The sequence below is a fragment of the Triticum aestivum genome, chromosome 3D, assembly GCF_018294505.1.
Source record: "Triticum aestivum cultivar Chinese Spring chromosome 3D, IWGSC CS RefSeq v2.1, whole genome shotgun sequence".
NCBI classification, from domain to species: domain Eukaryota; kingdom Viridiplantae; phylum Streptophyta; class Magnoliopsida; order Poales; family Poaceae; genus Triticum; species Triticum aestivum.
Genome location: NC_057802.1, coordinates 71525957 through 71670135, shown reverse-complemented (window position 1 = coordinate 71670135; position 144179 = coordinate 71525957). Strand labels below are relative to the sequence as shown.

The 144179-nt window shown below is 45.7% G+C and overlaps 4 protein-coding genes, 1 non-coding gene and 1 pseudogene across 8 annotated transcripts; 3 read left to right on the top strand and 3 right to left on the bottom strand.

The window, feature by feature from the left end:
- Positions 1-59139: 59139 nt before the first annotated feature.
- On the bottom strand, positions 59140-59775 carry LOC123076161 (Werner Syndrome-like exonuclease). Its single transcript, XM_044498552.1, has one exon. It carries the CDS (start codon positions 59773-59775, stop codon positions 59173-59175), a length of 603 nt encoding a protein of 200 aa, XP_044354487.1. The 3' UTR covers positions 59140-59172.
- A 5217-nt stretch (positions 59776-64992) lies between these two features.
- LOC123077503 (uncharacterized) lies at positions 64993-85578 on the top strand. 3 transcript variants are annotated; one of them, XM_044499781.1, is made up of 27 exons: positions 64993-65154; positions 66040-66236; positions 66341-68278; positions 68946-69021; positions 69672-69794; positions 71064-71134; positions 71233-71339; positions 71643-72125; positions 72190-72375; positions 72531-72824; positions 73234-73881; positions 74594-74990; positions 75089-75231; positions 75901-76071; positions 76555-76752; positions 77242-77802; positions 77882-77941; positions 78034-78353; positions 78462-78894; positions 78977-79438; positions 79543-79659; positions 79757-79878; positions 79954-80704; positions 81850-82104; positions 82186-82368; positions 83561-83899; positions 84473-85578. In XM_044499781.1, exons 2-27 carry the CDS (start codon positions 66089-66091, stop codon positions 85223-85225), a joined length of 9339 nt encoding a protein of 3112 aa, XP_044355716.1. In that variant the 5' UTR covers positions 64993-65154; positions 66040-66088; the 3' UTR covers positions 85226-85578. The 3 variants fall into 3 exon arrangements, with proteins under 3 accessions (XP_044355716.1, XP_044355715.1, XP_044355717.1); XM_044499780.1 differs by having other exon boundaries at positions 65022-65406; XM_044499782.1 differs by lacking the exons at positions 64993-65154; positions 66040-66236 and having other exon boundaries at positions 67285-68278; positions 71053-71134.
- A 511-nt stretch (positions 85579-86089) lies between these two features.
- Positions 86090-91446, top strand: LOC123077504 (probable choline kinase 2). Of its 2 annotated transcripts, none has more exons than XM_044499783.1 (8): positions 86090-86332; positions 89298-89704; positions 89801-89922; positions 90009-90204; positions 90513-90630; positions 90744-90791; positions 90934-91034; positions 91136-91446. In XM_044499783.1, exons 1-8 carry the CDS (start codon positions 86188-86190, stop codon positions 91247-91249), a joined length of 1251 nt encoding a protein of 416 aa, XP_044355718.1. In that variant the 5' UTR covers positions 86090-86187; the 3' UTR covers positions 91250-91446. The 2 variants fall into 2 exon arrangements, with proteins under 2 accessions (XP_044355718.1, XP_044355719.1); XM_044499784.1 differs by having other exon boundaries at positions 86124-86326.
- A 731-nt stretch (positions 91447-92177) lies between these two features.
- On the bottom strand, positions 92178-92248 carry TRNAG-GCC (transfer RNA glycine (anticodon GCC)). Its single transcript has one exon. It is a non-coding gene; the product is annotated as a tRNA-Gly (tRNA).
- Positions 92249-92671: 423 nt separating this feature from the next.
- On the top strand, positions 92672-94491 carry LOC123077502 (type IV inositol polyphosphate 5-phosphatase 3-like; annotated as a pseudogene).
- A 310-nt stretch (positions 94492-94801) lies between these two features.
- Positions 94802-98336, bottom strand: LOC123077501 (uncharacterized). The gene is made up of 4 exons (XM_044499779.1): positions 97700-98336; positions 96955-97113; positions 95329-96537; positions 94802-95242 (listed from the first exon to the last, which is right to left on the bottom strand). The coding sequence occupies exons 1-4, from the start codon at positions 97783-97785 to the stop codon at positions 95167-95169; spliced, it is 1530 nt and encodes a 509-aa protein (XP_044355714.1). The 5' UTR covers positions 97786-98336; the 3' UTR covers positions 94802-95166.
- Between the last annotated feature and the right edge of the window lie 45843 nt (positions 98337-144179).

The window sequence follows — 144179 nt, the reverse complement described above, 5'->3', positions numbered from 1 at the left end:
GATGACGATCGGTATTATGAGTTTATCTGTTTTGATGTGCCGAAGGTTGTTCAGAGTCCCGGATGTGATCACGGACATGACGAGGAGTCTTGAAATGGTTGAGACATGAAGATTGATATATTGGAAGGCTATGTTTGACACCAGAAAGGTTTCGGATGAGTTCGGGCATTTTCCGGAGTACCGGGGGGTTACCGAAACCCCCCGGGGAGTTAATGGGCCTTAATGGGCCATGGTGGAAGAGAGGAGGAGGCAGCCAAGTGGGAGGCACGCGCCCCCCAAGCCCAATCGGAATTGGGGGGCTTTCCTTCTCTCCCTCTCCCTCTTCCTTCTTCTCCTACTCCAACTAGGGAAGGGGGGAAACCTACTCCTACTAGGAGTAGGAATCCCCCCTTGGGTGTGCACCATGAGGCCGGCCCTCCCCCTCCTCCACTCCTTTATATACGGGGGAGGGGGGCACCCCATAGACACACAAGTTGATTCTTAGCCGTGTGCGGTGCCCCCCTCCACATATTTCCACCTCGGTCATATTGTCGTAGTGCTTAGGCGAAGCTCTGCGTGGGTAACTTCATCATCACCGTCAACACGCCGTCGTGCTGACGAAACTCTCCCTTGACCTCAGCTCGATCAAGAAGTTCGAGGGACGTCACTGAGCTGAACATGTGCTGATCGCGGAGGTGCCGTGTGTTTGGTACTTGATCGGTTGGATCGCGAAGACGTTCGACTACATCAACCGTGTTACTTAACGCTTCCGCTTTCAATCTACAAGGGTACGTGGACACACTCTCCCGCTCGTTGCTATGCTTCTCCTAGATAGATCTTGTGTGATCGTAGGAATTTTTTTTTGAAATACTACATTCCCAACAGTACAGACGCAAGAGATGATTTAGTTTTGCTTATTGAATGCATGCTAATTTGAATAATAATTTATTTTATGATTAAGTTTTGCTTATTGAATGCTCAAATTGGAGAACTACTCCTATTTTGAATGCTCAAATTGGAGAGCACTATGCAAGGCCTATGAATTTGATTAGTTGATAGCTTATAGGGTTTCACTAAGTCCTGAGATGAGGATAATAATGTTTTTTTATATTTTGTTTTTGCAGAAATCAAGGAGCCCCTCCATCATCCCCGTTGTCGTCCCCGTCGCCGACCCCCTCCAACCTCGAGGTGAGACCAGCCAAATCTCTATGTCAATATGAGTCCTATAAGATATTTTGAAATGTTTTTGTTCATATTTTCAACCATTGAAATGCAATGACCATCAAGTTTGAATGCTCATATGATGTAGATATAAACATGTATATCTTGTGTTGCTCAAATAGGATATGTGCTTGCCCAAGTTGCCGGCCATGTTTGAAGGTAACACCTCAGAGTGGCCTATGTTTTGCCGGAGTGTTGATTAATTTCCGTTCCAGCAAATTTCAGGCGCTCGATATGTCCCTTTTTAGCAAAGGTCATGCCGGATTTTTCCGTGAATTTTGGCATGACTTGTGCTAGAATATGTAGGAAATATCGAGTGGCCTGGATTTTCTAGAATGATAAGTAAACGACATTTAGGGTTGACTTTAAGTCTGTCGAGGCTCCATACATGATAGTCAAGAAATGAGTGAGGGAGAAAGTCTGCACCATATATGAGAGAAGAAGAAACCCGACTGTTGTTGTGAGGGTCATTTTTCCTTCTTCTCCTTGTGCTAGACCTTTGTTATGCACTAGGGGAAGGAGGAATAATGACCATCACCGACGGTCAAAAAATCAGTGAGGGAGTGTGTCCACCATATATGAGAGAGGACGAAGAATCCCGACTGTTGTCGTGGGGTCGTTTCTCCTTCTTCTCCTTGTGCTAGACCTTTGTTATGCTAGGGGAAGAAGGAGTAACGACCATCACCGACGGTCGCAAATGTCAGAGAGGAATCAGTGAGGAAGAGTCTCCATCATATATGAGAGGACGAAGAATCCCGACTGTTGTCGTGGGGGTCGCTTCTCCTTCGTTCCCGTGTGCTAGACATTTTGGTGTAATGCACTTGGGAACGAAAGGAGGAGCGACCATCACCAACGGTTGAATGTATACACCACGTGAGCTAAGAGTTTTCAAGAAAAGACTCAATAGACCGATAGTCAACCCGTGATGAATAATAATGATCTAATTTACTTTTTGTAGTACATATATTTAATTGTACAAGTTTAATCTTTGCATTGTGAACCTAGGAAATGTCATCGTCGGACGATGAAAGTCTCCCGACGGAGTGCGACTGGTGCGGCGACCACCGAGGTCTGTGCGACAGGCCTCCCCTGGTAGAAGGTCGGCGCTTCAGCATTAAGCTCCAGGAGACCTTCGATGTTGAAACGGTACGCAGCGACGTCAAGTGTTTTTTTCGTAATTAAGCACGACTTTTGGTTCTTCATCGTGTAATTTTAGTCTTTTATAGTTCGACTAGCTTATCCCATGCCATGCAAGACGCTATGTCTTGGACAGGATAGATTTTGAAGATCATGAAAGTATGGAAACAAAGATAATTCACCTAAGGACCCATCATGGTATGGATTTTGATGTAAATCTATACAATTTAGAGAGCGTAACCCATTTTGGTTGCCCGAATTGGGAAGCACTTTGCAAGATGTATGCTTTTCATGAGGGTATGCTTGTCACCATGGATCTTGGTGATCCTAATAGCGCCGAACACAATATGGACATTTGGGTCCTTGTTGATACGCTTCCAATTCTACCGCTATGTGAGTTTCTCAAACATAGTTATTAAGTAATTTATATTATTTATTTCAAAATAGTTGATAGCTTATTTCCATTGATAGCTTATTTTCATTCTTCAAAGAATGTGCGGAAGATTGTAGACAGAACCTACTACACCGATGGCTCAGAATTAACTTATCAGGAGAAAAATCATCTGATCTCATTTATTAATGATCTTGAGAATTACAATATCTATTATGAAACTCCTCCACAGTATGGTCAATACGTGCCACTAGTGCACGTGTTGAACTACGGTAACATCCATGGATATGTCATGGTAAGATTTTTTACTATTACGACATTCGTGCATCTTTTGCATAAATTCTTCTAAAACCCAACTACATTGCTAACTACAAAGTTATTACTATGTTTTCAACAGAAATCCCGAAGGATTGTGTGCCTCATCTCATGTTTCTGAAAGGTCGCCTTGATGTTATGAACTTGCGGCCAGGTCATCCTACACATCACTGCTGTTCATACCGGATTTCTAAAACTGAAGAAGACATGACAATCAAAGATTGGGAAAATGTATGGTCAATCGTAGGGAGCGACTTGGAAGCAACATTGTGCGAAGCACAAGAATTGGAGATAGGTTAATCTCCATTCTCCATAATGGAGAGTCGGGGCCTATCTTGTTTTATGCTATTTTACCTTAGAGAGGGTATTTAGGTCCTAGCTAATACTCATGATCATGTGATAAGGACAATTAAGTAGGGTTGGTTAGATGACTATGATGATGATGAGTATGACTTGTTATTATGATAACGAGTAGAAGTTGTATGATGGTGATGAGTAGAACTTGTTATTATGATACCAATGATGAGTTATTTATTATTATGATCGATGATGCATGATACTAAGTTGTTATATGATCATGATGCGTTATTTTATATATATATATATATATATCCGTGGGTGAAATGAACATGGATTAGATTCAAGTGGAGGCAACATGTGGTGCACATCGAAAGTACTACTAATCCAAACTAGATCAAGTTTGGATTAGTAGTACTTTCGACATGCACCACATGTTGCCTCCACTTGAATCTAATCCACGTTCATTTCACTCACTATTATATATAATAACTAATCATGGTCATAAAATCATATGATGAAAGTATTGTATATAAAACCTACAGCGACAATAAGTTGCATTTTCAAAAATACAGGAAAAGTTAGCAGCAGTGCTTTTCAAAAGAAACGCTATTGCTACTTACTAATATCAGTAGCGCTCTCCCCAACAAAGTGCTACTGCTAACTAGGTATAGCAGTAGCGCTCGCTTTCCAGCGCTACTGCTACCAGTTAGCTATAGCACCTTACTGGTAGCGCTTGTACAAGCGCTACTGCTAGCTATAAAACAAGCGCTACTACTAGCATTTTCACTAATAGTGCTCTACCTTCGGGATTAGTGTTGAACCTAAAATAAATGTTAATTGGTGTTTGCGTTAAGCATGAATATGATTAGATCATGTTTATTGAAATACGGTTATTCATTTAAGTCAGAGAATAATTGTTGTTCTGTTTACATGAATAAAACCTTCTACGGTCATACACCCAAGGTGAATGGTTTATTGAATCTCGATCGTAGTAATACACATATTCATAATATTGATGCCAAAAGATGTAAAGTTGATAATGATAGTGCAACATACTTGTGGCACTTCCGCTTAGGTCATATTGGTGTAAAACGCATGAAGAAACTCCATGCAGATGGACTTTTGGAATCACTTGATTATGAATCATTTGATACTTGTGAACCATGACTCATGGGCAAGATGATTAAAACTCCATTCTCCGGAACAATGGAGCGAGCTAATGAATTATTGGAAATAATACATACCAATGTATGCGGTCCGACGAGTATTGAGGCACGCGGCGGGTATCATTATTTTCTGACCTTCACAGATGATTTGAGTAGGTATGGGTATATCTACTTGATAAAACACAAGTCTGAAACATTTGAAAAGTTCAAAGAATTTCAGAGTAAAGTGGAGAATCATCTTAACAAGAAAATAAAGTTTCTGCGATCTGATCATAGAGACGAATATTTGAGTTACGAGTCTGGCCTTCAATTAAAACAATGTGGAATAGTTTCACAACTCACGCCACCTAGAACACCACAGCGTAATGGTGTGTCCGAACATTGTAGCCGTACTTTATTAGATATGGTGCGATCTATGATGTCTCTTACCGATTTACCACTATTGTTTTGGGTTTATGCATTAGAGACAGCTGCATTCACGTTAAATAGGGCACCGTCTAAATCCGTTGAGACGACACCGTATGAACTGTGGTTTGGCAAGAAACCTAAGTTGTAGTTTCTTAAACTTTGGGGTTGCGATGCTTATGTGAAAAAGCTTCAGCCTAATAAGCTCGAACCCAAATCGGAGAAGTGTGTCTTCATAGGATACCCAAAAGAAACTATTGGGTACACCTTCTATCACAGATCCGAAGGCAAGATCTTTGTTGCTAAGAATGGATCCTTTCTAGAGAAGGAATTTCTCTCGAAAGAAGTGAGTGGAAGGAAAGTAGAACTTGATGAGGTAATTGTACCTTCTCTCGAATTGGAAAGTAGCACATCAGAGAAAACCGTTCCCGTGATGCCTACGCCAACTAGAGAGGAAGCTAATGATGATGATCATGAATTTTGGATCAAGTTACTACCAAACCTCGTAGGTCAACCAGAGCACGTTCCGCACCAGAGTGGTACGGTAATCTTGTTCTGGAAGTATGTTACTAGACCATGACGAGCCTATGAACTATGAAGAAGCAATGATGAGCCCAGATTCCGATAAATGGCTTGAGGCCATGAAATCTGAGATAGGATCCATGTATGAGAACAAAGTGTGGACTTTGGTGGACTTGTTCGATGATCGGCAAGCCATTGAGAGCAAATGGATCTTCAAGAGGAAGACGGACGCTGATGGTAGTATTACTATCTACAAAGCTTGACTTGTCGCAAAAGGTTTTCGACAAGTTCAAGGAGTTCACTACGATGAGACTTTCTCACCCGTAGCGATGCTTAAGTCTGTCCAAATCATGTTAGCAATTGCCGCATTTCATGATTATGAAATCTGGCAAATGGATGTCGAAATACATTCCTTAATGGATTTCTCAAAGAAGAGTTGTATGTGATGCAAGCAGAAGGTTTTGTCGATCCTTAAGGTGCTAAAAAAGTGTGCAAGCTCCAGCGATCCATTTATGGACTGGTGCAACCATCTCGGAGTTGGAAGATATGCTTTGATAAGGTGATCAAAGCATATGGTTTTATACAGACTTATGGTGAAGCCTGTATTTACAAGAAAGTGAGCGTGGGAGCTCTGTAGCATTTCTGATATTATATGTGGATGACATATTGTTGATTGGAAATGATGTAAAATTTCTGGATACCATAAAAGGATATTTGAATAAGAATTTTTCAATGAAAGACCTCAGTGAAGCTGCTTATATATTGGGCATCAAGATCTATAGAGATAGATCTAGACTCTTGATAGGACTTTCACAAAGCACATACCTTGATAAAGTTTTGAAGAAGTTCAAAATGGATCAGCCAAAGAAAGGATTCTTCCCTATGTTACAAGGTGTGAAGTTGAGTAAGACTCAAAACCCGACAACGGCAGAATATAGAAAGAGAATGAAAGTCATTCCCTATGCCTCAATCATAGGTTCTATAAAATATGCCATGCTGTGTACCAGACCTGTTATGTGCCTTGCCATGAGTTTGGCAAGGGGGTAAAATAGTGATCCAGGAGTAGATCACTAGACAGCGGTCAAAATTATCCTTAGAGGACTAAGGAAATGTTTCTATGTTATGGAGGTGACAAAGATTTCGTCGTAAAGGGTTATGTCGATGCAATATTTGATACTAATCCAAATGACTCTGAGTCTCAATCTGGATACATATTGAAAGTGGGAGCAATTAGCTAGAGTAGCTCCGTGCAGAGCATTGTAGACATAGAAATTTGCAAAATACATACGGATCCGAATATGGCGGACCCGTTGACTAAACCTCTCTCACAAGCAAAACATGATCACACCTTATTACTCTTTTGGTATTAATCACATGGCGATGTGGACTAGATTATTGACTCTAATAAACCCTTTGGGTGTTGGTCACATGGCGATGTGAACTATTGGTGTTAACCACATGGCGATGTGAACTAGATTATTGACTCTAGTGCAAGTGGGAGACTGAAGGAAATATGCCCTATAGGCAATAATAAAATTGTTATTTTACATTTCCTTATATCATGATAAATGTTTATTATTCATGCTAGAATTGTATTAACTGGAAATTTGATACATGTGTGGATACATAGACAAAACACCGTGTCCCTAGTAAGCCTCTACTAGACTAGCTCGTTAATCAAAGATGGTTAAGTTTCCTAACCAGAGACATGTTTTGTCATTTGATGAACGGGGTCACATCATTAGGAGAATGATGTGATGGACAAGACCCATCCGTTAGCTTAGCATAATGATCGTTAAGTTTTATTGCAATTGCTTTCTTCATGTCATATACATATTCCTTTGACTATGAGATTATGCAACTCCCGGATGCCAGAGGAATACATTGTGTGCTATCAAACGTCACAACATAACTGGGTGATTATAAAGATGCTCTACAGGTATCTCCGAAGGTGTTTGTTGGGTTGGCATAGATCGAGATTAGGATTTGTCACTCCGAGTATCTGAAGGTATCTCTAGGCCCTCTCGGTAATGCACATCATAATAAGCCTTGCAAGCAATGTGACTAATGAGTTAGTTGCGGGATGATGCATTACGGAACGAGTAAAGAGACTTGCCGGTAACGAGATTGAACTAGGTATGAAGATACCGATGATCGAATCTCGGGAAAGTAACATACCGATGACAAAGGGAATAACGTATGTTGTCATTGCGGTACGGCCGATAAAGATCTTCATAGAATATGTGGGAACCAATATGAGCATCCAGGTTCCCCTGTTGGTTATTGACCGAGAGGTGTATCGGTCACGTCTACATAGTTCTCGAACCCGTTTGGTCCGCACGCTTAATGTTTGATGACGATTTTGTATTATATGAGTTATGTGATTTGGTGACCAAATGTTGTTCAGACTCTCGGATGAGATCACAGACATGACGAGGAGTCTCGAAATGGCCGAGAGGTAAATATTCATATATAGGATGATGATATTCGGACACCGGAAGTGTTCTAGGGGTACCGGGTACATATCGGGTCATCGGAAGGGGTTTCGGGCAACCCCCTGATACGTCCATTTTGCATCATGCTTTTATATTGATATTTGTTGCATTATGGGCTGTTATTACACATTATATCACAATACTTATGCCTTTTCTCTCTTATTTTATAAGGTTTACATGAAGCGGGAGAATGCCGGCAGCTGGAATTCTGGACTGGAAAAGGAGCAAATATTAGAGAACTATTATGCACATCTCCAAAAGTCCTGAAACTTCATGGAGCTTGTTTTTGGAATATATAAATAATATTGAGCGAAGAAAGAACCAGAGGGGGGCCACCAGCCATCCACAAGGGTGGAGGGCGCACCCTACCCCCCTAGGCGCTCCCCCGACCTTGTGGGCCCCTTGGCAGGCCTCCGGTGCCCATCTTTGGCTATATGGTGTCTTTTACCCTGGAAAAAATCAGTGAGAAGATTTCAGGACGAAGCGCCGCCGTCCCGAGGCGGAACCTGGGCAGAACCAATCTAGGGCTCCGGCGGAGCTGTTCTACCGGGGAAACGTCCCTCCGAGAGGAGGAAATCATCGCCATCGTCATCACCATCGATCCTCTCATCGAGAGGGGCTCAATCTCCATCAACATCTTCACCAGCACCATCTCCTCTCAAACCCCAGTTCATCTCTTGTATTCCATCTTTGTCCCAAAACCTCAGATTGGTACCTGTGGGTTGCTAGTAGTGTTGATTACTCCTTGTAGTTGATGTTAGTAGGTTTATTCGGTGGAAGATCATATGTTCAGATCCTTAATGATAATTAATACTCCTGTGATTATGATTATGAATATGCTTTGTGAGTAGTTACATTTGTTCCTGAGGACATGGGAGAAGTCTTGTTATAAGTAATCATGTGAATTTGGTATTCGTCCGATATTTTGATGAGATGTATGTTGTCTCTCCTCTAGTGGTGTTATGTGAACGTCGACTACATGACACTTCACCATTATTTGGGCCTAGGGGAAGGCATTGGGAAGTAATAAGTAGATGATGGGTTGCTAGAGTGACAGAAGCTTAAACCCTAGTTTATGCGTTGCTTCGTAAGGGGCTGATTTGGATCCATATGTTTCATGCTATGGTTAGGTTTACCTTAACACTTCTTTCGTAGTTGCGGATGCTTGCGAGAGGGGTTAATCAAAAGTGGGAGGCTTGTCCAAGGAAGGGCAGCACCCAAGCACCGGTCCACCCACATATCAAATTATCAAAGTAACGAATGTGAATCATATGAGCATGATGAAAACTAACTTGACAACAATTCTCATGTGTCCTCGGGAGCGCTTTGCATTATATAAGAGTTTGTCCAGGCCTGTCCTTTGCTACAAAAAGGATTGGGCCACCTTGCTGCACCTTGTTTACTTTTGTTACTTGTTACCCGTTACGATTTATCTTATCACAAAACTATCTATTACCGATAATTTCAGTGCTTGCAGAGAATACCTTGCTGAAAACCGCTTATCATTTCCTTCTGCTCCTCATTGGGTTCGACACTCTTACTTATCGAAAGGACTAGAGAGATCCCCTATACTTGTGGGTCATCAAGACTCTTTTCTGGCGCCGTTGCCAGGGAGTGAAGCGCCTTTGGTAAGTGGAAATTGGTAAGGAAACATTTATATAGTGTGCTAAAATTTACTGTCACTTGTTACTATGGAAAATAATCCTTTGAGGGGTTTGTTCGGGGTATCTTCACCTCGACCGGAGCCACAATTTTCTACTCCTCAACCTAATGCACCTACTGAAAATATTTATTATGAAGTTAATTCGGGTATGATAGGAAAACTGCTAGCTAATCCTTATGCAGGAGATGGAACATTACATCCCGATATGCACCTAATCTATGTGGATGAAGTTTGTGGATTATTTAAGCTTGCATGTATGCCCGAGGATGTTGTCAAGAAGAAGGTGAAAGTGCAACTATCCCTGGGTGGTTTTGGTAATTACTAACAACATATAGCTCATTGAACTAATGCTATTTCAAGATGATCATTTCAGAAATTTCAGTGATTGGCATGGCATGGATTAGGAATGTGGACCCCTCAAAATGCTAAGGACACATATTGGCTTAAGCTCAAGGCTCTACGTTTTCATTCTAGTGATCCAAGATCACATTGAGTCCATAGGAAAAGCCAATACTATTAAAAGGGGATGAGGTGTTGTTTAATGGCTTGCTTGCTCAAAATGCTTAGTGATATGCTCCAAAAGCCCTCAACCACTTTCTCATATCCACATATGTCCCAAACCAAAAGTCAAACTCGGCCCTACTGATTTGATCTATCCGGCGCCACCGAGTTCATTTGACATAGCCACTGCCAGAAACCCTAGTCACTTCGGTCTCACCGATAGGGATCTCGGTCTCACCGAGATGGGATTGCAAACTCTCTGTTTCCCTTCGTAATGTTTCGGTCCAACCGAGATGAGCGATCGGTCCCACCGAGTTAGCAATGCAAACTCTCTGTTTCCCTTTCGTAACGTTTCGGTCTCACCGAAATGAGCAAATCGGTCCCACCGAGTTTGCCTGACCAACTCTCCGTTTGCCTATTACAGAAATTGGTCCCGCCGAGTTTATGTGATCAGTCTCACCGAGATTACGTTATGCCCTAACCCTAATGAAATCGGTCCCACCGAGTTGACATGTCGATCCCACCGAAAATCCTAACGTTCACATTTTGAACTAAATCAGTCTAACCGAGTTTTATGATTCGGTCCCACCGAGTTTGGTAAATTGTGTGTAACGGTTAGATTTTGTGTGGAGGCTATATATACCCCTCCACCCACTCTTCATTTGTGGAGAGAGCCATCAGAACGTGCCTACACTTCCAGCATACATTTTCTGAGAGAGAACCACCTACTCATGTGTTGAGACCAAGATATTCCATTCCAACCATAAGAATCTTGATCTCTAGCCTTCCCCAAGTTTCTTTCCACTCAAATCATCTTTCCACCAAATCCGAATCTGTGAGAAAGAGTTGAGTGTTGGGGAGACTATCATTTGAAGCACAAGAGCAAGGAGTTCATCATCAACACACCATCTATTACCTTTTGGAGAGTGGTGTCTCCTAAATTGGTTAGGTGCCATTTGGGAGCCTCCGTCAAGATTGTGGAGTTAAACCAAGGAGATTGTGAAGATCTACCCTAGTGAGGCAAGTCCTTCGTGGGCGATGGCCACGGTGGGATAGACAAGGTTTCTTCTTCGTGCACCCTTTGTGGGTGGAGCCCTCCATGGAATCGCGCAACCATTACCCTTTGTGGGTTGAAGTCTCCATCAACGTGGATGTACGATAGCACCACCTATCGGAACCACGGGAAACAATCTCCATGTCTACATTGCCTTTGCTCCCTTCAAACTCCTCCCCTTACCTTCATATGCAATGTTTTACATTCCGCTGCTATACTCTTCGACTTGCATGTGTAGGTTTATTGCTTGACTTGTTCTAAGTTGCTAAAATCTGCCAAGAGTTAAAATTGGGAAAAGGCTAGATTTTTATTTGGTCAAGTAGTCTAATCACCCCCCCCCTCTAGACATACTTTCGATCTTACAAGTGGTATCAGAGCTTTGGTCTCCATTTGCCTTGATTTCCATAGCTTTTGGTGATCATAGCCTTGGTTTCACAACCTAGGAGAGTATGGTGTCTAGCGATGGAAATTACCACCATAGAGGTCCTTACTTTGATGGTACTAATTTTGCTAGTTGGAAGCATAAGATGAAAATGCATATTCTTGGACATAACCCCGCCGTTTGGGCTATTGTGTGTATTGGCTTGCAAGGTGAATTCTTTGATGGGAGAGAACTGAACCGTGAAGCTACCGCGGAAGAGTGGAAGATCCTGCAATACAATGCTCAAGCTTGAGATATCCTCTTCAACGGATTGTGGCCCGAAGAATTCAACAAAATCAGCCATCTTGAGAATGCAAAGAAAATTTGGGATAATTTGATTGATATGCACGAAGGTACCGACTCCGTCAAGGAATCCCAATTGGATGTGCTTTAAAGTCAACTTGACAAGTTCAAAATGAAGGATGGTGAAGGTGTCGCTGAAATGTACTCTCGGCTTGCTCTCATCACAAATGATATTGCCGGCTTAGGAAGTGAGGAGATGACCGATAGATTCATCATCAAGAAGATCCTAAGAGCCTTGGATGGAAAATATGATACCGTGTGCACATTGATCCAAATGATGCCCAACTACAAAGATCTCAAGCCAACGGAAGTCATTGGAAGAATTTTTGCTCATGAGATGTCACTCAAGGATAAGGAAGAGCTTCACAACAAGTCAAGTGGTGCTTACAAAGCCTCATGTGATGCTCCTACATCATCAAGTGAGAAACAAACCTTCAATGAGGAATTGAGCCTAATGGTGAAGAACTTCAACAAGCAAGGAAGAAGTTCCAAGTCAAGGTCCTACAATGACAAAAGATCTTCAAGTCGTGAGCGCAATTGCTACAATTGCGGAAGACTCGGACACTACTCCAATGAGTGTACGACCCCTACAAAAGAGGAGAAGATTCACCCAAAAGGAGAAGTAGAAGAGAAGAATCACCACCAAGAGAAAGGAATGACAAATCATCAAGGAGAACGAAGAACCTCTCGGAGAAGCAAGGATTCAGAAAGGAAGGACAAATCATCAAGGAGCTACACAAAATGAAGACATCAATCTCATGTTGGTGAATGGGTATCCGGCTCTGACTCCGACCATCATTCCGAAAGAAGTTATCACTCTGACTCCAAATATACTCAAGATGAAGGTGTTGCCGGTCTAGCACTTGTACCAACCAACTCCTACGACATATTTGACTCACCAAATGAAGGAATTGGGAGATGCTTCATGGCTAAAGGCCCAAAGGTATAACACCTCGAGTATGTTGATTTCAATAGTGATGAAGATGATTTGCTAGGTGATGATGATTTACTTGTTGACAACTCTAGTGATGAAAACTATGATAAATTTGTTGTTAATCATGCTAATCAATATAAAACAAATGATGATGATAAGAAGGAGATTGAGCATCTAACTAAAGAACTAAACACTCTTAAGTTAGCTCATGAAAATACCTTGGAAGATCATCGAGAACTTTTAAAGACTCATGAGAAGTTACGCTTTGAAAAGCTCAATCTTGAGCAAGAGCATGGGTTCTTAAAAGCAATGAATGATGATCTTCGCAAGAAAAGTTCTTCTTACATCGCCAAGCGTTTACTCTTGTCTACTTACATGCCACAAGTTAAATCTAGCAACAAGAGTAAGAAAGATTCTTCTTCTAGTAGTAACAATAGTCATGTTAAATCCAATGTTGTTGCTTCTAGTAGTTCTCTTGATTCCACTAACGATTCTCTTAGACAAGTTACACTTGAGCAAGAAAGTAGCTTATTGAAAGGAATTATAGAGAAAGGTGTTTACAAGAGCCTTGCCGGGAGTAAGCAATTTGAGGAAATTGTACGCAAGCAAGGAAGGCACCGGAAGAATCAAGGTATTGGTTTTGAACGAAAGTTCAGTGCCAATGGAGTTGAGTGGGAAGAAGATCAATACCCCAAGGCAAAGTTTGTTCCTCAACAAGAGAAGTATGATCCTGCTTCTTTCCAAGGGACACAAGCTCAAGATGATCTTCCACCACAAGACCACAAGCAAAAAAGGCAAGGATAAGCTTCGAGAGGAGATTGATGCATTTGAAGAAGTTCCTAAGGCCTTGGTCAAGTGGATTCCCAAGACTTCATCAAGTACGACTACAACTCCAAGGATTCCCATCAAGATGATGTGGATCCCAAAGAAGAAGAACTAGAGAGTTCTTGAGGTTGACTCCACCAACATACTTCACTCATATCATCTTGGCGAGGACAAGTGCAAACAACCTCCACATCATGCACTAGTTCAAGGAGTCACAAACCCTCTTGTTGGTAAGACAAGGGACAAGGTAACCTAATGCTTTCATGGACATCATCTTGTGTGTACATCACTCCATGTCTATGGATATCCTTGTTTGTTCCTTGTGGGATTAACCCGCGTAGGTATTGAAAGTGCAACTCACTCCAATGGATTGCTCCGAATGATCTACATCAACATTGAGCATCCACATCTTAAACATCTACATGAAGTCATCATCGACAAAACCCAAGGTTAGTTCATCCCTCTAAGGGGGGATATCACATCTAGGGGAGCTTTACTCTAATCAATTGAGCTAAAGCAACTCTAATGGTGTGAACACAATAATGCTTTATGTAAAAGTGGCAACCCCACTTGTGCTTAAACGATGAGTATGACCTATGATCAAATGTTCTCATTTGACTCCTAAGTCAATATACTCATATATAGATGACCTAGTCATCGCCAATTGCTTGATAGATGCTAGAGTGTTTGTGCATGCTTTGTCACATATTTCATTTGCCATTTTATTGTGTGAGCATGTTGATTGCATATTTTAATCATTCGAGGACATCCACTTGTTGCTTTGATTGTTTGGCTCTTTCTCTTTTTCCAAGTGGATGGACAAGAATGCCTAAGAACTTCCTCTAGCTATCTATGCTTTTCTCGTCTCAAACTCTATTCATGCTACATGACAAAGTTTGATCAAGTCAGATTCGAACCACTCTATGTGAGGAGCACTCGGAGTCCCCGATTCATCATAGACTTAAACATCCAAAACCTCTCTGTGCATTTCGGTATGAACAATCCATCTTCTTCGGTCACACCGAGTTCACAGAGTTGATCTAGGTTTCCAACCTCGGTGCAACCGATTTGGACTTTTCGGTCACACCGAGTTGCAGTAACCGCTTGCGATTCTGCATCTCGGTGCCACCAAGTTGTTCCACTCAGTCGCACCGACAGGGTCAGGATATATAACACCACGGGTGAGATTTTGGAAATATCTTCAAAACCCCTCAGCCCGCGCGTGTCCTGCTCTGCCGCCTCGGCTCTCCGGATCGTCTTCTTGTCGCCAGCGACCTCCCGCCGCTGGTTTCCCTCGCCATCAACGGGATTCAACCCCACCGTTGCCGCTGTAGCGAACTCACCGCTGAACTAGGGTATGAGTTCGATCTTTTGTGCTAATTCCTTACTCCGATTCTTAGCACAATGCAATGCCATGTTCTTTACCACGTATGAGATCAATCTATCCAGAGAAAACTTCTTTTAGGTCAGGTTTGATTCAAAAATTTAGGGTTAGGTTTCCTCCGAACTCATGTCGGACCGACCGAGTTGTGGAAATCGGTCTCACCGATTTCACTACAAAAAAATACACTTCCATGATGATACGTGTTTGTCACAGTAGGTCACATTTTCTGTCATGCATGTACATCCATGACAAATTTATGACAGAATCAAGATAGTCATACCTGTGCTGTCGTAGAAGTGTTCCATGACATTACCAAAATTATCATCACGGAAGTGTCCACTTCCATGACGATAAATCGCGCGTCATAGAAGTGCTTTCGTCAAGGGTGACCAACACGTGGCATCGACCGTAACGGCTCGCCGTTAAGCTATCGGGTGCGTGTCAGGACCCCGATCCTAAGTCACACCGATCTAGCATGTAACACATCATATCAGTTTGCGGCCTCACGCACGGTACTCCCATGGGTGCCACCTTACCTGGCCCGGGACCGTTTGCGCCTTTTGGCTCACGTATATGATAGTGTTTCTAGCATCCATATGACAGAGAACCCGGGCTGACATGACTAGTCGTAAACCCAAAGTGGCACTAACTTACAGGGACAGGCATACATGACCCAGCAACGAACGTGTTGATCATCAGCGAGTGAATTCGGGCTGTAGCAACTGGGCTAGCAGGACTCGAGGATCCGGGCTAGCAGGCTAACAAGACTCCGAAAGACACCGCGTGATATCTCCCCGAAGGGACAGACACAGGATCGAAGAAGACATGCCGGCCAGTCTAAGTGTTCCGGAGTAGCAGCAACTGGGCTAACAGGACTCTGGTAAACCGGGCTGTAGCAGACTACCATGGCTCAGTGGAAGCACTAGACTACATTTCCCCATAAGAGAGGCTACCAAGGATAGACAACTAGGTTGTCGGATCCCACACATACCAAGCATTTCAAAATCATACACACAATAAGCTCGATATGTGCAAATACAACATGGCATCACAACAAAACTCTACGACTCAAAGTATTTATTCATTAGGCTCCGAGGAGCCAAGTATTACAAACATGGGTCTCATGACCCAACATAGAGAGCATACAAGCAACAAGCGGAAGCATAAACATGTCTGAGTACAAACAACTACAAATGAAAAAGGCTGAGAAGACTGACTATCTACAAGACCCTCCCAAGGTACAAGATCGTAGCTGAGGTAACAAGCTAAACGTCGAAGTCCACGCGGAACTACTAGTGAGACTGAAGTCTCTCTGCAAAACATAGATTAAGCAAACGTGAGTACAAATGTACCCAGCAAGACTTACATCAGAACTATCTACATATGCATCAGTATCAACAAAGGGGGTGGTGGGGTTTAACTGCAACAAGCCAGCTTTGACTCGGTGGCTATCCTAAACTACGACTGCAAGTAACTCTTTTGAGGTGGCGCACACAAGTCCACATATTCACCATATCAATACACCGCTATGGATCCGCTCCCATCTCCCTACGAGAACGCCATCCATAGCACTCATGCTTATCTTGCGCATTTTAGAGTATCCACTTTCACTTTTCTATGAACTGTATAGGCAACCCAAAGGTCCTTTACCACGGACGCGGCTATTCGAATAGATAATGTTAACCTGCAGTGGTGTACTTCTTCACGCACGCTCTCACCACTTACCGTCGTTTACACGACATGTACTCGGCAACCTTCAAGCGGAAGCCCAACGAGGGTGTCGGCCACGGCCTACCTAAACACTCAAGTCTCTGGTCCAGATTTATCGCCTGTTCAGGTTCCATCCGCAGGGAGTCCAGCCGAGGTTTCCACATACGGCCCCGAACGATGTGTACAGGGTTCTGCGACACCAAACGGGCACCCGGCATACCCGGCCACGTGCCTACCACATCACAGCCTACCCCTCGGGTCAGCGCTGCGCACGGCCTCTAGCATCCTACAAACACCAGAAACTACTTGCAACTCCTGGACAGAGGACACGGGTGGTTAAGAAGCCGAGAGGGTCCATTGGTTTTGGGCCCAATGCATGGTAGTAGCCGTTCATGCATCACAAACACAGAACTCAGTTCCTGAGGACGGATTCAATGAGACAACCCACCATGTACTCCTACATGGCCTCTCACCGCTACCTTTACCAAATCATGTTCACACACTTAGCTCACACACAGTAGGACATGTTCACACACCTCCAATTCATCCCCGATGAATCAGACCTGAGTCAACTCTAAGCAGTAGCAGGCATGACAAACAAGCATGAATGAGTAGGCACATCAGGGCTCAAACAACGCCTACTCATGCTAGTGGGTTTCATCTATTTACTGTGGCAATGACAGGTCATGCAGAGGAAAGGGGTTCAACTACCGCAGCATGTAACAGTTGAATTGTTATTATCCTAATGCAGTAAAAAGAGCAAGAGCGAGAGAGTGGGATTGTATCAGAATGAACAAGGGGGTTTTGCTTGCCTGGCACTTCTGAAGATAGTATAGTTCTTCATCGGTGTCATCGATCACATCGTCGGTAGGTCGTCTACTGAGAGGGGACAAACACCGGCAACAGAGAAGGAGGCATAATCAATGCAATGCACAATATGATGCATGATCATGACATGGTAAAATGAGTGTGTTGGGCTAATGCAGCTACAACCAGATGCGTTTGAGTTATTTTGAACCAAAGGTTCAACTCCAAACTTAAGCTATGAATTCAAATAGTGCATTATCATGTTTTGATCTAAACAGCAAGGTTAAGTTGCTTTATCATGCATGAAACTAGTACAGATGGATAGATTGGATTTTTTGATCAATTTTCATATATAAATCTTTGCATTTGGAGTTACAGATTAATTTCTATGATTTTTAGAAGTTTAAACCATTTTCTGGAATTTCCTGGATTAGAATAAATCCAGAAAATGATTTAACTGTGTCCGCATTGCGTCAGGGTGACGTCACTGTGATGTCAGCGGTCAACAGGATCGGTCCAGATCAAACCTGACGTGTGGGGTCCACATGTCAGTGACTAACTAACTAATCTAAGTTAATTAGTGTTAAACTACTATTAACTAAAAAATGTCAGTGGAGTTAATTAAACTTAACTAAAAACTAAACTAGGATTAGCTGGGGCCAGGGCCCACTTGTCAGCGACCCAGGGGAGGTCAAACCCCTGGTCTGCGGGGTCAAACCCGCCGGCGTCTCGATGCCGGCGACGGCAGATGCGGCGGAGGGCTCAGGTTCCCTGCTCCAGTGACCAAACGGACGGCGGAGAGCGGCTACGGGGAGCTGAGGCTCACCCGCGCCCGTTGTAGCAAGCAGCGGCAGCTAGGGCCGCTGGAGCTCGCCGGAAACGAGCTCGAGGCGGCGGCCGACATTCGGGTGTGAGTGGCACGGCGGCTACGGCATGCAAGAGCGAGTACGGAGAGGGGGCAGGGGCAGTAGCTCACGGCGGTTGCGACAAGGCGAACGGCGAGCTCGGGGAGGGGCTGGAGTGGTCGGGGCAGCGAGGGGGATTTCCGGTGATCCGAGGAGGAGGACAATGGTGGGACGGCGATGCATAGCTCCCGGTGAAGCGTGGCTCCACGAGGAGGAAGAGGGCGTCGTGGCGGAGCTTCTTGGTGCGTCGGCAGGGCATGGGGTGGCCGGTGGCAGCGGACAACAGCGACGAGCTCCGCTCGGTGGTGCTCGGGGAGAGAGCAGAGGAGGGGAGAGGAGGAGTGAAAAGCCCAGAGGGGACAGGGCGGCCCCGAGGAGAAGCAACACGGCGTCATGCTGGCAAGGGAGGCAGGCATGCGAGCTGGTGGCGTGGCGCTCTGCCCGTGCGCGCGCGTCGGCCACACGCCTGGCCGACTGGCGCCAGGAGGACGACGGCGGTGATGGGCTAGGCCAGCAACAGTGCTGGGCCAGCTGGGGCGCAGGTGAGCCCAGGTAAGTCCTTCTCTCTCTCTTTTTTCTAATTCTTTCTGTTTTCTATTTTCTATAATTGTGTTGGATTTATTAAAAATGCCAAAGCATTTTCAAAAATCATGAGACTGCTTGTGGCCACTTTTTGGATTATTCCTAACAGTAAACATTTCAGTTCATGAACATTTGGACATTTAAAATAATATATAAAATTTAAATGCCCAAGTGCAAATAAGGTATGACTTAATTCAGTGACCCAATGTTGTCCTAGAAAAATGTGAACCATTTTTGTCAGAGGTTCTAGACCAAGGCAAAGACGATGAACATTTTTCAAGGGCAATTCAGGTTCATTGAAAAGATATTTTAGTAACCCTAGTTGGATTAAGTGGTGCTGGGGGTTTCTGCCATCCCCATTTCAACTTTTTGGGAAAGGTAGACATGATGCAACCATTCTAATGCATGCACTGACTAGGGTTGTGACAGTGCGGTTTTGGATCCGATAACCCGTTAACAGCCTGGACCAATGGGGATTTTCCACGTGTAAAATTCTCATTGGCCGACGGAACCACGTGTTAGCTCCTCGTTGGGACAGATGTCATCCACTCATTGGACAGGAGGCGTCTATGATATGTCGACACGTGGCACGGCCCAATAGAGGCCCATTCCGGTGAAAAGGCCAGCCCAGCTAAAGGCCCACCATGTTTTTTCACACACTAGTGGACTGGCCCGTTAACAGCCTGCCATGTTTTGGGTCAAATTGAGGCCCATATCAGATCAGGCCCGTTCACAGCCTGCCGAGTTTTGGGCCAAATTACGTCCCATATCGGATCAGGCCCGTTAACAGGCCACTGTACCTTTGGGCCCATTCTAAGACAGGTTTGTATTTCAACCTGTTAAATGCCCGTTTACCAGTTCGGCCCGATAATAGTTTCGGCCTGTTAGCGGCCCGTGGATTATCTGGGACGTTGTCGGCCCGGTTTAACTTTAGGCCATTTAACGGCCCACACAGAAACTGGGCTATTTCTTGTCCCAAGTAACTTTAGGCCTTTTAATGGCCCGTAGTCTTCGTGGATAAATTTCAGCCCAACTGGCCTATCGGCCTGTTAATGGCCCGTGTAACAGTTGGGCCTAATTATAGCCCACGTTGAATCTGGCCTGCTTACAACCCATCTGATAATGGCCCGTGACACTTTTGGGCCTATGGCCCGCGTGCATACCGGCCTGCTTAAAGCCCATAATTTTATTGGGCCAAACAGGCCCGAGATATATTTTGGCCTGTTAACTGCTCATCCTATTTGGGCCCAACATTGGCCTTAGGCAGTTTCGGCCTGTATTTGCCCGTGAATTTTTTGGCTCAACGCTAGCCCAATCTAGGTTTTAGCCTGTTAAAAGCCCATGGTATTCTCTGGCCCAGCTAGCCGGAACTTTACTCGGCCTGTTAAAGGCGGGAAACTACTATAGGTTTAGACCTGCTAATGGCCCAATATGATTATAGGCCCATGTTTTGGCCCGTATGAGTAACGGGCCGGCCTGAAGACCGACAACACTGAGATCCACTAAACCTTCCGGCCTAAATTACAGCATACCGACCAAAGAATAAACCTAGACTATACAATAAAGAAATTACGGCATATTACATCCACTGGGAATCAAAGTTCGCTACCGGTGATAATAAAGCGCAACATGACCGCGGATTACATACATTGGGCATCAAAGGTCACCACCAGTGCATATAAACGCGCCGACAAAAGAATATACAAAACTGAGAGCACTTCAGAAGGCACTAGGACTGGCAAGGTCGGGCCCCGCAAGCAGCCGAACAAGCTGATGAGACCTCAGTTCTGTCAATGATAGATGCTTCATCCCTAGCTGTATGGCACCATATGTCACATCCCTAGTTCTCGTATGCACTAGGCTAGCCCTTCATGTGTGCATCATGTTTAAATTTCTCAGAAACTTGAAATGGGGATGACAGAAACCCCAGCACCACTTAATCCAACTAGGGTTACTAAAATACTTTTTCAATGAACCTGAAATGACCTTCAAAAATGTTCATCATTTTTGTCTTGGTCTAGAACCACCGCCAAAATTGGTTCACATTTTTCTAGGACAGCCTAAGGTCACTGGATTAAATCATTAGCTATTTGCATTTGGACATTTGAATGCTATAAAATATTTTAAATGTCCAAATAACTTTGAAATTAAGTGAGGGTTGTTGGAAATATTCCAAACAGAGCCCACAATTATTTTCAGGATTTTTGAGAGTGCTCTGGCATTTTAAATAAAGCCAAAAACATTTGCAGAAAATAGAAAACTGAAATAAATGGAAAAGAGAGAGAGAGAGAGAAAGAGAGAGAGAAAAGGCCAGAGGTCACTTACCTGCACTGGGCCGGCCCACCTGGCCCGTGCCCGTCACCACCCACCTCTGCTAGTAGGCAGAGGAGGGACACCACGACACCGTCGAGCTCGCCACGCCACCACCCTGCCTGCCTGCCCTCGTCCGCACCAGCGCAGCGCCTCGAAGGGCCTCCTCGACACCGCCCCGAGCCCCTGGACACCTCACTCTTCCTCCTGCTCTTTCCCTCGCCTCTTGTCGCCATGGCCAACGCCGCCGTGCCCGCGCCGCCGTGAAACTCGCAGCCACCGCCTCTCCCTTGTCGCCTCGCCGCGTCCCTGAGCTCCGCCATCGTCCACTCCGTCGAGCAGACCGAGCCCCGAGTGCTCGCTTGCCCTGGAGTCGCTGCACCGTCCTCGTCTTCACCGCCCGTCGCCGGAGATCCACCTCGCCACCCTGCTCAGCTCCGACCGCCCCCGACCTCGTCGTCTGCTCCGCTGAGATCGCCGTGAGCCCTGCTCCGTCCTCCCCCTCTCCGTTCTCGCTCTCGTGCACCATAGCGACCGCATGAAGCTTGCCCGCATGCATCGCCGTCTAAGCTCGTCGCCGACGTGGCTCCGGCCACGCAACGGCCTCACCACCGTGTCCAACGCACTCACCGCACCACGTAGGCCTTGTAGGAGCTAGCCTCGTGCCCCTGCGATCACCGTAGCGTCGAGTTCGAGCTCGCTCGAACTCCGGCAGCCGCCAAACTTGTCGCCGGCGTCGTTTCCGGCGACCCCGAGCTCAACCACCACCACCCCTCGACGCGGCTTGCTCCCAGCTGCTCGTAGGTGATCCCCGCCGTCCATTTGGTCGCCGGAGTGCGAAACCCGCACCCTCCGCCGCATTCAGTCGTCGCAGGCGGCTAAAAGCCGGCGATTTGACCCAGTTGACCGGGGATTTGACCCCCCTGGGTCACTGACATGTGGGCCCCACCCCTGGTCAAACCTAGGTTAGCAATTAAACTAACCTTAATTAGTTAACTAACTGTGACACTAACCAGTGGGTCCCATTGGTCAGGTTTGACCTGGACCGCATAGTTGGCCTGCTGACGCAGTGCTGACGCAGTAATGCCTTTTCTGGATTTATTCTCTTCAGGAAATTCCAGAAAATAGTGCTAACCTCTAAAAATCATAGAAATTAATTTGTAACTCCAAATGCAAAGATTTATATATGAAAAATGATCAAAAAAATCCAATCTATCCATCTTTACTGGTGTCATGCATGTTAAAGCAACTTAACACTGTTGTTTATATCAAAACATGATAAAGCACTATTTAAATTCATAAGATGAGTTTGGGGTTGAACCTTTGGTTCAAAATGGCTCAAACCCATCTGGTTGTAGTTGCGTTAGCCCAACACACTCATTTTACCATGTCATGTGCATGCATCATATTGTTGCATATTGCCATGTATTGATTGTGTGACCGGTGTAATCTCCGTGGTAGGTTCTGCTCCCGAGGATATTCACGAGTATCCAGTTGAAGGGCAGTACCCCTCGACCACTCTGTCAGGCAAGCAAAACCCCCTTGTTCATTCCGATACAATCCCACTCTCTCACTCCTGCTCTCTTTTACCGCATTAGGACAACAACGATTCAACTGTTACATGCTGCGGTAGTTGAACCCCTTTTCCTCTGCATGACCTGTCATTGCCACAGTAAATAGATGAAACCCACTAGCATGAGTAGGAGTTGTTTGAGCCCTGATGTGCCTACTCATTCATGCTTGTTTGTCATGCCTGCTACTGCTTAGAGTTGATTCAGGTCTGACTCATCAGGGATGAATTGGAATGGTGATGAACATGTCCTACTGTGTGAGCTAAGTGTGTGAACACGATTTGGTAAAGGTAGCGGTGAGAAGCCATGTAGGAGTACATGGTGGGTTGTCTCATTGAAGCCGTCCTCAGGAACTGAGTTCTGTGTTTGTGATCCATGAACAGCTGCTACCACTCATTGGGATCCTTAATTGACCCTCTCGACTTATTAGCCGCCCTTATCCTCTGTCCAGGAGTTGCAAGTAGTTTCTGGTGTTTGTAGTTGCTGGAGGCCGTGCATAGTGCTGACCCGAGGGGTGGGCTGTGATGCGGTAGGCACGTGGCCGGGTATGCCAGGCGCCCGTTTGGTGTCGCGGAACCCTATACACATTGTTCGGGGTCGTATGTGGAAACCTCGGCCGGACTCCCTGCGAATGGAACCTGAATAGGCGATAAACCTGAACTAGGGACTTCTGTGGTTAGTCAGGTCATGGCCGACACCCTCGCTAGGCTTCCGCTTGAAGGTTGCCGAGATAGATGACGTGTACATGGCGGTAAGTGGCGAGAGCTTGTGTGAAGAAGTACACCCCTGCAGGGTTAACATCATCTATTCTAATAGCCGCGTCCGCGGTAAAGGACTTCTGGGTTGCCTGTACAGTTCATAGATAACTTGAAGTGGATACTCTAAAACTCGCAAGATAAGCTTGAGTGCTATGGATGGCCTTCTCGTAGGGAGACGGGAGCGGATCCATAGTGGTGTATTGATATGGTGAATAAGTGGACTCGTGTGCGCCACCTCAAAGGAGTTACTTGCAGTTGTACTTCAGGATAGCCACCGAGTCAAAGCTGGCTTGCTGCAGTTAAACCCCACCATCCCTTTGTTGATACTTATGCATATGTAGCTAGTTCTGATGTAAGTCTTGCTGGGTACATTTGTACTCACGTTTGCTTAATTTTTGTTTTGTAGAGAGACGTCAGTCTCACTAGTAGTTTCGCGTGGACTTCGACGTTTAGCTTGTTACCTCAGCTGCGATCTTGTACCTTGGGAGGGTCTTGTAGATAGTCAGGCTTCTCAGCCTTTTTCATTTGTAGTTGTCTGTACTCAGGCAGGTGTATGCTTCCGCTTGATGCTTGTATGCTCTGTATGTTGGGTCATGAGACCCATGTTTGTAATACTTGGTTCCTCGGAGCCTAATGAATAAATACTTTGAGTCGTAGAGTCTTGTTGTGATACCATGTTGTATTTACACATATCGAGCATATTGTGTGTATGATTGAAATGCTTGGTATGTGTGGGATCCAACAACCTAGTTTTCTATCCTTGGTAGCCTCTCTTATGTGGAAATGTAGTCTGATGCTTCCACTGAGCCATGGTAGTCTGCTACAGCCCGGTTTACCGGAGTCCTGCTAGCCCAGTTACTACTACTCCGGAACACCTAGACTGGCCGGCATGTGTCCCACTTTGTTCCTGTGTCTGTCCCTTCGGGGAAATGTCACGCGGTGACTTCCGGAGTCCTGCTAGCCTGCTACAGCCCGGGTTCCCGGAGTCTTGTTAGCCCAGTTGCTACAGCCCGGATTCACACGCTGATGACTGACACGTTCGAGGCTGGGTCATGTATGCCTGTCCTCGTAAGTTAGTGCCACTTTGGGTTCATGACTAGTCATGTCGGCCCGGGTTCTCTGTCATATGGATGCTAGCGACACTATCATATACGTGAGCCAAAAGGCGCAAACGGTCCCGGTCCAGGTAAGGTAGCACCCGTGTGAATACCGTGCGTGAGGCCGCAAAGTGATATGATGTGTTACATGCTAGATCGATGTGACTTAGAATCGGGGTCCTGACATCTTTGGTATCAGAGCCTGACTTCCTATAGGATTGCCAAGCCAAACTGGTCGGAATTGAGTCTAGAAATTCTTTAGTTATATAAGGGAATTGATTGTGGAAGGGAACGTCAGGCTCTTTTTACTCCTTTACCTTATGCCTTTCTGATCTGAGTCAATCTCTTCTCTTCTATGGGGATTAAGAACTAGGCTTCTCATCTTTCTATCAGGATCACATGTTACTAATCCGTAGACTTATAGGATTGTTGGTTTCAAGGCTCAGTTCAGTTCCTACTACTTCCGTATGTTCATAGCTGGCCTCAGAACCTTGATATTGTGATGTTGAGTGGTTATGCCACCATTCTTCAGGATGTCTCAAATCTTTCTGAGCATTTACAGCCGTTATGCTATCCGAGTCATCCCAGGTTTCTAAATAGTCTGATGCATTTGTAAATCCCACCTTACCGTTCCAAAGTTTCTTTGTGCCAGATCAACCACACTAACTAGGGTGTTGAGGTACTTCATTGCCTCGGTATATATGTTGGAATTATTATTATGACCCTAGGTGTCTTAGAGAACCACCTGGTACTCCATCCATGTTTTGTGTTCTAGTGTGATGATTTTGGCCATCATTCTCTAAAGCATCCCATGATGCTACTTAGTAGTAGGTATTCTACTCCTGGGTTTTCGAGCCCAAAATTCACCCTACTTACTTCATGTTGATAGTGTTTGCTAGTTCCTTTAGGATATTAGTAACCTTTGCGATAGTCCTCAAGGTCCGTGGTAAATCCTTCTTCCAATACCATGAACTACTTATGGCAGAAGTTCCTTGTTGAACCAAAACATCACAATAAGAGTGCTCTTGATGAGTCCTCCATTCTGCATTGTGAATCTACCAGTCCTACCTTTCTGCATGGATTATCTGGAAGAAATATGTTGAACTTGTTTGACATACTAAATCTATGCATCCGCAACTCAGAAAACCATATGTTCCTTTGAGTTGTCTCTCTTTAGTTGTATTCTGACCTCTGTCTATCAATTGATAGTCAGGACTAGTTGTACATTCGTGTTATCGATGCCTATTATTCTTGTGGTCCATCGAGCCATTCTATTCCGGAATGACTAGGAGAAACAAACTCCAGCACCTCATCCATTTCTTGGACTGGTCAAAGTAGTTGTATTCCGCAGATCGAAATGTCAATCCAGCTTTTGTTCTGTTCTACCTCGGAGTATTACCCCTTTATGTCAGGATTGCCATGAGAATTGCAGCATCTCTCATGAATTCTTGACGCAGTGATACTTCTTGCCATCATTTTTCATTCCTCGGTCCCGTGTTGTCGCAACCGAAATGCCGACAAGTGAACCATGATGTGTGAAATCAATACTCCTAGCAACCGTGTTGCTTCGTAGTTAATGGACATTAATATCATTCTTAGCGTGTTGGTTATCGAATCACTATTCTAGGATTGATCATGCTACCTTGTCCTTATTTCTGGTGCACTCCTCGATCTTTGAGTTAGGATTGAATCCCTTGCTCTTCTGATCATGTCGTCTTGCCTTGAAAAGCAAGATTGATCTCGAGCTTAGAGACATATGGGTGGTTCGTGATTTTCCGGATATCTTCACGGAAGTATCACCAGGTCGTCCCCTGACCGATATGTTGAGTTCGTGATCAAGTTGGTTTTCCAATAAACCACTCTTTCTCCAAGAATCCGTGTTGGATACCCCTGAGCTAGTTGGTTAAGCCAAACAACAACTTGGAGAGTTGGAAGATAAAAGCTTGTCTGATTTAGTTCATGTTAAGGGATATCTTTTTGTGTGTGTGTGTGTGTTGAAGAAAGATGATATCTTCATCGATTGGTCCTCGTGATCAGTTATTGGATCTATTGTCTTGTCCAAACTTTGATTTGAGTGTGGGCTATCCTCAAATCAAATCAGAACAAATGATGTTCGTAATGTTGTCTTACTCGTGGTTGATCCCTCGGGCATACACCATTACATCCTTTGGTCTGACCAATGCTATCACCATGTTCACTTAATTATGGAATTCCATCTATATGGAAGCCTGGATGGTTTGTTGTTGATCCCATTGACAACAATTTCATCTTGTCCATGATTCATGTTGAACATCTAAGTTAGTGTTGGAAACTTTCTAAACAATGCCTTCGTGTCCCGCTCATGAGGTATATGTTTGGATGAAAGAAGAGACTTCCCCTAATTCATGTGCATTCGATGCAAGTTGCCGCCGTGAATCCGAGAAAGGTTGTTTTTGCTTCCTCTGGAATCATCCCAAGTTAGCCATGCCTATGTGCAAAGTACTCTATGGTTTGATAGGTTGGCCGCCTCCATTCTGTATGTGTTCCTAGCACACCAAGCCACTGATTGATTTGTTCAAGGAGAAGAAGTTCCTTCTTAGGATCCGGACTTATGAAAGGACTTCGATATCCTCGTTGATGGTTCCCAACCAGAACTCGGTAGTGTTTTGTTGTAAGACTACTATGTGGTCATCCTTGTCTGGGACAGTGTGTTCACATGTGTGTAGCAGAACCCACTCATGTTTTGGAGCTTGCTATCGTAGTTCATCTCCCGAGAATCTCGCAACGCCATCTCATCGATTTGTGTTGCAAACTTCTTTCTAGACATGCTGTCTAAAATACCCTGTTACCAACCAGATCTGAATCTCAGGCAGGTATGATGGTTGGAACTATTCCAAGATCTATAATGTAGGTTCCAGCAAGGTTGATGTTTTGGCCAACACACTTAGCTGGAAGATCTATTATTATAGTATCTTGAATGAGCAATTTATCCATCTTCTCCATGAGGATTTCGTGCGACTCATTCTAGAAGTTGTTCCTTAGGGATTCTTGTGCTCTCAGTTTCTTCGATGATACTTTAACCATTAAAACGGTGGAATCACTCTCGACTGTTGAGTTTTCCCCGGTTACTAGAATCATTCCCAACATTTGCATTTTGTTCCTAGATTGCACCCGCCATTGTGCCAATTTTCCATGGGCTGCCCATCTCAGTAATTGCTGTTCAGGATCATCTTCAAGAGTGGTCCTACCATGGGTCCCATCCATTTCTGATGATAAGCAAAAATCATCCATTGCGTTGTCTTCAACAAGGTAGTCCACATCATCCACTCTAGTATGAGTATGCCATTTCTTCAAGCTCCTTCACACGATCGTTTGTGATTGCCTTAGGCTAGTATAAAGAGTTTCAATGATCTTTGTATCAAAAGTAATTCTTTTTGCCACTCAAGGGAATAACTCTACGAGTCGCCTTCCCCAAGGTGCCCCGTTATGGGATCATGGTAATTGTTTCCTCGCTACTTTGAAACCCTCGTCAAATTGTTTCTTCCGTCCCTCCTGATGCATGTTTTGCCTCTCAGCTCCAGATATGTTTCTGCGTCTCATTCCGTGAGTTGATCTTGTGATCATTAAGATGATCCTAAGTTGCTCGAACCTCAAGAAGATCGATTCTTCTAAAATTCTCCCTTTCTTCTCATTATCATGTTGGATGTAGTTCTCAAAGCAAGAAGTCGAGATCAAGGTGGTGCATTGAATCAACATCCTCGAGAAGGACATCTGGATCGTGAAGATTGTGTTACCTTGTGTCCCTCTGTCTTCTTACCTCACGACTTGAATCTCGGGACGAGATTCTTGTTTAGTAGGGGTGAGTTGTCACATCCCTAGTTCTGGTATGCACTAGGCTAGCCCTTCATGTGTGCATCATGTTTAAATTTCTCAGAAACTTGAAATGGGGATGACAGAAACCCTAGCACCACTTAATCCAACTAGGGTTACTAAAATACTTTTTCAATGAACCTGAAATGTCCTTCAAAATTGCTCATCATTTTTGTCTTGGTCTGGAACCACTGCCAAAATTGGTTCACATTTTTCTAGGATAGCCTAAGGTAACTGGATTAAATCATTAGCTATTTGCATTTGGACATTTGAATGCTATAAAATATTTTAAATGTCCAAATAATTCTGAACTTAAGTGAGGGCTGTTGGAAATTCCAAACAGAGCCCACAATTCTTTTCAGGATTTTTGAGAGTGCTCTGGCATTTTAAATAAAGCCAAAAACATTTGCAGAAAATAGAAAACTGAAATAAATATAAAACAAAGAGAGAGAGAGAGAGAGAAAAGGAGAGAGGTCACTTACCTGCACTAGGCCGGCCCACCTGGCCCGTGCCAGTCACCACCCACCTCTGCCAGTAGGCAGAGGAGGGACACCGCGACACCGCCGAGCTCGCCACGCCACCACCTTGCCTGCCTGCCCTCGTCCGCACCAGCGCAGCGCCTCGAAGGGCCTCCTCGGCGCCGCCCCGAGCACGTGGACACCTCACTCTCCCCCCTGCTCTTTCCCTCGACATGGCCGACGCCGTCGTGCCCGCGCCGCCGTGAAAATCGCAGCCACCGCCTCTCCCTTGTCGCCCCGTCGCGTCCCCGAGCTCCGCCGTCATCCACTCCGTCGAGCAGACCGAGCCCCGAGCGCTCGCTTGCCCTGGAGTCGCTGCACCGTCCTCGTCTTCACCGCCCGTCGCCGGAGATCCACCTCGCCGCCCTGCTCAGCTCCGACCGCCCCCGACCTCGTTGTCTGCTCCGCTGAGATCGCCGTGAGCCCTGCTCCGTCCTCCCCCTCTCTGTTCTCGCTCTCGTGCACCATAGCGACCGCACGAAGCTTGCCCGCACGCGCCGCCGCCTAAGCTCGTCGCTGACGTGGCTCCGGCCACGCAACGGCCTCACCACCGTGTCCAACGCACTCACCACACCGCGTAGGCCTTGTAGGAGCTAGCCCCGCGCCCCTGCGATCACCGTAGCGTCGAGTTCGAGCTCGCCCGAACTCCGGCAGCCGCCAAACTCGTCGCCGACGTCGTTTCCGGTGACCCCGAGCTCAACCACCATCATCCCTCGACGCGGCTTGCTCCCAGTTGCTCGTAGGTGGTCTCCGCCGTCCATTTGGTCGCCGGAGCGTGAAACCTGCACCCTCCGCCGCATTCGGTCGTCGCCGGCGGCTAAACACCGGTGATTTGACCCAATTAACCAGGGATTTGACCCCCCTGGGTCACTGACATGTGGGCCCCGCCCCTGGTCAAACCTAGGTTAGCAATTAAACTAACCTTAATTAGTTAGTTAACTAACTGTGACACTGACCAGTGGGTCCCACTAGTCAGGTTTGACCTGGACCGCACAGTTGACTTGCTAACACAGTGCTGACACAATGCTGATGCAGTAATGCCTTTTCTGGATTTATTCTCTTCAGGAAATTCCAGAAAATAGTGCTAACCTCTAAAAATCATATAAATTAATCCATAACTACAAATGCAAAGATTTATATATGAAAAATGATTAGAAAAATCCAATCTATCCATATGTACTTGTTTCATGCATGTTAAAGAAACTTAACCCTGATGTTTATACCAAAACATGATAAAGCACTATTTAAATTCATAAGATGAGTTTGGAGTTGAACCTTTGGTTCAAAATGGCTCAAACCCATCTGGTTGTAGTTGCGTTAGCCCAACACACTCATTTTACCACGTCATATGCATGCATCATATTGTTGCATATCGCCATGTACTGATTGTGTTACCGGTGTAATCTCCGTGGTAGGTTCTGCTCCCGAGGATATTCACGGGTATCCAGTTGAAGGGCAGTACCCCTCGACCACTCTGTCTGGCAAGCAAAACCCCCTTGTTCATTCTGATATAATCCCACTCTCTCGCTCCTGCTCTCTTTTACTGCATTAGGACAACAACAATTCAACTGTTACATGCTGCGGTAGTTGAACCCCTTTTCCTCTGCATGACCTGTCATTGCCACAGTAAATAGATGAAACCCACTAGCATGAGTAGGAGTTGTTTGAGCCCTGATGTGCCTACTCATTCATGCTTGTTTGTCATGCCTGCTACTGCTTAGAGTTGAGTCAGGTCTGATTCATCGGGGATGAATTGGAATGGTGATGAATATGTCCTACTGTGTGTGAGCTAAGTGTGTGAACACGATTTGGTAAAGGTAGCAGTGAGAGGCCATGTAGGAGTACATGGCGGGTTGTCTCATTGAAGCCGTCCTCAGGAACTGAGTTCTGTGTTTGTGATCCATGAACAGCTACTACCACTCATTGGGATCCTTAATTGACCCTCTCGACTTATTAGCCGCCCTTATCCTCTGTCCAGGAGTTGCAAGTAGTTTCTGGTGTTTGTAGTTGCTGGAGGCCGTGCATAGTGCTGACCCGAGGGGTGGGCTGTGATGCGGTAGGCACGTGGCCGGGTATGCCAGGTGCCCGTTTGGTGTCGCGGAACCCTGTACACATTGTTCGGGGTCGTATGTGGAAACCTCGGCCGGACTCCCTGCGAATGGAACCTGAATAGGCGATAAACCTGAACTAGGGACTTCTGTGGTTAGTCAGGTCATGGCCGACACCCTCGCTAGGCTTCTGCTTGAAGGTTGCCGAGATAGATGACGTGTACATGGCGGTAAGTGGCGAGAGCTTGTGTGAAGAAGTACACCCCTGCAGGGTTAACATCATCTATTCTAATAGCCGCGTCCGCGGTAAAGGACTTCTGGGTTGCCTGTACAGTTCATAGATAACTTGAAGTGGATACTCTAAAACTCGCAAGATAAGCTTGAGTGCTATGGATGGCCTTCTCGTAGGGAGACGGGAGCGGATCCATAGTGGTGTATTGATATGGTGAATATGTGGACTCGTGTGCACCACCTCAAAGGAGTTACTTGCAGTCGTACTTCAGGATAGCCACCGAGTCAAAGCTGGCTTGCTGCAGTTAAACCCCACCATCCCTTTGTTGATACTTATGCATATGTAGCTAGTTCTGATGTAAGTCTTGCTGGGTACATTTGTACTCACGTTTGCTTAATTTTTTTTTTGTAGAGAGACGTCAGTCTCACTAGTAGTTTCGCGTGGACTTCGACGTTTAGCTTGTTACCTCAGCTGCGATCTTGTACCTTGGGAGGGTCTTGTAGATAGTCAGGCTTCTCAGCCTTTTTCATTTGTAGTTGTCTGTACTCAGGCAGGTGTATGCTTCCGCTTGATGCTTGTATGCTCTGTATGTTGGGTCATGAGACCCATGTTTGTAATACTTGGTTCCTCGGAGCCTAATGAATAAATACTTTGAGTCGTAGAGTCTTGTTGTGATACCATGTTGTATTTACACATATCGAGCATATTGTGTGTATGATTGAAATGCTTGGTATGTGTGGGATCCAACAACCTAGTTTTCTATCCTTGGTAGCCTCTCTTATGTGGAACCAACAGGTGGCATCAGAACAACACCATTATCATAAATATAGCATGCAAGAAGTAAAATAGTATGCAGTGATATCTAGGAAGTACAGTAATACTTAGGACAAAACTAAAGCATATTAACTATGTGTGCACTGGTATGAAATTTAGCGCATGTAACATGTTCACTGCCAGAAGTATGGTCCTACAGGGGCAAGCAGAATAACGCGTCTCATGAAAAATTGAATGATGTCCTGAAGAAATTCAAAGGTGCGGTGCTTATGCCAAGAAAGTGAAAGTAGGCGATGGCCGTTGGATAATAGTACCTGATTCTCGGTGGCGTATGGGTATCGTTGTCATACTTGATAGCTAAGGATCGTCGATGGTGCTCATGTTGCGATTGAATTTGGGCCGGCTGTCGCCCTCGCTCAAGCGGCTCCGGTGCTTCGGTTCCGGCGCCTGTCGACATGCAAGAAAGCTCATCTGTGGTAAGTGAACAGTTGCACGATCAAGAAGAGAAAAACCTAAGGAGTACAAATCAAAATAGCCTGATGAGGCTGCTGAAGGAAATATGCCCTAGAGGCAATAATAAAGTTATTATTTATTTCCTTATATCATGATAAATGTTTATTATTCATGCTAGAATTGTATTAACCGGAAACATAATACATGTGTGAATACATAGACAAACAGAGTGTCACTAGTATGCCTCTACTTGACTAGCTCGTTAATCAAAGATGGTTATGTTTCCTAGCCATAGACATAAGTTGTCATTTGATTAACGAGATCACCTCATTAGGAGAATGACGTGATTGACTTGACCCATTCCGTTAGCTTAGCACCCGATCGTTTAGTATGTTGCTATTGCTTTCTTCATGACTTATACATGTTCCTCTGACTATGAGATTATGCAACTCCCGTTTACCGGAGGAACACTTTGTGTGCTACCAAACGTCACAACGTAAATGGGTGATTATAAAGGTGCTCTACAGGTGTCTCCAAAGGTACTTGTTGGGTTGGCGTATTTCGAGATTAGGATTTGTCACTCCGATTGTCGGAGAGGTATCTCTAGGCCCACTCGGTAATGCACATCACTATAAGCCTTGCAAGCATTGTGACTAATAAGTTAGTTGCGGGATGATGTGTTACGGAACGAGTAAAGAGACTTGCCGGTAACGAGATTGAACTAGGTATCGAGATACCGACGATCGAATCTCGGGCAAGTAACATACTGATGACAAAGGGAACAACGTATGTTGTTATGCGGTCTGACCGATAAAGATCTTCGTAGAATATGTGGGAGCCAATATGGGCATCCAGGTCCCGCTATTGGTTATTGACCGGAGACGTGTCTCGGTCATGTCTACATAGGTCTCGAACCCGTAGGGTCCGCACGCTTGAAGCTACGATGACAGTTTTATTATGAGTTTATGTATGTTGATGTACCGAAGGAGTTCGGAGTCCCGGATGAGATCGGGGACATGACGAGGAGTCTCTAAATGGTCGAGACGTAAAGATCGATATATTGGACGACTATATTCGGACTTCGGAAAGGTTCCGAGTGATTCGGGTATTTTTCGGAGTACCGGAGAGTTACGGGAATACGTATTGGGCCTTATTGGGCCATACGGGAAAGAAGAAAAAGGGCCTCAAGGGTGGCCGCACCCCTCCCCTTGGTCTGGTCCGAATTGGACTAGGGAAGGGGGGCGCCCCCTTCCTTCCTTCTCTTTTTCCCTTCCTCTTTTCCTATTCCATATGGGAGGTGGAATCCTACTAGGACTAGGGAGTCCTAGTAGGACTCCACACTTGGTGCGCCCCCTCCTAGGGCCGGCCTCCTCCTCCCTTGCTCCTTTATATACGGGGGCAGGGGGCACCCCATGGACACAACAATTGATCCTTGAGATCTTTTAGCCGTGTGCGGTGCCCCCCTCCACCAAATTACACCTCGATAATATCATTGCGGAGCTTAGGCGAAGCCCTGCGTCGGTAGAACATCATCATCGTCACCACGCCGTCGTGCTGACGAAACTCTCCCTCAACACTCGGCTGGATCGGAGTTCGAGGGACGTCATCGAGCTGAACGTGTGTAGAACTCGGAGGTGCCGTGCGTTCGGTACTTGATCGGTCGGATCGTGAAGACGTACGACTACATCAACCGCGTTGTGATAACGCTTCCGCTGTCAGTCTACGAGGGTACGTGGACAACACTCTCCCCTCTCGTTGCTATGCATCACCATGATCTTGTGTGTGCGTAGGAATTTTTTTTAAATTACTACGTTCCCCAACAGTGGCATCCGAGCCTGGTTTTATGCGTTGATGCTATGCACGAGTAGAACACAAGTGAGTTGTGGGCGATATAAGTCATACTACTTACCAGCATGTCATACTTTGGTTCAGCGGTATTGTGAGATGAAGCGGTCCGGACCGACATTACGCGTACGCTTACGCGAGACTGGTTTCACCGTTCGGAGCACTCGTTGCTTAAAGGTGACTGGCGGGTGTCTGTCTCTCTCACTTTAGTTGAACCGAGTGTGGCTACGCCCGGTCCTTGCGAAGGTTAAAACAGCACCAACTTGACAAACTATCGTTGTGGTTTTGATGCGTAGGTAAGAACGGTTCTTGCTAAGCCCGTAGCAGCCACGTAAACCTTGCAACAACAAAGTAGAGGACGTCTAACTTGTTTTTGCAGGGCATGTTGTGATGTGATATGGTCAAGACATGATGTGATATAATGTGTTGTATGAGATGATCATGTTTTGTAACCGAGTTATCGGCAACTGGCAGGAGCCATATGGTTGTCAATTTATTGTATGAGATGCAATCGCCATGTAATAGTTTTACTTTATCACTAAGCGGTAGCGATAGTCGTAAAAGCAATAAGTTGGCGAGACGACAACGATGCTACGATGGAGATCAAGGTGTCGCGCCGGTGACGATGGTGATCATGACGGTGCTTCGGAGATGGAGATCACAAGCACGGTGCTTCGGAGATGGAGATCACAAGCACAAGATGATGATGGCCATATCATATCACTTATATTGATTGCATGTGATGTTAATCCTTTATGCATCTTATCTTGCTTTGATTGACGGTAGCATTATAAGATGATCTCTCACTAAAATTTCAAGATAAAAGTGTTCTCCCTGAGTATGCACCGTTGCAAAAGTTCTTCGTGCTGAGACACCACGTGTTAATCGGGTGTGATAGGCTCTACATTCAAATACAACGGGTGCAAAACAGTTGCACATGCGGAATACTCAGGTTAAACTTGACGAGCCTAGCATATACAGATATGGCCTCGGAACACAGAGACCGAAAGGTCGAGCGTGAATCATATAGTAGATATGATCAACATAGTGATGTTCACCATTGAAACTACTCCATCTCACGTGTTAATCGGACATGGTTTAGTTGCTTTGGATCACGTAATCACTTAGATGATTAGAGAGATGTCTATCTAAGTGGGAGTTCTTAAGTAATATGATTAATTAAACTTAAATTTATCATGAACTTAGTCCTGATAGTATTTTGCAAATTATGTTGTAGATCAATAGCTCGCGTTGTTGCTTCCCTGTGTTTATTTTTTGTTCCTAGAGAAAAATTATGTTGAAAGATGTTAGTAGCAAAGATGCGGATTGGATCCGTGATCTGAGGATTATCCTCATTGCTGCACAGAAAAATTATATCCTTGATGCACCGCTAGGTGACAGACCTATTGCAGGAGCAGATGCAGACGTTATGAACGTTTGGCTAGCTCAATATGATGACTACTTGATAGTTTAGTGCACCATGCTTAACGGCTTAGAATCGGGACTTCAAAGACGTTTTGAACGTCATGGACCATATGAGATGTTCCAGGAGTTGAAGTTAATATTTCAAGCAAATACCCGAGTTGAGAGATATGAAATCTCCAACAAGTTCTATAGCAAAAAGATGGAGGAGAATCGCTCAACTAGTGAGCATGTGCTCAGATTGTCTGGGTACTACAATCGCTTGAATCAAGTGGGAGTTTATCTTCCAAATAAAATAGTGATTGACAGAATTCTCTAGTCACCATCACCAAGTTAGTAGAACTTCGTGATGAACTGTGGTATGCAAGGGATGACGAAAGTAATTCCCGAGCTCTTCGTGATGCTGAAATCGACGAAGGTAGAAATCAAGAAAAACATCAAGTGTTGATGGTTGACAAGACCACTTCAAGTGTTGATGGTTGACGAGACCGCTAGTTTCAAGAAAAGGGCAAAGGGAAAAAGGGGAACTTCAAAAAGAACGGCAAGCAAGTTGCTGCTCAAGTGAAGAAGCCTAAGTCTGGTCCTAAGCCTGAGACTAAGTGCTTCTACTGCAAAGGGACTGGTCACTGGAAGCGGAACTACCCCAACTATTTGGTGGATAAGAAGGATGGCAAAGTGAACAAAGGTATATTTGATATACAGATTATTGATGTGTACTTTACTAGTGTTTATAGCAATCCCTCAGTAATTGATACTGGTTCAGTTGCTAAGAGTAGTAACTCGAAACGGGAGTTGCAGAATAAACAGAGACTAGTAAAAGTGAACAAAGGTATATTTGATATACAGATTATTGATGTGTACTTTACTAGTGTTTATAGCAACCCCTCGGTAATTGATACTGGTTCAGTTGCTAAAGAGTAGTAACTCGAAAACGGGAGTTGCAGAATAAACAAAGACTAGTAAAAGGCAAGGTGACGATGTGTGTTGGAAGTAGTTCCAAGATTGATATGATCATCATCGCACACTCCCTGTACTTTCGGGATTAGTGTTGAAACTAATAAGTGTTATTTGGGAGACTGAAGGAAATATGCCCTAGAGGCAATAATAAAGTTATTATTTATTTCCTTATATCATGATAAATGTTTATTATTCATGCTAGAATTGTATTAACCGGAAACATAATACATGTGTGAATACATAGACAAACAGAGTGTCACTAGTATGCCTCTACTTGACTAGCTCGTTAATCAAAGATGGTTATGTTTCCTAGCCATAGACATAAGTTGTCATTTGATTAACGAGATCACCTCATTAGGAGAATGACGTGATTGACTTGACCCATTCCGTTAGCTTAGCACCCGATCGTTTAGTATGTTGCTATTGCTTTCTTCATGACTTATACATGTTCCTCTGACTATGAGATTATGCAACTCCCGTTTACCGGAGGAACACTTTGTGTGCTACCAAACGTCACAACGTAAATGGGTGATTATAAAGGTGCTCTACAGGTGTCTCCAAAGGTACTTGTTGGGTTGGCGTATTTCGAGATTAGGATTTGTCACTCCGATTGTCGGAGAGGTATCTCTGGGCCCACTCGGTAATGAACATCACTATAAGCCTTGCAAGCATTGTGACTAATAAGTTAGTTGCGGGATGATGTGTTACGGAACGAGTAAAGAGACTTGCCGGTAACGAGATTGAACTAGGTATCGAGATACCGACGATCGAATCTCGGGCAAGTAACATACTGATGACAAAGGGAACAACGTATGTTGTTATGCGGTCTGACCGATAAAGATCTTCGTAGAATATGTGGGAGCCAATATGGGCATCCAGGTCCCGCTATTGGTTATTGACCGGAGACGTGTCTCGGTCATGTCTACATAGTTCTCGAACCCGTAGGGTCCGCACGCTTAAAGCTACGATGACAGTTTTATTATGAGTTTATGTATGTTGATGTACCGAAGGAGTTCGGAGTCCCGGATGAGATCGGGGACATGACGAGGAGTCTCGAAATGGTCGAGACGTAAAGATCGATATATTGGACGACTATATACGGACTTTGGAAAGGTTCCGAGTGATTCGGGTATTTTTCGGAGTACCGGAGAGTTACGGGAATACGTATTGGGCCTTATTGGGCCATACGGGAAAGAAGAAAAAGGGCCTCAAGGGTGGCCGCACCCCTCCCCTTGGTCTGGTCCGAATTGGACTAGGGAAGGGGGGCGCCCCCTTCCTTCCTTCTCTTTTTCCCTTCCTCTTTTCCTATTCCATATGGGAGGTGGAATCCTACTAGGACTAGGGAGTCCTAGTAGGACTCCACACTTGGTGCGCCCCCTCCTAGGGCCGGCCTCCTCCTCCCTTGCTCCTTTATATACGGGGGCAGGGGGCACCCCATGGACACAACAATTGATCCTTGAGATCTTTTAGCCGTGTGCGGTGCCCCCCTCCACCAAATTACACCTCGATAATATCATTGCGGAGCTTAGGCGAAGCCCTGCGTCGGTAGAACATCATCATCGTCACCACGCCGTCGTGCTGACGAAACTCTCCCTCAACACTCGGCTGGATCGGAGTTCGAGGGACGTCATCGAGCTGAACGTGTGTAGAACTCGGAGGTGCCGTGCGTTTGGTACTTGATCGGTCGGATCGTGAAGACGTACGACTACATCAACCGCGTTGTGATAACGCTTCCGCTGTCAGTCTACGAGGGTACGTGGACAACACTCTCCCCTCTCGTTGCTATGCATCACCATGATCTTGCGTGTGCGTAGGAATTTTTTTAAATTACTACGTTCCCCAACAGCTGCGGCGTCAGTAAAGCAGGGCCGGTGGAGTTGAATATGGCGTCCGTGGAGTGGGTCCGGTACAGTGGACGAAGGCTTCAGCGGGCGCGGTGTACAGTGCTTTCGGTGAGGCGGATCTGTTGCGGCGGACGAGGGCTGGGCGGATGAGGGAGTCAGTGAAGGGCCTACACTGTGGTGGACGAGGGCGCCAGTTAAGCAGATCCGGTGCGGTGGACCATGATGGCGGTCAAGGAGATCTGGAACGGTGGACAAGCCAGTCGCTGAAGCGGCTCCGGTGAAGTGGTGAGTTGGCAGTTGGGGGTTCCAAGGTGCGGAAGGTAGATCCGGCTGGGTGTGAGGTCCACCGCTGCGGAAGGAGGACTAGATTCGGCAGCTTGCCGGGGTTGGGGGGTCGGGGAGGGGCTCTGGGGAAGAATGTTGGGGGCAAAGAGGGGAAAACAATGGAGTTACCAAAGCAGCCCCTTTCCATTCATGTGGCAGGGGTAAAACAGGAATATCACAGGGCTAAACTTTCGGGCGCGAGATATTTCGATGTGAGCGGGAAGTTTCAAAGCTTTTGGCGCCTGAAATTATATGTGTTTTGCTCTTGTACGGCCGACTATGATATCATGGCCGAGAATTTATTTGTTTTGCACGCAAAAAAAGTGCAAGTTTTGAAAATCAATGCCTCCAACTCGAAACTTAGATTGTCCATTCAATTCAAATATGGATCATTGAGCTAGTACAAGCAAATACCATCATACGGTCCAATTCAAATGAAATTCCAAATGTGTTTATCCTAAATATGATGACTAAAGCAAAAATGTGTATGTGTATGAGTAAAGTGGATGATTATAAAGTTTGAACATGCCTGTATGTGTATATCTCTAGGTTTGATATATGAATTTGAAATCACGAAATCCCGGCCCAAAAAATGTACCTCCGTTTAAATGAATTACAAAAGCTAATGATGGAGTCGAATTCCAAAATTCCAATCGTAGGTTTGTAATTCTGGTACATCAAGGTATATCACGCATGTTCAAAAGTATCGTTATCTCATAGTCCAAACTATGAAACAAATTGATCAACCATGAGTGCACACACTATTGACCTTATATATCTCAATTACACAAGTCGTTCTCTCCCCCAGACAAGAACACACGAGCATATTAACGCCCCCTCTCTTCTAAAGTCCGGACCCCAATATAGGTCTCTATCTTGTCTCTCGAGCATGCACACATCTCTTCCCCCACTCTCTAGGTCTCCCGGCATCTCTCTTTGCCAAGCACACGCACTATGTAGAGTGTATCTTTCCCATATAGACAAAACGTCGCCCCCAAACGTCTATCTCCCTAGTTATGTGGTTCTCGCACACTCACCTCACACACCACCCCCACTGTAAACAAACACACTTTGTCTCCTTGTGCATCACTCTCCTCTTTCTATCTCTCCCACATGCGGACCCGCCCCAGCTCCTTCCATGTATACATATATGCCATGACTCTTTCCATAGCTCCCTAATGTATCATCGTTCTCAATCTCGCACGTTGTTCTCTACACCATCTATTCTAGATCTCTCATGAAGTCCCTATCACACACACGATGACTCGCTTCCCTTGCGTCTCCGTACATAGGCCAATTTCGAACAACATCAACATTGTCTCCCTATCTATACGCCATTTATGGACACAAATGACCCCTCCCCCCCCCACTCTTCCTCTCTCTCTCTCTCCGTCGCTCTCTCCCTCTCTCTCTCTCTCGCTCGCTCTCACACCCCTCTCCCACACACACTCGATGTCTCTGCTCCCTGCCCGCACCCATGCTATCCCGCTACTACACATGCCTTTGTCTCTCTGTGACACACATGTCACACCATTCCCCCTTCCCTTATACTAGGTTTACATCATTAGTGGTCTCTCTACTCCACATACACACACTCCCTCTCACACACAAACGCGCACACAAACACACACAGACACGCACAAACACCCATTTATCTGGATCCTCATCTATCCCCATGTCCGCATGTGTATCTCACACACTCACTCTCTGATTATGTCTATGTGTCTCCACGTTACACAACACAAAGCCCCATGTACATGTCTCTCTCTATCCTCAACACACATAGACACAAAGAATCTCTTATCATTGCCTCAGTCTCTAGACATATCACACATGCAAACTGTCTCTCTCTCTCGCAAACACGCCCAACAAGGGTTTTCCCATGAATAACTTACCGTCTATTCATCAACAGTCGTGGTAGTACGGCGAACATGAGACATGAAAAAGATAAATCTACACGTGCGTAGACCACCTAGTATAACTACTAGGACTAGAGCAAGCCGAAAACGCGCCGCCGTCACCCCCTCCTTATCGGCGACGGGAAAACCATTGTTTTACATAGTCGAGAAGTCATTGTGCTAAGGCCCCACATGCTGAGGCGTTGAATAGAATGTAGATCCTAGTTTACGGAAACAAGTATCGATAATACGTTTGTATCTCCATACTTATATTTCTTCTCTTATAAAAAATCGACTTAGTGATGATGGTACGCGTGCCATCTTACAATATAGACCGTCCGATCTATATCTGACGGATGGAAATTAAACTAAAAGCTACCCGCACCTCTCTCCACACTTGAACACAAGGCCTTCCCTCGTTCATCCTTATCTCCAACAACCTCATTGTTGAGCAATTAAAAAAGGAAGCCTTTGGAACAAACTGGCCTGGTGGCCGCTGCCGGCGTCGTCCATGCCCATGCCTCCGCTCAGTCCGACCACCAATCACCACCACACACCACTCCTCTTCACCTTATCTCCTATTTCTCGGGATATCATTAGTTTTTACACATGGGATTACTCCCGCATGGGTCAATCACAACAAGTGTTTTATTAAAAAAATGCATCTTGATGTTCCGTGCAATGCACGGACATCTTGCTGGTACTCCTACAGAAGACTAAGTTGGTGATGATGGTGTGTCTGCCATCCGTCATTTCTAACCGTTAGATCTACATCTAACGACTGTGAGGTAAGTTGTTGCCTTTTCTCACCAACATCCCACTTCTCTACCAATTTGCAGAAAAACCCATAATTAGTATCTTAAAACCAACCACATCCCTCCCTCACCTCACCAAAACAGCCCAAGGAATATATTCTGATTGAAACATAATATATCTCTAGTGATATATGTATATCAAAATTAGAGTGTTTTGTATCAAGTTTGTGAATAAGTATTATTCTAATTATGATCCGTTGCAACGCACGTGAACATTGCTAGTATTTCCAACCATGCAAGAAAAATGCTAGTATTTCCATAGTTTCGAGTCTTCCATCAAGATATTAGTCACTCATGGTTGATATTTACTTTCAATCACATACACATATGCACTATGTAACTAGCCTTGCTTATTGGCTTCCAAAGCTTAACTTTCACTCCTACTTACAATATGTAGAGTATTTAACAAAAAACTACCACTTTCAACCAGCCCTAGGAAGAAACTATTGTACCAAAAATAGCAAAAACATACCCAAAATTTCTTAATCCGCGCCAAAAACTACTACCTAGTGCCGATTAGGCTCGTTTAAACCTGTTTATGACAGGGTTGGCCCACACGTCTGTGCTGACGAGGCAGCTTAAACCAACACATTTTGTTTGACCGTTGACACGAGGGACCTACATCTGACCTTCTATCTTGTTATTCCCCTTCAAATCATTATTTTTCCTGAACATTTTCAAACAGTACAGATGTGTGTTCGTCGATGGCGCTAGTGATGAGCGAGTTGGCCGCCGCTCCGTCGGACGGGCCGGACGCCGCGCTGGCCTCCGCACGGGTTGGCAGGCTGGCCCGAGCGTGACTCACGAGCGAGCAAGCCGCTGCGCTGGCCTTCGCTCGAGCCAAATGGCTGGCCTTAGCGCCGCCGCGCCGCCATGCCAATCTAACTAGCAAACCTTGCAGACAAGCAGCTGTACGGAGCAATCTTGGCTAGCTAGTGGCCGCGAGCGCCGGACGGAGCTGGCATCCGGGCTGCCGCAAGATGGGCTCCGCACCGCCGCCGGTTTTGACCTCGCCTTCTGCCGGCGGCGGTAGCTGCGTCCCATGGCCGAGAATGACTAGGTGGACGGGCCGGAGGTAGGAGGTCACTTGGGGATTTTTTTGCAGACTGACATGTAGGTCCCACAAGTCATAACGCCAAACTTGCCAGTCGAATAGAAGGCGTTGATTTAAGGGGCGACATGGGTTGAAACATGCCTATAACGGCACTTTTAGAGTAGTCGTTTCTTGGTAGGGTTGGTTGGTAAGGGCATGTACAATGGTTAATAAGGTAGTCTTATCTTAAGTCTGCCACGTATGCAAGTGGTAGTAGTTTCTTGGCATTATTAGTGGTTTCTTATAAGGAACAATGTACTACTAGTGACAAAAGGCGATTCTAGGTTGCGTTGTACTCCAACGAGTACTACTAGTGGTCGCGGAAGTGTATACCTCGTTTTGTGGGTTCGATCCCGGCCGAGACGGCGGCCTTTTTTTAAAATAGTAACTTTGCTGCGAGCCAATATTGTACATGGGTAGTTTGAGTTTTGAAGTCGAACGGACGTGTCGCACCATAATCTGGGTGCAGTGGATAGCCCAGCCACGTGAACGGGTTTTCCTTCCCATCATCTCCTGGCTCGCGTGCTCGCCCTAGCCACACCTCTCTTGCAGCTTCCTCGTCAGCTAGTAGCATATTTAAACTAGCACCTCCCAATTAAGCCCGAGGAGCCGGAAAAGCCTGGCGCGGCATTGGGAACTGTGCATGAGAGGAGCGGCTGAGTAGGCCAGCTACGCGCTTGAATAGAGCACGGAGAGTACCCACTACGCAGGTGTACTTTCTCTGCATTGATAGTACAATGATTGTTCTAGAGAACAGTAGTACCCTCCACTTGCAATTGTAGCTCCTTGGCCTTGAGATTCAAGAGTTCAAAATTGGTGCACTATAGAAGTACAGTACATCGCACTACTAGTTGAGAAAGTAGTACTACTACTGCTACAGTACGAGTACGTAGTAAATATTAGCCTCACCCCTTCACTAAGGAACGATCGAGGAGCTACAGTTGGAAGGGGCGAGGCCCTGCGGTTACTACACTCTTATCTCCTCCTCGCCAGTTCCCCTCCCCCCGAAGAGAAGGCAGTTCGTCGCTGCTCCCATGGATTCGCCAGGCGGATCTCCTCCTCGTCGGGGCTGGGAGACCTTGGACGACGATCCTCTGGGAGAAATCGCACGCCGCTCCGACTTCCTCACCGCCGCAAGATTCGGTGCTTCCTGCACCAACTTTTTCAAGACGGTGCTTAAACAGGCTTGGGAAAAGGCCATGCTTGTTGGTCTTCCATGCATCCTCGAGGAGAAGGTTCTTCTATGGGACAATCCTTCGAACAGTCCACCGCTCCCTGGCCATGGTTGCACGTTGACTCCGCTAGAGTTGCCGACGTTGAGAGGTAGTCGGATTTTGTCCGATGAGCAAGTCAGTCATGGAGTTTGATCATGTAGTACTTAGTTATAACATTTCCATCCCGTAATTTCTCCACTGCCCACCGTCTTATATATAGGTCTGGGTCGGTGCCAACGAAGATTGGCTTGCATACCTCCGGCCGGATACCACCATCATTTTGCACAACATCCACAGCAGTGCGGCCGTTCCCGTAGACCCCTTCTCAACCATTGGGATCGGCCTTCCGGACTGGCTGGGCTTGAATACGTATGATGATGCCTACATGAGATTGAAGAAGATAGCAACTGCGGACCCGCCGATAAAGCGACGCGGCTACGACGATTACTATCTCATCGCGGTGTTCGACATAAGGATTGCCATCAATGCAAGAGGCAGTAACGGCAGAGGCTGGCGCATGTTGGCCGCGGCAGATTTGTACCCCTACACGTTCAAAGACGTCGTGCGCCATCTAGGCCGCATCTTTGTGGTGACAAGCCAGGGACTTGTTTCATCTGGTTGCCATCCTACGGTACAGGAGATTACAAACGGAATGCACAAATCATCATTTGCATCCCTAACGGTACTCCATAATTTTGCAGGGACCAGTCATCCCCCGATCAAAATAAGATCGCTGATCCTGGATGTGCATTTGCATGTGCGATTCGGTCTAACCTGGAACCTTGTAGCTGACTTTGGCATATTGGGATCAACTATCTTAGCAGTCGTTACCCATGGTACCACTGATGTGACAATCTACCACGATCGGACCGTCACCATCTACCCAGGTATTCCATTTAGTATTATGTTTTTTAACCTTCTCGCCTTCTCTTTCGTTGTTCTACTACTTATTAGTAGGAGTACTTTTTACCTTGGAGGACGCGTATAGCTAGCTAGGCCCTTGAAGACTTGAACCCACTAGCTGCCACCATTTTTGTATGTTCTTTAATTAGCATGAATACTTGCAGGATCTTTCCCATCTACCTCTATCTTCACAAGCTCGCCAGGAATTTTTGTTCATGGAAGATTTATGTCCTCAGTGATTACCTTTGATATGATTTTGAATGTAGTAACAGCCTTCTTTCCTAATACCCTAGTATTTATCAAATCCAGGAAGTTTTTAAGCTTGGCAACAAATTTTTTGCAAGTCTTTGTTATCTCAAAGCATTTTCGTTCCCAAGACCAATTAAATGTCATAAAGGTTATAATAATAAAAGAAATAGGCCAAAGCTAAGGTTTCTTTTGCAGATGTATACAACACTTGGGATTATAATTAATAAGATAGAGCAACAATGCATTGATAAGTAATAAGATATATGTTGTGAAGGCAGATAAGTGGTCGATGTGTCCTTTTGACAACACGACTGACTACCGGCGCGTCAAGGACTGGATTGTCCAATCTTAGTCCTATCCGACTCATGGAGTTACCTCGATTATTAAGGAGAAATTAGACCAACACATTACCATTTGATGACTACAACATTGTCTCCCCCGGGGAATTGGTTTCAGCTACCATACTGACCTTACTGTCATCGGCTTTCGGCATAGCCCTCCACTCTCACCTACTCTTTTACCTCTCCTTGTGCCAATATTCAGTGTCTCGGGAGGTAGAGACAAAGAATTCCATAGAAAAATATAAAGTAAAATCATATTGTCAATCATTTCTTGCACATACATGGGGCTGCGAAGTTATGCCTTGGCTCGTAGTCGGGGGGCACCCACCATGATCGAATCACAAGCATATGACATTGTATACAAATGTACTTCAACATGAATGATTGATAGAATTACAATGATTGATCATGATGGAATCTTGATTGCAAGTAATTAATCTAATGAGATGGAGGCTATGGTGATGGTTATGGCTATGGAGATGTGATGTTGATGACAGTTTTGTGGCAACTGCAAAGATGGATATGTCGAAGGGTGAAGCGAAGAGGTGAGCCATCGAATATTCCTCTCCTTCGTATAGTGCAGAGGGGAAGAGTAGGGTTTCGAGGCTTCTCTGGTGTGAATTTGGCCCATACCCCTTCACGATAGTTGCCTACGATGGTGTCGCGAAGGTGTTCACGCGTGGTACGAGCGGTAGCGGTCGTACAATGCATTGGCTTCTCTTCTGCTGCCTCTAGTGCGCGCCCAGTTGTATGGACATTGAGTGGCTCCTCCCGAATATTCCATATATTACTTGATTTTCCACCTAAAAGAATCCATTTCTGTAAGGGGCAAAATAAATAAGGAAATTTTCATATCTTTGTAGTCATTAACGGGCAAGTTGAAGGGATGATCTAGAAAGAATATCCAGGAATATACAGTATAAGCACCGACAAAAATAGGTGTAAGAAACACTCATCTCTTGGCTATCTGTTTCTGAACATAGAAATTCCCTTGATACCTGTAGTTACATTTCGAAAACAGGTAAAGCTTATAAAGTGTTAGTTAGTATCAGCCCCCCCCCACCCTGTGCATCATTTCAAATGGATATGGTAGAGCTCTTGTGAATATAAGCACTTTTTTTCTGGGTGCTTTTTGCATGATAGACTGTACGCGGGAAACAAATTGTCTAGAAAGAACTTTGTCTTACAAAATTACAATTTTTATACTCTGAAATATGCCCAAGAAGAAACCCTAGACTTGAAAGTGCCCTTCTAACCCCGAGCACAAATGCTCCTCTATGAACAGTAAAAAAAATAGAAAACAAATTCAGAAAAATCTGAGTTTTTTTTACAACAAACATTAATTGCTTGATTTTTTTTCCCGTGTGTAAACTTCCATGATGAAATCACATTCATGGAGGTCTAGGGTAAATAACAAAATGAACACTCAATATGCTTTAAAAAATAGTCTTTTGGAGCATTGATTTTTTCCAGAGCACTAGGAAGTTTTTTCTTCATGAAAAATTTATGTATGCAGAACATTCAACAACGTTTGTTGTAAAAAAAATCAGAATTTTATGAATTTTTGTTTACTATTTTTCCTGATTTCATTGTTCGTGAGGGTGCATTTTAGCTCGAGAGCTGAAACTCCACGGCCACCCCTACATTCTGTGGCAGAGGTAGGATTAATTTGTAGGTGTGGCAGGGTTTGCATACACAGATAAAATTTAACTATATTATACTCCCTCTGATCGAAAATAATGTTGGGGAACGTAGCAGAAATTCAAAATTTTCTACGCATCACCAAGATCAATCTATGGAGTAATCTAGCAACGAGGGGAAGGAGAGTGCATCTACATACCCTTGTAGATCGCGATGCGGAAGCGTTGCAAGAACGCGGATGAGGGAGTCGTACTCGTAGCGATTCAGATCGCGGTTGATTCTGATCTAAGCACCGAAGAACGGTGCCTCCGCGTTCAACACACGTGCAGCCCGGTGACGTCTCCCACGCCTTGATCCAGCAAGGAGAGAGGGAGAGGTTGGGGAAGACTCCGTCCAGCAGCAGCACGACGGCGTGGTGGTGGTGGAGCGTGGCAATCCCGCAGGGCTTCGCCAAGCACTGCGGGAGAGGAGGAGGACTTGGGAGAGGGGAAGGGCTGCGCCAGAACTTGGGTGGTGGCTGCCCTCCCACCCCTCCACTATTTATAGGTGGGGGGAGAGGGGGGCCGGCCCCCTTAGATCTCATCTAGGGTTGGGGGCGGCGGCCAAAGGGGGGAGGAGTGCCTCCCAAGTCAAGTGGAGGCCCTCCCCCTTAGGGTTTCCCCTCTCCCATGCGCATGGGCCTTGGGGGGGCTGGTGCCCCTGGCCCATTAAGGCTAGGGCGCCCCCTTACAGCCCATGCTGCTGTATTGGACATGGTGGAACATTTTCCGGACCTCTGGACCCCTCCGGAATCCTCCAGAACCTTCTGGAAGCTTCCCGGTACAATACCGAAAAAAAACCCGAACTTTTCCCGGAACCCGAACAACAACTTTCCATATATAAATCTTTACCTCCGGACCATTCCGGAACTCCTCGTGACGTCCGGGATCTCATCCGGGACTCCGAACAACATTTGGTAACCACGTACATGCTTTCCCTATAACCCTAGCGTCATCGAACCTTAAGCGTGTAGACCCTACGGGTTCGGGAACCATGCAGACATGACCGAGACGTTCTCCGGTCAATAACCAACAGCGGGATCTGGATACCCATGTTGGCTCCCACATGTTCCACGATGATCTCATCGGATGAACCACGATGTCGGGGATTCAATCAATCCCGTATGCAATTCCCTTTGTCTATCGGTATGCTACTTGCCCGAGATTCGATCGTCGGTATCCCGATACCTTGTTCAATCTCGTTACCGGCAAGTCTCTTTACTCGTTCCGTAACTCACATCATCCCGTGATCAACTCCTTGGTCACATTGTGCACATTATGATGATGTCCTACCGAGTGGGCCCAGAGATACCTCTCCGTTTACACGGAGTGACAAATCCCAGTCTCGATTCGTGCCAACCCAACAGACACTTTCGGAGATACCTGTAGTGCACCTTTATAGTCACCCAGTTACGTTGTGACGTTTGGTACACCCAAAGCATTCCTACGGTATCCGGGAGTTGCACAATCTCATGGTCTAAGGAACTGATACTTGACATTAGAAAAGCTCTGAGCAAACGAACTACACGATCTTGTGGTAGGCTTAGGATTGGGTCTTGTCCATCACATCATTCTCCTAATGATGTGATCCCGTTATCAGCGACATCCAATGTCCATGGTTAGGAAACCGTAACCATCTATTGATCAACGAGCTAGTCAACTAGAGGCTTACTAGGGACATGGTGTTGTCTATGTATCCACACATGTATCTGAGTTTCCTATCAATACAATTCTAGCATGGATAATAAACGATTATCATGAACAAGGAAATATAATTATAACCTATTTATTATTGCCTCTAGGGCATATTTCCAATAGTCTCCCACTTGCACTAGAGTCAATAATCTAGTCCACATCACCATGTGATTAACACTGACAGGTCACATCACCATGTGACCAACATCCAAAGAGTTTACTAGAGTCAACAATCTAGTTCACATCTCTATGTGATTAACACTCAATGAGTTCTGGTTTGATCATGTTATGCTTGTGAGAGAGGTTATTAGTCAACGGGTCTGAACCTTTCAGATCCGTGTGTGCTTTACGAATATCTATGTCATCTTGTGGATGCTACCACACGCTACTTGGAGCCATTTCAAGTATCTGCTCTACTATACGAATCCGGTTTACTACTCAGAGTCATCCGGATTAGTGTCAAAGTTCGTATCGACGTAACCCTTTACGACGAACTCCTTTTCACCTCCATAATCGAGAAAATTCCTTAGTCCAGTAGGTACTAAGGATAAGTTCGACCGCTGTCATGTGATCCATTCCCGGATCACTATTGTACCCCTTGACCAACTCATGGCAAGGCACACTACATGTGCGGTACACAGCATAGCATACTGTAGAGCCTACGTCTGAAGCATAGGGGACGACCTTCGTCCTTTCTCTCTCTTCTGCTGTGGTCAGGTCTTGAGTCTTACTCAATACTCACACCTTGTAACACAGCCAAGAACTCCTTCTTTGCTGATCTATTTTGAACTCTTTCAAAAACATGTCAAGGTGTGCGTTCTTTGAAAGTATCATCGGGCGTCTTGATCTATCTCTATAGATCTTGATGCCCAATATGTAAGCAGCTTTATCCAGGTCTTCCTTTGAAAAACTCCTTTCAAACAACCCTTTATGCTTTCCAGAAATTTTTACATCATTTCGGATCAACAATATGTCATTCACATATACTTATCAGAAATGTTGTAGCGCTCCCACTCACGTTATTGTAAATACAAGTTTCTAACAAACTTTGTATAAACCCAAAAACTTTGATCGCTCCATCAAAGCTTATATTCTGACTCCGAGATGCTTGCTCTAGTCCATGGAAGGATCGCTGGAGCTAGCATACCTTTTAGCATCCTTAGGATCGACAAAACCTTTCTGATTGTATCACATACAACCTTTCCTTACGAAAACTAGTAAGGAAACTTGTTTTGACATCCATCTACCAGATTTCATAAATGCAGCTAATGCTAACATGATTCCGACGGACTTAAGCATCGCTACGGATGAGAAAATCTCATCGTAGTTAACTCCTTGAACTTGTGAAAATACTCTTTGCCACAAGTCGAGCTTCATAGACGGTAACCTTACCGTCCATGTTCGTCCTCTTCTTAAAGATCCATTTATCTCGGATTTCATGGCTTCTAACCATTTGTCGGAATATGGGCCCACCATCGCTTCTCCATAGCTCATAGGTTCATCGTTGTCCAACAACATGACTTCCAAGACAGGATCACGTACTACTCTGAAGTATTACGCATCCTCATCGTCCTACGAGGTTTGGTAGTGACTTGATCCGAAGTTTCATGATCACTATCATAAGCTTCCACTTCAATTGGTATAGGTGCCACAGGAACAACTTCCTGTGCCCTGCTACACACTAGTTGAGGTGACGGTTCAATAACCTTATCAAGTCTCCACCATCCTCCCACTCAATTCTTTCGAGAGAAATTTTTCCTCGAGAAAGGACCCGTTTCTAGAAGCAATTACTTTTGCTTCCAGATCTGAAATAGGAGGTATACCCAACTGTTTTGGGTTTTCTATGAAGATGCATTTATCCGCTTTGGGTTCGAGCTTATCAGCCTGAAACTTTTTCACATAAGCATCGCAGCCCCAAACTTTTAAGAAACGACAACTCAGGTTTCTCTAAACGGTGTCGTCTCAACGGAATTGCGTGGTGCCCTATTTAAAGTGAATGCGGTTGTCTCTAATGCCTAACCCATAAACGATAGTGGTAATTCAATAAGAGACATCATGGTATGCACCATATCCAATAGGGTGCAGTTATGATGTTCGGACACACCATCACACTATGGTGTTCCAGGCGGCATTACTTATGAAACACTTTCCACAGTGTCTTAATTGTGTGACAAACTCGTAACTCAGATACTCATCTCTATGATCATATCACAGACATTTTATCCTCTTATCACGACGATCTTCAACTTCACTCTGAAATTACTTGAACCTTTCAATAATTCAGACTTGTGTTTCATCAAGTAAATACACTCAGCATCTACTCAAATCATCTATGAAGTAAGAACATAACGATATCCACTGCATGCCTCAGCACTCATTGGACTGCATACATCAAAATGTATTACTTCCAATAAGTTGCTCTCTTGTTCCATCTTACTGAAAACGAGGCCTTTCAGTCATCTTGCCCATGTGGTATGATTTGCATGTCTCAAGTGATTCAAAATCAAGTGAGTCCAAACGATCCATCTGCATGGAGTTTCTTCATGCATATATACCAATAGACATGGTTTGCATGTCTCAATCTTTTCAAAAATGAGTGAGTCCAAAGATCCATCTACATGGAGCTTCTTCATGCGTTTTATCCCAATATGACTCAAATAGTAGTGCCACAAGTATGTGGTACTATCATTACTTTTGGCATGAACATGTGTATCACTACGATCGAGATTCATTTTAGGTGCAAGACCATTGAAGGTATTATTCAAATAAACAGAGTAACCATTATTCTCCTTAAATGAATAACCGTATTGCGATAAACATAATCCAATCATGCTCAACGCAAACACCAAATCTCGATGGTAGAGGGAGCATGCGATGCTTGATCACATCAACCTTGGAAACACTTCCAACACACATCGTCATCTCACCTTTAGCCAGTCTCCATTTATTCCGCAGCTTTTATTTTGAGTTACTAACATTTAGCAACCGAACCGGTATCTAATACCCTGGTGCTGTTCGGAGTACTAGTGAAATACACATTCATATAACGTATATCCAATATACTTCTGTCGACCTTGCCTGCCTTCTCATCTACCAAATATCTAGGGTAGTACTGCTTCAGTGACCGTTCCTCTCATTACAGAAGCACTTAGTCTCGGGTTTGGGTTCAACCTTAGGATTCTTCACTAGAGCAGCAAACGATTTGCTGTTTCATGAAGTATCCCTTTTTGCCCTTGCCCTTCTTAAACTAGTGGTTTTACTAACCATCAACAATTGATGCTCCTTCTTGATTTCTACTTTCGCGGTGTCAAACATCGCGAATAACTCAAGGATCATCATAACTATCCCTGATATGTTATAGTTCATCACGAAGCTCTACTAGCTTGGTGGCAGTGATTATGGAGAATCATCACTATCTCATCTGGAAGATTAACTCCCACTCGATTCAAGCGATTGTGGTACTCAGACAATCTGAGCACATGCTCAACGATTGAGCTTTTCTCCCTTAGTTTGCAGGCTTAAGAAACTTGTCAGAGGTCTCATACCTCTTGACGTGGGCACTAGTCTGAAATCCCAATTTCAGTCTTCGGAACATCTCATATGTTCTGCGACGTTTCAAAAACGTCTCTTGTGCCACAATTCTAAACCGTTAGCATTACGCACTGAACTATCACGTAGTCATCAAAACGTGTATGTCAGATGTTTCGTAACATCTACAGACGACGCTGAGGTTCAACACACCGAGTGGTGCATTAAGGACATAAGCCTTCTGTGCAGCAATGAGGACAATCCTCAGTTTACGGACCCAGTCCGCATAATTGCTACTACCAACTTTCAACTAAATTTTCTCTAGGAACGTATCTTAACCAGTAGAACTAAAGCGCAAGATATGACATAATTTGCAAAGACCTTTTGACTATGTTCATGATAATGAAGTTCATCTGATTATTGAACTCCCACTCAGATAGACATCCCTCTAGTCATCTAAGTGATACATGATCCGAGTCAAACTAGGCCGTGTCCGATCATCACGTGAGACGGACTAGTCATCATCGGTGAACATCTCCATGTTGATCGTATCTGCTATACGACTCATGTTCGACCTTTCGGTCTCTTGTGTTCCGAGGCCATGTCTGTACATGCTAGGCTCGTCAAGTCAACCTAAGTGTTTTGCATGTGTTCCGAGGCCATGTCTGTACATGCTAGGCTCCTCAACACCCGTTGTATTCGAACGTTAGAATCTATCACACCCGATCATCACGTGGTGCTTCGAAACAACAAACCTTCGCAACGGTGCACAGTTAGGGGAAACACGTCTCTTGAAATTTTAGTGAGGGATCATCTTACTTACTACCGTCGTTCTAAGCAAATAGGATGCATAACATGATAAACATCACATGCAATCAAATAGTGACATGATATGGCCAACATCATTTTGCTCCTTTGATCTCCATCTTCGGGGCACCATGATCATCTTTGTCACCGGCATGACACCATGATCTCCATCATTGTGTCTTCTTGAAGTTGTCACGCCAACGATTACTTCTACTTCTATGGCTAACGCGTTTAGCAACAAAGTAAAGTAATTTACATGGCGTTATTCAATGACACGCAGGTCATACAAAAAATAAAGACAACTCCTATGGCTCCTGCCGGTTGTCATACTCATCGACATGCAAGTCGTGATCCCTATTACAAGAATATGATCAATCTCATACATCACATATATCATTCATCATATCTTCTGGCCATATCACATCACATAGCACATGCTGCAAAAACAAGTTAGACGTCCTCTAATTGTTGTTGCAAGTTTTTTACGTGGCTTGTATAGGTTTCTAGCAAGAACGTTTCTTACCTACGTAAAACCACAACGTGATATGCCAATTTCTATTTACCCTTCATAAGGACCCTTTTCATCGACTCCGTTCCGACTAAAGTGGGAGAGACAGACACCCGCTAGCCACCTTATGCAACTAGTGCATGTCAGTCGGTGGAACCTGTCTCACGTAAGCGTACGTGTAAGGTCGGTCCGGGCCGCTTCATCCCACAATGCCGCCGAAACAAGATAAGACTAGTAGCAGCAAGAAGAATTGACAACATCGACGCCCACAACTACTTTGTGTTCTACTCGTGCATAGAAACTACGCATAGACCTAGCTCATGATGCCACTGTTGGGGAACGTAGCAGAAATTCAAAATTTTCTACGCATCACCAAGATCAATCTATGGAGTAATCTAGCAACGAGGGGAAGGAGAGTGCATCTACATACCCTTGTAGATCGCGATGCGGAAGCGTTGCAAGAACGCGGATGAGGGAGTCGTACTCGTAGCGATTCAGATCGCGGTTGATTCCGATCTAAGCACCGAAGAACGGTGCCTCCGCGTTCAACACACGTGCAGCCCGGTGACGTCTCCCACGCCTTGATCCAGCAAGGAGAGAGGGAGAGGTTGGGGAAGACTCCGTCCAGCAGCAGCACGACGGCGTGGTGGTGGTGGAGGAGCGTGGCAATCCCGCAGGGCTTCGCCAAGCACTGCGGGAGAGGAGGAGGACTTGGGAGAGGGGAAGGGCTGCGCCAGAACTTGGGTGGTGGCTGCCCTCCCACCCCTCCACTATTTATAGGTGGGGGAGAGGGGGGCCGGCCCCCTTAGATCTCATCTAGGGTTGGGGGCGGCGGCCAAAGGGGGGAGGAGTGCCTCCCAAGTCAAGTGGAGGCCCTCCCCCTTAGGGTTTCCCCTCTCCCATGCGCATGGGCCTTGGGGGGGCTGGTGCCCCTGGCCCATTAAGGCTAGGGCGCCCCCTTACAGCCATGCTGCTGTATTGGACGTGGTGGAACATTTTCCGGACCTCCGGAATCCTCCGGAACCTTCTGGAAGCTTCCCGGTACAATACCGAAAAAAAACCCAAACTTTTCCCGGAACCCGAACAACAACTTTCCATATATAAATCTTTACCTCCGGACCATTCTGGAACTCCTCGTGACGTCCGGGATCTCATCCAGGACTCCGAACAACATTCGGTAACCACGTACATGCTTTCCCTATAACCCTAGCGTCATCGAACCTTAAGCGTGTAGACCCTACGGGTTCGGGACCATGCAGACATGACCGAGACGTTCTCCGGTCAATAACCAACAGCGGGATCTGGATACCCATGTTGGCTCCCACATGTTCCACGATGATCTCATCGGATGAACCACGATGTCGGGGATTCAATCAATCCCGTATGCAATTGCCTTTGTCTATCGGTATGCTACTTGCCCGAGATTCGATCGTCGGTATCCCGATACCTTGTTCAATCTCGTTACCGGCAAGTCTCTTTACTCGTTCCGTAACTCACATCATCCCGTGATCAACTCCTTGGTCACATTGTGCACATTATGATGATGTCCTACCGAGTGGGCCCAGAGATACCTCTCCGTTTACACGGAGTGACAAATCCCAGTCTCGATTCGTGCCAACCCAACAGACACTTTCGGAGATACCTGTAGTGCACCTTTATAGTCACCCAGTTACGTTGTGACGTTTGGTACACCCAAAGCATTCCTACGGTATCCGGGAGTTGCACAATCTCATGGTCTAAGGAACTGATACTTGACATTAGAAAAGCTCTGAGCAAACGAACTACACGATCTTGTGGTAGGCTTAGGATTGGGTCTTGTCCATCACATCATTCTCCTAATGATGTGATCCCGTTATCAACGACATCCAATGTCCATGGTTAGGAAACCGTAACCATCTATTGATCAACGAGCTAGTCAACTAGAGGCTTACTAGGGACATGGTGTTGTCTATGTATCCACACATGTATTTGAGTTTCCTATCAATACAATTCTAGCATGGATAATAAACGATTATCATGAACAAGGAAATATAATAATAACCTATTTATTATTGCCTCTAGGGCATATTTCCAACAAATAAGTGTCATAGTTTTGAACTAACTGCGACACTTATTTTGGATCGGAGGGAGTATGACATTAAATAGTATCATGACGTACCATCCAGATGCAAACGTGTCAAAGAAAAATTAAGAGAACACTAAAAATACCTCACTTTTTAGGGTTAAAACTCACTATGGGGAGAAGACGCATACACAACAATCAAACGGAATTGGAAAAGGAATAGTCGTGCATTCAATCATTAAGCACCCGAACTCAGAATTGAGAAACCTTATCCCTTTTGCTTGGTTGGGATGCTTGGTTAATATAGATTCTCTGTTCCGCAAAAGAAGAAAAGTTCCGCAAAAAATAGATCCTCTGGTGAGGAATTTTGTTACTAGCCAGGCCCAGGCCCACTGCACATAAATGAGTGGCTGAATGGTTCACTTCCCCATCAAGTCTTCTTCTTACTCCTTTATAAATCTGAACGAACCTTCACCCATCTACAGTAATGGCAACTCAGCACAAATCTTCAAATATATGGTATCTATTACATGTAGCTGCAACAAATTTTAGGTGTGGAGGACGCCAGAGCTAGCCATATTGCTAGATCCGCCCTTGCCTACATTGTTCTTTTTGCTCAAAGTGTTGTTATTTTGTGTGGCGACAAAGGGAACCTAATTTGTCATTCATGGAGGCTTTCACTACCATGAAAAATAAGATAGATGTGCCTTTCTTTATGGAATTCATCATTGCTTCTTGGTCCATTTGGGTATCCACAAAATAGGATGTCCATGATTGAAGGTCCTACATTTCTCAGCTTGAAAAGAATTTATCTGCGGGAATTTCTTTGTTGGGGTATAATCAAAGGAAGTATGCCAACACTTCTATAACATGGATTAATGAGAGTTTGTATTATTTTTTTGTGTTCTTTCTTCTTTTTATGTTCTTTGCTCTTTTGATTCCAGGCTTATCTCAAGCCTAGTTGCATATACTTTGTTTGTGTCAGTGGGGTTTTACCCTACTGTTTCACCTAAAAAGTTCACTAAGTCCATATCATATTTTTTGGGGGACATCCCAAGTTCAACTGGAACAAAGAATCCCATTGTATACATGTTTTTCAAATTCGAGCATGTAAGTAGTACAACTACCAATCAAGTCGGTATATCTGCCATAAGTCAAAATCTATGATATCGCATGCTTTTGGTGTGAAAATACCGATATGAAAATTCAAGTTATATTGGTGTGAGTACACTTTCAAACGTTTAGTTGATAATCCAAAATTGCTACATCTAGTCTTAGTTGTGTCACACATTTTCATAAACATGTGTTTGGTATTATTAGAGCTTTGACTTGCCATATTTTTATTTTCATATGTTCATACAATGAGACAGTTCTTTCCCCCAAGTCTACCACCAATTGTGGTCATTTTGTTCATGACACATCATATTCATATGTCAATTGTAGTATAAGTAAGGTTAGTTGTGGCAATGTCAGTGTGTGTGGATTGTGACATCGTTTGCTTAATCGAATTTTTCCTATTTTTTATTGTTTGGTAATCAACACATTTTCCATTTTCATGAACATTTCTCAGCAAAAAATTGTAAAATAAATCCAAACAATTGAATATCAGCAACCACAAAGTAAGTCTTATTTAACAATCAAGCACACTCGGTGGTGGTGTTAATCCTAAGTTTAGAAACCCATCTCATATAAGTTAATCAGATAACCAAAACCATTGATGGAGAATCCTCCGCAAAGCGCCTCCACGAACCTTCTCGGAATCCCTCCCAACGAGTCACCACATGCCTTCTCCGGATCCTCCCTCGACCCGCACAATGAACCATCTCATGTGAGCGGACTCTGACTAGCCTTCATGTGAAACAACAGTAAAGGAGCCAATGTCACCTTTTGCGACGTTGATAGAGACAAGGACGTCAGGTCAAGCTACAACTAGGGTTAGGAAAGAAATAGCTCCAAGACTTGGTTATTACTAATGTGAAGGAGAAGGGAAGACTTGGTTGTGACCCAAGACTTGGCCAAAATATAAGCATGAGGGGGAAATCATTGGTGTTTGGATAGAAAAACCACTTGCTTTAGCTCGATTAGAGCAAACAACTCTCGGCTCAAGACGATTATGAAGTTTTCACGGCCAGCCTTCAGTAATAACCACTTGCGATAGTGAAAGGTTCTTTGTCAACTCTTATCAGTAGCCTACGAGAAAGTATTTCAAACGGTTTTACAAAGCAACACTTGCTATAACCCCTTAAATAGTTGGGTTCCACATACACGTCTTTGTACTGTGTCGACCTATTGTACAGTGGTCTCACTAGCTCTTTAAGGAGGTAGCTAGGGAGCAACATTGTTTGGAGTGAAGGCCATGTTTGTTTGGGCTTTTGCTTATGCTTTTGCAACTTTTTCATTTTGACAAAAAAGCCAAAAAGTTCCTAAATAGGTGCTTTTTGCTTCGGCTCTTGGCTTATACCATCATATAACAATATTGATTCATAAACCAAAAGCCAAAGCAAAAGCCTTTTGTGGCTTTTTTGCCAAAGTGGAAAAGCTGTAAAAGCAAAAGCAAAAACCCAAACAAACAGGGCCTTAGTCAGCTTAGAGAAAAATGTGTTTTTAGTCTAGCTAGTTGCTCATAGGCATAAGGTCTTATCCTTACTTTTGTAATCACAAAAATCCTTAAATCTAATTGGACGAAGTTATTTCTCAAGCGCAATCAAAAGATTAAATTCATAACAAAATGCATGAAAATTGAAGAAGTGTTTCAAACAATTTTTGTTCATAACCAACCAGAGAACTTGCCAACTAGAAAAATGAGTTCGATGTTCAGGCCTAATATTATGCTGACACTGAATAGTTTTGCAGCATCAGTCCATGCAATGGAGAAATTTAAAATACTATTGGCCCCCTGATCACTAGTTTTTGTTCTTTTAGCGGTTTATATCCTCTCTTCTTTCGCTTTTGCTTGTTTTGGTTTTGGGTCTCTTAGCGTTTTGTATTTTCATTTGTTTCCGTTGGTTTTGTATATGATTTCGTGTCTTCTTGGCGTTCTTCTAATACCAGACGACATGCATTTTGATGCATGTTGGTGAGTGAAAAACAAACAGAAACTCAGAAGCAAAGTGCTCTGATCTCAGAAGTACTACAATTAAACATCTCAATCCGCCCGGCCACATTGCATGAACTGTCGAGAATACAAGTAAACGACCAACACAATAGAACATGCTTACTCCAAGTTTGCAGCACCACACTGGCAAAGTCCAAAACAGAAGTTGCAGAATACGATTAAGGTAGGTTACCGAATACGATTAAGCACCACATAATTAATAGTAGCTCCGAGTGACAAGCTGCAATAGTATCCAGCCGTACGTCAGTTGTCCAGGAGACGCTCGCCCAGCTTGTAGGAGACGTAGGCGTCGATGCAGGCGTACTGGACCTGCGCGACCTCAAGCTGGCGCCTCTCCCAGTTGCTCATGGTGACGTGCCGCGGCTTCTCCATGGTCATGCCCAGCACCTCCCTGGCGTAGCCCTTGAGCCCCAGCCTCCTCCTGCCCAGGCCGCCGATGCCGAGGTACTCGTTGCAGCGGCCCTCCAGGTCCACCGGCGCGGCGCACACGAGGCCGTAGTCGTCGGCCAGCTTCGCGGCGTCCTCGCCGACGCCGATGCCGACGCACCGCACCGCGGGGTCGCCGAGGAGGCTCCGGATGGCCGCCGGCACGCGGTTGGCGTAGAACATCTGCAGGACGAGGCAGCTGGTGCCGACGCAGAGCTGGAGAATGGCGACCTTCGAGGTCGTCCACGAGCTGTAGTTGGGCTTCCACTCGCAGTCGAGGCCGACGATGAGGCCGCGGCCGGCAGGGTCATTGGCGGCGCGCACGCGACGGACCCACTCGTCGGCGGCGTTGGTGTCGCTGGTGACCGTCGTGTTGATCAGGGCGGAGCCGAAGGGGACGGTGTGGCGCGTGGTGGCCATCTTCGCCGCTCTGCCGTGAGCTACCAGTGCAGAGAGCTTGCGTCGTAGTGATCGCTGTTCATGGCTAGGTCTCGCTTTATCTTTATATAGTAGTACAACTGTAGTGCTGCTTCAACCACCTGCGTCTAGTAAATTTAAGGCTCCATTTTGGAATTTGGATCGTCGACACATAATCCGAGGAGTCGCCTGTTAGCTTTCCAAGTGAAGGAATTCATCTTTTGGGGGAATCGTGCTGCCTTTACTCGTGCTGCAGTGCTACACGTACGATAACTTTTCATCCGATGATGTACGACATTAGTCAGTCACCCTAGGATCAAGTCACTCCTTTAAGAACAGAGGTAGGATCACCATACTGTATGCAAATCGGATGTAATCAGTCGTACGCAAAGCAATTTCGTTACTCGTGTGGTTTGGCTGGCAAATTTGACCAAAATCACGCAGTGCACCCTAGGATTTCTACCCATTGCAACAGTCCTTTGCAATGGAAAGAAAACGATATACTCCGATTTTGTTGTGATGAATTTATCTTTTTTTAGTGAAGAGTTTATCTTTTACAACCACGGTTTGTATGTTTGTTGTCGCTCTCATTTTTGTTGCAACAAGTCGTTGTTTATTGCCACAAATCCTGGTTTCGTGGTAATATGATGTGCTGCAATGATTTTTATTTTTGTGGCAATACCTATTTGTTGCTACCCTGTGGTGGTACACTGGTACCCATGACTTTTGCTGCAAAAAAATACTTGTTCTTTGCGATACATTTTTTCCGTGTGATGTATTATTTTCTTGCGAGCATTTTGTTGTTGTTGCAATAGTATGTTTTCATTCAAACATATTTTAGTTTTGATGACGACTACCACCATTTTAATTTGTTTTGCGCAAATCATTTTTGTTATAATGGAAAATATAATGTACCATGTATTCAAAATATCTTAGTATAAATTGGTGAGGGCCAAGTGCTATTGCCAATATACGTCAACTATATACTTGTGCTTATGTGATGCCCCACACGGTTGTGTTTATTTGCATCCGCTGGTGCACCTCTCTCAAGAAGAAAAATGTATTAGTTTTTCTCCATTAAACAAATCGCAAGTACGTCATAAATACGTTTGCAGAGAACTAAAATTGAGTGAAAATAACATTTTTAAATCATTTGAAACAAAATAGTTGATTGGGCTTGTAGCCTATTTAGCCACAACTCTTGGTCGGTTAAAGGAAGACAGCCAAGCTCATGAGGTAGTTATGTCAAACATTCTAAAGAAAGATAGTCTGTCCATTTCAAAATAATAACAAGGTGCACTAATTTGTTCAAAATCCCAAACTTTCTATGTTTGATCAACTTATTAGAAAAAGATTTCCAATACCTAAAATACCATATTTGTATCTTTAGCTCCATCACAAAATGAAATATATTTCTATATTTTATTGTTTTGGTATTTTAGATGTTGATAGTTTATTCTATAGATTTGGTAAAACATAGGAAAGTTTGACTTTAAAAAAATATATCTTATATTCTGAAATGGTGGGAGTAGGTAGGTCGATTTGTTTTCTCTTTTTTATATTTTTTTTCATCCACGAACGATGATGGTATGACCCATCTCCTCCAGCACATGGACCATCGCCGCCTCTTTGCACGAGAGACATAACCAGTGTCCACTAACACCTGGTTAGAGCTTAATGCCAAAGAGTATGGCGTTGGCCCCTGAGACATGCGGAAATTTAGGGGGTGTTTGGTTCAGGGACTTTTTAGTCCCAGAGACTAGAAAAAGTCCCTAAAAAGTCCCTAGGAACCAAACGGGAGGGACTTTTTCTACAGGGACTAGAAAAAGACTCTACTAGAGAGTCTTTTTTGATTAGTCCCTGGGACTAGAAAAAGTCCTAGGACTTCTGAACCAAACACCCCCGTAGTGTCAAATTAAAAGGGTCAACGCCACAAAGTATGACATTAAGTTCTAATAGCTAAACTAGCAATACTCTGGTTTTGTTGTCACTGGATTTATCTTTTACAGTGATAAATTCATAGTAATAGTTCATTTATCTTGCCGCAATTTTTATGTTTGTTCCACTCTTTTTTTTGCTGCACAAATTGTTTTTTTTACGATGATAGATTGTTGTTGAAAACAAATTAACTATTTACAGAGCATGGCATTGAGCTTTAATAGCTCAACTAGCATTAATCCAATTTTGTTGTGATTGAATTTACCTTTATAAAGATAAATTTCAACTTCTACTGTAAAACAATGATTCTATCAAACATTTTTATTTACCGTGATAACATGAATGAATTTGTTGTGATTTTGTCCATTCTAAGAATTTATTTTTACAATTATTGCATTTTTTTTTACCATTTTTTACAATGATAAAATAAGTGAATTTTATTTTTGTAGAAATACCTATTTGTAGTGTTACCTCGATCTATATTCTATGGTGGTACTCTCGCCTTTTACTGCAAAATATACTTGTTATCCCAGTACATCTTTTTCATGTGATATACTTGGCTATGTGCCGAGGATTTTCCCAACCCTGCATAGTAGTACTTGTGTAGAATCGATGGATCCCCCTACATCGATCGACCTTCTTTCGATGTACGATTGTTCGACCATTGTTCTGGGCTCTCCGTGAGAATATAGCACTTATGAGATATCTACATGTGGTTGCATTTATTTGGCAGCCATCCGTGTGAGTCACTCAAAAAGAAAAAAAAAGAAAAAAATCTTCATCAGGCAAACCTGAATTACATCTCAAATGTATTTGTTGAGAACCACAATTGAGCAATCTTTTTTAAATCATTCAAACAGAATAATTGATTGGGCTTATACCCTATTTAGCCACAACCCTTGGTTGGTTAAAGGAAGACAATCTGGGCTCATTAAGTGGTTATGTCAAATGTTTTAAGAAAGATATTCCATGTGTTTCAGAATGTATGTGTATTAATTTTTTTCCAAATGCCAAAATATTTCTATGTTTGATCAAGTTATTAGAAAATTATTTCCAATACCTACAATATCGTATTCATATCTTTAGCTCCATAGTGAAATGAAATGTGTTTTAATCTTTTATTTAATTGGTATTTTAGGCATTGATATTTTATTCTATACACTTGGTAAAATGATAAAATTTTGCATTTTGTAAAAATACATCTTATATTCTGAAGGAGTAGGAGTAGCTGGGTCGGATGTTCTCTCTCTTCTTATTTTGATTTTCCTTTTTCATCCATGAACTACCCTCGCCTCTTTTCATGAGAAGCATAACCGTTTCCTCCACCACATGGACTACCGTCACCTCTTTGCATGAAAGGTATAACCAATGTCCGTTGGCACATGATTAGAGCTTAGTGCCAAAGAGTATGTCGTTGACCCATGAGACATGTGGGGATGTGACCAAATTAAAAGTGGTCAACGCCAGGGAGTGTCTTGTTAAGTTTGAATAGCTCAAAGCTAGCGACTTTGGCAGTGCCCATGTAATCTTCGTTTTGCTGGTGAAATGCTTAGGTGTTTCCTATGATATTGTAGCCAAGTTCAACATCGCAGAGGTTGTTGTTGAGCAAAAGGATTATATTTGATTAAAGTTGGGTGAAAGGTCATTTTTTGTTGAACTGGAAAATAACCAATTTTGTCGATCTTCATCCTTTGTTTCCAATATAATAAGGTGGATCTACAACTGAGACCCAACTTCTCCATTTCAGGGAATATTGCAGCTTTCTAGAACATCACTTTTTTGGTTCTTGATTTGCAATTTTTAGGGACATGCCTAATTTATTATTAAGAGGGGCATAGTACAAGCACAATACATGGATATCTTCTTTGACGTTGGATTTCCAAAAAGCAGGTGCAAATGGTTGATAAGCTCGTCGCTTCCATACCTACTAGATAACATGAAAATGGCTTACAAACCCACTTTTGTCGCCTACCATAACGAGTAGGAACTTGAGAACAAAAAGCATGCCTCATCTCAGGCCTTGCCGCTTTCACAAAATGAAGGTCTACGTCTTCATCGTCACAACACCATGAAAAGTGAAAGAACGCCATCAAGAACATCAATGTAGGAAATTGAAGAACCAAATACCCAAACAAGCTCACATGAACTAATAGACCAGATTCATGAGCTACCAACCTAACAAACCAAATCACCATTATTCCAGGTGTCATCATATATTTCGCTTCTCCGACAAGGACGAGGATACGAAGCCCTAGCATAGAGCTACGAGTGCGGTGGTGATCGCCCCACCGCGCCCCACGACGCATAGGAGGTGAGGGACATTGACCGATTTGTCCACAGGAAGAGCTCCATGCAATAATCATGGGAGCTATGCAATGTTTTCTTTGTGGAGGTTCTTGTATTGTCATCGTACGTATGGGCGGTCGCACCTATATGCCTCTTATTGCAAGCAACAGGGGCGAAAACGCACAACCAGTTCGTGGCCCATCATGACTTGGAATGTATTATGGTGCGGTCCATTAAAGACACTATTGGTTTATATAAATCAGAAAGTATATTTATTTAACTAATTTTGGAAATTTTTAATTTAATAAAAAAGTTCATGTACCAAAAAATGTGCAAGTATATCAAAAGAATGTCCCATGTATTTTTTAAAGGTTTTCGTATGTGATTTTTTTATTTCCTGTTGTAAAAAAGTACATGTGCATAAAAACAAATGGTCATGCATATCGAATAGAAAAAATGTTCACATATTTCAAAATAAAATGGTTTCACATGTCAATACAAAACGTCCATGAATGGTTATAAAGAAATATTCATGAATATCGAAATAAAATGTTTGTCCATAGCAAAGAAATGATCACATATCTTAAAGAGATGTTTTATGTACTGAAAATAAGTTCGTGTGTTCTAAAGGTAGTTTCCACGTATCTCTTACAAAAACATTCATGTATCTACTGAAAATAAAAAACAAAGTAAAATAAATAAGTAAAAAGAAATCAAGCATAATAATGAGTTAGAAATAAAATAAGTATAGGGAGATAAAAAATATGAAAAGTTAAATCCAGTGGGAAAAAAGAAAAATAGAAATTTAAAAAGTAAGAGTGAAAAAATGAACGAGAAATAACCAGGCCAGCATATCGTAGCCCAATCAGGCAATAGACAACGACACAGGCGACAACGGCCCAAATCTTCAAAAGAAAAAGGCGACAACGGCCCACAGAACATCAGCAAACAGCTCGGCCTCACGTGACGGCACGTGCCGACGCGCGTTGGCATCCGATGTCCCGTGTCCCGTCGCACGAACGAACACGAAGCCAAAGAAGCTGAGCGAGGGGGAGGGGCAACTGCCCGCACGGAGAGACACAGACGCTGACAGACAGCGAGAAATTGGCGGCCACGACCACCGCCGCGTCGCCGGGGAGCCGCTCGCCGGGTCACGCGGTGAGCTCCCTCGCCCGCCGCGTCTCCCTCAGACGCGACCCCGCCCCCGCCCCCGCGGAGTCTCCCCCGTGGTCTACCAGCGCGCCCTACCCCAGCGTCACCGCCGACGCCTCAATCCCATCCCCCACGGCCCCTGCCCCCGCCTCCCGCCTGGCACGCGCGCCGCCGCAGCCGCCGTCCCCGCTGTTCCTCGCCGGGGCAGCGCGTCCCTGCTGCCTCCGCCCCTTCCCAGTCCGGCCATTGGGGTTTGAGGTATGCTGGCTGTTCTCATCCACGCGATTAGTTGAAATCCCACCGACCTTCACGATTTTGGGGTGTGCTGGTGCACGCTCGGGGCATCATCTAGATCCGCGGTAACAGTAGCGAATTTTACCTCTGCTGAAACTTCGTTAGTCAATGAACTAATCAAGTCGAGGGACTTGATTCCCTTCCATGGTTTGGTTTTAGTCTGATCTCGAGCCTACTTTGCCCTTGCCTGATCATATGAATTGTCATTTTGGATGCTACATCTGTTAGTTGCCCCCAGACCTCGAGCTGATTTTCTATTTCATTTTAGCACATTGCAGGCATTTTTTTTGTCCCATCGTTGCTCCTGTTTTATTGCAATTCTCTGCTTCGGTTATGATATTTTTAAAGGAAAACAAAAAAAATTCGGCCCAAATTGTCCTGTTAAATTTTTGGTCGCTCAGTCATTTTCAGAGTATTATTTTCCAAAGAGCAATCATTTTCAGATTGGATTGTTTAGGTTAGTGACTATTTGAAATAGCGAACTGCTATATATTTAGCGAGTAGTGTTGGTATATATGCAAGAGCGAGCTATAATGTTTTGCTTGAAGCTTTCCTATTCTGTATTATGTTGGCTAACTCTCTTTCTATTTTTGCAAGAGATGTTGCTTGCTGCCACCATTAGCAGGTGAACCGGTGCAGAATAACGATGCCCATATCTTATGAGATGGAGGGTGGGCCTACTGTACTGCAGTTATATAAATGGAAAAGCTTGCATCCCTGTCTTGAACTATCGAAATTCCGGGAAGCGTCCATTTCTCCTACAAGGCGCCTGTTTGGACTGCTCTCGGAACATGGTGAAGCTTTGTTGCTTTCCTTTATGCTCTAATATTCCTTTGCTCATCATCATCATCTCCTTCCTCTTATTGTTTTTTCTACTGATTATGATTTTACAACCCAGGCGATCTTGTTCTGTCAACTGTCAATGTCCAACCATCACAAGTTGAATCACCTATGGCTCTCTCAGATAGTAGCTTGCCAGTGTTTGAGTGTTTTTCTTCTATTCCCAGAGTGAAGTCTTTAGCATGGGGACACTGCTGTGATGCTTCTAGTCAACTTGAGGTTCCGGCTTTCAGTGAATTTCTTGTTTTATCTAGTGATGATTCTATCACAGTTCATGCGTTTTGTCATTCTGACAAAAGTGCAGTAACAGTCAATTGTGATACTGAAGAGCTGCATGGGGAGTGGAAAGAATGGTTTCCTACCAAGTGCTCACTGCCGGAGGATGGCGAGTCGGGTGCAAGGAACCGCTTTCGCTCTTTTCTGACTACAATCAGTGCATCTGTTTGCAATGGAAAATACCAAGCCAGATTTCCTCTGAAGTCTTCATTGCCTCATTCTGCAGTGGTGGTATCATTTAGCATATATGATATTACTTTGTCCTTTCTGAAATTCTGGTTAAGCAGTTGTGCTATGAAGACTAGGATGGAAACTGACAGTGGATCTCCTGAGGATCTTCCAAGTCATGTACCTGTAGCTGAAGCATCATGCAGCTGCCAGTGGGAATGTTTAAAAGTTTTGCCTAGCTCTTCCGGTTATTTGACTGGTTTAGTCTTAACTCCTAATGAATCAGTAAATTGCGAGGTCCATCAACACAACGCCAAAAATATTTTGGTGGCTATCCTTGAGCTAAACCATTGGGGTATACAGTGGAACTTTGTGGTAGACCTTCAGACTGCATATGATGATGTGGAGCCTAATCCACAGTGGGTCGATTTCCAACTGTCAGATATATTTCTTGCCTCCCTTAATGCAGTGGGTTTTGTTGCCATTTGGAATGCGAAAACTGGTCACCCTATCAGCTCGTTTAGTGTTCTTGATCGGTGCAGAATAGATCTGGAGATGCCTTCGGCCACTGTAACAAATGTAGGAGAAAGCACCTGTGTTGGGAATGTCGTTGGCAGAATGTTCAAGAGGTTAGTTTTGGCACCACATTCTCCACTTGTTGCTGCTGTAGATGAGGCTGGGGTAGTCTATGTGTTCTATGCTGACGATATCTTAAATTTCAAAGCCAATGCACATGAAAAGTTTGACCAGCCTTCTATAAATCATTATGGCAATAATTTTGCTGCCTGGGAAACTGCTGGTCATGAGATCGGGAGTCAAACATTTTGCAGTCATCAGCCAATTAGACAAGGGTCACTTAATCCAGACAAAATGGTATATGATTTTTCAGATAGAGACAATGCTGGTGTCGTCAGAGCTAGGAAAAGAAGAAAATACTGTAAATGTAATGAAAATCAAGTGGATAGCTGGCCAAGTGGTTTCAGTACTACATCACAAATGAAAGATGTGGTAACTTATCCTTCCACAATGGCGGATTCTGCTCATGTGCGAAGAGTAGTCCTTCCTCCATGCAGATCACAGGAGAATGTAATAAGCCTCTCACCATTTGGACTGACAAGGATCTTTAGAAGTTGCAATGCAGAGGGAAATAAGCATGTTAAAATTATTCACACGAAGTTGCTTATGGCTTCATGTTCACTTGACGAGAGAGATATTGATGCTGGTTTTCTGGACAGGAGCCTCCCATATCAGAAGGATTTTTCTTTTGCTGGTGAATCTGCTGTTTGCTCCTTTCAGGGATATTTGTATTTGGTTTCGCAGGATAACCTTTCTGTGGTCCTTCCATCAGTGTCTGTATCGTCTTTTTCATCTCGTATCGATGCCTCTCAATTTTGGCAACCAGGTTTTTCTGGTGGTAGTGCATGCAATGCTCTGAATTTGTTGTCAGTAAATAGACTCCGAACAAGATTGGAGGCCTGGCAAATAGAGGTTTTGGATAAAGCATTGTTGTATGAAGGACCTTCATTAGCAGACAGGCTCTGCTGGGAGAATGGTGCGTTGTCATTCAGTTGGCCTTGTCTTTATTTTTTCGTCCTGTTTGTCGTTCTGCTAGTCTCACTACGGTTAGCTCTAACAACCCAGTTCAGTATTTCAGTTACGGAGTGGCCTGTCCTATGCTGTGTCCTGCCACTCAAACGTATTTTGCGGGCATGATCAATCATTTTATCACGATTGAAAGAATAGCTCAAATTTGCTTCCACTTTTAAGCTAAAAAATGTTTGTGCAGTAAACATTATATGCAAGATTGTTACTGCCATGCACGCACATTATACAGTTTTTTCATCTGGTTAATGTTAATCAATACCGATCTAGGTGACTGGTCAATCAGCATTTGCTGGAATCGTGCACCGTGCTGGTGTTAGTCACAATGATCAGCTTCAATAGCATGACCAGTACCTGAACATGATGTATATTTATTAACAGAAATGGTAATGCATTTTGCTCATATATCTTTCTATGGCAACTATCCAACAAGCAATAATCTTCTTAACCTTTTCAATGGATGTGTATTTCCCCAATTATATATGCATAAATATTTGATAGTCCGGCTGCTGAGAATGATAGACCTCCTGGATGCTGATGGTTTGGATGTTCTGTGCAGCTATTATATCTTTAGAGAAAAGCGTCATATGATCTAATACTATTTATTGCATTGGCAGGATGGGACATGAAAATCTCTAGGTTGCGCTGGGTGCAATTGTCATTGCATTACACAAATATCAATGATCTGGAGCAGTAAGATCCTCAATTATTTTCTGGGCTAAAATTAATTTTCAATTGTTATTAGTTTAGCTTAAACTTCATAGCTCTTACTTAGTTACTTCCAAGTCCTCGTTTTCTTAGATTTGTGTTGGAACATTCACAACGTAGTTCATGGTCATGTTTCTTGACGATTCCGATGGATCAGTACTATTGCTTGGAGTCCAAGTATTGGTTTAAAGTAGAATTTCAGTATACAGTGGAAACTATCTCCATAGTTAAATGAATCGTACAAGAATGGCAAGACTAATTATCTATATTTACCTACCTTTATGATCTATTTGGAGGCTGATAAAATATTTGATCTTTTAGGAATGAATTTGAATATCTAGATGAAAGAGTTCCGTTTATAAGAATTTCTTAGGTTTATTCCGAAGTTCGAAGGTGGAAATAGATGGTTGCATGTAACTCCCAAGTTTCAATGCATTTATATGTGTATACTTACTTCTGACTTTACGCTGTAAGCATGTTTTTTGTCTACGAATCTTGTCTCATTTTGTTGAATGTAGTTTTCAGTTAATTCCTCACCTACCTTGTGTGTGTGTGTGTGTGTGTGTGTGTGTGTGTGAATTCTTCTCAGTTCTACTGATCAGTATGCACAATTTTCTAATATTAATCATTTCTAGATCGTTGAATATGCTCGCGGAGGTTGATCTTGCAGAAGAAGGTGTTTTGCAACTGCTATTGGCATCTGTTTATCGGCTATTATGTAGCACAAGAAGTGATCATGAGGCTGCAGTGTCATCCAAGTATATTTCTTCTCTTCTTTTAAGATTAGTATATTTCTTCTCTGATGGAGTATTTATCATGAATTATAAGCCATATTCGTAAATTAGGATTCTTCTGTAAAAACAATCTTTCTTGGAAACATGCTTTTCGCTATCTGTTTATGTTGTAATATACATACAAAAACTCAGTTAGATATTGACCTCAGTAAGTACTGGGTGGGTACCCAAGAAATTAAGGATTCATTGCCCTGTGCCCTAGTAATGATATAAATATATTCTCTAATTTAGACAAACACAAAACCTTAAGCTTCATTGCACCAATTTGTATTGGATTGAGTTCATTTTAAATCCTACAAGAAGAATGATTCATTTCAATCTTTCATTATCTTCACCTGCTTCTGCAAGGGAATGACATGAGCTGCATATTACTAGGTAAATTCATGAGCAGAAGCAGAGTATTAGCAGAACTTTCAGACATTCATCATTTTTTTAACTGAATAAATTAGTTGCACCGAAACAAAAATGTTTCTCCTTATTTTTTTCATAAAAATAATTAAAGTAACTCAAATGTACTCCCTCCATTCCACAATGTAGTGCTTCCTCTATCCTCGTGCTTCAACTTTGACCGTAAATTTAACTACCAAGACCGATTGCGGCGGGAGCAAAAGTTATATCAGTGAATTCGTATTCGAAAGAAGTTTTCAATTATACAATTTTTTCTCCCGCCGCAGTCGGTCTCGTTGATTAAATTTATGGTCAAAGTTGGACCTCGGGAAGCGCGGGCGCACTATATTTTGGAATGGAGGGGGTATATTGTATTGTGTCTCGTCAAAGAATGTTTACATGTGGAATATCATGGAAGGCAGGAAATGCTTCAGATATATACTGTTTAATTAGATACAATCTTATTGTATGGTCAAGAATAACGCGTGTACAGAAAATGGGGTGGAAGTTGGAATGGTATACACTTAAGTTTTTGTTTAGTAATTTAGATGTAACATAAAATGCTTTGATATTTTCTGTCATCCTGCAAAGCTTATACAAGAAAAATAATTTGATGATCTAGTGCAAATGGACTGAAATCTATGTTGTGGCATTTAACTGAATGTAATGTGATGTTGACATGTCTTCAAATTGCCGTGGAACATATTAGAACATGTCCACAAGGAGGCGCAGCTTATATTCTTTCTTTTAGTTATACTTTCAGTTGACCATGACCAAGCTTGCAATATGTTACATACTTGTAGCTTTTAGCTTCATGTAATTTGTAAGCTTACAGTGTGAAAACAGGTTAATGGTTTTAGCAGTCCGCTTTGCAACGAGAACAATCAAGGCTTATGGGCTACTTAAGCAAAAGAAAGGTTACAACTCTTCTCCCGCGCACCCACACATGTCCACGCACGTGCCCACACACTTTGTTATCTGTGAGATTATTCCTTTTCATTTATCTTTTCCCCAGACATGCCAGCCAATTCAGTAAAGCTTCATGAAATGGCTTTCCTTTTGGGAGTAATTAGAAGTATCCAGGGCCGAATCACTGCAAAGAACCAGAATTCAGTCCGGATGGTAAATAATTATAGCTGTTTTTTACAATTAGTCTATCTTCAAATGGAAGGACAGGCCTGGCGCAGTGGCGAAGTACTCCCCACTTGTGCCAAGAGGTACTGGGTTCAACGCGGCCTCTCTGCATTGCACTGTGCAGGGGTAAGGCTTGCCTCGTATAATCCTTCCCCAGACCCCACCTGGTGTGGGAGCTTCTAGCACTGGGTCTGTCCTTAAATTTGTCTTCAATTTTTTTTGCAGAAACAGCAGGGGTGACCCTACTGATATAGACTAATGGACCCTTATTTGGTATGTTATTCTTTGTAGCAAGGAGATGATAAAAACTCACTGAAAATAGGCAAAGAAGTACTACAAAATGATTCTCCATCCCCAGTTGTTGTAGTGGATGGTGTTTCACCAGGACTGTCAGCTGGTTTAGATGCTCCTGACAGACAAGGATCAGCATCTACTGCATTTGAGTTTGTTCCTGGTAGTAACAGGCTGTTAGCATTAACGCCAGTTGAATCCTCCCTTACTACTAATGACATTGACACTGATCAAAGAACCACTCAAGTTGGAAGACCGGTTACTCAAGGAAATATCAAGGATATGATGAACCGTTGGGAAATGAATAAGTTTGACTTGAAAACTATAGTCGGTGAAGCACTACAATCTGGTCGACTACCGTTGGCAGTTCTTCAGCTTCAACTGTTGCGCCAGAGGGAATCATGTTCTGGTGATGATTTTGATGACGTTTTCTCCGAAGTTCATGAAATAGGAAGATCCATTGTTTATGATCTGTTAATGAAGGTAACCCATAGCTTAAAAATGTGTCTCCCCATCACTTCCTGAAGTCTAACACATAATTTTACAGGGTGAAAGTGGACTGGCTGTAGCTACACTAGAAAGACTAGGAGATGACATAGAGTCGGACCTTAGACAACTTATGCAAGGTACTGTCAGAAGGTCACTTAGGCTACAAATAGCCGAGGAGATGAAACAGCGTGGGTACTTGCGATCAAATGAGTGGAAGATGTTGGAGACCTTAGCACTGATTGAGGTTTGCTTCTGCATCCTGTTTTAGCTAATTGAAAAAATTCTGTTCTTACAATATATTTTGTTTCTGTAATACATTTTTAACACATAGAAAGAAAATAAATGTTTGCGCGCTGTTTGTTTCTGCACTGATCAACCTTTTTTTCTTTTGTGGAAAAGCGTTTTTACCCAAGCAGCAGCTTCTGGGACACATATCTTGGCAGGGAGAACGTTATTCATGATGCTGTAAATATTGTTACACTTCCAGGGGAAGATAAACCAGTGCTTGCTCTCCATATTCGTAACCACCCTGCTATTGAATGTGGTGATGTTGATGGAGCTGTGCTTGGTTCTTGGGTGAACGTTAACGATTACGCTGATTTAAAGGAGTTCTCTCAAAGCAACCTTTCTGATGGATATTGGGTGTGTGCTGCTGTGTGGTCTGATGCTTGGGATCAAAGAACTGTGGACCGCGTAAGTCATGACTTGTCCTTTCACTTGTTAACTGGGGGATTACACCTTCTTTCCGATAATAACCATGTGCTGTAGCTCATCATCTACAAAAGTGCAAAGGAATTTCTTGTTCTGTTAGCTCTTACTAGTTACTATTAGTTATAAAATCAAGTGTTTTTTGCATTTTTTTCTCTCTATAAAATGAAGTGAGCATGGAAGAGTTTGTCACACTACTGATTCTGCCTTTTTTTTTCCTTGCATTGTTCTTTTGTTTGCATTGAAAATGTTTATGATGTGCCATTTGATTAGCCATGGCAATATTTTTGGCCAGTTGAATAGATTATAAAGCGCACTAAACTCTGGATTATGGTTTGTATTACTTATTTTCTTAACTATGGTCCTAAGATTCTTATTATTGTATGTTCTTTAGATAATACTGGACCAGCCTTGTCATATCTCTGCTCAATCGGACCTCCCATGGGAATCTCAGTTTGAATATTTTGTTGCTCATGATGATGTGGGGGAAGTCTGCAAACTCTTGGACATGATTCCTGACAGTGTACTTCTAGAAGGGATACTTAGCATTAATGTGGACAATTCACGAGCTGGTTACAGCATTGTGTCTGACGTCAGTGTCCCTGATTATAAAATGTATATATGTGACTCAGAGGAGCTAGAGCCTGTTTGTATGGAAGTACCACATGTCAAAATATTCAGATCCTTGTCTAATCATGAATCAACATCATGGATGAGAATGCTAATGCAGGAACAACTGGCAAAGAAACACATCTTTATGAAAGAGTACTGGCAAAGTACTACCGAAATTATACCTTTACTTGCTCGAGCTGGCATACTTACTAATACAGCCAAGATAGGCCCCAAGAAAGAAGCTTCTATGCCATTAATTGCTTCAGAGATGCCAGATGATGAACGTCACCAGGCTTGTGAAAGAGCATTGCATAAACTAGTCATCCGTTTTTGTGTGCAATATGACTCTCCATACCTACTCGATCTCTATCTGGACAACTGCAATTTGATTCTCGGGGAGGACTCTATTCCTTTGCTCAAAGAAGCCGCAGTAAGTCATACTGCATCCCTTTAGTTTATGATATTTGGAGTTCTTTGTGCTCAGCTCTGATTTAAACCTACCAAACTTGCTAATTTTGTGACCCCTAGCAGTGGAATCAGCTGGTTGTTTCAAATAAACTTATTTCTTTTGTTAGGATACGCACTTGATAATTTTGCTGTTACATGATTAGTGTTTATGTGGAGTCAAGTTTTTAAGTATGGCGAGTTTGCTCCTGTTCAAATTTTCCATGATTCCTGCATGCTAATTGGTTTTACATTATTCTTTGGAAAATATCTGAAGTTCAAGTTGCCAAACATTCCATTTCAGTGAGAATCTGCATATGCATGCTTCTCACCTGTTTTTTTCTGGTTTCCTGGCAAGTGACCAGTTGCGCCTTCTCTCTGCAAATTTGCTCTGTCTAATAGAGGACCAATTAATTTTTTGTCATACTTGCTACCCTGCATATTAACACTTCCATACCCAGTATCTTCTAGACCAGCTAGTATGGTGGTAATACAAACTATTATTGGCCGACCTGGCTTTGTCTGTTTGCTGATACTATGAACATGATGTTATAATTTATGGTCACTAGTCCAGTAGTGGTAGACAAAGTACTTATAATACTGCCTTATGTTATAGATATAAGATTAAGCTGCTCAACCTTTTCCCAGTTTAACAAAAAATTATTCTGACTTGGTTATTATGTCATGAAATTTCTCAGGGTGATTGCAAGTGGGCACAATGGTTACTCTTCTCCAGAGTCAAAGGTTATGAGTACGAGGCATCCTTTTCTAACGCCCGTTGGAATCTGTCACTGAAAATGGTTAATCATGGCAATCTAACTGCAATTGAGATAGATGAGATATTATATACTGTTGATGATATGGCTGAACGGATTGGGGAAATGTCTGCACTAGCTACCTTAATGTATGCTTCACCACCAATTCAAAAGTCCATATGCACTGGTAGTGTGAACAGAAATCGTGGATTGTCTTCTCAGTGCACGTTAGAGAACCTAGGTCATTGTCTCCAGCAATTTCCAACCCTATGGAAGACACTTCGTTCCACCTGTTTTGGGCAAGATGGGTATGGCTGTCTAAATTATTCTCCAACTAATGGTAATCAAAATACAACTTTTTTCCCTTATTAGTTTTGAAGCCAACTACTCACTATGTCCTTTCTTAATAAAACAGAATAAATTCATTTTCTTTTTCAGTTTCTGGAAAATCCGCAATGTCAGATTACTTGTGCTGGCGCTATAGCATTTTTTCCTCTGCTGGAGGAGACACTTCATTGTTGCAAATGCTCCCGTGTTGGTTTCCAAAGTCTATTAGAAGATTAATCCAACTATTTGAACAGGTTTATTTCTGCTTTCTGGATAGCATCTTGCAGCTAACATTTCTGAATTCCAGCATTGGTATCATTAAGCATTAGTTCTACCCCATATGACATTAGTTGACTTTATGTTCTTATGATGTAAGTACATGCGAATTGTTCCTTTCCTTCTGGAACAAATCTTTTCGGATGTTCCAAAGCACTTGTGGTGGATCAGTTGTGTTTTCTCTCAGTATCTTAGTTTTTCTCTATGGAAGTATTTAAAACAGTAATCACTCTTTCAAGAATGTTACCAACACAGCACTGTTTTTGTGTTCCAATTTACGCCTAATTGCCCAAGGGCAGTGGACCAAAGTCAACAACATAAGCTGTTTGGCAAATGTGTCTTAGCCCCCTTTCAGTCTCTTCTATAACATCGTCTCTTTTAAAAAAGATCACTTCTATACCAGTGTACTGTAATTATGTATTAGAAAAATCTTAGTTTAATAGAGTGTGTGATTATCGGTTACCATGTAAGGAAAGCACTATAAGATTTGAGACATGCAAGGCTAACTTAAAAGCAGTAAGGGCCTTTGAGATGCCAAACTTACTTCCCTCGTATATATATTTTGTGTACATGTAAATCTTGATCTTCCAGCAGCATTGGTAGCAGGATAATTCTATTTTATTTAATTGACCACAATCTGTGATCAGGGCCCTTTTGGGATGCAACTGCTATCGAGTGCACCGTCATCTGAAGAGTTATTTACTCATGGTGTCACTGATTACATATACAATACCACTGGATATAGTGAAACCAATGCGTTGTCCTTAGAAGCATCCATTCAAAAAAGTGTTGAAGAAGAACTATACTCTTCCCTTGAGGTACACTCTAGCTTGTACTAATGTACTTAGTACATTATTGAGAACAGATTCTTTGCTTTCTTTCTTGCATAACTTTTGCGCCATGTTACTTCTCTATTTAGAGCAACAGAATTTTGTTTTGTTATGTTGAATGTATGCTAGTGCTCATACTTGGACACTGGTCAAGAATAGGAGATATACATACTTGATCCTGGCAAGGGCTAGTGCGGAGGATGCTTATCCATATAGCATAAGCCCACCACTAGCATATACTCCCTCCATCCCAAAATAAGTGTCTCAACTTTGTACTAACTTTAGTACAAAGTTATACTAAGGTTAAGACACTTATTTTGGGACGGAGGGAGTACTATTTCTTAAATTCACACTGCATGTAATATTCTGAACTTAGGGTCATCGCCCCCAGTCTTGGTTGTGTTCTCTCACCGTATTATAGCGTTTATTTCCAAAGCAGTAATTTCATTATTAGTTCACTCCTCCCTTCAGGAGAAAGACTTGAGGGTGGAGCATCATTTGCACCGTGGTCGAGCACTAGCAGCTTTCAGGCATCTTCTTGGTAAAAGAGCTTCGCAATTAAAATCGGCCAATGCGCGCCAAGTGATCTCCACACAGTCTGATGTTCAAGCAGATGTACAACTGATCCTAGCCCCTTTAAGTCAAACTGAACGATCAGTTCTTCTATCGGTATGTTCATGTTTCTGACTTGTTTTTTTCTCTCGAACAACTAGTTATACCAGTATCCATCAAAACTTTACGCCCTGATTGAAAAACTTACTCTTCGAATAGACTAGTTATCATCATCATTCAGTTTTTGTTATTCTGATCACTAAGATGAATAAATATTGGAGAGTTTGGGCTTCTAGTGGAGGTAGAGATGGGCATATAATCAAGAGCTACTTTATACAGATAGTAGCCATTGGTCACTTAGAGGTGGCGATAATCCAAATCTTTTCCTGGATATGATATGCCAAAGTTTATTTTTACCCCAGTTTTATCTTTTGATACCATTTACAAGAATGCTGAATGCCTAAATGGCAGAACATATAATCAACATAAGCTTCGGGAAGAAGTTCCATATACTATTTGTTAATTTGGAAATAATTTTTTGAGTTTCTATTTAAAATTCTAATGCTTTTTTCTTGGGTGTGCTGCAATATGTTATCATTTCTCCAGGTGGCTCCACTAGCTATCACAAACTTCGAGGACTCCACACTGGTTGCTTCCTGCACATTCCTGTTGGAACTATGTGGCATGTGTACTAACATGCTCTGTCTAGATATTGCTGCTCTTCAGCGCATCTCTTCCTACTATAACTCGGCTCAGCAAAATAAACAAAGTGAGCTATCTTCACCAAGGAGCTCTGGGTTACATGTGCTCTCCCATGGGGCTGATATAGCTCCTGCTCTTGCTCGAGCATTAGCTGAAGATTATGTCCAGTCTGATCATCTTCAGATTTTAGAGCAGAAGCAAACCTCTAGGGGTCCCAAAAGGGAACAACCATCACAGCCTCTTATTGCTATACTGGAGCACCTGGAACGAGCAAGTTTGCCATTATTAGACGAAGGTAGAACCTGTGGATTTTGGCTTTTGAGTGGCATTGGTGATGCATCTCTTTACCGGTCGCAGCAAAATGAAGCCAGCCAACATTGGAATTTGGTTACAGAATTCTGTCTGGCGCACCATCTCCCTTTAAGTACAAAATATCTGGCTTTACTGGCCAATGACAATGATTGGGTACTGACACATTTTTTATTTGTCTTGTGGGTATGTTATTTATTTTAAGTCCTCCCACTGATGATCATGCTTTTGGCAGGTTGGTTTTCTAACAGAAGCACAGAGAGCTGGTTTTCCAATTGAAGTTGTTATCGGAGTGGTATTTTTCTTACCATAAATAGTAGGGGTTTTATTGATAATTCTTGTTGACAAAACACTATTCTCATCTCTTCTCCCTGGTATTGCGTTCAGGCTTCCAAAGAGATAAAGGACTCAAGATTGAGGACTCATATACTAACAGTTCTGAAAAACACGTTATCAAATAGAAGGAAATCGTCTAGCAATATACCCTCAGGTAGTAGGGACCCATCTTTCTTGTCTGTTGATGGCGACAACCCCATGGAACTTTTCTGCATACTTGCTGTTTGTGAAAAGCAAAAGAACCCTGGGGAGGCACTTCTGAATAAAGCGAAACAAATGCAGTGGTCTTTATTGGCGTTGATTGCGTCATGCTTTCCAGATGTAACTCTTCTCTCATGCTTAAGCTTTTGGCTTGAGATTACAGCTGCAAGGTAATACATTGAGCATTGTAGGGGTTTGATGCATGCGACATTTTGCAAGATTCATTGCTCTTCTTGTTGTGTAATTTTGTTGTGTTGGCATCTATTTCTTGTCTTCAGGGAGTTGTCCTTAATCAAGGTGGATGGTATTTCCTCTAAAGTAGCTAAGAATGTTGGATCTGCTGTTGAGGTCACAAATAAATTGCCAAGCGTGAGTAGGAATGTTGAATATCGTTACAACAGGAAGAATCCAAAGCGGAGACGGTTCTTGGAGGCCTCTCCAGATAGCTTCAAATCAGGTTTTTCGCTGGACATCGCAAGTGGGCCAAATGGTACTGCAACTTCCAATCCTTCCGATATTGATGCTCAGCAGGAAAGAAGAAAGCCCACCTCTGAAGAGACTGAAATTCCAGTTGATATTGATGAGAGGCTTGCATCTTTATCAAGTATAGTAGCAGTGCTGTGTGAACAACAGCTGTTTCTACCATTACTTCGATCCTTTGACTTGTTTCTGCCATCTTGCTCCCTTCTCCCCTTCATTCGTTCTCTTCAGGTTAGTATAAAAACAGGCCATTTATATATTTTGCTAGTTGTATACCAACTAACATGAGCATTTTGTCTGTGTTACCTTGAAGGCATTTTGTCAAATGCGCTTGTCCGAGGCTTCTGCACATTTGACATCATTTTCAGCAAGGATAAAAGATGAAGCCTCTCAATCAAACTCATTCAAAGAAGCATCATCAATAACAGGATGGGTAGTTGCTACAGCTGTAAAAGCCGCAGATGCAGTACTCTCAACCTGTCCATCACTTTATGAGAAGAGGTGTTTGCTACAGCTCCTTGCAGCGGTTGATTTTGCAGATGGTGGTTCTTCGTCAGCTTACTTCGGCCGCAGTTATTGGAAAATCAATCTGGCTGAACCGTCCTTATGCAAAGATGGTGATATCTACAAGTGGAATGATTCCATGGATGATGCTTCTCTCCTGGCAGCATTAGAGAAGGATGGACGATGGGAGGACGCTCGTACTTGGGCAAGGCAACTGGAGTCGAGTGGCATAGCTTGGGAATCTACTTTTGATCATGTGACGGAATCACAGGTTTTGTAACGTTTTATCCTTAAGTTTCTCTATGCCTCATAATTTAATTTCTACTCACTAATATCTTATGATTTATGCTGATATCCACCTGTCCATTGTCTCAGGCAGAAGCCATGGTTGCCGAATGGAAGGAGTTTCTCTGGGATATTCCACAAGAACGTGCAGCTTTGTGGGGCCACTGTCAGTCGCTTTTCATGAGATATTCTTTGCCACCTTTACAGGTACCGTATTTGATGATTGAATCAGTGAAATGCATATGTGATCTCTTATCCCTGTAAATTCCGTGTGATGGTAATGCCTATTCAATTATGTGTGCAGGCTGGATTATTTTTCCTTAAGCATGCTGAGGCATTAGGGAAAGAGATACCAGCACGAGAGCTTCATGAAATACTTCTGCTATCTTTACAATGGCTTACTGGAACTATTACTAAATCCTCTCCGTAAGATCCCTTGTAACCTATATTGATGTATGCTCATTCGTATCTTCTTCTTACCGACATATGCATTTTTTGCAGGGTATATCCTCTTCATCTTCTCCGGGAAATTGAGACTAGGGTTTGGCTCCTGGCAGTCGAGTCAGAGACTCACTCTAAGGCTGATGGCGAATCTTCTGTTGTTTCTCAGAGTCCAGCTATTGGAAACAGTACCAGCATTATAGAACAGACTGCTGATGTCATCACAAAAATAGACAGTAGTATGAGTTTGCCAAGCATGAAAGCTGCAGAAAGAAATGGTATGAGGGACAATAACTTATCACACCATCAACATTTGCAACTCTTTGAATATAACAGTGAAGCAACAACAACAAATAATGCAAGAGCAAAGCGAAGGGGCAAAACAAATCTACCACTTAGACGAGGTGTCACTGATAATGTTGAAAGTAGCACCAATGATTCTGATGATAATTCTAAAGTTTTCTTTCGTTCTAAGATTGGAGAACAAGCAAGAAATTTACTATCTGAAGAGGAATTTGCAAAGATGGAAGCGTCTCTGTCTGGTTGGGAGCAACATGTCAGGCCTGCAGATATGGAGAAGGCTGTGCTCTCCTTATTAGAATTTGGGCAAATAACTGCAGCTAAGCAACTCCAACAAAAGTTATCTCCATCATATGTTCCTGAAGAACTTGTCCTTGTTGATGTTGCGTTAAGAGTTGCAAATAACGGCGGTGATGGAGAGATCAATTTATTATCCTTTGACACAGAAGCCCTTTCAATACTTCAATCTCTCCAGATTGCAAGTGGCAGCAATATGATTGATCCATCACAGGTTTGGTTATACTGTTGCGTTCATTTTGCCAGAAGTTTCTGTTAACAACAATGACCACCATATGTCAACAATTATTATTTATATTAGTTAAACATAATAAGTTAAATTACAGTTTAATATGTCTGCTTGCAATTTTTCCTCTTCTGGAAAAAGGCACAAAGAACAGCAATATCGTCAAACACGAAAATAGATGTAATGCATGTTTACATTTGCTCAGGTGTTCTATCCAGTGTACGGGTTCTGGGGCGGAGCTTCAATTTATTTTTTGCATGTTGCATGATAATATTAACATAGATAGAATGAATACTCTTGACATGATACATGTATGTTACTTATATTCTTAAAACACTGATCTGACTATGGACAAATAAAGACTAGGGTGGAGAGCTTCAATTTATTTTTGGCATAATTTTCATTGAATGAACTCCTGACATGACACAAGCGTTTTACATGTTCTGAAAACACTGGCCATGCGCATGAAAGAAACACCATATGTTTTCTCTAGTTTATTGGGCTTGCACTGTTTAATTTGCCACAAAAGTTACATATAAGGTCAAAAAGCTATAGCTTTCATCCAACTTTCCAACCAATTTTTCTTGTAGTAAAGATTACACTATGGTTGTAGTTGAGTTAGAAATATTTGCCTGCAGTTTGCTGGGAACGAATGATCTTTATGTCGAGAGTATACAAATAATTCTCAAACAACATAGTTGCAAGCTGGCAGCCTTGTGCTGATTCTCTAGTCAATAAATATCGCAAACTGTCGTCCAGATTAAATATTGGTATGAATTTACAACATAGTTGCTTGGTACATCGAAAAAGTTCTCATTGCGTTTTGGAAATAGACTGTTCTCGTTAATGTTACATATCGTCCTGAAGAAAGAAAATTCTGCTTTTAAGTTTCTTCATGACTTTGTACATGTCGGCCTGAACAATCCTTGTGAATACAAAGTCTCTAATCCAGGCATGGAATTAAAAATGTGACTTTTAGTGCTAGTAGCTTAGGCCTAGGATCTGGTCAATATTAGCCATTGCTTTGGTCCATAGTTGTAATGTCAGATTCGCTATTTTTGTATGATAAATTTTGTTGGTATATGTTGACTAGTAGTGTACAACCCACCAATCAGAATGTTATTTCATCTCAGGCTATGGAGAAATTAGCCGTGAAATGTGGCGAGGGGCGCGGACGGGCTCTTATTAGGAGAATAATAGCAGTTGTGCAAACTGCAAAAATACTGGGACTCCCATTTTCTGAAGCATTTGAGAAACAGCCAATTGAACTTCTGCAGTTGCTTTCACTGAAAGCTCAGGATTCTTTTGATGAAGCTAAATTTCTGGTGGAGACACACATCATGCCTGCATCTAGCATTGCAAGAATTCTTGCTGATTCCTTTCTGAAGGTCTGCTCAGTGCACTTTGTTTTTGGTGAGGAAAACACGTATTATGTTACATATCTTGACTGATACGTCCAATAATTGTAGGGGCTTTTAGCTGCACATCGTGGAGGTTATCTGGACTCCCAAAAAGAAGAAGGCCCTGCACCACTATTGTGGAGATCAAGTGACTTCTTGAAGTGGGCAAAACTATGCCCATCAGAACCAGAAATTGGCCACGCTTTAATGCGTTTGGTAATGACTGGGCATGAAGTACCGCATGCTTGTGAGGTTTGTGTGCTCTGGTTCTTTTATCTGGTTTCAGTTTTTTTAGTTTACTAGATGATACCCCGCACGTTGTTGTGGGAATGTTTTGCAATATAGTTCAATAAGATTTGGTTGTATGGAACATGAATATTTAGAGTAATAATTTGAAAACTAAAACTAAGAATACATATGATTTATTGTGTATTTGTAAAGTTCTTATTAAATGTAAATAGCATAATTGATTGAAAATTATCATGCATGTTGACGTGTGGTTTTTCCTATGCATAGTTGCATGTTAAAGTGGGTCTTTTCCTATGCATGTTGCATGCTGAGGTGGCATGCTTGCATGTTGAGAGAAATAGATTAGTGGGGGCTAGCTATTTAGATATAGAAGATTCAAACTTTGCAAGTATTCCTTCCATCCCCTGGACTGGCGGTAACTGGCCTAGAGAGGTGATGTAACAGAGTGATGTGTGGAGATGGTATGTCAGCTACACTGGGGGGTGCACACCGAGGTTTTTCATGGTTAACCTGTCCTCCAGCATCTTGGGTGTTAGGATAGTCTGGTGGGGCTGGCGAACAATACTAACTGTATGTGTGTGTGACAATGAGTTGTATATGGGAGGTAGTTTGGCAGTGGGGTGTTGAGCTGCCAACACCAGGCAGATGTGTTGGAGGGCATTGAGGTACTGATAATGCAGCCAGACAGGCGGCTGGTGAGTGCTGCTGGTGCCTGCAACTTTGGCGGGGATGGGGCACAGAGACAAGTGAAGGAGGTGTGTCTGCTGGATGGTGGTGTTTGTGTTGTGGAGTGATGTGGAGATGAAACTGGAATGTGGGTTTCTGCCATCTAATGGTGTTCTACTTTCGTGCCATTTTTTGAACATTTGTAGTTAAACGTAAGAGATGATGCGGTTTAAGTGCTGAGCTAGGGCTTTGAAGTGTGGGACCGGGTGTCAGAAAAACTGCAACCGTCCAGTTCTGGTTTCTGGGCCGGTAACCGGTGGTTTTCTAAGCTCTTCTGTACCCATTCTCTCGTGATTGAGCTAATATGTTGAAGTGAAGAACCTTATTCAAATGACATTTGCAGTGTCAAGCTATACTTTTTATATGAGCTGTGCATTATATTTATTTCAGTATTTTTAATGTTCAGGTTTGGTTTGAGAATTTGCTGATTTCTTTACCGTCTCTAAGTCCATGCCAAATGTTGTTGCAGGTTGAACTCCTTATACTGTCACATCACTTCTACATGTCATCTTCTTGTCTTGATGGTGTGGATGTTCTCGTCACATTTGCAGCCAATAGAGTGGATTCATATGTTTCAGAGGGGGATTTTTCTTGCTTAGCTCGCTTGATAACTGGAGTGAGCAATTTTCACTCCTTGAGCTTCATCCTTTCCATCCTTATAGAAAATGGCCAATTGGAGTTGCTACTTCAAAAGTATTCTTCCACTGACACAGCCACAGTGGCACCTGCATCAGTTCGAGGGTTTAGGTTGGCTGTTATTACATCACTGAAACATTTCAACCCAAATGATGATGAAGCTCTGTCTCTGGTATATGTCCTCTCTCTCTCTCTCTCTCTCTCTCTCAAATCTGTAAATGTAGAATGGGAGTAGATTTAGGTCCAAAGACATGTTTAGCACATTCCGTAAAAAAAACTTCGTTAACCACATAAACACTTCAGGGTATCATTGTGTTTTGTGTTAATTATTTTGTAAAGAATAGATGGAAAATCCAACATAAGAAAGTTAACCCAATATATACAAACGTTGAGCAAACCCTTTTTCAGGATCTAGATCTATTGCTTTGCTGAAGCATAAAATCTGTTGATTAGCAGCCTATCATGGCAGTTTCCATTAGTACGAGGCGGAAATGAAATCTGTTGATTAGCAGCATGCCATGCCAGTTTTTAATTAGTATGGAACAGAAATGTACTGAGCAGTAGTAGCTTGTTTGGGGGCCAGAACCATCTGTGCAACTACATGAAGAACAAAAAATATACAAGAATTCGTGATTTTGGTTTCCATCATACTTGCGGTGTTTCCTTACAACTTGGCTGTCATCATTACGAGATAGGTCTTTCTGCTGTTTCGCTATGCCCCCTTCAACATATGTGTCTGATGCAGGTATACAAGCACTTTGACATGAAACATGAGGCGGCTTCCCTCCTTGAGTCGCGTGCAGAGCAGTACATGGAAAGCTGGTTAGATCGGCATGATAAGGAACGACGGAATGATGAGCTCCTTAAGGCTATGCATAACCTTGTACAGACGGCTGAGATTCTTTCAACAATTGACGCTGGCCAAAGGACACATCGTGCTTGCGCTCGTGCTTCTCTCCTATCTCTTCAGATCCGAATACCTGATCTTGTATGGATTGGTCTTACAGAAACCAATGCGCGCCGAATTTTCGTGGATCAATCTAGGTTCCAGGAGGCCCTCATTGTTGCTGAAGCATATAGCATAAATCAGCCAATGGAATGGGCACCAGTCTTCTGGAACCAGATGCTGAAGCCCGACCTCATCGAGCTATTTGTGGCTGAATTTGTACTAGTTCTGCCCCTGCATCCACCAATGCTCGTGGAGCTTGCGAGATTTTACCGGGCAGAGGTTGCAGCCAGGGGCGACCAGTCGCACTTCTCAGTCTGGCTTTCGCCTGGAGGCTTGCCTGCTGAATGGGGAAAGCATCTCGGCAGATCATTCAGGAGCCTGCTGCGTCGAACGAGGGATATGAGGCTGAGGCTGCAGTTGGCAACTCTGGCGACTGGGTTCAGCGATGTCCTTGAGGGCTGCAATGCGGTTCTGGACAAGGTCCCTGAGAACGCCGGGCCACTGATACTGAGGAAGGGCCATGGGGGTGCATACCTCCCTCTCATGTAAATCATCTCTTCTCTTTGTCTCCAAAAGGTGGATAAATCTTACAGGAGTGTATAGCACAACGGCAAATGTTTCATGCTTTCTTTGGCCCAGTCGCCCGGCAACCATTTTCCCTCTTCCTCTGAATTCTGTGACGTTGATGGGGCCACTGGGGCTTCCGGTTTGTATATAAAGCATTTGAGCCTATAGGTTGGACACACCGCCAACTGGAAGTCAATTTTGCAGCCTATTGGGCAGAGACGATTTTCCTGGCATGGCTGGTGACGCCGTTTCTTCCATCCATGGACAGACGATGTTTGTAATGTATGCTACATTGTATATTTGTATCAATCCAAACTATGCAATTTTCTGGATTTTGATCTGTGGTTTGCGCCTTTTCCAGTCTCCATGCAGGGTTTCTCTAAGCTTGTTCGTTTGTTGCCAGGTGAAGTTTTGTACTCCTTCCGTTTCCTTTTTACTAAATGTATAAGGTTTGCTTGAAGTCGAGCTACGCAAAGTTTGACCAAATTTATATCAAAAAATATCAACATCTAAAATACTGTAGTTATATAGTATGAAAATTAATTTCATAATGCATCTAGAGATATTGATTTGTATTGTGAATGTTGATTTTTTTCTCTCTATAAAGTTGGTCAAGCTTTACTAAATTTGACTTGAGACAAATTTTATATGGAGGCTAAAAAGAAACAGATGGAGTATATTTTTGAGGCGCTGTCCTGCAACCGTGAGATTACGGGATGCTTGTGATGATCCCAGCCCATCGAGTAAATATTTGCTTGGTGCTGATCGAGGCGTGTCTTGCTCCTGGAGCGACCGGACCGCATGTGCTTAGGTACTGACGCGACCAGTAAGAAATGACCCACTATCCGGTACCGACAAGAAATTTGTCTGTCTCCAACCAAACACTTCACGGGCAGCATCTTCGCCATTTCTTTCAGCTGCTATCTCGTTCACTGGTTGGATGGATGGTCGCCGTCGGCCAGAGGCCCGCTGCGGCAATGTCTCAAGCCCTGCGGCCACGATGGTCGGTGCTGTGGCCTTCTCGTCTGCCGGTGATCCGCCAGGCACGTCCCGGCACCGCCGCCGTCTCCTTCAACAACCGATGTAATGGTACTCATCCCTCCTCATCTGCTCAACTCTCATCGAACAGGTCCTTGCTGGTTCTTTGATTGCTAGTTCCTGTGCTGAGCGATGTAAAATCAGCGTGAGAGAGACGATGGCAGGGTGGATATGATTGCTTTCTTAATCTTTAATTTTTTTGAGCCAGTTTTTAAAATATAATTTTAAACATGAACTATCTTTCTAAACAAAGAGAAAATGGGAAGTAGGAACTCTCGTTTTTACTCCATATTATGCTACCTTGTCTCTAGAGCTTAGATTTTGGACACCAATAACGCGACGACCTTCCCTCAGGGGGAGGTCACCTGAGCGAACGAACATTTCTGCAGGAGGCCTGTTTCAGCAAACGGCGCTATCAAGGAGTGTTCCCTAAAAACCACTCCCAGCGAACACTTAGGAATTATCATGGTATAACAAATGTATTTGCCATCCTATTACAAAAAGATTTGCCATGTTGATTTTTTTGTCATGCTAGCCAAAATAATTATCAGGAATTTGCCATGCTGCAGTAGACTAAATTGCCATGTGATTTAAGAATTTGCCATGATGCAGCAGAAATAACTGTCAGGCTAAAGAAAAAGGGAAAAATTGCCAAAACCTTCGGGAATTTGCATGCTGCAACAGGCTGAATTTCCATGCTACACATAAAAATCGCCATACATGCTTCTAAGTAGTTGCCATTCTACATCATAGGGGTGCTATGCTACACATGGAGTCGTTCCCTGTGGATGGTGTATGGGCGCGAATGTTTGCGTCATTCCTCAGGAGGGTGCATGGGAGCGAACAGGAATTGCCACATGTCAATGCTTTCAGATTCACACACGGAATTGGACGTACCAGAGAGTGTTCTCTAGAAAAATCACTCCTAGGGAACGCCACCTCTGTAGCTTTTTCATAGAGTTTAGCAACTTGATAGAAGCTTATCATGGTTCTGTGCGGTGCTTGTAGACTATTTTGACCAATCCAAGGGGCCTACACAGGCAAACCCTAGCCGCCGTCCCCGTCCTTCCCTACTGCATACTTGGTCTTCTCGCTGTAGCCGACAGGAGATTTGGAGAAACCTGTTTTTGCGGACGGCGACGGCGGGGAGGGTTGTCTCTCATGGCGCGGAGCGACGACCGCGGTTGGCAGCCCGCTCGGGAAGAGACGGCGGAAGCCGGGATGGCGGGTTTGGTGGTGGCGTTCCTCGTTCTTGTAGTGGGGAGGTCAAGCACGATGAGCTACGGTCGGCCCGACGCATGAGGGACAGTGGGTGCTCATGGGTAAGCTTGGGCGTTCGTGTTTTCGGTTTGTTCGGTTCGGTCTTCCAAGAATTCAGTCTTCTACAATCGGTCTTCTCAGATCTTCACTATTCGGTCTTCGGTCTTTATAGGATGGTGTTTGGTTCGGACCGAACAAACCAAATTTCATGCTACGACTCAGATTCATGTACGTCACGGTATAGGTGTATGCAAGCACAGCTAGACAACAGGTATTTGTAACAAGTGTATGCAACCAAAATTCAAATTCAGACAACATGTGTATGTAGTAGGTGTATGCACCGTAACTATGCCATAAACACCCCGATAAGAGCGGGGATTGTTCTAATTGTGACATTGTGCTAACTCAGTCTGTCCGGGTTATTCGGTCATCTAAAGAAGAAGACTGACGGACCGATTTTAATTCGGTCTTCCAGTTTTGATGACCAATTTTAGTTAGGTCTTTGCGGGTTCAGTGTCTAGCTTTATGGTTTGGTCTTCGGTTTTCATGCACAGGCTTACTCGTGGATCTTATCCCGACATAGTGCTCGAAATCATTCGTTTCAGCTAGTTCTAGTGGCATGTGGGGCTACAGGGCGGCTCAGTATGCAATGTATCTAGGCCCCAATGTTCAACTCTGTTGGTGGTAGTGGTGATTGATGGTGCAAGGGGTTGGCATTTCTTCGGCGTGGTGGGGCAGTGGTGGTGGTCATGGTCTAACCTGTCCTTGTCATCGCAAGCAGGTGGTTAGTGATGCATAGTCGAGTGAAACCTTGCCTTCAATTGGTGGTAATGACGCCCATGGACGTCGTTTTTCTTCTTGAATGCATCGTCAATATCTTGGAACAAGGTTAATAGTATAGAATAACTGGCTATATGAAGTTGCCATGTCCCCTGTAGCCAATCTAATAAAATGGTTAGTTATACATGTCATGTCATTAATGTGTGGTCCAGCTTCTCTCACAAAGGATGTTAGAACCCATACAGCTCACTGTAAATCTACAAACCGCTTTTTTTCCCTCTCCCCTTCAACTAAACAAATTTTTGATGTGATATCTCTTATAGCCCCGCCTATATCGTCCTATTATAGTTTATTCATAGTATATACCGCAACAACACTATCTGCATCTCCCAGTGCAGACATTGTCGAAGGAAGGGGGAGAGGTGTTTGGAGCCTTGTAGTGACTCTTGAAAGGAAAGAGGAGAGAGAAAGGCTGGGACATAAATGAATATAGTTAAGTAACTTTATTTTGTAGGGAAATGAATATAGTTATCTTTGATTGCAATTTTTTGTTGATAGGCTTACCAAGCTGGCCACTTGGTAAATGAATATAGTTATCTTAGTTACCATTAGCTGCAGCAATAGAAAATGTTACAACCTGCACTATAAAAAATGTTACAACCAACGTGGATGCACTTTATATTTATATAGAAAAAAGCTCAAAATGAAACTCGCATCTCCCTCCCTCCCACGCGTCCACCATACGCGCAACGTAGCAGCCGACGTGGCTCCTCGTGCAATTAATTAACTCTCCCTGGAAGCTTCTCCTGCCAGCTGCCACTGCTTTCCCCCAGCAACAATCCCGATTCCGATCCGATCCGATCCCGCGGCCATTCCAGCGCCCAAAACCCCACCCCACCACCCCAATCCCCTCCCCATCAAACAGCCCTCGCGAACTCAACGGGAAGCGACTCACGCCCCCCTCCGCCCCCCGCAGATCGCCCGCTCCGCCACGCGCCGCCGACGCCGCCGCCAATGGCCGCCGCCGCCGACGCCGGGCCCGAGCTGCGGCGGAGCTCCAGCATCGACCGCATCCCGGCGGAGGCGCGCCGCATCCTGCACCGCCTCGCCGGCGAGCTCTGGGGCGCCGACGTCGACCCCGCCGCGCTCGTCGTGTCCCAGCTCAAGGGCGCCCTCACCAACGAGGTCTTCCGCATCACCTGGCCCGGCGGCGAGGGCGACCCGCGCAAGGTGCTCGTGCGCATCTACGGCCAGGGCGTCGAGGTCTTCTTCGACCGCGCCGACGAGGTCCGCACCTTCGAGTGCATGTCCCGCCACGGCCAGGGCCCCCGCCTCCTCGGCCGCTTCCCCCAGGGCCGCGTCGAGGAGTTCATCAACGCCAGGGTATGTAGTGTACGCAACGCAATTCCTTTGCTGTTCCTTGCTCCTACTGTAATGCCATTTCTCCTTCTGATGTGGCTGGCATTGTTGTCTGCCCAGACGCTCTCGGCGCCGGATCTGCGCGACCCGGAGATTTCCGGCCTGATTGCCAGGAAGCTGCGGGAGTTTCACGAGCTCGACATGCCTGGACCCAAGGACATCTCACTCTGGCAGAGGCTGAGGTAGGCTTGGTGAATTGCGATTCCTTCTTATGCTATGGCGGCAGATGTGCGACCAGAAGCTAACTGCAGGGCATTGTATGAATCAGGCGTTGGCTTGAGGAAGCTCGCAGCAGGTGCTCGACTGAGGAGGCCAGGGAATTGCGGTTGGAGACGCTCGGCGATGAGATTGCGGAGCTGGAGAATGTATTGTCCGGGGTCGATCAGAGAGTAGTATTTTGCCATAATGATTTGCAGTATGGCAACATTATGATATACGAAGAGACCAGACAAGTGACCTTAATCGTAAGTAGTTGTTACCGACCTGACCTTGTTTATATGGATACCAACATATATTTGTGAATGCTTACTTAAATTCTCAATTATGGTTATAGTCAATACTGCTTACCAATAAATATTTGTCAATCCTTATTTAAGCATAAACTAGCACCTTGTTGCATATTTAGAAGAGCACCAAATATAAAAATTCTATTATTGATGGTCGCCTCGTTTTTTTTTTGTGCTGCTTAGTGATTCCAGGAACATTGACAGTTTGGTCTGCCTGTTTATTTTCTGTAGCTGATTGCACTTTTGTTAATCTCCCTATCCTTCAGGACTATGAATACGCCAGTTTTAACCCTGTTGCGTTCGACATTGCGAATCACTTCTGTGAGATGGCTGCTGATTATCATAGTGATACACCGCACGTGATGGACTTTACAAAATATCCTGGTTAGTTTTTCTATAACCAAATGTACCAAATTATATAATAATGGATGGCTATGTGTCTCACACTTTTTAAATCACATGTTGATTACTTGTTTGATACCCCTGCTTAATTTCAGACGTGGATGAACAGCGGAGATTTCTTGAGGCTTACCTTAGTTCTTCAGGTAATTGGAGAGTTCTTTGGGAACACCACACTCTGCTGTGCTGGAAATGTGATGAATACTTCAGAATGCATGATTGCACGCTAAAACTACTTTAGTGCATCACTCAAGTGTGCTGTTCCTAAATGCTTCCTTTGTTTGTCAGGAGAAAACACATCCGATGTAGAAGTCGAAACATTGCTTGGCTTGATTGCAAAGTACAGTCTCACAAGCCATCTCTTCTGGGGTCTCTGGGGAATAGTCTCGGTAAGCTCCACAACAGAAGGCAATTGAAATGTATCTACTCAGTGTTAATAATCAATCTATCAAGGCTGACTGCTTTTTCGGTTCTTCCTCTATCTCCGCAGGCGCATGTGAACAAGAACATCGACTTTGAGTACAAGGAGTACGCGAGGCATCGGTTCGACCAGTACTGGGACACGAAGCCTAGAATACTGCAAGCCTGCAACCCAACCAGCTGATCACGCGCATGGCTCATTCTTTTTCTTATTATAGCACCCATCGCCTCTCGAGTAGCTCTGTAGAGTCCTGTGACTGAATCTTGTTCATCAGCCAATTTGGTTGCAAATCGTTTAGGCTAGTAGTTGACCGTGTCGTGTAATTAAACCTGCGCAGAATAGTCGATTCTACGGTTTTACACAAGCTTCTTTCCGTGTCACCTGTTACATCGTTCATGCCTCCAAGAATCTCTTGGGTTGCTCATGAAGATATTGTGTTGTGAACCCTGAAACCATGACTGTCCAAAGGATGGTCACCGGGAGGTGGGTTCTTTTTGCAGTGGACGGTGGCTTAGATGCTGCTGCATCTGCCCTTGTCACCGGATGCGTATGTGTTTGCCGTGCTGCATCCTCTCATCGATGGTGAGTGGATGCTGCTGCAGGCGGAAAAGAGTTGATGCCTCTTCACCGCTGCCCTGTTCCTTTTTCTCTCTGCCTGACGTGTCGCACTTGCCGGCCGTGATCGCTGCAAGATACTCCTCCGTTCAGAAATATTTGTCATCAAAATGGATAAAAGAAGATGTATCTACACGCATTTTAGTTTTAGATATATTCTTTTTTATTCATTTTAAGAAATTTTTCTCATCAAAATGGATAAAAAAAGATGTATTTAGACGTATTTTAGTTCTAGATATATTTCTTTTTATTTATTTTGATAACAAGTATTTTTTGGACGGAGGGAGTACTGCTCAGTCGGTGCTTCACCGTTGGCTTTGCTGCGCCGGCTATCCAGTAGAACGCAGTACATGGAAAGGAGTTTATACAGTAGTAACTTCTTTTCCTCCCATGTTAAGATGGAAGCTGTTGAAGCACGTTGTGGCCTCAGCAGCTAGAAATGCTCAAGTGCGTAGAAGACAGCGATTTAACGAGCATAAAAGAAAGTAATAGAAAATACACCAGCCGGGAATCGAACCCGGGTCTGTACCGTGGCAGGGTACTATTCTACCACTAGACCACTGGTGCTTATGATGTAAACAATTTGTTGAGCAATGTCACATGCGTAACCTCCCAAAAAATTCACAGATGGTTTACAAAAATGCGACTGTGTTTTCTTCTTCTGAGTAAATTGTACTGTACTCCACGATTGAGAGGCCGTACAAATGAGAGGTATGTGTGGTTGTTTCTCATAGTCCTCTAGGGGCAACAGCGGCAGCCTGCGCAAACAAGATTCACGAGAGGGTGCGATGTGGTGCAACCACATGGCACGACCGCCGTGTTGATCGTGTCACAGTACACTCGCATGAGCACGACAAGCTAGTTCCGTTTGACCTGGTTGATTTTGCGCATTTTCACCCTGATCGACGTTGTTTCTGACCATCGAACACCTGCTACGTGTTACCACTGCCAAAATTTGCATTCTGAACTGCTAGTAGTACTAATCGGAGGCAAAATTCAGAGTAATTCCTCATGAAGCACCACCCTGTTTTTCTTGAACGATCTGCAGAGGAGAGCCTGGACGCCGCGCCGTACAAGCTGCGGCGGAGGAACTCGGAGACGATGCGCGCGCAGTACATCAACACCAAGGAGGCAAGGAGCTCAGGTACGATCGAATTGTTCGGCACGATCGCGGCGCATTTTCCGTTTCTCGCGGTGGCATGGCGCTGAGCTGATGGATTCCTGCAGGATCTGCATTGGCACTTACAACGCCGCCTGCAAGGAGCCGCCGGAAGGCTTGGACATTGCCGAGTGGCTCGGCACCACCGGCGGCGAGCAGGCCGACATGTACGTGCTCCGGTTCCAGGAGGTGGTGCCGCTCAACACCGGCAACGTGTTCGGCGCCGAGGACGTCCGGCCGGCACTGGCGTGGGAGGCGCTCATCCGCGACACGCTCACGCGGACGCAGCCGTCCTGCTCTGCTCGAGGCCCAAGTACAGGTACCGCAGCCACCCGGCCACTACGACCCGCGACGGCTCCGACGAGTTGTTCCCCGGCGGCACCGACACCGAAACCGACGACGACGCGCCCTTCAGCTTCCCGGTGCACCCCGAGGGGTACGTCGTCGCCACCCCCAGGATGCTCGGGGCCATGGAGGACCTGGTGGACGAGCAGCCAAGCGCGCAGCAGAGGGCGCTCCTGAAGACGATGAGCAAGACGGACAGGATCGGGCTCGCCTGGCCGGAGCAGCCGCTGGACCTGATGGCCACCGCGTCCTTGTCATCGGCGTCGTTCAAGTCGCCGAGATCGTTCAGCGCGCACAGGTCGTTTATGAAGTCCAGGATCGCCGCCGACGACTGCTCGGCCATGGTCACCGACCTGGACCTCGACCTTGACCTCGACGGCGATGCCGCGCGTGGAGGCAAGAAGAAGGGCGGTTTCAGGTCGCCGTTTGTGAGGATTGTGAGCAAGCAGATGGTGGGCATCTTCCTGACGATCTGGGTGCGGCGCGGTCTGCGGAGGCGCGTCCAGAACATCAAGGTGTCCGCCGTGGGCCGGTGGGCGTGGGCGCCATGGGCTACATCGGCAACAAGGGGTCGGTGTCGGCGAGCATGTCCATCTACCAGACCATGTTCTGCTTCGTGTGCACTCACCTGTCCGCCGGCGAGCGGCCCGGCAACCTCCTCAAGCGGAACGCCGACGTGCAGGAGATCCACCGTCGGACGCGCTTCGCTGGCCCCGGCGGTCTCGAGCTGCCCAGAGACATCTACGACCTCGAGTCAGTGATCAACTGATCATGCACGCTCACATCATACTACTACGAAATTGCATCCATCAATGCATCACCCCGTGATCTGACTGACGAACATGTTCTTCCGCAGTGAACAATAAAAAACTTGCACCAGCCGGGAATCAAACCCAGGTCTATACCCGTGGTGCTTCTGATGTTAATAAATTTTAGAACGGAGATCCAACTACAGGTTGTGACAAAAATGAAACAACTTCACCTAGAATTCTCTAATGTAACATAAATAGTGTTAACAATAATCAACTGCACCTGGTGCATACATAGGCCAAGGATCACATACTACGGTGACAAAATATAGCTAGGGAAGTCTTGGCATCTTTCTTACATACATAATAATATGCATCAGCAACAGGCGACGTTTCACTGATGCTAGTTGCTACGCAGGAGAAATGCTGACCTCCATTGCTTCAAGAGTGATCGTTGGCTGGACTCCGTCTTGATCCTGAGATGCCATGGAATGTTGCCTAATTCAGTGTATATATGGTGTGTCCATAGAGGCTCTGAGCACTGTCAGCAACTGTGATGTGTGCCCTCACTGAGCTGAATGAGCTGAAAATGTACTCGACTACTTGTGGCGTGCATAAACTTCAGGGCAAGACTGTTAGTGTTATGTTGATCTTAGCTGATTGGGTGATCCGAACTGGGAGATCATGTTTGAGATGTGAGCAGTCCAGATTGTATTTCAGCGTCCAGTAAGAAAGCAGAGTCGATACATTTTTGCACTCTACAGCCGCTCCAGTGTCTGGTGGTTAGCGTGACCTATCAAAAACTAAAGCACAAAGGCATGATGTATAAATCTTCTCTAGGAACATTTGTAACAACACAGGACCAGGTTCAAGCCTCAAAGACAATCACAAAGTGAGGACAAGGCCTCATTCAGGAGAAGCAGATCCACATACAGGACAAGCAGACCCACATACAGGACCTCAAAGGCATGATTCAGTCGAAAGACATCATTCAGGACAGGCGAATCCTATGTCAGAAGTTCTAGGCAGAATGGAACTCATAAAACACAACAGGCTATACAAGCCACAAGTCTAACAAAATAGAAGGACACGTTAACACCAGCCCTAAGTCTACACCTCTACATTAGCTACTGAGTCCTCTGTTCACCAGCCCACAGGCTCCACATCTCATTCAACCTTGGCATCCCTCCTATTGCAGCACTGCTTCCATTTACACCCTTCAGCCATCCTCATCATCTCACTTGACAGACTTGACGTTCCTCATCAGTATCCCTCAAGGCACGGTACAACACCAAGAGAGGGGCAAGGCTGTTCCACATAAAAGTATAATAGTTAGCAAATGTGCAAATAGTTGCTGACTGATGCAAAATACAAATTCTAAGAAGTTTTCTTACTGGCCACCCAAATGCATGGTTTTCCCCTTGAATAGAAGGCTGAAAATTTCTCCAAGCACAGGATTACGCTTTGCCGCATAGGTTTCAGCTTGAAATAAACCCACCAGTGGCCTTTTACCAACCATGTAGCTGCGCACATGCACAAGCAGGTGTCGTTTGCAGGTCAGCTTCCCTTTCAACGTGCGCTTGAATCTTTTTGATTTTCCAGCTGACGTGCTCGCTTCTGATGTGCCCTCCACGGTGGTCACTATCTGCTGGACCAAGCCCACCTGGGCCTGCTGCCGCTGATTCACTGGCTCGACCTGCTGTGACATACCCAACTCATACTCAGCTTGCTGTGGCTGAACCAAGCCCACATGGAACTGCTGCCGCACTGTCTCTTGGACCTGCTGTGGCATAACCAGCTCAACCTGGGCCTGCTGTGGCTGAGCTAAATTCTGCTGTATTCTCTGACCCTGCGACATCTCAAGAGCTGTATGTTCATAATTATAGACTCCTCTTAGGACTGGATCAGCTAAGGAGCTGTAATCATCTCTCCAATCAGATACATCAGTTAGTTCCGACTCAAAGATGTGGTTATACACTTTCAAGTCGTCGACATCCATCCAAACGCCCTCGGTGATATTGTGCAGCTCCTCCGTGAAATGCTTGTTCGCGCCGTCTGGCATGAAAGCGACATGGTATGGAAAGTACTCCATAATTGAGGTGTTTACAGCACTGTTGGCATTCAGGCCATCGATGTCAACTTGAAGGCATTCAAAATGCGGTGGAGAGCTCCCATTGATTTCATATTGCCCAGCCATTGATTTATGGATCTGCTTCACATCTAGCACTTGATTTGCTGGAGTGAACTCAGTAGTTGTTGCTAGGATCCGACACCAAATTTTATGGCAGCTGAACTCTATTATGTAAATTTTACTGGCATCAAAATGACCACCCCAGGTTCTTCCAGCGGCATGATTCTCGCGAGCATGCTCGTGGGCGCTTATGATGATCTGCCTCCCACGAAATCTTGCATTGACAAGATTATTCGATTGACCAAACAGACTGTTGTCTTCTTTCATCAGTTCTTCAGGCTTGTACTTTGAGAATGGTTGCATGACCAATGGGAAATGATCATAGCCAATGTCTACAACATCTATGACTTCTTTCTCAAACAAACACTGCGTCTTCAGGAAATCCACAGCAGTTTTCCTTAGGTAACCAAAACTGCGTTAATAAAAGACCATATGCAAATTAGAATAACTTTGGTATCCTAAAACGAGACATACAAACAATCCAAATAGACTACAACAGAAACAACTATACAAATATAATCTCCAAGACCAACTGGGCCTTTTAAAAACAGCAGCAGTAAATGATAAGACGCAAGTCTACAACATCTATGACTTCTCTCTCAAATAAACACTGCGTCTTCAGGAAATCCACAACAGTTTTCCTTAGGTAACCAAAGCTGCGTTAATAAAAGACCATACGCAAATTAGAATAACTTTGGTATCCTAAAACACAACATACAAACAATCCAAATAGACTACAACAGAAACAACTATATAAATATAACCATCAAAGACCAACTGGGCCTTTTAAAAACAGCAGCAGTAAATGATAAGATGCAGCGTTATTTACCCGTTACCAGCTTCGTTGTCCTCCCAAATCTTTATGGCAACGTCGAGATAACCCTCTTGGAGCACATGTTCAAAGTCAATTTTAAAAACTGAAGAACGGCTCGGGACAAGCTCAAATGCCTTGTATTGGTAGAAACTTCGGGTTCCTCTGATGTCATGGCTGCATAAAAAAATGCAACAGATAGTGAGCTGGACGGTCACATCAGTTTGCAGCAAAAAACAAACTGAAGAAACCATGAATAGTGTATACCAGTGATAAAAGCATACAGAACAGCAAGTGGTTACTCTTCTGTGCTGAATAACTTACTAGTAGCCATAGTAATTGGGCTACCATGTGTACTACCACATTGAACCCGTGTAACTAATCTGGTAGTGAAAGTGAAACAAAACAAGTGTAAGGTGTTACTCTATCTAGGTCCAATCCAACACCTATGGTGTAGGTGTGTGCTATGAACATTAGCATGATATAAATTGTGTTCACACAAGGATTAGTGAGGACAGCAGTAACCATATAATTTCAAACTAGAAACACAAAGGGTATCAAATTTCCTGACAGATTATACAATCCAACACCACCATCCGAGACATCAGGGGGCTGCACACAAAAACAACGCTTCTAGTGTAAGGTGCATGCTATGAACCTTAGCGTCGCAATATATATTGTGTCTACGAGGGTCACCGGACTGCAGTAATCATATATTGTGCACAGTATGCAATGCAAAGAGACCCAGATGCTTATAACTTACGTCAGAAGTAGTTTCAAGCACTTCTGCTTGAGCGGGTCCTTCTCCGCAGAAAGGGCGGCATAGGCATCACGGGCCATATCATTCATCCGGGGAGGCGGATTCGAATCTTGGGGCGCACCAGAGGCAGCAAGCCAGGCAAGCACATCAACCTCATCAACCTCTGGAGGCTTGATAAGATCTGGAGGCGCAGCCGCAGTCCTCTGATGCTACTGCTGCTTCTTCTTAGCAGAGCCACTGGAAAGCCCCAGAGTATCTTTGAGCTCGGGGAATTCCCCAGCAGCCGGCACATGCGGCCGAGAGGGGATTGACGTGGCAGCAGCTTCAGCAGCTTCAGCCCGTTTCTTCATATACGGAAGAAGATATGGCTTGGCGCCCAGCCTGAACAGGGTCTCCTTGCTCGTGGCAGTGGACTTGCTTCCAGAGCCTTTCCCCGAGTTTCCGGACGACTTGCTGTTGCCGGAGCTGTCTGATCGACGCTCCCCAGATCCAGACATTGCGTCGGAAGGAGACGGAGTGGGATTTCGCTGGCGACGGCGGTTGGTGTCGGCGGCGAAGCGGAACGCGCGATTTCGGCGGCGGTGGGGTTCACTAGTGTCGGCGGCGCTTGTGTGTGCGCTGACTCAATAGGGTTTTTGGAAGAGACCCGTGAAGAGGACGCGCAGCCAGAGCCAGCCATCTCGTCGACCGTCGGATCCACTAGCCAAGGGACGGTGATCCTCGTGCTCGCGCCAGCCTGGCCATCTGGGCCGCGGGCCGCGGGCCGCGGGCCGGCCCATCAAGGTCACCGCCACAGAGGGCCTCTGCTCTCCGTGAATAGGCAAAGCACACGGTGCAACATGCAAACATGATTTGAACATAAGGAAACAGAGTGTGCTTGCCTGGGCATAAAACGCAAGCTAACTCAAAAGAGATCATAATGACTGCAAAACCTCACATTAATTTTGTATAAAAAACTACTATTGTAGCATATTTTCCTGCATTACAGCTGGAAAAAAATAATAAAGGACTTGCATTAACATTTGTCAACCAACACCACTACACGGAGATGTATAATTTCTACCGGTTCTAGTTTAAGGATCTACCTCCATTATTCTCATATAATCAGTTTTTCATAATGATTTACAACATAATGTATACAACACATGACCACCACCACAGACAGGGGTATATAACTTCCATTACACATTATTACTGCTTGACGAAGAATAGAAATATATGATTATTGGTGATGCCAAAAAAATTGGCTTACGGAAAGTAAAATAAGAAAGAATTATAGGCCATCCACATACGGCATGCTTTGCGACAGTGCCCCCAAACATGCCACCTGCATGAATAACTACTCACCTGCAAGACAAAGAATATAATTTGATGGAATCATCCTCCCATTCATCGCAGTCACTTGGACATCTAGGTCAAAAGGTAATTCTCCTCTAAAAAAATAATCTAAGCATGAAAACCGGTGGTAAATCAAACATTTGATGTAGATATCGGATATAAATTTAGAGAGACACAAAGACCCCAGTTTATGAGAACAGGACTTGCAGAGCAGTTTATGGGAATAGATTGGGCGGAAAAACAAATGGTAAAGAATTAATCAGTGCTAGCCAATGGTTAACTAATAATCAGATGGTTCCATAAGAAGGCAATCAAACTTTAAACTAAACTATAATAGTTGTGCTAGCTTTACATTTTCTAAATTAGTAGGTACGAATAGATTATGTAATCTGGACTGTAGATCAACAATGAAAATTCTGCCATTCCTATAGAGAATAAATGAGTGAGTAGTAGTTAGATCAAGAGATACATAAATGCAAGCCATCTCAATTCTTGATTCGTGCGGGAGTGGGATGCTCCTCCGGGCATTTGCATTTTTGACCATTCGATGGGCTGCTCCTTTCGATCCTAGTTGTCTGTTTCATTCACACTATGAGGTAAAAGCCGCCATCTAATTCTACCCGTTGTAGAAACCCTAGACACCGCTGAGGGAGTCCTGGATTAAGGGGTCCTCGGGCGTCCGGGCTATGTGATGTGGGCCGGACTAATGGGCCATGAAGATACAAGACAGAAGACTTCCTCCCGTGTCCGGATGGGACTCTCCTTTGCGTGGATGGCAAGCTTGGCGTTTGGATATGAAGGTTCCTTCCTCTGCAAACCGACTCTGTACAACCTTAGTCCCCTCCGGTGTCTAGATAAACCGGAGGGTTTAGTCCGTAGAGGTGATCATAATCATACATGCTAGACATCTAGGGTTTAGCCATTACGATCTCGTGGTAGATCAACTCTTGTAATCCTCATATTCATCAAGATCAATCAAGCAGGAAGTAGGTATTACCTCCATTAAGAGGGCCCAAACCTGGGTAACCATCGTGTCCCCCGCCTCCTGTTACCATCAACCTCAGACGCACAGTTCAGGACCCCCTACCCGAGATCCGCCAGTTTTGACACCGACATTGGTGCTTTCAATGAGAGATCCGTTGTGTCGTCGCCAGAAGGTTCGATGGCTCCATCCATCATCTACAACAATGCTGCCCTCAGGGAGGTCTTTCTCCCCAGCCAGATCTTTGTGTTCAGCGGCTTCGCACTGCGGGCCAACTCGCTTGGCCGTCTAGAGCAGATCGACAACTACGCCCCATGTCACCAGATTAGTTTTGGAAATCTGGATTATGTCGTTGATATCCGAGGAGACTTGATCTTCCAAGGGTTCGCGACCCCAACCTCCGCTCTGGCCTTAGATCCGGAGCGCATCACCAGGTCCGAAGACGAGATTCTCGAGCCCGCCGGACTCTCTGTGGCTATTGAGCCTAGTATGGGAGAGCTAGAGGAAGTAGTGTCAACGGCAATCATCATGAAGCCGGACTCTTCTCCGAACACTGGCCCCGAACCCTCGGAGTCCGCATTATGTGAGCCCGACCAAGGAGTTTTCTTCCCGTCGTACTCCAAGGACTCTCTTTTCCCCAGCCGAACCTCGCCTTTAAGCGAGGCTCTGGACCTAATGCGATCCCTCGTCATTACGAAGGAGCAACGTCTGAATTACGCCCAGCCCGGACTAGGGGCTGAGAGCGGGGAATTTTACGTCCCACCCACCACCCACTTCATAGCCACTGTCGAGGACCTTACCGACATGCTTGACCGCAACTCCGAAGACATCTACGATATGGACATCGATGCCGGAGACGAACAAAGCCAAAACCCGCCGCATACCACACGCTGGGCGGCCACCTCCACATACGACGTATACATGGTAGATACGCCAAAAGAGGATATCGGTGAAGGTAGTAAGGATCCAATCAAGGACAATAACACTGATAAACCACCAAAGAAGCGGCATCAGCGACATCATTCAAAATCACGCCGCGGCAAAGAAAGCAATACCGGCAATGGAGACAATAACACTCCGGAGAACGCCGAAGACCCAGATGCCCCCGTCGAACCAACATCCGAACAGGATGATAGGGAGGAGGGGCTGGGTAACCCCGATGAGCCAGTCGGGAACAAGGACTCGGAGGACAGCAATTACATGCCACCCTCCAAAGACGACATAAGCCTCGATGACGAAGACTTCATCATTCCAGAGGAGCCCCTTGAGCAAGAACGCTTTAAGCAACAACTCATCGCAACCGCAAGGAGCCTGAAAAGGAAGCAGCAACGGCTTCAAGCCGAACGGGATACGCTCAACGACAGATGGACTAATGTCCTGGCAGCCGAGGAATACGGCCTTGCACGACCAACCAAAAGCTACCCAAAGCGCAAGTTGTTACCCCAATTCAACGTTGAAGCGCGGGAGCCCATAATATCAGCGCATAACGCAGCTGATAAACTAGACCGGCCACCGCTTGGCCGAGACAGAATCGCTACCCAAGCCGAACACCAGCCCATACTACCCCGCCGTAAAGGCAGGAAGACAGGGGCCCAGAATTACACCTACGACCTACGGCAGGACCTGGACACTAGGGCAGGCCTAGCCAGATCAATCTACGGGTCAAGAGGTCATGTCCCAACACGAGAAGACGGTTATAACGCCGGCGTGACCAATATAATCTTATTCGGGGTGAACACCGCATAGGGACGTCCACCGAACTCCGTCGCGAGGTCGCCCGTTACAGAGGCGCCGCACACCCCCTATGCTTCACCGAGGAGGTAATGGAGCAGGAATTCCCAGAAGGGTTTAAACCTATGAATATTGAATCATATGATGGAACAACTGACCCCGCGGTATGGATTGAGGATTTTCTTCTCCATATCCACATGGCCCACGGTGATGATCTCCACGCCATTAAATACCTCCCACTAAAATTAAAGGGACCAGCTCGGCACTGGCTAAACAGCCTCCCAGAGAACTCCATTAGCAGCTGGGAAGACTTGGAAGACGCCTTTCGTGACAATTTCCAAGGTACATATGTTCGGCCTCCGGACGCCGATGACCTCAGTCACATCATCCAGCAGCCCGAAGAATTAGCCAGGAAACTCTGGACTAGGTTCTTAATTAAAAAGAACCAAATTGTCGACTGTCCGGAGGCCGAAGCACTCGCGGCCTTTAAACATAGCGTCCGCGACGAGTGGCTCGCCCGCCACCTCGGCCAAGAAAAGCCAAAGTCCATGGCAGCTCTCACCACACTAATGACCCGCTTTTGCGCGGGAGAAGATAGTTGGCTTGCTCGTAGAAGCAATAGTGCTAGCGATCCTAGAACCTCCGAAGCCAGGGACGCAATAAAGACAAGCGTCGCAACAATAATGCAGGAACCCAAGACACGACGGTCAACGCCGGATTTAGTGGCTCCAAATCCGGTCAACGAAAGAAGCCATTTAAGGCAAACAGAGATGGTCCATCCGGTTTAGACAAGATACTGGATCGGCCCTATCAGATCCATGGCAGCCCTAACAAACCCGCCAATCATACCAACAGAAATTGTTGGGTTTTCAAACAAACCGGCAAGCTCAATGCCGAACACAAAGGGAAGGGGCCGCCCAGTGATAGTGAAGACGAGGAGGCTCGCCTACCGAGCACCGGGGGGTAGAAGCAAGTCCCCCCCGAAGTAAAAACAGTAAACATGATACACGTGACGCATACCTCTGAAAGGGAGCGCAAGCACGAACTACGAGACGACCACGCCACAAAGTCGGTCGCCCCAAAATTTAACCCATGGGCGGCCTCTCGATCACTTTTGATCACAAGGACCACCCAACCAGTATCCGCCACGGAGGTTCGGCAACTCTGGTCCTCGATCCAATTATCAGCGGATTCCATCTCACGCGAGTCCTCATGGACGACGGCAGTAGCCTCAATATACTCTATCAAGACACTTCCCGCAAAATTGGCATTGACCCTTCAAGGATCAAGCCCACCACAACTACCTTCAAGGGAGTAATACCCGGCGTAGAAGCTCACGACACAGGCTCAATCTCACTGGAAGTCGTCTTCGGTTCACCGGAAAACTTCCGACGCGAAGACTTGATCTTCGATATTGTCCCGTTCCGCAGTGGCTACCACGCACTGCTCGGGCGTACCACTTTTGCTCATTTCAATGCGGTCCCAAACTACACCTACCTAAAGCTTAAGATGCCCGGTCCACGCGGCGCCATAACGATCAACGGAAACACGGAACGCTCCCTCCGTACTGAGGAGCACACTACGACAATCGCAGCCGAAGTACAAAGCGACCCCATCAAGCCGCATATCTCATCGGTCATTAAGCCGTCAGCCTCTACTACACAGGACCGGTCAATTTTAGAACTGGATTAACAGTTCCGCCTCCGTCGTTCGCCTCTTACACCCGCGGAGTTTGTATCGCGCATGCATAATTATGCACTCAAAATACCTTGGTCATCGGCGGAGGTACAATACGAACATGCCTACAAAACGGTTCGTCCGGACTACAACCTTTCTCTTTTATAACTACTCTCTTATCTTCTTGCCACAGGTGAATCAAAACCTATCCGTCCTATGGACCTAAAAAGACTCTTTATGAGCCCGGTTTTTCGTACAAATAACCGAGGATTGCTCCTTCTAAGGAATCCTTTTCACGGAGGCACAGGCAGCGCAGACGTGCATCAGGAGGTCCAAAAGATTTTTTGTAGACCAAACACTCTATTTGAAACCTGTATAGAGCCTTTTTTCCTTAGCCTTCGACCCCTGGCAAGTAAAATGGCCTGGGTGGTGGTGTTATAATCTGTAAGATTGCGTTCGACGTATCAATCAAATTTTAGTGAACGTAATCCGTCTTCAGTACTTGCTTTTCCGCATAAAAAACATACCTTGCTTCTTCGGTTGTTTCACGCACACACCTCGGCACAAATCGCCAGGGGCTCGACACGGCAACATATGGGTTGCCGAAAAAGTCCGAACAGCTCTATAGCATACTTCGGCGTCACGAGTTTGGCATTATATGCATTAGCACCGAATCATCTCTTTGGTCAATAGTTGGGTTGCCGGTTCCTGTGCTTGTGTGACGCCCCCGATTTGACCGTACACTAATCATGCACGCAAATGTGTACGATCACGATCAGGGACTCACGGGAAGATATCACAACACAACTCTACAACATAAATAAGTCATACAAGCATTATAATACAAGCCAGGGGCCTCGAGGGCTCGAATACAAGTGCTCGATCATAGACGAGTCAGCGGAAGCAACAATATCTGAGTACAGACATAAGTTAAACAAGTTTGCCTTAAGAAGGCTAGCACAAAAGTAGCAACGATCGAAAAGGCAAGGCCTCCTGCCTGGGACCTCCTAACTACTCCTGGTCGTCGTCAGCGGCCTGCACGTAGTAGTAGGCACCTCCAGTGTCGTAGGTGTCGTCGCCGACGGTGGCGTCTGGCTCCTGAACTCCAGCATCTGGTTGCGACAATCCGGTATAGAAAGGGGAAAGGAGGGAGAAAAGCAACCGTGAGTACTCATCCAAAGTACTCGCAAGCAAGGAGCTACACTACATATGCATGGGTATATGTGTAAAGAGGCATATCAGTGGACTGAACTGCAGAATGCCGGAATAAGAGGGGGATAGCTAGCCCTGGCGAAGACTACGCTTCTGGACATCTCCATCTTGCAGCATGTAGAAGAGAGAAGATTGAAGTCCTCCAAGTAGCATCGCATAGCATAAACCTACCCGGCAATCCCCTCCTCGTCGCCCTGTTAGAGAGCGATCACCGGGTTGTATCTGGCACTTGGAAGGGTGTATTTTATTCAGTATCCAGTTCTAGTTGTCATAAGCTCAAGGTACAACTCCGGGTCGTCCTTTTACCGAGGGACACGACTATTCGAATAGATAAACTTCCCTGCAGGGGTGCACCACATAACCCAACACGCTCGATCCCATTTGGCCGGACACACTTTTCTGGGTCATGCCCGGCCTCGTAAGATCAACACGTCACAGCCCCACCTAGGCTCAACAGAGAGGTCAGCACGCCGGTCTAAACCTATGCGCGCAGGGGTCTGGGCCCATCGCCCTATGCACACCTGCACGTTGCGAACGCGGCCACGAGCAGACCTAGCAACCCACACGATCACGGCGGTTACGTCAAAGCGGTCCAACACGGCGCGCGCCACTCAGTCGCTGACGTCAAAAGAGCTTCGGCTGATACCACGACGTCGGGATACCCATAACTACTCCCACGTAGATGGTTAGTGCGTATAGACCAAATGGCCAGACTCAGATCAAATACCAAGATCTCGTTAAGCGTGTTAAGTATCCGCGAACGCCGACCAGGGCCAGGCCCACCTCTCACCTAGGCGGTCTCAACCTGCCCTGTCGCTCCGCCACAAAGATCCACTTGCGGGTACTCCTACGAGCCGACCCGACTTTAGTCATCACATGTGTCATGTATATAGTATATAAGTATATGCCCGTGATCACCGCCCAGGTGATCACGACCCGATAGTATAGCACAGCAGACGGACAAGAATGTAGGGCCACTGATGGAAATCTAGCATCCTATACTAAGCATGTAGGATTGCAGGTAAAGGTAGTAACAATAGTAGCAAGGATAGGCTATGCATCAGAATAGGATATCGAAAAGCAGTAACATGCTACACTACTCTAATGCAAGCAGTAGAGATTAGAGTAGGCGATATCTGGTGATCAAAGGGGGGGGGGGCTTGCCTGATTGCTCTGGCAAGTAGGAGGGGTCGTCGACTCCGTAGTCGAACTGGGCAGCAGCAGTGTCGGTCTCGTAGTCTACCGGAGAGAAGAGGGGGAAGAAACAGTAAATACAATGCAAACATAAGCATGACGATGCGTGACATGACAATGAGCGGTGCTAGGGGTGCCCTAACGCGACAGTAGGTGGTACCGGTGAAGGGGGGAACATCCGGGAGGTATGCCCGATGTTTCGCGTTTTCGGACAGACGGATCGGAGGGGGAAAGTTGCTAGTTCGATAGGTTAGGGAGGTGCGGTGGATGAACGGACTGCGTAGTCGGATTCGTCTCATCGTTCTGAGCAACTTTCATATAGAAAACATTTTCATCCGAGTTACGGTTTAAAAGATATGAATTTTCAAAGTTTATTTGAATTTCTGGGATTATTTAATTTAACAGAAAAAGGGATATGACGTCAGCATGACGTAGGAGTGACGTCAGCGGTCGACAGTCCGGGTTGACTGGTCAAACTGACAAGGGGGACCCACCTGTCATAGACAGTGGGTTAACAGAGGATTAAACTAATTAATCTTTAGTTAATTAGCTACTGGGCCCACCTGTCAGTGAGAGATTAATTAAACTAATTATTTTTATTTATAAAAACATTTTCTTTTCTTTTCTTTTTTTAATTTTTGCGGCGGGGCCCGCATGTCAGTGACTGGGCCTGCCCAGTCAGCAGTTGACTAGGTCAACCCAGTCAACTGGGCCCGTGGGGGCCATTGGCAGTGACCCAGGGGTGGCCCCAGGTGTGCCACGTCGGCGGCCGGCGCCGGAGTATCGCCGGCGACCAAACGCACGGCAGCGCGGCTCGGGAGGGGCGCGGGTTTCACGTACAGGGGGTCTCCGGGGGCGTGGCTGGGCGCGTTCGACGCGGCTCGACGTCGCGCGTCCAACGGCGGTGGTCGGAGGGGCTGGAACGGCCGGGGGCGACCGCTACAAGCTCGCCGGCGGCGAGGTGCTACGGGTGCCCGACGGAAGCTACGCTAGAGCGCGCGAACGGCCGAACTAGCTAGCTAGGTGGGTGCGGCACGGTGCGGTCCGGCTAGCGGCCAACGCCCGTGACCATTTGGTCACCGGAGACACGCCGGCGGCGAGCTCCGCGGCGTGGCGTTCGGGCGCGCGCGGGGAAGCAGCTACGGAGCGCGAGCGAGCTAGCGGAGAGGGGGAGGAGGTAGAGGAGCTCACCGCGCGGCGCAAGAAAGGCCCGTGGGTGCTTAGGAGCAGCAGGTCGTCGCCGGGGAAGAAAGGGGGTCGCCGGCGTCCGAGGTTGAAGGCGAGCTTGGGGAGGCGGTTGCAGTGGCTCCGAGCCTCGAAGGAGAGGCGGAGGGGGTGTAGTCGAGGGCGGCGACGTCGTACGACACGGCGGGGTGGCGAGTGGGGCACGGTGGCCGCGTGAACAACGGGAACGGCGGCGAGCGCGTCGGGCGTGGGGAAGAGGGGAGCGGCGCGGATCCGGGGGAGGGAAGAGGAAGGCGCGGGGGCCGAGAGGGAGAGCGGTGTGAGTGGGAGAGAGGCCCGAGGGAGCGGGGCCGCTGGCGCCCTTATCCTCTCGCGGGGTTCACCGCCGGCGAGGGGGTTCGGCGGCGACGCTCCCCTGTTCCGACCCGGTCGGGGGAACAGGAAGGGGACGCGGGGGGGGGGAGGTGGGCTGGGCCGGGGCGCGGGCTGCGGGTGGCGGCCCAGCTTGGGCCGGGGGGGGGGGGTTTGGGCCGCGGGTCCAGTGGGGGGGGAGGCCTGCTCTTTTTTTCTTTTGACTGTTTTGTTTTCTGTTTTCTCTTATTTGTTTATTTCCTTTTTTGTTTTATTTCATTTAAAAGTATTTAGACATTTTATAAAAATGTGATTTCTCCACCATAATTACCAGTGTATTATTTAGAACCCACTGAACATTTTTGTTTGAATTTTTGAAAACTTTTATTTTCCACTTTTAAATTTAATTGAAGTTTGAACTAGGAGTTTGACAAGGGTGTGGTTCAAATGTGATCTAGCCCTGTTTAGCAATATGATTAGCTTAATCACAGGGGGTTACTGTAGCATGATTCTCAGGGTGTTACAGCTTGCTACCTTACGTTTTGTTTTATCGGCTAGGGTAGTAAAGGGAGAACCGCTGCGATTGTGTTTCCGGTTCACCTGGTCAAACACCTTAGTAGAGAAAGCCGAAAACTAACTGTCATGATGCGGCGAGAGCTGGTCAACCACTCGATGACTTATTAGAATCTTTTGCGATTTCTTCTGTATTACACGAAGGACCGTTTTTCTGGTCACCTATGCAACGCAACTGTATTTGGATAACTGCGTACATAGCAGGGGCTACATCGTAGACCCACCGTAAAACTCCTATGGCTAAGTGAAGGTGTTAGAGCCCTATAGTCTGATTGCCTAGTTCGCCGCACTGACACCTCCGTTCCGGACCAAGACGTTGGGTCAAGAGTGATCAGGTGCTATTCCGAACACCCCCGTATTATATGCGAGGGGGCCGAAGCCGACGACTGGCAAACTTTCAGGTTATATGAAACGGCCGCACAGGAGGAAATAATGGCAAAGGTATAAACTACAACACAGCTTTAATGTATCATAATATTGTTTTCACAATTCCGGTACATTTATTCAAATATAATATCCTTCGAGCACTGACCCTCTATCAAGCGGGCGTCCTCTAGGACGTCCTCCAAATAATGCTCCGGCGTGCGATGGTCCTTGCCTCCGGGCGGGCCCTTGGTTGCAACATCGGTGGCCTTCATCTTTGCCCAGTACATCTTGACGCGGGCGAAGGCCATCCGGGCACCTTCTATGCACACCGACCACTTGACGGCATCAATACGCGGCACTGCATTGACAAGCCGCTGCACCAAACCAAAATAGCTGCTCGGAACGGGTTCAGCTGGCCATAGCCGGACCATGACGTCCTTCATGGCAGCTCCAGACATCTTGTGGAGCTCAGCCCACTGGGCCATCTGTTCGTTCAGCAGCGCCAGACGCCGTGCCACATTGAATTGCGACCAGAAAAGCCTCTCCGCAGCACGTCCTTCCTGTGCTTGGAAGAACTGCGCCGCGTCGGAAACACTCTTCGGCAGATCCAAGAACGTGTCTGGAGATATCCACATTTGGTTAAGCAGAGCATACTTTGGGTCGCCGAACTTAGTTTGTAAAAGAAAGGGCTTACCAGCCGCTATCTCCCCAGCTTGTCGGATCTCCTCCCGAGCCACTCTAGATTCGGATCGTGCTTCTTTCGCCTCTAGTAAGGCCTTGTTGAGTTCGGCTGCCTTGGCTTTGTTATCCTCCTCGAGTGATTTTGCATCTGCCAGTGGCATCCTTCAGCTCCCGCTCTATGGTAGATATTCTCTCCTGGCACTGGCACTGAGCGGCCTGTTCGACCTTTAAATCCGCAGCTGCCTTCTTGGCAGCCGTGTCGCTCACTCTGGCCTGCTCCTTGGCCCGGGCAAGCTCAGCCCGAAGGGTCTCAATCACGGCAGCACCATCTACAGTTATGCATGTCACAGTATATAATTTTCAGCCTCGTGCTCATACTAGTATACATGCATAAACAAGCTGCCCCAACACATACCTTGTGCCTCGTCGAGCCGCCTGTTAATAAGAGTGATGTCCTCATCCGCTAACTCAAGTTTCTGCTTTAGATCTGCAACTTCCGTGGCTTGGGCGGTCGCCATGGACATACAACCTGTTTTCAAATTAATTAGGTTACTTCCCGAGCATATGTTTTTAATCCTTTGATCGCCTCCCTGTGGAAGCCGACCAGAGCCTCAGGGGCTACTATCTATACACAGGCGCATTTTGCATGTAAAAAATAGTTAATCTATTACATTGCATACCTTGAAGCCTCTCAACAGGCCCATGAAAGCTTCATTCAATCCGCTTCTCATGGACAAAACCCTTTCAACTACCGTACCCATTAAGGTATGATGTTCCTCTGAGATGGACACACTTTGTAATGTGCCCATCAGAGTATCCGGCACCTCCGGATTCCTGGAGGCTGCTGCGGGAGTATGCACTCCCTTCAAAGGGGTACGCCTACTCGACCCTAGAGTCATCTTCGGCTGTAAGCCGGATAGTTCGGGGCCCTCATTGCTGGCCCCCGTAGGGGCTGCGCCCCCTGGACCCTTGATGATCGAAGTACCACCCTCGGGCGTTGTCCTCATTGTCCCCCACGCCGCTTGATGGTCAGGGGAGATTCTCCGGGATGACACCTCGAAGTCGTTTGCCCTAAGGGGCGAGGAAGCATGAGAAGGTGTCTCGCTTTCCATCATCCCCGGAGACAAGTCCCCTGATGAGGAGGACTGTTGGGGTGGAATGTGGGCCGAACTGCAAGCATATAGTTTATATGTTACCCTTGCAACCCAAAAAGAACGGGATATGTCTAGAGCATCCTTGTTCACTTACGATTCGGCAAGGGGCTTGTCCCTAGAGAGGTGCCTTGCGACGACATCGGCTTCGGAACCCGAACCATATGGTAGGGATATCTTCCCTCTCTTGGGTGCTTCCACCTCCAAGTCTTCGGAGGCAGTCCTTTTCCTCCCATGGGGGGAAGGGATGTCACCTTCTCCTTCCCCTTCGTCTTCCGAGGAGGGAGCTTCAGTCTCCCCGGACATAGTGTTCGGCATACCTTTAGAGTGGAGGCCGCTTTCGGCCTCTTTGCTTTTCTTCTTGTCCTCTTGCGCTGGCACTTAATATGGCACCGGGACCAGCATCCTCGTCAACACAGGATTAGCCGAGTCTTCGGGAAGTGGAGCTGAACACCTAATTCGCTCTGCCTTCTTTATCCAGCCCTGGTCAAGGATAGAGCTCTCAGTACATTGCTATGGGATAATCAACCAAGTTGCGTTCAGAAATTGGGTACTTACCGAGGTATCCGGATGGTTGCAGTCGAGACCGATGTCCTCGGATGTGTTCGGCCACTACTTTCGAGTTGGGAAGAATAGTTTCCACATACCTCTATGCATTGTGTTGAAGAATTGCTGAAGGGTCCGCAGTCCTTCCGGATTGAACTCCCACATACGGAGAGGCCGTCGCTGGCACGGGAGGATCCGGCGGACTAGCATCACCTGGATCACGTTAATAAGGCTGATGTCCCTTTCGAGGATACTCCGGATACGACTTTGCAGCATCTGCACTTCATCAGTTGATCCCCAGTCTAGCCCCCTATTTATCCACGATGCGAGCCGCAGTGGAGGGCCAGATCAGAACACAGGTGCGGCTGCCCATTTGGTACTGCGGGGTTTGGTGATATAGAACCACTCCTGTTGCCATAAGTTGGAGGTTTCTGTGAAGGTGCCTTTTGGCCAGATAGTATTGGCAAGCTTGCTCACCATCGCACCGCCGCACTCCGCCTGCTCCCCGTTGGCTAACTTTGGCTTCACATTAAAAGTCTTGAGCCATAGGCCGAAGTGTGGGGGGATGCGGAGAAAGGCTTCACAAATGACGATGAACGCCGAGATGTGGAGAAAGGAGTCCGGATCTAGATCATGAAAATCTAGCCCATAATAGAACATGAGGCCGCGAACGAAGGGGTGGAGAGCGAACCCTAGCCCGCGGAGGAAGTGAGAGATGAACAACCCTCTCGCCGGATTTTGGTGTAGGGATACCTAATCACGCCCTCACCCTCACCGCGATCTCAAAGCCTAGCTCAACGAACTCGCAACACAAGGGACACAAGATTTATACTGGTTTGGGCCACCGTTGTGGTGTAATACCCTACTCCAGTGTGGTGGTGGATTGCCTCTTGGGCTAAGGATGAACAGTACAAGGGAGGAACAGCCTCCCGAGGAGAGGTGTTCTTGTGCTTGGTGAGTGTGAGGATGGAATGAATCCAGTCCGAGATGAGTTGCCTCCTATGGTGGTGGCTAGTCCTATTTATAGAGGCCTTGGTCCTCTTCCCAAATATTGAGCGGGAAGGGATGCCACAACGGCCAATTCGAAGGGGGGCAGCTAGTACAAGCTATCTTGACTAAAGGTGGTCTTTGCCTACCAAAGGCTCTAGTGGTGACGCCGTCTTGGGCTCCATGGTGACCTCCGTCCTGCCGTCCTGCTAGTCTTGGTCTTGTTGCACCGATATGGAAACCTTTGCCTGATGCCTCGGTACTCCTCGCCTGCGCTTGCCTCCTTAACATCAAAGAGGAAACGAGGACACTATGCGCGCTGGCGCCCGCCTGGTCTTGGTCGTCATGGCTTACATCATGGGAACCTCGCGAGGTTCGCCTTGCCTTGATCTCTCCGCCCCTCGCGAGCCAGTCTGGTGAGGCTGTGAAGGAAATATGCCCTAGAGGCAATAATAAAGTATTATTTATTTCCTTGTATCGTGATAAATGTTTATTATTCATGCTAGAATTGTATTAACCGGAAACATAATACATGTGTGAATACATAGACAAACAGAGTGTCACTAGTATGCCTCTACTTGACTAGCTCGTTAATCAAAGATGGTTATGTTTCCTAGCCATAGACATGAGTTGTCATTTGATTAACGAGATCACCTCATTAGGAGAATGACGTGATTGACTTGACCCATTCCGTTAGCTTAGCACTCGATCATTTAGTATGTTGCTATTGCTTTCTTCATGACTTATACATGTTCCTATGACTATAAGATTATGCAACTCCCGTTTACCGGAGGAACACTTTGTGTGCTACCAAACGTCACAACGTAAATGGGTGATTATAAAGGTGCTCTACAGGTGTCTCCAAAGGTACTTGTTGGGTTGGCGTATTTCGAGATTAGGATTTGTCACTCCGATTGTCGGAGAGGTATCTCTGGGCCCACTCGGTAATGCACATCACTATAAGCCTTGCAAGCATTGTGACTAATGAGTTAGTTGCGGCATGATGTATTACGGAACGAGTAAAGAGACTTGCTGGTAACGAGATTGAACTAGGTATCGAGATACCGATGATCAAATCTCGGGCAAGTAACATACCGATGACAAAGGAAACAACGTATGTTGTTATGCGGTCTGACCGATAAAGATCTTCGTAGAATATGTGGGAGCCAATATGGGCATCCAGGTCCCGCTATTGGTTATTGACCGGAGACGTGTCTCGGTCATGTCTACACAGTTCTCGAACCCGTAGGGTCCGCACGCTTAACGTTACGATGACAATTTTATTATGAGTTTATGTATGTTGATGTACCGAAGGAGTTCGGAGTCCCGGATGAGATCGGGGATATGACGAGGAGTCTCAAAATGGTCGAGACGTAAAAATCGATATATTGGACGACTATATTCGGACTTCGGAAAGGTTCCGAGTGATTCGGGTATTTTTCGGAGTACCGGAGAGTTACGGGAATTCGTATTGGGCCTTAATGGGCCATACGGGAAAGGAGAGAAATGCCTCAAAAGGTGGCCGCACCCCTCCCCATGGTCTGGTCCGAATTGGACTAGGGAAGGGGGGCGCACCCTTCCTTCTTTCTCCTTCCCCCTTCCCTTCTCCTACTCCCACAAGGAAAGGAGGAGTCCTACTCCCGGTGGGAGTAGGACTCCCCCCTATGGCGCGCCTCTCCCCTTGGCCGGCTGCCTCCCCCTTGCTCCTTTATATACGGGGGCAGGGGGCACCCCAGAGACACAACAATTGATCCTTGAGATCTCTTAGCCGTGTGCGGTGCCCCCCTCCACCATATTACACCTCGATAATACCGTTGCGGAGCTTAGGCGAAGCCCTGCGTCGGTGGAACATCATCATCGTCACCACGCCGTCGTGCTGACGAAACTCTCCCTCAATACTCGGCTGGATCGGAGTTCGAGGGACGTCATCGAGCTGAACGTGTGTAGAACTCGAAGGTGCCGTACATTCGGTACTTGATCGGTCGGATCGTGAAGACGTACGACTACATCAACCGCGTTGTGATAACGCTTCCGCTGTCGGTCTACGAGGGTACGTGGACAACACTCTCCCCTCTCGTTGCTATGCATCACCATGATCTTGCGTGTGCGTAGGAAAATTTTGAAATTACTACGTTCCCCAACAGGCTGCCCCTGAGGAGGTCTTGGGTCGTCCACCTCGCGAGGCTTGGCCCCTCGCGAGGGTCTTGAGTGTTTGCTGGTGAAGATGGGCCATACGGGGCCGCTAGTGGAGCCACGCCGTGGGCTGCAGGCAGGTGACCCCCATTCCCAGAACGCCGACAATAGCTTTTAGGAACTCATGTTCTTGCTCTAAATTTAGCTTCTCAAAGCATAGCTTCTCATGAGTCCTTAGGAGCTCTCTATGATCCTCTAGAGTGTTTTTATGAGCTAGCTTAAGAGTGTTTAGTTCTTTAGTTAGACGCTCAATCTCCTTCTTATCATTGTCATTCGTTTCATCTTGATTAGCATGATTATTAGCAAATTCATCATAGTTTTCATCACTAGACTTGTCAACAAGTAAATCATCATCACCTAGCAGATCATCTTCATCACTATTGAAATCAACATACTCGGGGTGTTATACCTTAGGGCCTTTAGCCATGAAGCATCTTCCAATTCCTTCATTTGGTGAGTCAAATATGTCGTAGGAGTTGGATGACACAAGTGCAAGATCAGCAACACCTTCATCTTGAGTATATTCGGAGTCGGAGTGATAACTTATCTCAGAGTACTTGCCGGAGTCAGAACCGGATACCCATTCACCAACGCAAGCTTGATTTCTTTGTCTTGTGTAGCTCATTGATGACTTGTCCTTCCTTTCCGAATCCTTGCTTCTACGAGAGGGTCTTCGTTCATAACGATCATCTCTGCTCCTTCTCTCTTTTGGAGGTGATTCATCTCTTCTACTCCTCCTTTTTGGTGAGTCTTCTCTTTTATTTTAGGGAGCCGTACACTCATTGGAGTAGTGTCCGGGTCTTCCACAATTGTAGCAATTACGATCACGACTAGAAGATCTTTTGTCATTGTAGGATCTTGACTTGGAGCTTCTCTCTTTGCTTCTATTCTTGTAGAACTTGTTGAAGTTCTTTACCATTAAGCTCAATTCGTCATTAGAGACTTTCTTCTCACTTGGTGTTGTAGGAGCATCACTTGAAGCTTTGTAAGCACCACTTGACTTGTTGTGGAGCTCTTCCTTATCCTTGAGTGACATCTCATGAGCAACAATTCTACCAATGACTTCCATGGGCTTGAGATCTTTGCAATTGGGCATCATTTGGATCAATGTGCACACGGTGTCATATTTTCCATCCAAGGCTCTTAGGATCTTCTTGATGATGAATTTGTCAGTCATCTCTTCGCTTCCTAAGCCGACAATCTCATTTGTGATGAGAGCAAGCCAAGAGTACATCTCGGCGACTCCTTCACCATCCTTCATTTTGAACTTGTCAAGTTGACTTTGAAGCACATCCAATTTGGATTCCTTAACGGACTCGGTACCTTCGTGCATATCAACCAAAGTATCCCAAATTTCCTTTGCATTCTCAAGGCGGCTGATTTTGCTGAATTCTTTGGGGCACAATCCATTGAAGAGAATATCGCAAGCTTGAGCATTGTATTGCAACATCTTCATTTCTTCCGGGGACGCTTCATGATCTGGTTCTTTTCCATCCTCGAAGAAATCACCTTGCAAGCCAATGCGCACAATAGCCCAAACGGCAGAGTTATGACCAAGAATATGCATTTTCATCTTATGCTTCCAACTAGCAAAATTAGTACCATGAAAGTAAGGACCTCTACGGTGGTCATTTCCCTCGCTAGACGCCATACTCTCCTAGGTTGTGAAACCAAGGCTATGATCACCAAAGCTACGGAAATCAAGGAAAATGGAGACCAAAGCTCTGATACCACTTGTAGGATCGAAAGTAGGTCTAGAGGGGGGGGGGTGATTAGACTACTTGACCAAATAAAAGTCTAGCCTTTTCCCAATTTTAGCTGTGGGCAGATTTTTAGCAATTAGAACAAGTTAAGCAATCAACCTACACATGTAATTCTAAGAGTGTAGCAGCGGAAAGTAAAACATTGCATATGAAGGTAAAGGGAAGGGTTTGGAGAGTGCAAACGCAATGATGACATGGAGATTTTTGGCGTGGTTCCGATAGGTGGTGCTATTGTACGTCCACGTTGATGGAGACTTCAACCCACGAAGGGTAATGGTTGCGCGAGTCCACGGAGGGCTCCACCCACGAAGGGACCATGAAGAAGCAACCTTGTATATCCCACCATGGCCATCGCCCACGAAGGACTTGCCTCACTCGGGTAGATCTTCACGAAGTAGGCGATCTCCTTGGCCTTACAAACTTCTTGGTTTAACTCCACAATCTTGACGGAGGCTCCCAAGCGACACCTAACCAATCTAGGAGACACCACTCTCCAAAAGGTAATAGATGGTGTGTTGATGATTAACTCCTTGCTCTTGTGCTTCAAATGATAGTCCCCCCAACACTCAACTCTCTCTCACAGATTTGGATATGGTGGAAATATGATTTGAGTGGAAAGCAACTTGGGGAAGGCTAGAAATCAAGATTCTTGTGGTAGGATTGGTATATCTTGATCTCAACACATGAGTAGGTGGTTCTGTCTCAAAAAATGTATGCTGGAAGTGTAGGCACGTTCTGATGGCTCTCTCCCATATGGAGAAGTGGGTGGAGGGGTATATATAGCCTCCATACAAAATCCAACCATTACACACATTTGACCCAACCCGGTCAGACCGAATAGAAGAACTCGGTGAGACCGATTTAGTTCAAAATGTGAACGTCAGAAATCTCGGTGGGACCAATGTGCTAGGGCTTAGGGAAAACATCAACTCAGTGGCGCCGATTGCATCAACTCAGTGAGACCGAAGTGAAGCAATAAGCAACAGAGAAGATTTCAAGCCAACTCGGTGTGACCGATCATAATTTCGGTGAGACCAAAACAATTACAACAGGCGACATAGAGTTTTCAAGGCCATCTCGGTGAGATCAAGATCCGTATCGGTGTGACCGAACTGTTAGGGTTTCTGGCAGTGGCTATGTCATATGAACTCGGTGGCTCTGGATAGGATGATTCGGTGGGGCCGAGTTTGACTTTGGGTTTTCGACATATTTGGAATGAGAAAGTGGTCGAGGGCTTTGGAGCAATATCACTAAGTACTCTGAGCAAGCAAGCCATTAAGCAACACCTCATTCCCTTTTAAAAGTATTGGCTTTCCTATGGACTCAATGTGATCTTGGACCACTAAAAATGAAATGAAGAGTCTTGAGCTTGCCAATGTGTGTCCTTGGCATTTTGAGGGGTGCACATCTCTAGTCCATGCCATGCCATTCATTGAACTTTCTGAAATATTAAACTTGAATGGATATTAGTTCAGTGAGCTATATGTTATTATGAATTACCAAAACCACCCGGGGATTAGTTGCACTTTCAATCCCCCTTTTTGGTAATTGATGACAACATATAGATCAAAGCTTCGACAAATGATAATATGAATGAAATACATCGTCGCTTTGAGAAGTACGTGATAACCAAGAGCTCCCCCTAAATTTGTGCATTATTTAAAATTTGCGTTTGAATGCAAATGCACAATTGATTAGGATCATGGGTCACTCTTCCATGTCACATACATCTTGGTGGAGCGCACAAAATGATAAGAATAAGATTGCACTCATCACCAAGGATACAAGTGATTGATCACACACAAACAATCATAGAGATAATCATGGAAGCACACATTAAGCGTAGTATGATCAAACACATGATCACATAAAGTATCTCACGAGCATAACACATAAGTAGTAGCATAAATGGCAGCAACCAACCAAAGTAGCAAGTACCAAACAAATAAAACCAACAAAAGCAAAAGACTCTCACTCTCAAAGCCTATGATCTATACACTTTCTCCCCCTTTGGCAACAAGTTACCAAAAAGTTTGTGTCGTGGGGAACCACGACCACCTATGGGATCAAGGGCCCCTTCCGGGTTCGGCGGGGGATAGCATGTTGTACAAAGAGCATAGAAGCGTGGAACAACATGGCAGAGATCACACGGGCAGTTTTACTCAAGTTCGGGCCGCGTGAGGCGTAAAACCCTACTCCTGCTTTGGTGGATTGATGGTGGAAATGGTGGTGAGCGCAGCACGCTTTCCTGGCAGGGTTGCCTTGGGGCGAGAGCGGCTACGCGCGTATGAGTGTGTGAGGGTCCGAATCAGCCAACGAACCAACCAACCAACTCCTTCTCCAGTTGCCTTGGGCCTCTTTTATAGATCAAGGGGTCACCACAGTGGCAAATTAGTCATTATGCACTGATTAGATAGCAAATAGTGCTATCATACCTAACTCTGCATGCTAACAGAGCGCATTAAATGCGCCGCTCAACGTCGCATCACAGCTCGCCAGGTAGGCCCTGCCGGGCTGTTTTGCCAGGTTCGTGCTTGCTTGCTTGACATGTCTTAGGACGGGTGTCGCTTGGAGGTATTTTCTGTAGGAAGTGGCTGCCATGTGTGTCACAACCCTAAAATAATGTCAGTAAATAGTGGCACTGCATCCATGCATCATGTCTATATTTCTTTGAATTTGAAATGGGGACTGTTAAACCCTAGCAGCAAATGAAATTCAACTAGGGTCAAAATTAAATCTTTTCGATGAACCCAAAATGCCCTTCTGAAAAGCTCATCATTTTTGAATTGGTCCAGAACCTCTGCCAAAAATGGTGCACATTTTTCTGGATTTTTGAGTTAATCCATAATGTATTTGCATTTGGGCATTTAATTTCTATACATATTTTAATTGCCCAAATAATTCTGAAAATAATTGAGGGCTCTTGGAAATAATTCAAATAGTGCCCACAATTATTTTCAGGATTTTACAAAATGGGTTAGTATTTTTACTAATTCAAAACAGAGCAAAATAATTAGAAATAGAAAGAATTAGAAAGAGAGAGAGAGAGAGACGAAACCTACCTGGGCTTACCTTCTATGCAGCTCAGCTGGCAGTCCAGCCACCTGGCGGCCCAACCCACCCGCAGCAGCCAGTCATCCCCAACCTCCCGCCAGGAGGATGAGGGGTGCATGCTCGACGCGCGCGTCCATGCGCGAGGACACCTCCTGCTTCTGCCGACGCAGGAGAGGCTCCAGAAGCCGCCACACGCCACCCCGGTCCCTCTCGCCCGTCACTCGTCCTCGTCCCCTCCTCTAGCCCCCACTCTCTCTCTCGCAGCCGAGCGCCGTCCGAGCATAGCCGTCGCCGCCGCTCGCTGTTGCCGTAGCCACTGCCTCCCCCTCGCCTTGCCGACGCGTCCAGAGGAACCTCCATCGCCTTCTGCGTCGTCTGCACCAACCCATTTGACCGCGGGAGCCCTGTAGCATCGTCTCGGAGCTCATCCTCAACCTCCGCCTGCCGGCTAACTCACCGTCGATTCGCGGCAACCAACGCGTCCCGGCCCCGCAGTCTGCACCATCCTCCTCGCCGTGAGCCTCTCTTCGTTTCCCTCCCGTTCCCCTCCTCGCGCTCAACCCCTAGCTTACCTTCCCGTCGCACCCGTAAGATCCTTGCCGTCGGCGATGTCACTGACGCGGCCAGGGCTTGTTCCAGTCGCATCTGGGTGCGTAGTCAAACTCCTGGAGTTCCCAGGAGCCTGTGGAGCACTTCATCTGGCGTCCGTATGGCTTGCAGCCTCGCCTGCCTCATCCCCGTGCTCCGGCCATCGCGGATGAGCTCGCCGCCGGTGAACCAGGCCACCCCACGCCCAGTCGCGTGCTTCCCTGGATGCGGGCGAGCAAGGGCTCCTTTCTGATGCCCTCATCGCAACAAGCGGCAGCCCCAAGCGCAACTCCGGCGAGCCACCGCCGCTTTGGTTCATCGCCGTCGTCTAACCGCCGGCGCAGCTGACGTGGCACCACCATTAGCTGCTAATGAGCCAACTAATCACCCCTGGGTCACTGACCAGTGGGCCCCAGGCCATTATTAGTTTTGGTTAAGATTAGTTTCAACCTTAATTAACCCCTGAGTCATTGACTGATAGGTCCCACGTGTCAGGTTTGACCCTGGCCGCCCAGTTGACCCGCTGACGTCATAGTGACATAATGCTAACGTAGTAAGTGTTTTCTGGAGTTTTAAATAAATCAGAAATGATTTATATATTTCAGAAAATGTTTGAAACTACTAATAATCATAGAAATTAAACCGTAACCCCAAATGAAATAAGTTATATATGAAAAATGATCAGAAAAATCCAATCTATCCATCTATACCATTTTCATGCATGTTAGAACTTATAGCTGCTGAATTGGACAAATCAAATAAATGATATTTGAATTATCACATATGGAGTTTGAATTTGAATTTAGTGTTCAAAACAACTCCATTTAAATCATTGCTAGCTACATTAGCTCAAATCACAGCATATTGCCATGTCACATTCATGCATCATATTGTTGCATTGCATTGATTGTGTTCCCTCTTGTTTGCTAGTGGTTGTTCCCCCTCAGTAGACGTATGTTCCGACAATGAGTTCGATGACACCGATGAAGAGCTATATCATTTTCAGAAGTGCCAGGCAAGCAAAAACCCCTTGTTCATTTTGATACAATCCCACTCTATCGCTTCTGCTCTCTTTTACTGCATTAGGACAACAACGATTCAACTGTTACATGCTGCGGTAGTTGAACCCCTTTCCTCTGCATGACCTGTCATTGCCACAGTAAATAGATGAAACCCACTAGCATGAGTAGGAGTTGTTTGAGCCCTGATGTGCTCATTCATGCTTGTTGTCATGCCTGCTACTGCTTAGAGTTGAGTCAGGTCTGATTCATCGGGGATGAATTGGAATATGGTGAACATGTCCTATTGTTGAGAGCTAAGTGTGTGAACACGATTTGGTAAAGGTAGCAGTGAGAGGCCATGTAGGAGTACATGGTGGGTTGTCTCATTGAAACCGTCCTCAGGAACTGAGTTCTGTGTTTGTGATCCATGAACAGCTACTACCACACGTTGGGCCATGAAATATGACCCCGCTCGACTTATTAACCCCCCTTGTCCTTTGTCCAGGAGTTGCAAGTAGTTTCTGGTGTTTGTAGTATGCTGGAGGCCGTGCGCAGCGCTGACCCGAGCGGTGGGCTGTGATGTGATAGGCACGTGGCACGGTGTACTGGGACGCCTGTTTGGTGCCTCGGGAACCCTGCACACATCGTTCGGGGCCGTAGTGGAAACCTCGGCCGGACTCCCTACGGATGGAACCTGAATAGGCGATAAACCTGGACTAGGGACTTGTGTGGTTAGGCAGGTCGTGGTCTACACCCACGTCGGCTTTCGCTTGAAGTCTGCCGAGCACATGTCGTGTGCAGACGCTAAGTGGTGGAAACATGTGTGAAGAAGTACACCCCTGCAGGGTTATAAAAGATCTATTCGAATAGCTGCGTCTGCGGTAAAGGACTTCTGGGTTGCCTATACAGTTCATAGACAAGTGAAAGTGGATACTCTAAAATGCGCAAGATAATCGTGAGTGCTATGGATGGCGTTCTCGTAGGGAGACGGGAGCGGATCCATAGTGGTGTATTGATTGGTGAATATGTGGACTCGTGTGCGCCACCTCAAAAGAGTTACTTGCAGTCGTAGTTCAGGGTAGCCACAGTCAAAGCTGGCTTGCTGCAGTCAAACTCCACCACCCCCTTTGTTGATACTGATGCATATGTAGCTAGTTCTGATGTAAGTCTTGCTGGGTACATTTGTACTCACGTTTGCTTAATTTATGTTTTTGCAGAGAGACTTCAGTCTCACTTAGTTCCGCGTGGACTTTGACGTTTAGATTGTTACCTCAGCTACGATCTTGTGCCCTCGGTAGGGTCTTGTAGATAGTCAGGCTTCTCAGCTTTTTTCATTTGTAGTTGTCTGCACTCAAACAAGTTAAGCTTCCGCATGTGCTTATTGCTTGTATGACTTGAATGCTGGGTCATCAGACCCATGTTTGTAATATCTGGCTCCTCGGAGCCTAATGAATAAATACTTTGAGTCATAGAGTTTTGTTGTGATGCCATGTTGTATTTGCACATATCGAGCATATTGTGTGTATGTTATTGAAATGCTTGGTATGTGTGGGATCCGACAACCTAGTTGTTCATTCTTGGTAGCCTCTCTTACCGGGAAATGTCTCCTAGTGCTTCCATGTAAGCCATGGTAGCTTGCTACTGCTCTAGAACACTTAGGCTGGCCGGCATGTGTCCTTCTTCGTTCTTGTGTCTGTCCCTTCGGGGAAATGTCACGCATTGTTCCTTTAAGTCCTTGTAGTTTGCTATGACTTTGGGTTCATACGTTGATGACCGACACGTTCGTTGCTGGGTCATGTATGCCTGTCCCTGTAAGTTAGTGCCACTTTGGGTTTATGACTAGTCATGTCGGCCCGGGTTCTCTGTCATATGGATGCTAGCGACACTATCATATACGTGAGCCAAAAGGCGCAAACGGTCCCGGGCCAGGTAAGGTGGCACCCGTGGGAATACCGTGCGTGAGGCCGCAAAGTGATATGCTGTGTTACATGCTGATATGTCTCCAACGTATCTATAATTTATGAAGTATTCATGCTATTATATTATCCGTTTTGGATGTTTATGGACTTTATTAAACACTGTTATATTATTTTTGGGACTAACCTATTAACCCAGAGCCCAGTGCCAATTTCTGTATTTCCTTGTTTCAGTGTTTCGCAGAAAAGGAATATCAAACGGAGTCCAAACGGAATGAAACCTTCAGGAGCGTGATTTTTGGAACGAACGTGATCCAGGAGACTTGGAGTTGAAGTCAAGGAAGCTTCGAGGTGGCCACGAGGCAGGGAGGCGCGCCTGCCCCCTGGGCGCGCCCCCCACCCTCGTGGGCCCCTCGTGGCTCCCCTGACCGACTACTTTTGCAGAATAGATCGGGAGTTCCGCCGCCGCAAGCCTCTGAGTCCACCGAAAACCAATCTAGACCCGTTCCGGCACCCTGCCGGAGGGGGGAACCCTCACCGGTGGCCATCTTCATCATCCCGGCGCTCTCCATGACGAGGAGGGAGTAGTTCACCCTCGGGGCTGAGGGTATGTACCAGTAGCTATGTGCTTGATCTCTCTCTCTCTATCTCTCGTGTTCTTGATTTGGCACGATCTTGATGTATCGCGAGCTTTGCTATTATAGTTGGATCTTATGATGTTTCTCCCCCTCTACTCTCTTGTAATGGATTGCGTTTTCACTTTGAAGTTATCTTATCAGATTGAGTCATTAAGGATTTGAGAACACTTGATGTATGTCTTGCATGTGCTTATCTGTGGTGAAAACGGGATATTCACGTGATCCACTTGATGTATGTTTTGGTGATCAACTTGCGGGTTCCGTGTAACACCCCGGATGTAATTTTCCATATTTGTAACTCCAACTCTTGCCATTTTTGGCTATGTGTTATGATATTCCCTTCGTGGTCGGTTTTTGTTTTTCGTTTTGCATTTTGTTCATGTCATGCATCTCATATCATGTCATCGTGTGCATCTCATTTGCATACGTGTTCGTCTCATGCACCCGAGCATTTTCCCCGTTGTCCGTTTTGCAATCCGACACTCTCACATGCACCGGCGCACCCCTCTTGTCTCTTTTCGTGAGCGGGTGTTAAACATTCTCGGAATGGACCGAGGTTTGTCAAGTGGCCTTGGTATACCACCGGTAGACCACCTGTCAAGTTTCGTTCCATTTGGAGGTCGTTTGACGCTCCAACGGTTAACCGGGTAACCGCAAAGTCCTTTTGTGTGTTGCAGCAAAACCCCCCTCCAAATAGCCCAATAACCCATCTAAGTCCCCTCCATGCTCTCGGTCGTTCGATCACGATCGTGTGGGCGAAAACCGCACTCCATTTGGAGTCTCCTAGCTCCCTCTACCTATAAATATGTGTCTCCCCCGGAATTTTCGCGCAGATCAAACCCTAACCCCGCTCCCTCCGCGCGCCGGACACGTCCGGTCCACGCCGGACAAACCGCGCCGCCGCCCGCAGCCAATCACCGCCCGCCACATCAGCGCCGCTCCGTCGCCCGCGCCGCCGGCCCGCCTGGCCCGTGCTCGGCCCCCGCGGCCCGAGCCGCCGCCGCCCGCGCCCGCGTCCCCGCGCCCTCGCGCCTCCGCCTCCTCCCGCGAATCCCCGCCGCCGCCGCCGTTCCCGCCGTCCGCCGGCATCCGCTCGCCTCCACGCCGGCCCCGACGTCGCCGACCCCGCCGCCGTCGCGTCTCCCTCACCGCCGCCTCCTCCGTCCGCGCCGCCGCCGCCCACGCTCGTCCTCGTCCCCGCCGGCGCCTCCTCTCCCCCTCTCCGGCAAGTACTCCGGCGAGCCATCCGGTGAACCTCGAAGGCCGCGCCGGATCTGGATCTGGAGGTTGACTTTCCCCTCGTATTTTTCCTCCAAGTCCCGAATATTTTCACATGATGTTGCTCTGTTCATCGCATCATATCTCATCGCATACTACTCCGTTTTGCGTGCATGATATATCGAAATGTTCATCACGAGATGCTCTTCATTTTGTTCCATTGTGTCATGCTTGTTTGAGTTCATCTTGATGCCCAAATCTCTGGTGCAAGAGTGCTATATGATGTTTACTGCTGTTACTTATCAGAACTTGATGTTTTGTTATTTTTGTTGCATTTGATGTGTGCATCTTATGGGCATGAGATCTACAGGTGTTTTGATCTATGCCATGTCATATTTACAGAGGTGTATGCCATGTATTTTTGTGATCTATGTGGTGACTAGCACAAGCATGCAAACTAGGCTTCGTGATGTTTCTATTTCCTGGGACTTGGCATTTTGCTGTCCTTTACCTGCTGTTATTTTGTTGCCTTGTATCCATGTGTCTACAGTGAGATCCATACTTCTTTTGAGTATGTTTAGTAAGGATGTTTTGTAGATATAGTTGTGCTCTATCCAGCCATGCCCCTTTTTGCAATTATGGAGTGCCCTAGCATGTACCAATCTTGCTCTACTTTTGCTATAAAATGTTTCTGGCAGAATGTTAACATGATATTCAATTGTGCCAAGGTTGTTATAGTTGATCCATACATGCTATGTACTTGCTCTTGCCATGGTTAGCTACATGAACATGCCATCTTGCTGTAGGTATGCTTTTTTGGTCATGCATTGCTTTGTGATGAGTGCATCAAGCTCACAAAGATGCCTTCATAATTCTGTTAATGCCATGCTCTTTTTTCTGTTAAGTCTGAAACCTGTTAACGAAACTTGCTATGTTTACATGGGTGCCATCATATCTTCTGTGCCTTTTTGGCTCATGGTCAGTAAGGGACTATTGTTTTATGCATTTAGTAGATTCATTCTCTGCCTTGTTTTGCTATGTTAAGTTCCTGCAGCATGTTGATTTCTTGCTCTGAACATTGTTACTTGATGCTGTTTCAGCCATGTCCAGTAATTTCACTTTAGTCTGTGAATGCTGATATTTTTTGCATTTTCGCCATGCTTGTTTGGACCTGTTAGTATGTGATCTAGCCGCAGCTCAGTGTTCATATTTTGTCAAGCATCTCCTGTAGATTACTTCCATATGCTTTGTTGCTATGTTGGGGGTGCTGTACTATAGTTACTTGATGTATTCTAAGTGCTATCATGCTGTTAATCGGAGAATCGTGTCATTCTTGTTTTGCTTGCCATTTGCAAACCGTGCATCCGTTTCCGGTGATCTTTATATCGATTTCGACCGAAATCATCTCATCTTTCCAGTGGCATACTTGGTTTGCCAAGTTACTGCCTTGTTCATCCTTTTTTCCGGAGCACGCATATGCATCGCATATCACATCTCGCATATCATGCATGTATTGCATCATGTTGCTTGTGCATTTCCCGTGATTGATTGTGGTTCCATTGCTTGTGTTCTTGCTGTGGGTAGAGCCGGGAGATGAGTTCGTGAATGAGGAACCTGTTGAGTACGCTTACGAGGATCAAGCTTTCGACAACTCTGAGAACCTTGCAGGCAAGATGACCATACCCTCGAAATCACTTCTATCTTTGCTTTGCTAGTTGTTCGTTCTATTGCTATGCTACGCTACCTACCACTTGCTATATCATGCCTACCATATTGCCATGTCAAGCCTCTAACCATTCTTTCCTAGCAAACCGTTGTTTGGCTAAGTTACCGCTTTTGCTTAGCCCTTCTTATAGCGTTGCTAGTTGCAGGTGAAGTTGAAGTTGGTTCCATGTTGGGACATGGATATTTTGGAATATCACAATATCTCTTATTTAATTAATGCATCTATATATTTGGTAAAGGGTGGAAGGCTCGGCCTTATGCCTGGTGTTTTGTTCCACTCTTGCCGCCCTAGTTTCCGTCATACCGGTATTATGTTCCTTGAGTTTGCGTTCCTTACGCGGTTGGGTGATTTATGGGACCCCCTTGACAGTTCGCCTTGAATAAAACTCTTCCAGCAAGGCCCAACCTTGGTTTTACATTTGCCTACCTAAGCCTTCTTCCCTCGGGTTTTCGCGAGCCCGAGGGTCATCTTTATTTAACCCCCCGGACCAGTGCTCCTTCGAGTGCTGGCCCAAACTGGGCGATGTCCGGCGCCCCTGGGCAACCAGGGTCTATGCCAACCAGACGTCTTGCCCATCCGGTGTGCCCTAAGAACGAGATATGTGCAGCTCCTATCGGGATTTGTCGGCACATTCGGGCGGCTTTGCTGGTCTTGTTTTACCATTGTCGAGATGTCTTGTAAACCGGGATTCCGAGACTGATCGGGTCTTCCTGGGAGAAGGTTTATCCTTCGTTGACCGTGAGAGCTTATAATGGGCTAAGTTGGGACACCCCTGTAGGGTATTATCTTTCGAAAGCCGTGCCCGCGGTTATAAGGTAGATGGGAATTTGTTAATGTCCGGTTGTAGAGAACTTGACACTTGACTTAATTAAAATACATCAACCGTGTGTGTAGCCGTGATGGTCTCTTCTCGGCGGGGTCCGAGAAGTGAACACGGTTTGAGTTATGCTTGAACGTAAGTAGTTTCAAGATCACTTCTTGATCATTTCTAGCTTCGCGACCGTTGCGTTGCTTCTCTTCTCGCTCTCTTTTGCGTATGTTAGCCACCATATATGCTTAGTGCCTGCTGCAGCTCCACCTCATTACATCATCCTTTCCTATAAGCTTAAATAGTCTTGATCTCGCGGGTGTGAGATTGCTGAGTCCTCGTGACTCACAGATTCTACCAAAACAGTTGCAGGTGCCGACGATGCCAGTGCAGATGACGCAACCGAGCTCAAGTGGGAGTTCGACGAGGAACGTGGTCGTTACTATGTTTCGTTTCCTGATGATCAGTAGTGGAGCCCAGTTGGGACGATCGGGGATCTAGCATTTGGGGTTATCTTATTTTCATTTGGTTTTGACCGTAGTCGGTCTATGTGTGGATTTTGGATGATGTATGAATTATTTATGTATTGTGTGAAGTGGCGATTGTAAGCCAACTCTCGTTATCCCATTCTTGTTCATTACATGGGATTGTGTGAAGATGACCCTTCTTGCGACAAAACCACAATGCGGTTATGCCTCTAAGTCATGCCTCGACACGTGGGAGATATAGCCGCATCGTGGGCGTTACAAGTTGGTAATCAGAGCCATCCCCGACTTAGGAGCCCCCTGCTTGATCGAATCGCTGGCGTTGTTGAGTCTAGAACAAAAATGTTTTGAGTCTTAGGATTATATATATCGGAGAGTAGGATTCTTTTTACTCCTCAGTCCCTTCGTCGCTCTGGTGAGGCCTCCTGACGTAGAAATTTTGACTCTTCTCTCCTCAAATTTCACTAAAAAAATTTAGGATCACACGGGTATCTTGGAATCGTTCCGATGGTTTTGTGATGAGAACATTGTTCTTGGTGCCTCCTGACATTTAGGGGTTGTGGCAGTGTCCCGGGGAGTTGAGCTCCGAGGTGTTGTCGTCACAATTTTATCGTTGCAGTTCTGGAATACCTGAGTTTCGCCGACATCGAAAATCTCTTTTATGCAGTTGTTGGTGAGATCACCTCGACGCCACCCAGTACTGGGGCGGTTGTTCGGGAGTATTGCCATAACTCGTATAACGGATGCTTTTCGAAGGTTGAGGTACACGATTTCCGAAGGTTTCTTGGTTATGTGTTGACGGATGGATACAGCTGGATCTAGGGATTGCTAGTTTGGGTGATATATTTTGTGTCCCCTGTATCCCCAACACCAGATTGCATAACCAGAAAGTTTCGGGAGTTTATAGGTGGGATTCAAGTAGCTCTTAGCATTTCTTCCCGCAGATACTTGGTTTGTGATTGGGTAATCCTTACCATTTATTTGTTCCAGTTGCACGTTGTTATTTTATTCATCAACCCTTTATCAAGTGGCTTCTCACCTTATGGAAGTGTGATGATTTACTATGGAATTCATTCGTTCGTCCTCGTTTGAATGTTTATTGTGAAGACTATATGTTGCAATTTCTATCCGTTGATTCAACTTGTCTATTTTTCTATCAAGGTGCTAACGGATGTCACCCTCTTCAGGATGGCTCCGCCAACGCGTCAGAATCCGGAACGCAATGAAGGGAGTCAGGCGAAACCTCCGCCACCACCTCCGCCTCCGGAGGCATGGCAAGCTATCATGGCAGCCACCAACGCCAATGCTCAGATGATTTTGCAACTCTTGCAAGAGTGCACCCAAGGGCAAGGCAATCAAGGAAATCAAGGCCAAGGCAACAATCAGCCTCATTTCGCTACCCTCAACCAGTTCCTCGCTAATCAGCCCAAGTCTTTCAGCTACTGTGCCGAGGCCACAGACGCCGATGATTGGCTCGCGGACATCAACAAGCATTTTGAATGTAGCAATGTCAGGCCTGAGGACTTTGTCAAGTTCGCTTCTTTTCAACTCAAGGATCAAGCTGCCGAGTGGTATCAACAATACAAAGATTCCAGAGGAGGTCGTGTGATTACCTGGGATGATTTCCGCCGAGACTTCAAAGCTCACCACATTCCACAAAGTGTTGTTGAGAGCAAGCGTGAGGAGTTCCGCAATCTCAAGCAAGGCAGCATGTCCGTGTATCAATACAATACCCAGTTTCAGAAACTCGCTCGCTTCGCTAAGCAAGACGTTCCTGATGAAAAGAGCATGATCTATCAATTCAGAGGTGGCCTCAGAGAAGATCTGCAATTACCTCTCGTGCTTTTTGAGCCGACCAAGTATGATGATTTCTACAATATGGCACTGAAGCAAGAGGCTGCTCAGCTCAAGTGTGAGGATTCTAAGAAGAGAGTCAGGGACGCAGTTCAGTCTTCTTCTTCCTCACTAGTGGCTGCTAAGCAACAGAAGTTCTGGTTGCCTCCTCCTCCTCCGTTTCGTCAGCCTTTCCAGCAGAAGAACAAAGGTGGCCATGGATCTTCCCACCCACCCAACCCTGGCTATCAGAACAAGTCTCAGAATCAAGCTCCAAAGTCGAATGCTCCTTATCATCGTCCACTCTCAGAGGTGACTTGCAACAAGTGTCAGCAGAAAGGTCACTATGCTAACAAGTGCTTCAACCAAAGGCGTCTTCCGCCTCCTCCTCCTGTGAGATCTTCCAGCAATGCAGTGGTCAAGCATAATCCCAAGTCTGCAAAGGTGAACATGATGAATGCAGCTCAAGCAGAGGAATCTACTGATGTGATAATGGGTAATATCTCAGTTAATGATATTCCTGCAAAAGTTCTTTTTGATACTGGTGCATCTATTTCTTTCATATCAAGACCTTTTGCATCCATGAACAATTTGCATACTGTCGATCTATCTAAGCCGATAGCGGTTTCCTCTCCGGGCTTATTCATGAATACCAAAATGATGGCTCCGGATGTTTCTATCAAGATGGGCTATTATAAATTTTTATCTTCTCCAATGGTTCTTGGTGACTCGGATATTGATCTAATTCTCGGGATGGACTGGCTTTGTAAGCACAAGGCTCAACTTGATTGTGCTGCCAGGGAAATTCAATTGACACACTCTTTTGAGGATGTTATCATCTATGCCACTCGTGATGAAACCATTCGGTTGTTTTCTCTCAATGAGAAGGGTGAGCTAGACGCAATCTCTCAAATTCCAGTCGTTTGTGAGTACCAAGATGTCTTTCCAGAAGAGCTTCCGGGTATGCCTCCTCACCGGCCAGTTGAGTTCGTTATCGATCTTGAGCCCGACACGGAACCCGTTTGCAAGCGTCCTTACAAGCTTGGACCCAAGGAGCTGAAAGAATTGAAGAAACAGCTCGATGAACAAGAGCTTCTGGGTCTGATCAGACCGAGTTCATCTCCATGGGGTTGTGGTGTTCTTTTTGTCCAGAAGAAGGATGGCACGGACTGACTTTGTGTCGACTACCGTCCATTGAACAAGAAGACAATCAAGAACAAGTATCCACTTCCCAACATCAATGATCTATTCGAGCAACTTAAAGGTGCTAAAGTATTCTCCAAGCTTGACCTTCGAATGGGTTATCATCAGATTCGCATTCGTGAAGAAGATATTCCCAAGACAACATTCAGAACTAGTTTTGGTTCTTATGAATATACTGTCATGTCTTTCGGCCTTGTCAATGCTCCTCCAACATTCTCTCGAATGATGAATTTCATCTTCAACCCCTATACCAATGAATTCATGCTGGTGTATCTCGATGATATCTTGGTCTTCTCCAAGAATAAGAAGGATCATGCCAAACATTTGCGATTGGTGCTCGACAAGCTCAGAGAGTATCAATTCTATGCGAAGTTTTCCAAATGTGAGTTTTGGCTTGATGAAGTTCTTTACCTTGGTCATATCATCTCTGCCAAGGGCATCGCTGTTAATCCCGAGAAGGTGTCCGCAATTGTGAATTGGGAACCTCCTCAGAATGTCAAGCAGCTCCACAGTTTCCTTGGTCTTGCAAGCTATTGCCGAAGATTCGTTGAGAATTTCTCTAAGATTGCAAAGCCTCTTTCCAACCTCCTCCAGAAGCATGTGAAGTATGTTTGGACTCCTGAGTGTGACGTTGCTTTCAACACTCTCAAGGAGAAACTCGTCACAGCTCCTGTCTTAACTCCTCCTGACGAATCCAAGCCATTCGAAGTTTTCTGTGATGCTTCTCTTCAAGGTCTCGGTGCTGTGTTAATGCAAGAGAAGAAAGTTGTGGCCTATACCTCTTGTCAGTTGAAGCCCAACGAAAAGAACTACCCCACTCGCGATCTTGAGTTGGCGGCAGTTGTCCATGCATTAATAACATGGAGACATCTCTTGTTGGGAAGAAAAGTGGACATATTCACCGATCACAAGAGTCTCAAGTACATCTTCACTCAGCCCAACCTCAACCTCAGGCAAACTCGATGGGTCGAGATGATTCAAGAGTACAATCCGAGTATTGAATATACTCCAGGCAAGGCCAATGTCATTGCAGATGCTTTGAGCAGGAAGGCTTATTGCAACAGCTTAATTCTCAAGCCATTTCAACCGGACCTTTGTGAAGCTTTCCGCAAGCTGAATCTCCAAGTTGTTCCTCAAGGCTTTCTTGCCAACCTCATAGTCTCTCCTACTTTGGAAGATCAAATTCGTGAGGCACAACTCCTGGATCCATGGTGAAGAAGGTGAAACGTGGTATCGACAAGGGTCTTTCCAAATACAAGTGCTATCGCATTGATGACAGAGACACTTTATTCTTCGAGGACCGGATTGTGGTTCCTAAAGGTGATCTAAGGAAAGTCATTATGAACGAGGCGCACAATTCTCTTCTTTCCATTCATCCTGGAAGTACGAAGATGTACCATGACCTCAAGCAGTCGTATTGGTGGACTCGAATGATGCGAGAAATCGCTCAATTCGTGAATGAATGTGATGTTTGTCGAAGGGTGAAAGCAGAACACCAACGACCAGCTGGTCTCCTCCAACCTCTTGCTATCCCAGAATGGAAGTTTGATCATATCGAAATGGACTTCGTGACTGGATTTCCAAAGTCCAAGCGCGGAAATGATGCTATCTTCGTTGTCGACAAGCTTACAAAAGTGGCTCATTTCCTTCCAATCAAAGAATCTATCATAGCAGCTCAGTTGGCAGAGCTATACACCTCCAGGATTGTCTCCTTGCACGACATTCCACAATTGATATCTTCAGATCGTGGAAGCATCTTCACTTCTAAGTTCTGGGACTCCTTTCAGAAGGCCATGGGCACCAACATTCGCTTCAGCACAGCTTTCCATCCTCAAACTAGTGGCCAAGTCGAGCGAGTCAATTAAATCCTTGAAGATATGCTCAGGGCTTGTGTCATTTCCTTTGGCATGAAGTGGGAAGATTGTCTTCCATATGTCGAATTCTCCTACAACAACAGCTTCCAAGCGAGTTCGGGCAAGGCTCCATTCGAGATTCTATATGGCAGAAAGTGTCGTACTCCTCTCAATTGGTCAGAGACTGGTGAACGCCAACTTCTTGGCAACGACTTAATCACAGGGGCTGAAGAAATGTGTAAAGTCATCCGTGAAAATCTCGAAGCCGTGCAATCGCCCCAGAAGAGTTACTACGATAGCAAGCATCGTGATTTGGTTTTCGAGATCGGAGACCATGTCTACCTCCGCGTCTCTCCAATGAAAGGCACTCGTCGCTTCGGTATCAAAGGGAAGCTTGCCCCTAGATACGTGGGTCCTTTCAAGATCATTGGCAAAAGAGGCGACCTCGCCTATCAACTTGAGCTTCCCTCCAACTTCGCGAACGTGCACGATGTGTTCCACGTGTCACAGCTTCGCAAGTGCTTCAAGACTCCTGAGCGCACCATCAACTTCGAAGAGATTGACCTCCAAGAAGATCTGTCTTATCATGAGCACCCCGTTGCTATTCTTGAAGAAACTGAAAGCAAGGCTCGCAACAAGTCAATCAGATTCCTGAAACTGAAGTGGTCGCACCATTCCGACCGAGAAGCCACCTGGGAGCGTGAGGACCACCTCCATTCCGAATATCCGGAGTTCTTTCAGTCCTAGATCTCGGGACGAGATCCTCTCGTAGTGGTGGAGTGTTGTAGCACCCCGGATGTAATTTTCCATATTTGTAACTCCAACTCTTGCCATTTTCGGCTATGTGTTATGATATTCCCTTCGTGGTCGGGTTTTGTTTTTTGTTTTGCATTTTGTTCATGTCATGCATCTCATATCATGTCATCATGTGCATCTCATTTGCATACGTGTTCGTCTCATGCACCCAAGCATTTTCCCTGTTGTCCGTTTTGCAATCTGACACTCCCACATGCACCGGCGCACCCCTCTTGTCTCTTTTCGTGAGCGGGTGTTAAATGTTCTCGAAATAGACCGAGGTTTGTCAAATGGCCTTGGTATACCACCGGTAGACCACCTGTCATGTTTCGTTCCATTTGGAGGTCGTTTGACGCTCCAACGGTTAACCGGGTAATCGCAAAGTCCTTTTGTATATTGCAGCAAAACCCCCTCCAAACAGCCCAATAACCCATCTAAGTCCCCTCCATGCTCTCGGTCGTTCGATCACGATCGTGTGGGCGAAAACCGCACTCCATTTGGAGTCTCCTAGCTCCCTCTACCTATAAATATGTGTCTCCCCCGAAATTTTCGCGCAGATCAAACCCTAACCCCGCTCCCTCCGCGCGCCGGACAAACCACGCCGCCGCCCGCAGCCAATCACCGCCCGCCACATCAGTGCCGCTCCGTCGCCCGCGCCGCTGGCCCGCCTGGCCCGTGCTCGGCCCCCGCGGCTCGAGCCGCCGCCGCCTGCGCCCGTGTCCCCGCGCCCTCGCGTCCCCGCCTCCTCCGCGAATCCCCGCCGCCACCGCCGTTCCCGCCGTCCGCCGGCGTCCGCTCGCCTCCACGCCGGCCCTGACGTCGCCGACCCGCCGCCGTCGCGTCTCCCTTATCGCCGCCTCCTCCGTCCGCGCCGCCGCGCCACAGCTCGTCCTCGTCCCGTCGGCACTCCTCCCCCCTCTCTGGCAAGTACTCCGGCGAGCCATCCGGTGAACCTCGAAGGCCGCGCCGGATCTGGATCTGGAGGTTGACTTTCCCCCCGTATTTTTCCTCCAAGTCCCGAATATTTTCACATGATGTTGCTCTGTTCATCGCATAATATCTCATCTCATACTACTCCGTTTTGCATGCATGATATATCGAAATGTTCATCACGAGATGCTCTTCATTTTGTTCCATTGTGTCATGCTCGTTTGAGTTCATCTTGATGCCCAAATCTCTGGTGCAAGAGTGCTATATGATGTTTACTGCCGTTACTTATCAGAACTTGATGTTTTGTTATTTTTGTTGCATTTGATGTGTGCATCTTATGGGCATGAGATCTACAGGTGTTTTGATCTATGCCATGCCATCTTTATAGAGGTGTATGCCATGTATTTTTGTGATCTATGTGGTGACTAGCACAAGCATGCAAACTAGGCTTCGTGATGTTTCTGTTTCCTGGGACTTAGCATTTTGCTAAGTCCTTTACCTGCTGTTATTTTGTTGCCTTGTATCCATGTGTCTACAGTGAGATCCATGCTTCTTTTTAGTATGTTCAGTAAGGATGTTTTATAGATATAGTTGTGCTCTGTCCAGCCATGCCCCTTTTTGCAATTATGGAGTGGCCTAGCATGTATCAATCTTGCTCTACTTTTGCTATAAAATGTTTCTGGCAGAATGTTAACATGATATTCAGTTGTGCCAAGGTTGTTATAGTTGATCCATACATACTATGTACTTGCTCTTGCTATGGTTTGCTTCATGAACATGCCATCTTGCTGTAGGTATTCTTGTTTTGTCATGCATTGCTTTGTGATGAGTGCATCAAGCTCACAAAGATGCCTTCATAATTCTGTTAATGCCATGCTCTTTTTTCTGTTAAGTCTGAAACCTGTTAACGAAACTTGCTATGTTTACATGGGTGCCATCATATCTTCTGTGCCTTTTTGGCTCATGGTCAGTAAGGGACTTTTGTTCTATGCATTTAGTAGATTCCTGCTCTGCCTTGTTTTGCTATGTTAAGTTCCTGTAGCATGTTGATTTCTTGCTCTGAACATTGTTACCTGATACTGTTTCAGCCATGTCCAGTAATTTCACTGTCTGTGAATGCGATATCTTTTGCATTTTCGCCATGCTTGTTTGGACCTGTTATTTTCTGATCTAGCCGTAGCTCAGTGTTCATATTTTGTCAAGCATCTCCTGTAGATTACTTCCATATGCTTTGTTGCTATGTTGGGGTGCTGTAGCATAGTTACTTGATGTATTCTAAGTGCTATCATGCTGTTAATCGCAGAATCGTGTCATTCTTGTTTTGCTTGCCATTTGCAAACCGTGCATCCGTTTCCGGTGATCTTTATATCGATTTCGACCGAAATCATCTCATCTTTCCAGTGGCATACTTGGTTTGCCAAGTTACTGCCTTGTTCATCCTTTTTTCCGGAGCACGCATATGCATCGCATATCACATCTCGCATAATGCATGTATTGCATCATGTTGCTTGTGCATTTCCCGTGATTGATTGTGGTTCCATTGCTTGTTGTTCTTGCTGTGGGTAGAGCCGGGAGACGAGTTCGTGAACGAAGGAACCTGTTGAGTACGCTTACGAGGATCAAGCTTTCGACAAACTCTGAGAACCTTGCAGGCAAGATGACCATACCCTCGAAATCACTTCTATCTTTGCTTTGCTAGTTGTTCATTTTATTGCTATGCTGCGCTACTGTTGTGGAATTGTCACGGCAGATGTCCTTAGTGTCAGGACTTAGTCGCGAGGCCAACGCATCTATGTGGTAGCTTGAGAGGGGTTGAGCGGAATCGAGAGACGCAACACAAGACAAGGATTTAGACAGCTTTCGGGCCCCAGGAAACATCATCCGGTAATAGCCTACATGCTGTTTGTGGCTAGATCTCATTATGCTCATGAGAGAGTCGCCGCATAAGCCAGCTCCCCCTTTGTGTCTAGCCCTAGAGATTATTGCTTGTTCCTTCTCCCTCTTGGGGAGCCCTGCCCCTCCTTATATAAGTTGAAGGCGGGGTTACATGTGGAGTCCTATTAGGATTAGGACTAGTCTATTACAAGTGGAATCCTAGTTCTTCCCCTTAAGGGAAAACTCCTTATGCCTTTCTCGTAAACCGACCCACCATAACATGAGCCGGCCTTCTGGGCCTTGGGCCTAGTCTTCTATCTTGACCCACCGTTAGGGCCATCATGAGTCGTCAGGCTCGTGAGTCGTCTGACCAGTGAGCCGCCAGACCCGTGAGTCGCCAGTCCTCCGGCGGTCATCGGTGAAGCGCCAAGCCCGGCCGGGTCATACTTCCGACGGGTCAACCACGGGGCATATCCCCGACATTAGCCCCCAGTTTAATTTGGATTTATCCATGTTAAACTGATCCTGCAAAATAACTCAAGAACAAATTTGAAAGGTTGTGCTCCGGGTTAAATATTCTCCTGAGCCGGGACCTGATTATCCTTAAGTCCAATTGTCATTTCCTTCATCTAGAAAATTCGGGTCAATAAGCCAGCTTCATACTCAATTTGCTGATGTTGGTTTCTCACAGAAAAATATTGTAAGAATAATCCACTTGAGTCGGCTTCCAAAGCGCCGGCTTAAAAATATTGGTCTTCAAATACTCATCTGATATTCAGCCGGCTTGAAGATGTAAAACTTGCCGATTTATCATTACCAAAATTGCCGGGTTATAAAACAGACGATGTCGGGTCATAATTGTTGTTGACACCGGGTCATGTAATTGATCTTCCCGATTTGCTCAAAACTGATAATTTGAAGATGTTCCTCCTTTATATGCATAATACCTGTAGCCCCCAAGTCTTAAGAGGAGAACATAGTGATAGTTTAAGACTTGCTCCAATATAAGTGTTGCAACCTTTAAAGAAATCCGGTTTGTTCATCTCAATCATTAGTCATAAACTGAATATTCCACACATGTAGCCCCCAAGTGCCGGGTTGTCATGCTTGCAGCAATCTGGGACTTGTAACTACTTTATGCTCATAAAAACTTCAACCAGTGTAGCCCCCAAGGGCCGGGTCATTATGCAATAATGAGCAGGGACTTTATAAATATGATCATGTAGATTTGAACAACAACATGTAGCCTCCAAGGGCCGACTTAGTAAGATAATACTAAGCTGGGACTTTGTATATAATTTATTGATAATAACATCATATAATATAATCTCCACCATGGGGCTTGAACCCACGTCCACAAGGTTAAGAGCTTTGTACTCTACCAACTGAGTAGTGGACCGTTCAATATAATGGATTAATGCTTGTGTACCTTGAATTTTTGATAGGAGCAATTGGTAGCCCCCAAGGGCCGGCTCATTACAATGTGATGAGTCGGGTCTTCAATAAGTTGAGCAAAAAATGGCTTTGCATTAGCCCCCAAGTGCCATGGTGCATGCTGGCAGTGACATGGGACTTGCCTATTTGATGTAACCTCAACTGGAATAATATAGCCCCAAAGTGCCGGGTCGTAAGCCTGCAGCGACTCGGGACTATTCCCTCCATTGTAAAATAAATCATATACCTTGAAAAATAATAGCCATTGCGCTGAAGCGACTTTAAAGACTCCATCATAATATTGATAATCATAATAAAAATCCAGCCATGTTGGCTATTCAAGATTTGAATAATATAATCTTATCGGTTGACAAGTAGATCCGAAGTTCAAATACTCAGCGGCTCTTGGCCGATGGTGACTTAATGCGCATTCATTGTAAGCCGGAATTTCATAACCGGCGGCTTATATCCTTTGAGAAAATCAAGAATTGATAACCCTTTTGAGACACCAATTTCAATCTTTGATGATGGGCTTGAACTTAATCATTTATGTAAGTCATAGCTCTGTAAATCCTGCACAGAGCTTAAACAACATATGCCCTGGCGACTTAACGTCAAAAGCCAGGGCGGGTAACCATCCAAATGTAGTCTTATCCTGCACACAAGTAGATCACAAGAACCCTTGGCGGTTTACCGTAGGGCGGGTCATAATATCTCATATATAACCATTGATGTGTAACAAGGAGTCACAGATAAGCCTGTTATGAATCATAACTTTGAAACATAACTATAATAATAATATCATACCTGTGATATTTGAATTTTCACTGCGGTTTATGTGACCTGTGCAGTAAGGGTGATAACCCAATCTTCAGAAATCAAGACTTCCAAATGTTTATGATTGTCATATGATGGCGACTTATCATCCAAAGTCAAACCGGGTTAAATAGCAACCACTCCTATACACTTTAGATATGATCAAAAGAGCTTCAAATAAAATCCAAAAATTGTTTGCAAAAAGAGACTTCAAAAAATTTGAGGCTTCTGATTCGAATACGATCAGAAAACCGTCCCAAAGGGGTTAAGCTAAGATTCGAATACGATCATATAGCCCCCAGTGGCTTTGGCGTTGCCGGTCAAGAGGGTACCGACGGCTATGTTCTCTTTGGTTCGAATACGACCTATGTTTGAACAGGAAGCCCCCAAATGACCTTGAGAGTTGTTTAACGACGCTGATTCAAATACGATCCACGTTGGTTCCCAAAAGGGGTCGAGCTATGATTCGAATACGATCAAGAAGCCCCCTAGTGAGCTCGGCAGTGTGCCGATCAAGAGGGTACCGACAACTATGTTCTTTTTGGTTCGAATACGACCTATGTTTGAACAGGAAGCCCCCTAGTGATCATGAGAATATTTAACGACTCTGATTCGAATACGATCAGGGTCACACCTAAAGGGTTAAGCTAAATTCGAATACGATCAGCTCCCAATGGTCATTAAAGCAGGGTACCTATGTTTGGGTTGTGCTTTGTAACAGACTCTTTTTGGTCCCTTTAATTTTTCCTGAGAACTCGAACTTTTGCGAGAGATAAATTCTTTTTGAACCGGAAAAACCGGATATTGAGAGTTTCAAAGCTTTGTGATAAACAAATTTACCTTGAAACCGGATTTTTGAATCGGATTGAGAGCTTCAAAACTTGTGGCAGATAAATTTCCCTTGAACCGGATTTAAACCGGATATTTAAGAGCTTCAGTGCTTTGTGGGAGATGTCAAGTCTCTTGAGCCGGATCTAAACCGGAATCCTTCTTTTAAGCCGAAAATTTTCTGACGGCCTTTAAACTTTTTACCAATATGGCGGTAGCCTCCGGGACCGGGTTATTTTTCCCTCCAATGACCCGGAGTTCTTGAATGCATTGAAACCGACCAATGCTGCCGAGTCATATCATTGTAGCCCCCGAGTCTCAAGACAACTCGAGGAGTTGGCTTTGAGATTCTCCATATTGACCATAGCATAAGGTGTATATCATTGGTGTTGATAGCGCGATGTGAATCCACAGAAGGTTGAGGTGACTGCGGCGGGTTATAAATGATCCTGTATGAGCCGTGTCAGCAACTCGGCCAATGGTTCCTTCCAACTGGCTGTTTGAAGTTAACCAAACCCGTAGTGGCGGCGACTTGTGCACCTACCCATTGAGCCATCCAGTGCAGACGGCGGCTGATAAGACATGATAACTTGCCTCCAATTTGTTGGAAGAAAACTGGGCTACCCAAGCAGTGACTTGCTCATACTCAATAAACAGCTCATGCAGACAGGTGCGGCCCGGTGTGTTGATGTAGGCCAGGCCGCGAGAGACGGACGGTAAAGACGACCGCAACATCTGAGGCGGCACAGACAGATGAACCGGCCGTGGCGTTGTAAGCCGGTGCGGACAGGCAAGTCGTCCTCCTTGTTGTAAGCCGGCGTGGTCGCAGAGACGGCCACGTTGTAAGCCGGTGCGGTCACGAGAGACGGCCACGGCGTTGTAAGCCGGTGCGGGAGTCCGTTGAGTAACGACGACCACCTGTGCCAAAAGATGTTGGCGTGCCTCCATCTCCGCGGTACAAATGTCACTTTTTGTCATAAATAATTGCCCTGCATAAACAATATTGCAGACCAAGGCAAAGATAAACTTGTTCTTTAACAAAAACAATATGTGTTAATAAAACAAACTTGGAGGAATATCACCTGATTCGCCTGGACAACAGATGAGTCGGCCGCGGCGTTGTAAGCCGGCGCGGGCGGGCGAGTTAATGTAAACCGGGCCACAGAGGATGGTGACTTTGCGCACGTTCATTCACCGGGCAGTATGACACGGACGAAACCCCGGTGCAGAACATTGCCATCGCTCGCTCCATACCCACAATATAACACCTCATTCGCAATGAACAATTGTCCTGCATCAAAAAGTATTGCAAGCCAAAGTATTTGTTCTTTTAAAGAAAGCAATATGTAATATGAAAACATATTGGATGGATTTCACCTGATACGTCAGGCCAGTAGTTATCCACCGCGGAGTTGATCATCACCGCGGTGAAGCTGAAATTAATCACGGGTGAGCCGACCGCGGCGTTGTAAGCTAGCGCAGATGGGTGGGTCAATCGCAGGCGCGGTAAACCGCGTGGACGGGTAAGTCAGCCGAATTGTGTTGATGTAGAATGGACCACAGGGGCGGTGGCTTGAGCGCGTCCGTCGGGCGACTTATGAGAGCGGGCGCGGCGTTGGAGCCCAGCGCGCGCGGGCGCAGACGGACGAGTCAGCCACATCATGGTAGCCGGTGCAGGCGTTTGAGTTGGCCATGGCGTTTAAACCAGTGCGAGCCTTATGTCGACGGCATGACGTCACTTTTGTAGTGGACTTTGTCCTGATTCGTCCGGATGGGAGATGATCTGTTCTACACGGCAGAGGCTGCACGAGACTAGGGTGGGGATGCACGGGCAACGTGGCAGCTCAAAGCCCACCATGGCAGAGGCGGTTCAACGCGAGAGGGGCACTGTTGAGGATATAACCATTAGAGTCACCCGCCCAGGAGGGGCGGGTTACGTCATAATGATCATCACGTGAAGCCCAATACCGAGCTTGACGATGGCGGATCAATAATGGGCTTAAGACCCGGAGGCGGCTTAAGGCCCGTAGTGATAAACCGCCGTTGTAGCAAGACTTGTAGTATAAGGCAGGAGTAGTTAAGAGTCCGAGCCGGATGCTGTTATAAGCCGGCCGGGACTCTGAGAGCCGCGGGGCGTCAACCTCTCTATATAAAGGGACGACCCGGTGGCGGTTCAGGATGAGAGACAACAGATCGAGAGCCGGGCATAGCGATTAAGCTCCCCAGTCATCGAAACCCTGAGTAATACCACCTCAACTGGACGTAGGCTTTTTCCTTCACCATAAGGGGCCGAACCAGTATAACCCTCGTGTTCCTTGTCCCATTTAACCCCTTTAAGCTTCCTATCTGCGATGGCTCCACAACTAAGTCCTTGCACGAGGACATCTGCCGTGACAATTCCACGACAGTTGGCGCCCACCGTGGGGCCAGCGCACGGTGGATTTGGGTTCTTGAAGGGCAGCTTCGAAGGGCTCAAGGGATACGCTGTGGGCCAGATGACCAAGAGTCATCGCGGCAAGCTCTATATCGACGATGCAAATTGGGGCCCCGACGCCGGCTCAATTGAGTATGGGTACCGGGTCCCCTTCGGCGGAATCCATGTCTTTATTGGCAAGATCGGTGAGCCAGGCCCTGAGCCGGATCTCTGCGCCGATCTCATCGAGACGGCTCAACGTGCACGACCCGCCCGGACTTTGCCTACCTTGAAGCGTGCTTTCGTGGGATGCGTCCATGGAGAGCTCTCCGAAGGACCCGGATCTGGTGATGAGACGGCCGCTCGCTCTGACGGTGAGTCGTCCACGGATGAGTCAAACTCGTTGTATCAACTTCAAGATGGCAGGCTCAGGGGTTGTTCCGATGGCAACAGCATTCCGGACCCCTTTGAGCCGCCAAGCCGGGTTGGAATCTTCATGGCTGGTGCACAACCTGTTCAAAACCCCACCGCCGGGGCAGGAAGCCTTGTGCCCTCGCCGGCTCAGGTGCTGATGGATCTCACAGACAAGTTGACGGTCCTGTTAACCGCTACGGTCGCCCCGGCGGATCAAGCTCAGCATGACACGGAGGTGGCACAGTTAAAGCTTGACCTAGCAAAGGCCAAGGAGGATCTAGCGGCGGAAGGGGTCAGGATGGCTGCGCAGAGGGCGGCTCTCGACGCTCAGACTCAGCTGATTCAAGCGCAGTCTTTCCGGCTCACGATGGATCAGAACGCGTCCAATGAGGTCATGAGAAGGAGGCATCAAAAACCCAATCTCGACTCCCTCCGGTTTACGATCCTCGAAACCTCTTCAACACGCCTGGGGCAGGGCCCAGTAACCCGCCAGAGATCACGGCGCCCAGAGCTGGAACGCCAATCCAGCCCCAAGTGATGGGGCCTCCCCGGATGAACACTACCCCGCCTCAGTACGTGCCAATACCACCGGGTCATTATGCCAACCCGTTGGAAAACATGGTCGCCGTGGCGGCGCGACTGGCGGCTCTCCCAATCGATGGCGACTCTCCAACGGCGGTTGAAACCCGCCGGGTCAGAGAACTCCTTCAGACGGCTCTGGCACAGCAGGAGGCATATTCTTATAGCCGAGACAGGATTCATTCAACCCCTCGTCCAGGCCGGAGCCCGAGTTATAGCAGACACATGGTCTCAGCGACCGGCTCAAGCAACGTCCGACGCCATGACTTGCCTCCTGGCCATGGCCCGGCTCATAACGGAGCGTTTCACGAGGTAGACCAAGACAGAGCACGGCAAGAGGCAGAGCAGGCGCCTCAGTTGACGGATTACCAGCCACCCCCGGCTTATCCGATGGCTTCTATCGATGCGGGTATCCCTACGAGGACTGGAGGTGTCCCTTGTCTGGTGCCGGCTCTCCGCAATGAATGTCTGCCCAAGGATTTCAAAGGGCCTAGGAAGGTGCCTAATTACACGGCTGATATACAACCCGGAGCCTGGATCAAGAGTTACGAGATGGCCATGGAGTTGCTGGAGGTTAGTGAAGCAGCAATGGCCAAGTACTTCACCATGATGTTGGATGGAACTGCCCGCACTTGGTTGAAGGGACTGCTACCAAACTCTATCGGATCCTGGGCTGAACTGAAAGCCCGGTTCATCCAAAACTTCAAAGATACCTGTAGGCAGTCTATGTCAATTGTGGATTTGACTAACTGTAAGCAGCGGGAGGGTGAGTCTACAACCCATTGGGTTCGCCGGGTCAAAGAGATAATACACTCATCTGATAAGATGGATGCCGGCTCTGCAGTCTTAATGTTAGAGCAAAATTGTCGCTTTGCGCCCCTGAAGATGAAGCTCGGGCGGCTCAAGCGCAATTGCAACGATATGGGTACGCTGATGGCGGCTCTGGTTAAGTACGCCGACTCTAATAGTACCAAGGATCCCGCGTCGGATGATGAAAGGACAGGGAAGGGAAAACGGAATGGCAATGGCAAGGGCCCCCAGCATAACCCGGCGAACCAGGGGGGTAACAAGCGTAAGGCTGATGGCAGTATGGAGTTTGTGGCCAACACTAGTTCACAAGGTAACAACCACCGGCGCAAGGGGAGACCACCTCCCCGCGCTGGCGGGTCAGGCCCGACGCTTGAGCAGTTGTTGAATGAGCCTTGTCCAAGGCATGGCTCTAGGGAAAAGACGGCCACTCATCTGTGGAAGGACTGCGCAATCATGAAGGCCTTCAAAAATTCCAATACTTTCAATGGCAATAATGGCCCGGGCGGCGGCTCAGGCGCCGGCGGCTTTCATGGCCCGGGCGACGGCTCAAATTCCAATTCTCAGAATGTTCAAGGGGGCTTTAATCAGTAGTCCGGCCAGGGTCATCAGCAGCAGCAGCAGGGGGGATACCAGACCAATCCAAAGCAGCTCAATGGTGGACAGTATCATGTGTTTACCACCAGTCTGTGCAAGCGAGATCAGAAGCTTCACAAAAGGGTTGTGAATGCTGTTGAGCCGGCGGTTCCACGCTATTTAAGATGGTCTGAGCAGCCTATTGTGTGGAGTAGGGAAGATCACCCTCCCCGGGTTGATAATCCGGGTCACCTAGCCCTGGTGGTGGCTCCTCAGGTGGGGGATATAAATTCACTAAGGTGCTCATGGACGGAGGCAGCAGCATCAACATCCTCTATTATGAGACCTTCCGTCGTATGGGGTTGATTGATAAGAACCTCAGCCAGTCCAATACTGTTTTCCATGGTGTGGTGCCTGGTAAGTCGGCATATCCAGTTGGTAAGATCAAGCTGGAAGTGGCTTTTGGAGATGAGTACAACTACAGGGCGGAAAAATTAACCTTCAAGGTGGTTAAGATAAGAAGTCCATATCATGCTATATTTGGGCGGCCGGCTTACGCCAAGTTCATGGCACGACCATGTTACGTGTATTTGCAGCTCAAGATGCCGGGTCACAATGGGACCATTATGGTTCATGGCAGCCGAAAGATAGCCTTGGAGTGTGAGGAAGGCGACGCGGCTTATGCAGAATTTGTTTGTGCAACAGAGGAGTTGAAGTTTTACAAGGACAATGTTGACCCGGCAGATATGACGTCTTTGAAAAA

Coding starts and splice junctions, on each gene's coding strand:
- LOC123076161 (XM_044498552.1), bottom strand. CDS start 59,775: ATGGCCACCACGCGCCACACCGTCCCCTTCGGCTCCGCCCTGATCAAC.
- LOC123077503 (XM_044499781.1), top strand. CDS start 66,089: ATGCCCATATCTTATGAGATGGAGGGTGGGCCTACTGTACTGCAGTTA. Junction 75,232..75,900: donor TAATCCAACTATTTGAACAG/GTTTATTTCTGC, acceptor ATCTGTGATCAG/GGCCCTTTTGGGATGCAACT. Junction 82,105..82,185: donor TTGCTGATTCCTTTCTGAAG/GTCTGCTCAGTG, acceptor CAATAATTGTAG/GGGCTTTTAGCTGCACATCG.
- LOC123077504 (XM_044499783.1), top strand. CDS start 86,188: ATGGTCGCCGTCGGCCAGAGGCCCGCTGCGGCAATGTCTCAAGCCCTG. Junction 86,333..89,297: donor CTTCAACAACCGATGTAATG/GTACTCATCCCT, acceptor CGCCCCCCGCAG/ATCGCCCGCTCCGCCACGCG. Junction 89,705..89,800: donor AGGAGTTCATCAACGCCAGG/GTATGTAGTGTA, acceptor TTGTCTGCCCAG/ACGCTCTCGGCGCCGGATCT.
- LOC123077501 (XM_044499779.1), bottom strand. CDS start 97,785: ATGAATGATATGGCCCGTGATGCCTATGCCGCCCTTTCTGCGGAGAAG. Junction 96,538..96,954: donor GACAACGAAGCTGGTAACGG/GTAAATAACGCT, acceptor TTATTAACGCAG/TTTTGGTTACCTAAGGAAAA. Junction 95,243..95,328: donor ACCATGCATTTGGGTGGCCA/GTAAGAAAACTT, acceptor TATGTGGAACAG/CCTTGCCCCTCTCTTGGTGT.